Below are 144,179 nucleotides of genomic sequence, written 5' to 3' on the forward strand. Positions count from 1 at the left end.
TGCAGTGCAGTGTCATCTCTGTCCCCCAGGACTTGTCAAGCATTTAAATGTCACAAGCTCTTTGGGTCACTATTGCTATTCTCTACTTTAAGATGGTGAAACTGAGGAGTGGAGATGTTCAGTGCATTACCTTACCCACAGAGTGGGAAAGTATTCCTTTGCAATTCAGAACAGTACTCAGTCCTATGCCAAGTTTTGCTTCTGACCTGAATCACAATAAAGAAAGTGAAGAGAATAAATGTGGAAAGCAGAAAAGGGATTTGCACTCAAATACACATCAGTTTTAGGCACAGGTTTTCCCTTAGTGGGAGCAGGTAAAGAGAGGAGACACCCACACATCCTCCCATTCTCAGGTCTGTTATTTGAGATGCCATATCAGCCTTGGGGATCAGCCCAAGCTCTTGATCCCACCTTCTTGTCTGGCAGCTACTGGTATTACCCTCAGCTGAGTGTGCTGTCATGTTTGTTCAGAAAATATGTTGATCATTTTTGTCAGTCCTAGAATTTATATCATACAGTTGTTTGTCAAAGCCCCACCTATCCTGTACAGCGCTTCCTTTCTGATAATTGCTACTGAGATATGGAGCTAAATAATGGAAAGGGGAGAAAACTCTCTAATTCTTACCATTATCTTGAGAGAAGCCTGTTAAAACATGAACTCTTGATATTTTCTTCCAAGCTCCTCCCCTGCAGTAGGTTTCTGAGCATCCCTGGAATTTCCTTGCATTTGGACAGTGTCCTGAACTGTTGTGGGAAACAGTGAGATTGGGATGGTGCCATTTGGTGTTGAAAGATTCTCAGTTTTGTCAAGAACTAATGGAAACACAGAGTGGTGAGCTGCTCTTAGTCTACAGCACTTGTGCATATGAAATACAAGGAGAACAAACCCCCTGGAAAGGAGCAAAGAGACCACCAGGGAGATGGGATGTGGAAGAGAATCAAAATGTCAAAGTAGAAAACAACTGCTCTGAAATAGGACCAGTGACGGATGACAGCAAGACTCTTATTCCCAATGTGACACTTGAAAAAAGGATGCAAATGAGAAAGTTCTCAATGACTCCTTGTGTTAAGAAGTATCATTAATCAAAAACAATCCCCTAGGAATTAAAGTTACAAGCAGGTTTTGTCACAGCTTGATTTCCACCTTGGTCTCTGCTGTTCACCAGGGAAAGCAGCTCATCCTGTACTCTGTGAGGTCAGCAGGACATCTAGTGGCAGAATAGCATTGAAATACACAGGGGAATATACTGGACCGAAGCTTTGCTTCATTCTTTGGACAGCTCGATTATCACCTTCTTTCTACCACACATAAAAAGGACTGGTTGGGAGCTCAACGTTATATTTTTAACTGACCTGTTGAAAAATATATATTGAAATTATGCTATCCTGTATCTTCCAAACTCCAGCTTTATGGAGGTAAAACACCACTATAACTACTGTGCTTCCTGCCTGTCCTCAGCCTCCCAAGACGCTGTTCACCCTGACTGTCTCCTTCTTTTTGAGGAGTTGGACATATCACGATTGTGTCTGGTTCTGCTTATGTTTTTTGCCCACGTGCAAAGGGTTCTATATGTGATTGCTGCTGGGCTGATTGATGTGATCCTGTTATACAGCTCATAAGAATTTTTTCCCCATCTGTTCTTTCCAAATATATTTAAGAGATTTTTGTATTTTGGCTTTGATGGCAATGGATTTTTTTTAAAGACTCACATTACCTATTATGTTGAACATCTTTGTGCAGCTGTTCCATTCAGTCCAAGTTTGTTCTTCACTGGACACAAACCCATCACTATTCAGCTTTGGCAGCTGCTTAAAAAACAAAACAAAACAAAACAAAACAAAACAAAACAAAACAAAACCCCAACCTTTGCAATGGCAAAATTAAATTTCTTAGTGGAGCAAGAAATACTGCTATTTTACCTGAGGTGAATCATAGAATCATAGAAAGGTTTGGAAGGGACCTTAAAGATCATCTGTTCTACCCTCCAACCTTTCACTAGACCAGGTTGCTCCAAGCCCTGTCCATCCTGGCCAGGCACACTTCCAGGGATGAGGCAGCCACAGCTTCTCTGGGCAGCCTGTGCCAGGGCCTTAACACCCTCACAGCCAAGAATTTCTTCCTAATCTCAATCTACTCTCCTTCAGTTTAAAGTTATTCCCTCTTGTCCTATCCGGTTTGTAATCTGATTTACCTTAGTTAAAATCTGTAGTCCTTACTCTACAGTCACAGACAATGGTAAATCCATAATGGTTGATCCATTGAATACTGCACATTAAAGATGAAAGATGTGAACACTGTCTAGGACTAGGTAGTCTAAGTCTAGGTAGGAATTCTCACTTTTATAATGACTTTGCAGGGTTCATGTACATCTCACAAAAGACCTTTGGCCAATAATGGGTGATTGTTGCTGCAATAGCAGGACAGTTGCTCAAGCAAGAGAGGGCTGTGGCCCAAATTTTAATGGGTATTTAGCAGTGTTCAGTACTGCAATGCCTAAAGTAAGCAATCAAGAGCTAAAGTAAGTGGCATAGCACCCACTTAGCAAATCTCTACTCATCACCTGATCTGTGATGTCCATGGTTCTACCCTGACTCATTTGCAACATTAACTATTTTAGCTTACTGAAAGCCCATAAACTGCAGGCTCAGTTTGGAAAATTAAGCTTTGAAGTCAATTAGGCATTGAAAAGTGAAACACTGAAACATGTAGTCACCTGCTGGTTGGGCTAAAGAGACAGCTAGGGATCTTTAAAACATTTGGAGCCAGATATTTGATGTGATTCCATGTCAGCTATGAAACATTAAAAAGGTTAGAGGAATCAATAGAAAAAAATGGAAATATGAGGGGGTTTTTTAAATTACCCTTTCAACTTTGGTAGTGACTTTTTGGTAGTGATTTTTTTTTTGGTCATGTTTTTTGGGGGAGTAATTTTAAGTTGCAAAGAGAAACACCACTTTTACCAGTAGTGTCCACATCAAATTCGTTAAGCAAACCAATGAAGACTGCTTGTAAATTGTCTGCAACCTTTCAGCTGTGCACATAGATGTTCTGCTGAATACCTTAGTCCTCTCACTATCATTCCTCCTCCTCTCCTTTTGACTTGTCACATCCAGTAGAGAAAGTCTCCTCCACCTCCAACCACAACTGCAGACAAGGAGACACAGAAAGTCTGACAAACACTGGCTGCGCTAGCAAAAGAGAACTACCTCTCACAGGGAAAAGGGGGTATCACCCAGAAGAATCTGGGGAGGATATTCACCTTGGAAGAGGCTGCTGTTGTCCCCTGTCCTGATCTCCTGTGCAGCACAGACTACAAGATCCCTGCAGAGAGCAGCAAACAACACCCACTCTCCCTGGGCTTGCACCTAGAGGCAGGACACTGCTGAAAAGAGCTATGGCCATCCTCCCTCCACTAATGCCTCTGCACCCAGCTTGAGCACCATGCTACAGAAAAATATCTAATTTAACTCTGAAGCCTTCAGGTGATAAAGAATCCATCCTACTTTCTAATGACCTGCTCTAGTGCTAATTACTCACCCTGTTGACAACAACCTTCTTCCATCCTGAACATTCCTGCCTTTCCTGTTAAATCCTTGTCTCCAAGATTGTTAACTCCTACAGTCCTTCTGTCGGAGACTGAAATGTTATCATTTATGGCTTAAACATTTTTATGAAGGACTTTTGCCTATTTTAGAAAAACTGTATAACAAAAGCTGCATGGAGGACTACCACACCCTGAGTGGGCCTCCTGACTGAGGCCCTGGACTGCAAGTTGACGGTGATAAAATAAAATTACTCAGGTCTGGGCTGGGGGAGAAGAATACATTCACAGGAGGATCAAGCCTAGCACTTTGGGGTGGAGAGCACAGCCCCAGGCTTATCTGCTGCCAGGCTCACACAGATCCCTACACCAAAGCAGGGAGGAGGAGAGGTTTTGGGGGCATGGTGAAAAAAGCCGCTGGTCCGAGGCAGTGAACACCCATCCTCTGCTGAGGCAGTGAATACCCATCCTCTGCTGCACAGACCAGCTCAGCTGTGGGGGTCCCCACTCTGGGAAGGCTGCATCTACAGGGCAGCAGATGGGGTGTCATGGCCCATTGAAGCCCCATCCCCCCCAAAGGGGTCACCAAACCCTGCACCAGAGCACTGTGCATAATGCAAAATAGAGCAACAGATCCAGACTCTTGCAAGGGACAGTGTCAAACCTAGCCCCCTCAGGAGAGGCACCTGGGCGTTCTCACCTGCCCAAACATATATTAATCCTTTGGATTCTATACTCTTCAGCGCGAGGGACCCTCACCACCAAGAAGACCAGATGGAGGGCAGTGACAATGCTGGCAATTATACAAAGTTTAAAATTTTTTATGTAACTTTAGTCAGTTTTATTCCCCTTTGCCCTGGGGGAAGGGAATTGAAGTTTCTTTTCAGGGCATTGTTCCACCAGGTGAAGTCTGATGAACTTAACATCTCAACAGACTGGGAGTAGCACAGAAGATACACAAAAGATAACGACCATCAATGACCATTAACGACCATCAACTCCAAACATCACCCCTGGCATGGTTGGAGACACCTGGTCTGAGAAAAGAGAGAGCACCAAGAATGAGAACCTAATTAGCATCGGAGGTGAAGAAATCCGTATCCAACAGCAAACCAAATACTAAGAACTGTGCAACTTGGGACAAATGAACATTGAACCAATGAATTTCTATGGATTTTGACTGTGTAAAATACGTGAGAAATCTAGTAAAATCCATATGTGATGGAACAATTTTCTCTGCACACCCAGGCTATGTGTGGATGAAATGGTTTCTGTTGCACATCCTGGCCAGAACAAGATCCTGGCCAGAATAAAGTAAGGCTTTTATTCTCTAACACTAAAAATGTTGTTGGAGAGTTTTTTGGTTTTCCTGTAGTTTCGGTGACAACGAGACATCATTGGGACCTTCGGAAGGGTGATTTGCTTCTACCTAATCCCTGTCACTCTCCCTGTCCCTCACCCACCCACCTTTCTTTCTTTCTTTCTTTCTTTCTTTCTATCTTTCTTTCTCTCTCTCTCTCTTTCTCTCTTTCTCTTTCTTTCTTTCTCTTTGCCTCTTTTACTATTAAATAAAATACATCAAATTTTTTTGCATCAACATTTAACCTCATTTGGTTTTAATCAAGTTTTGGAGTATATTTTGAACCTTTCTGGGTTTGATCTGTTTTATTTGCAGGCTTAGTTTTTTTTGCTCTTCTGTGTTTAGACCAGTTCATAACACCTTCTCTGTCAGCAGGCAGTAACATGAGGGCAACCAGTGTCTGCAGCTCAGAACCATGTTCATATTGGTGGCTACATCTCTTGTAGTAAATATTTTGGGTCCTGCTTTGTTTCAACACCCTTCAAGCAAAAGATCGGCTGTATAAGGATAAAAACATTATCCAAAGCTGTAATCAGTAATAATAGTCTTAAGGGACACAATAAATCCCTATGGCTTAATGTGTGGCTGAACTTCAAACTACTATGGAGAAGGAAGAGGCCAGGACAAAGCTTGTGCTTCAGGCATCTCACCTTGTAATACATCCTAAAGACATGTTTGTGGTTTTCTCTGTGGTGTTGAGTCTGATCAGTGTCTGTAGAAAGATACTGAGCTGCAGTTCTAGTGAGAAGGACAATTTTAGTGATACTGCAAACCAAAGAGACCCATCATTTCCCAGAGGAAAAAAAAAAAACAATGGAGGAATTGTCCAGCATGTCTTCTCTTTCGGGAATGGGGATGACACAAAATAAGTAACTATTTAGCTCACAAAACTGGAAGGATTTCTTTCTCTATACTATTTTTCCAATGTAGGAACCAGTGAATGTGGATTGTCACTTGATACTTCATTTCAGTGCAAACCTGAAGAGTTCAAATCCTCAACAAATTGAGCTCTAAGTACTTCCTCTGGACACACTTGGCTGCTGTTCCCAGAAACCTCTTCCTTCTCTTCTCTCATTGTTATTGAACTTGCTTTCATAGTGTCAGCCCATGAGATGAAGTAAAACGTGTGGCCAGAGACCAGAAGACTCTTAGGTTTTACAAGGCTCCTTGGCATCAATTCCAGCTCCCAAGTTATTGCTTTTCACTCTTTCAGTAATACGAAAAGTCAGTCCAAAAAGGCCAAGGGAGAGTCAAGACAACCTCTGAACTTTCAAAAACAGGCCATTTGTCTAAGTATTTAGAAATGAGCACTGAAGCAGACAGTCACTTACTGAGAACAGGTAACCAAGAATTTTATTTCATGGAATCATGGCACCATAGAAGAGTTTTGGTTGGAAGGGATCTTAAAGTTCATCTTGTTCTACCCCCTGCCATGGGCAGGGACACCTTCCACTAGACCAGCTTGCTCCAAACTCCATCCAACCTAACCTTGAACACTTCCAGGGATGGGGCAGCCGCAGCTTCTCCGGGAAACCTGTGCCAGGGCCTCAGCACCCTCCCAGCCAAGAATTTCTTCCCAATCTCTAATTTAAATCTACCCTCCTTCAATTTAAAGCCATTCCCTCTCATCCTATCACTGCACACCCTTCTCACAAGTCCCTCTCTAGGCTTCTTGTATTCCAGTAAAACCAATTATTACAATCTTTGAATCCTTTTGATAGTCTTTCAGTGCCACCATTTCCCAGAATAGCTGAAGTACTCAGAAATCAGAAATTATATGAAAGAAGACATTTTAATGGCACCTGATTTTAAAGGCACTGTCCATAAACACACAGGTAGGGGCAGGAGGCTGCAAATTAACCAGCTGAAACCTGAGACATCCATCACCAGCCTCATTATAAAATCTGGATACATTTGCCAGTTACAGATGCTCTCCCTTCTGGTTTTCCTTGCACATCCCTAGTTGTTCTGAATATGTTCAGATTAACACAAAGAAGGTGGCTGTTACTTAAATGCAGGTGGCTCTCTGCAGACAACTCCATAGGGCCAGCTGAAGGCTGCCAAGCAGCAATTTAGCATTGTCTCTGTTTTCACAGAAGGACCTAAGTGGCTTGGAAAGCATAGAAGAAGGAAATGTTTTCTCCATGACATACTATGGGCTGCGTACCATCAGCATCCTTCCTCAGCAGCTGCACTTGATAAATGTCATCAGCAGCCTGGGAGTCCTTTTGGGCTTCCACTGTCAAGAATGACTCTAAAGCAATCATGCAGGGACAAAACCCGTGCTCCAGAATCGCACTGGTCACACTACAATGAGTCCTTGCGCGACTGGGCTGCAAGACTGAATTCTTCAGAATAAATTCAATTTCAGCTGCTTATTGGGCGTCTTGGTTTGAAAGACAGGTGTCTGCCAAGGAAGGCAGAAGCCTCTCTTGGAATGGCAGATGCAACCCCCCTTCCCTCCGAGTTATTATAATTTTGAAATCAAGGGGGCTTTTAGGCAAAGATGTGGGAAATAGGAATAACAGTTCTTTACTATTATAGATATAACCAGTCAAACAAAACAACAACAACTATGGCAGTAACAGCAAACAATCACAAACCCAGTGCCAGCCTTCTCGGCTGTCAGGCCCTTTCCCCTCGGGTGCAGTTCCGCTCGCAGCCGGCAGGGGCGCTGGCGGCTCCCGGTGAGCAGGGCAGGTGCGATGGTTCCCCCGCGGCTGCAGGGGGCGCTCCGGAGCGAGCTCGGGGAGCACGCGGCACCGGTGGCCTGGGGTCCCGGGAAGGGATGGGACAAAGGCTTCACAAACCGCTGGGCAACCGATCCCGGTGTCCAGCTGGACCCTTGGGAACAGCAGGCTGGAACGGCAGGCTGGCAGACGCAATGTATCCAAAGGGGGTACCCCCCGGAGGTCCAGGCAGGCAGGGCGAGCACGGCTACAACGTAGCGAAGGCTCAAAGCAGCGGCGGGGCAGGGCGGCCATGGCCCCGCTCCCAGCGGGGCAGGGAAGGCGGGCTTGGGATCCCGGTGTTGTTTCCAGCAGAAAGAAAAGCAGCCGTAGGAAAAACAGCTTTCTCTCTGGACGAAGAGACCAAACTGTCCCACACCCAGGTGAAACAAAAGAGTAGCCAGGCGTACCCCACCCCCAGTGGGTAGCTCTTTGTTTTCTTAAGTACCCAGCGATCTGTCGTCTTAGTAACAGTATGGGGAAAATTCCTTCAACAGAAAAAAACCCTAGAACTCCAAAAAAAACCCCAACATTGGGAATCAGCAAATTTAGTGATCTAGTCTTTAGTAAACTATCCAGTCCTAGCATATGTACTTGTGTTGGTTTTTCACGGCCTGGTTTTTGGTTGTGGGGGGCCACAGAGGTGGCCTCTGTGCGAAGCTTCCACTGTGTCCAGCAGAGCCAATCCCTGATGGCTCTGAAGATGGACATACCACTGGCCAAGGCTGGGCCAGTTAGAGATGGTGGTAACGCCTCTGTGATGACACACTTAAGAAGAAAATCAAAACAAAGTTCACACAGTTTTTTCTAGCCAGAGAAGAGGAGGAGGTGAGAATATGTGAGGGAAACAACATGGCGACACCAAGGTCAGTGGAGAAGGAGGGGCAGGAGGTGCTCCAGGCGCCAGAGCCGAGATTCCTCTGCAGGCCGTGGTGATGACCATGGTGAAGCAGCTGTGCCCCTGCAGCCCATGGGGATCCACGGGGGATGCAGAGATCCACCCACAGCCCGTGGGGGAGGTGCCCGTGCCGGAGCGGGTGGATGCCTGGAGGAGGCTGTGATCCAGTGGAATACCCGCTGGAGAGAGGGGGCCCCTGCTTCCAGGCTGGAGCAGCCTGTCCATGGAGGACTGCACCCCGTGGAAAGAGAGCCACAACGCAGCAGTTTTGGGAGGGCTGTGTGCCCGTGGGAGGGACTCACGCTGCAGCAGGGGCGGTGTGGCTGCTGCTCATGAGAGTGGGCCCACGCCGGGGAAGTTCATGGAGAACAGTCTCCCCTGGGAGGGACCCCACGGCCTCACACGGGAAGACTCCTCTCCCAGAGCAGTGGAAGGAAATCTCGGTGATGAACTGACCAAGCCCCCATGTCCTGTCTCCCTGTGCTGTCGCTGGGAAGGAGGGAAGGGCTGGGGGAAAAAGGTGTTTTAAGGGCTTATTTTACTTCTCATTATCCTCCTCTGAGTCTGTTAGTAATAAATTCACTTTGCAACTTCAAGTGGAGCCCATTTTGCCCAGTCCTTAACTCATTAGCCCTTTGTTAATTTTTTTTCTCTCCGCAGCCCAGCTGTGGCAGGGGAGGGTGAGCAAGCAACTCTCGTGGGTGCCTGGTGTTGGGCAAGTGTCAAATTTAAAACCTAAAATAATCCTCATTTACCTGACTTTTCAGTAGGAAAAAAAAGTAAATTAATTACACTGCTTGTCTGCTAGAATATACTAAATTTCCAGACAGAAATGGTGCATGCTCTTATATATACTGTTCTTCAACTTGATATTTTTAGCCCAGTTTCTAAAAGGAAAACAATTTTTTAAACCTTGTAAACGTCTTGGGCTATTTGCGTGATCTTACCAAGCTTCCACTAGAATCTTTGAACCAACTGGCCAATTTCATACAAATATGGGGAAGGAAGATGGGTCCTGCAGAGCCACAAGAGACAAACTCTTGAAGTTCACCTTGCTAGAGCACACAGCTGCATGTGAGCTTACCCTTTATCAGCCAGAGAAACAACACGGGTGAAGTCCCCTTGGAAACACAAGTGAAGATGAAATGAAGCTTCTTTGGCTCTGCTAATCCCAAACCAATTTAATTCTTCTGTCACACCAGCAGTCCCCACCTCCATTCCCATTTCCTACCCCAATCCTGTGTGATCACAAAGACAGATTGGCACTTTGCAAAAAAAACTAAGAGAATCACTAGTAATTTTTCATCCATAATGGGATACGGGCGCAGTTTATTCCTAAAAGTAAAAGTAAATAAACTCAGGAAAGAGCTAGAGATGTCAAACACAGATCTGGTTGCTCCAAGCCCTGTCCAACCTGCGCTTGAACACGTCCAGGGATGGGACAGCCACAGCTTCTCTGGGAAACCTTTGCCAGGGCCTCAGCACCCTCACAGCAAGGAATTTCTTCCCAATATCCCACCTAACCCTGCCCTCTGTCAATGGGAAGCCATTCCCTCTTGTCCTGTCCCTCTAGACCCTTGTCCAAAGTCCCTCTCCAGCTCTCTTGGAGCTCCTTTAGGCACTGACAGGGGGTCTAAGGTCTCCCTGGAGCCTTCTCTTCTCCAGGCTGAGCATCCTCAGCTCTCCCAGCCTCTCTCTAGAGCAGAGGGGTTCCAGCCCTCAGAGCATCTCTGTGGCCTCTTCTGGATTTGCTCCAGCAGTTCCATGTCCTTCTGATGTTGGGCCCCAGAGTTGGAGGCAGCACTGCAGGTGGGGTGTCACCAGAACAGAACAGAGGGGCAGAACCCCTTCCCTGACCTTCCTGCCCACACTGTGGGATCAGCCCAGGACACAGCTGGCTTTCTGGGCTGCCAGCACACATGGCCAGGTCAGGTCAAGCTTGGAAGCGGGATCAATACACACTCCTGCAGATGAGGAGAGGGCTCCAGGATTCTTGGTTGGCTAGGGACACTGTTGGACTCACTTTGTTCTTTATGCAAAACACCATGAAGCTATTAATCATAGATATTTATATGATCCCCATTTCTGGAATATTTTCTACTCAGTTGATTTATTTGTTTTCATAAAATCTCTGTGATATAAGGCCCAGTTATCAAATATCTGAAGGAATTATGACCTCCATGTGACCTGGTCACATGAAAAATTTGCAGTGAAACAGGACACTCTGTCAAGGTCTCCCAAACCCCTGCCTAGTGCAGTAAAACAATGTCTCTAGTCCAGTATACTTACAGATATGACATGATGAGAGACAGCAGAAACAAGACAAATAATACTTAAAGAGAAGGGTAACGGGTGAGTTAGTTTGGGGTAAATGAATGTTCAGTTCATAAAAACTAAGAAGACAGCCCCTCCTAACATGAATATCAATTTGGATTCATGCTTTGTCAGCAGTGGACAAGGAAGGATCACTGGCAGAGGAAGAATCTGAGAAATTCATTCCATGTGGCTTTGGTTATTTAAGCAACTTCTTCTCCCTGACAGCACTGTCTCCTCTTGCAGTGACAGCAGTGTTTGAATGGTTCCACTTCACATCTTCCTCTTCACACCAACACACCTAAGATGACTCCTCTGCAGAAAAGAAGGTGGGAACAGGTTGGTGACAGGAGTGTGAGTGTAAGGAAGGTGCATAGAGGTGAGTAACATCCATTCAAATTATTAAATATCCAAAGCTGACTCAGAAACCTAACTTCCATGTTAATCTAATTACAAAAAAAAAAAAAAATTAATCTCTTTAGCTTCAGCAAATCAGTATTTCCTGAAGTATTGTGATACCTCAGCTGGGCTAACCAGAGCTGCACTAGGATTTTCATTTACAGACAATTTAGTAATATCATATTACATGTAAGAGTTGTGCTAGATCAGATAAAAATGTGTCTTGCATTCCTTGCTTGTCACAGAGCTGCTGCACAGTAGATGTTTCAATGTGCTAAAGACATAAAGAGCTATGAGTATGCAGCTTTGGAATTTTTTTAGGGGTATTTGGATATATCATTGACTTCACTACTTCTCCTGGGCTGAGAAAAAATTTGGAAAGAGAACTATAAAATAGTTGGTATTTTTTATTCAACAATAATCCTGAATAATAAAAAAATATAAATTTTTAGAACAGAAAGCCACAGTCTGTTGTGGGAAAAAATATACATTTTTAACCCTCTCAGCATTAAATTGAAGACAGATTAAGACAAAGTTTTGTGGTTACATATCATCAAACTAAAATATTTCATCTTAAAAACAGAGTTCCATTCTACCTGAATGAACCATTCAGGAAAACAATGCAATTCACACATAATTTTCCCAATTTAGAAAAAATTTCAGCTGAGAAACTTGGATTAATGCTGTCTATATGTCTGTACCACTACCACCCTGATTCAACTCACTTTCACAATAAAGACAAATTAGATCTTTCTTTTGTTTTGTTTGGCTTTTTGAACTTACTACATTGCTCATCTGATTTAGAGTGAAGGCAGAGTGGAGCAGTGAGTAAATCTTTTGTTTAGGGCTGGGGTTCTTTGCTTACTTTTAGATAAGTAACAAGTGTTACAGCAGCAGGGTGAGGGGGAAAACATTTTTGGTATGTGAACAACTTGCGATTACTTTCCCATGGCAAATTAAAATGTGTGTTTCATTACAGAGCAGTCACCTTAGACCTGACATTCCTACATTTCCTTCCTGTATTAAAAAAATTGCTAAGAACAAAAACCCCTATCTAGGAAAAATATGGCAGTGACAATTTCTCACTCAGTATGCAAAGTGGGCAAATAAACTTTGGTTTCCACACAGGTGATATTTGAGGTAAATGCAAAATGATTTTGTATGTGCAAAATTCCTGGAGTTACTGAGATAGGTGTGTGTGCTTCAGAACAGACTTCCCATATGCTGCAATTAAATCTTCAAAAGTTGTTCTGGAAAGTTATACCGCACTTGGAGCAGGTTTGCTCTGGAGAGAGGCTGGGAGAGCTGGGGCTGCTCAGCCTGGAGAAGAGAAGGCTCCAGGCAGACCTTAGAGCCCCTGCTAGGGCCTAAAGGGGCTCCAAGAGACCTAGAGAGGGACTTTGGACAAGGGCCTGGAGGGACAGGACAAGAGGGAATGGCTTCCCACTGACAGAGGGCAGGGTTAGATGGAATACTGGGAAGAAATTCCTTGCTGCAAGGGTGGAGAGGCCCTGGCAAAGGTTTCCCAGAGAAGCTGTGGCTGTCCCATCCTTGGAAATGTTTAAGGCCAGGTTGGAGGTGGCTTGGAGCAACCTGGTCTAGTGGAAGGTGTCCCTCCATGGCGGGGGGTGGAAGAGGATTATCTTTACGGTCCCTTCCAACCCAAACCAGTCCGGATTCAATGACTCAACTGCAGGTTCCTGTTTTCCAGTCTCCTTGCACCATGGGCAGAGCACAGGGTGAAGTGCCTACAAAGACCAGAGACCTGTATGACACCAAAGCAGGCTATACTCAGCAAGGCCATTCATGCAGATTAGGGAGTGGCACATAATGATACAAATCAACATTTTAAAAGCTGAGAACCAGAGCAGAGAGGATAAGGAGACACACCAGTGTAAAGCCTAGAACATTGTTTCATCAGTTTGAGACGTATAAGGTCACCTTTTCCCCAAAGCATAGTTCCCTGCACAGGCAAGGTTGCAGGAGGAAAGCACAAATCTTTCCTTAATATTTGAAGAACATTGGTATTTTAAGAAAAGTGAAGAGGAACTTTCCGCTTATCTACATTTGAGTTCCATAAAAGCATCATTTTAGGATGAGAGGGAAAACAGAATGCTAGGTGAGAAAACTTATGGGTTTGTTTATTTAAACAGTAAACCTAACCCAACACATTTTGCAAATATATCCTGGTCAGAATAGAAAAAAGTCTTGTAAAGATTAGAAGCAATGACTGATCAATACATGCCCTGGGGTGACTGTATGATACTGTATTCCCCATCGTTTGCCCTATGCCAGACATGAATCCTGTGCCTTCCTGTGTCTTTAAGCTGTTTCTCACGAGAGGACAGAGAGAAGCCAGGCAAATTCTTCAGAGCGTTTTTGTGTTGAAGGACACATACACTCCCCTGCGTTCCGGTTGCTACGGAGCCAAGGAAAGCACCTTCCTGCTTTTTCCCAGCTCTCCGCTCTCTGCAGCAGGGAAGAGAGTGGCATTCTCTTGCTTTTTTGCTAGCTTCTTGTTCGTTAGCTAAAGCACAGAGTTTCCTGGGACTTTGGCTTCTTCTCTTCTGGACTGTTCAGCAACACCAGAACATCAATGGGAGGCCTTACACCCCGGCCACGGTGAACCCCAGCTCCAGAGAGAGAGAGAGACAGACCTACAGAACTTTGAAAATCTTCCCAGGTCTTCTCCCCAGTGAGAGGTTTTAACATTATTCTTTTTCCGTGCCTGCATGCACTTTGCTTGTTAAATAAATAGGTTTTTTTCACTTTCCTCCAAGGAATTTCTTTCTGAACCTGGTGAGGGAGGGGTAGCTGAAACCTGCCTTTTATCAGAGGATGTATCTTCCAATTTGTTTCAAACCAAGACAACACGAAAACTGAAATTGAGAAGAGAAGGTTACTTTGTAGACAAACGAAATGGAGGACTCTTGGCCTGAATTTGGGAAAGGGAAATGAAAAGGCGTAAAATAGGAAAAAATAACAGCACATGTACTATTTAATAGCAGAAACATAGTATAGTCTGATTTTTCTAATCTCCAATGCACCGTTAAAATGAGTGGATATATCAAAAAGGCAAATTTTGAAATTGTTTAGAAAAATTTAAAATTCAAAGTATTTACAGAAAGCCACCTGGGGAATGAAATGAGATACCAAGGTAGCTAAACAAGGACAGCCCCAGTGCTCTATTCAGAGAAAATGGAGATTTTCAAAATGTGTGCTTTTTCCTGCCTTTGACTGTGCATGCCCAGATTGACACCACTTTCAAGTTCCTTTCCACAGAGATGGGTAGTGCTAAACAATTTCTAAAACCCACAGCCTTTTAATACATCTCCAGACAGAAAATGGAAAACACAGGCAGCTAAGAACACTGACCTTCAAAACACGTGATCTTAGAAGGCAGAAAGTTGGGCACAAAACTATGGGCCAGGCAGGCACAGAAAAATAGCACCTAGACCTGGAAAAAGACCTGTCCTCCTTGTAGCTCTTTGCGTATCAGTCAGTTCTGGAAGAAAAGAAGATGGGTGAGACTTGAAGGACCACACCAGAAAGGTGTTCAGGAGCTTATGCTTATGCATAACTTGGAGAAGCAAATAGGAGAGAAAATGGCTCTGTCTGCATTTTCAGCACTTTTTTTCCTTCAAGTTTCCCAGGAGGAATGTTGCACTCTCAGAGGGGAAACTGCATCCAGGTTCTAGCTGTATTGTCCTGCCTGAAGGGTGCAAAGAATCAGGATTAGACTTGTGAATCTGCTCCATTATCCCTGTTGCTAGAGTAAGAATGTGAAACAGTCTGGAAAATACAGGAACACCTGATGTTAAATTACATGTATCACAAGTACTTTCAAACCCAGCTTTTACGATCACACAGAAGGGTGCCTTTATCTATGCCAAAACCCACACCGAAGCCACAGGTTTCTCAATAAACACATCTTTTGCAACAATGAAATACTTGTGGGATTAAGGTTTGTAAGAGCAGCTAAAGGAAGACAACTCTTCTCACCTGGCAAGCTTTCTGCCATCTCTGCAGCTCCTGCCTTATGCATGACACTGGTTTGGACACTGTAGTTTTGTACTATGAACTTGCAATGTCTCAAAGTTAATGCTCAATTACACACTTCCACCTAATCTTTCCAGAGTGAAGTAGAAACTATCTAATACTTAGCACGTGTTTAGGCTCAGGTCTTTTGCTAATTAAACAGTTGTGTGCTTGGACATTAGGGTACAGGGTTTCAGGAGGAGCTGTGGGGACAAAGTCTTCCAGGAATAAGCTGTGTGCCCTTCACTCTGGGCATGTTTCTTCTTAAAGCATTGCTCAGCAATGTTGACATTCACAAGACAAAGAAGTGACTTCATTTGGCTTTGTATATTTTATATATATACATGCACACAAAAAAAAAAATTAACCAAAAGATGACTTACAAGTGCTTATTCACTGGGCAGAGTTCTCCAAGGTATAAAGACTTCTATCAGTGTGGTTCCTGGCATACATAGCTTTCCATTACTTTTTTTATTAAAAAGGGAATTAAACCCATATTTTTCTCATTTGACTTCGTACATTCATGATGTCCAAACAACGCCAACAATGATATCATCTGTCTCTTTCCTCCAGGGAGGAATTCAGGCCAAACCGTGATACTCCTGCTTATTCCTAGAGTAGACTCACACCAAAGCAAAGCCAGCAAGCCTCACTCCCTGGTGGGGAAATGCATGTCATAGCATAGTCCGCTTCCTACTGTACCTCCTACAAATCCCGCCCTCTTCTTAAGAGCTGTTCAACACTATAAATTAAGAGTTAAGGCTTGAATCCTGTTAAGTTTGATCTCTGCAGGCAGATACCCAAGGCTGTTCTTTGGCAGGATTGTGCTCACCAGTAAGGATGTGCCCATATAGATCCTACTTCTCCCTGAATACTCTTTCCAGGATATGTACAACATGTAGCATAACTGCTGCTGTCTTTGAAATGGCCTCTGACCTAATAAACCAGATGATTTGCCTTTAACTTTTTAAGTACCCCAGCTCAGGAAGGAGGTCAAGTGTGCCTTTAACTAGCTGCCTGTGTGATGGTGGATCTGCTGGGATGGGCACAGGTCCAAACTCTCCAGCACCATCAGCCTCCTTGCAGCCCCCTCTCCTCCATGCTTTGTGTGAGATTTCCCTTCAGTCAGCAGCACAAAGCCCTCTGGCCCAAGCCTGCTCAGCCTGACACCACTGCAGGTGGAGATGGAGAAGACCAGGACTCCATTTGGGCTTAGTTCTGATGTAGAATTCACAACAGCTTCCAGCATCACACTACCAATGAAATGGTGCCCTTGACCTCTCTCACATATCTCCCCATCTCTCTCCCACTTCCCTAATGACTCAAACCCATTTCAGTAGTTCCCAAGTATCTTTCCTTCACCAAGACAGCAAGTGCTTACTGTACAGAAATGTCTGTGTACACCAGGAGCTTCCAGGAAATGCTTCACTAGGAAACAGCTATGAAGACTGAAGCGCTGCTCTGGGGGGTAAGACAGAACAAAAAAACCCAAGGTCCTGATAAGTTCTGCCCCTCAATCTCTGCGTCGTGGTGACAATAGATGCTGAAGACTCTTGGCTGCCAGAATCTACTTGCTAAGAAATCACCCTGAGGTTCAGGGGCTGTGCAAACAGTATTCTCTTGGTGATCTCCTAGAGGTTCTTCCAGGAGCAAGGAAAGACACTCCTTTGCCCAGATCCTCAGACATTTACTAGCTGAAGAGGTGACAGAAGCTGAATTTTCACTTTAACAGTGGCGTGTGTGGTCCCAGCTCCAACTGTAGACTGCCACAGATGATGAGAGACTCAGCAGTACCCTCAGTGCAAGATGCCATGAGACACCTGAAACTATTGGCAAGTGTGCTGAGCTGCCTCCAGCATTGGCTTTCACAGGGATCTCAATTTTTAAATTTAAATCAGTGTTTCTCAGTACCTTTTAATAAAGGTGAAGCTGCCACAGGCCCCTCTCTTGGGTGCTGCAAGGGAAGCCTGGGCCCCAGCTGGGACTCCATGTGCCAGTGGCAAGAAGGCACCCGTGTAGGCGCCTGTATAAAATAACTATTTTTGAAAAACATCTCTTTATTATAGTGTTGCTCTTTGGAGCCTGTGGCCATGAGGAAGGTCTGTAGATTGCTTGGGTGGCCTTGGGGGACGGTAGCAGCCATCATCTATTCTGCACCCCAAATTCTACAACTAGAAAACAAATTTATCCCTAGAGTATTTATGCTGGCTAACATGCATGGGGGGCATTGGAAACCTTATGCAACACAAGAGTATCCTTTACTCTAAGATCACATGAGCAGTCACATGGCCAGTTTACTCACTGATATATTTAACTTTGGGACACTACAAAACAGAGGAACAGGGGATTGCAGGGACATCTGCTCTGTCACTGCTGCTTCTCAATCTCCCTGAACAAACTGCACTAGTACCCTCATTGCCTGCAAGGACACTTCCAGGGGTAACTCTTGCCAGCTAAAACAGAAGACCCACAGGCACAGTTTTAAGAAAAAAGCAAGCTTGCTGCAGGAAAATAAATTATTAGAAACAGTGCACAATATGGCAATAACAAAACGAACAGTTACTGTGTTATAGAACATGCACATTAAATCCTGTTTGATTAACAGAGTTATTTTTCAAAGTAAAGAAAACTTACAAAGAACATGAACATCTTTTGAAACTGCTGTAGATATGTTTAAAACTTCCAACTTAATTTTTTTTGCTGATGTCTCACTAATTACATTTAGGCAAAATGTTGGGGAGATTCCTATTCCTTGTTGGAACTGTTTTCCTTAAGGAAACTAGGGATCATTACAGGTCTGGAAATGACTGAATGTTACGCTTCTTTGGGATAACACCTATTTTTATTCTAGGTTATTGGCTGTTTCTTGAAACAGATAAATAAAGAGATTTATTTTCCTCTGGTTAAGAGTAACTGGGATGTTTCTGGCCACTCTGAGATTTGCACTGTTGCACAAAAAGCGAGTGTGGAAGACAGAATAGCTGCACCTAGAATCCTTAAGTGGTTCTGCTCCTCCACTTCTTTACAGCACAACCTTGGCACCCAAGCAAGTGGATACAGGATTTCTGAAGACAGTGACAGAAATAACACTACAGGAGACAAAATGATACATGCTTGACAGAGGCCAGTATCAATAGTGGTTTCTAGTAGGAATTCTGTGCATGGGAAAAGGAATTAGATTTTGTGTATTAAAACAAGCATTGCTTTCGCAGAGCATGATAGCCTGAGCAGTTATGGAAATGCACTTTTACTAAAATTATATCTGAGCACCAACACTTACATTAATTTTACCAGACCAATTCCTTCATTACATAGAATGTGCCAAAATGCCAGATCAAACCAAGGTAAATACCTCACATACACCTTGGAAATACACACTGCCCTGAAATTGACAGAATATTTTAAAACTGTAATTCCCTGTCTCCAGAATCTGTTCAACAACACAGAATCAAAGTTTATCTTCAGTGATTGTTTCATTTGCAGACACATTTGTATCAGTCTCAGACCTGCTCTAGCAAAATTGTATGACTGCATTACACTTCAGTTGCATTCTTTCTGTGCACCCCTAGAAATCAGATGGGAAACACTATAGTTTCAGTAAATGGTTTTCTTCCACAGAAATCTCTCCCGTTAAAGGGGCACCTATCATTGCAGCCTGCTATGCCTTTGCTCCTCCACATCAGAAACCAGTCAGAATCCCAGAATGATTTGTGTTGGGACCTTACAGACCATCTCATTCCACCCCCTGCCATGGGCAGGGACACCTTCCACTAGATCAGGTTGCTCCAAGCCATGTCCAACCTGGCCTTGAACACTTCCAGGGATGGGGCAGCCACAGCTTCTCTGGGCAGACTGTGTCAGCGTTTTACCACACACAGAGACAAGAATTTTCCCCAACATCTAATCTTAATCTCCCTTCTTTTAGTTTTCAGCATTCTACCAAATCATCAATATTCAGACTAATTCTTACAGGTGACACACTGATGTGTCAAAAAATCAAGGGATTCCTTACCAGAAGGACAAATCAAATTGTAATAAATCAGGAGGTCCTGATTTATCACAGACAAGCTAAATATCTCTATGAAAGGCAGTGCAATACCAAAAGATTGAGCCAGCTTATTAGCAACACTTATCACAAGCATGTGTCTCAGCTGAGCTCCAGTAGACACTTAGTAACTTAAGGACAGTTTTACTGCACTTCCCTCCTTCAATTTGTCTCAGCACATTGGTTGGAAAGGCCTCATTTACAGAGTCAGAAAGCAGTCTTCGGCTCTTTTGGCCAATTCTATGGCACCGGATATCAATTTTCCTTCTCTGATTGCACTTGTAAGCCTGGGGTCATCCAACCTGACTTTAGTGACACAGGGCTCATAATCTCTGAGGTCGTGACCACCACGTTGCTGTGTTTAACAGGGGAACTCACAGAACTCCAAGACGGGAAAGATTTTTAAATTTATTTTATTAAAATTGTAATTGAGATCATCTTTTAAAAGAGCCAATTTTCCATATGACTTCTAATTTTAAAATGTCTTTTTTTTATAGCATTAACCAAGATTTGGGAGCTATTTTCATATATTCAGAGGAACAGAGAAAGCTATTAGCTAAAACACTTTTTACTATTGAGACAACTGCAATAACATGAAAGCATGTCAGAAAGCATATACAAATCCTAGTGGAAAGAAAAGATAATACTTAGAAAAGGTGGAGTTTTTTCCAAATTTGATCTTATTGTTTTGACTATGTTAGAGCACTAAGAACTCATAGTCTTTAGAATCATTCAATTTGCTGTTGCTGGGGGCCTTTCTCACTGCAACTGCAAAGTACACAAAAGTACTGTAATTTCCCACCCACCCCCAACATAAGAAGGACATAAAGTTATTAATGGGACTGAAGCACTTCCCCTATGGAGACAGGATGAGAAAGTTGTGGCCTGGAGAAGATTGTGTGGAGATGTCGCAGGGCCTTCCAGCATCTGAAGGCGCTATAGGAAAGCTGGAGAGGGGCTCTGCATCTGGAACTGTAGTAACAGGACAAGGGAGAATGGCTTTTAGCTAAAAGAGGAGAAATTTACATTAGATACACAGAGGAAAACCTTGGCTGTGAGGGTGGTGAGGCCCTGGCACAGGATGCCCAGAGCTGTGGCTGCCCCACCCCTGGAAGTGATCGACGTCAGGTTGGACGGGGCTTGGAGCAATCTGGTCTAGTGGAAGGTGTCCCTGCCCATGGCAGGGGGTGGAACCGGATGAGCTTTAAGGTCCCTTCCAAAACAAACCATTCGATTTTTGATGTTTGATTCGATAAATAAGTCATAAAACTGTCATGCATCAGGATAGCTGCAAAACTTTACTTTTGAACCATTTCAAATTTGATCTCTTTCTCCCTGATTGACAGAACTTCCATCAGTAAAAGCACTATAGTTAGTGCTATCTCAAAATACTTTAAAAAACCTTGTAGAACATGCAGATCAGCAGTACTATCACACAGCTTCCTCTGTCTTCAGACAATGCTGCTCAATAGAATTGCAAAACAATGGAGAAAAAACTGCTAAAATAAAAGGCACCTTTACAGAACACATTCCCAGAGGCACAGGTTTACTAAGAAATCCAATACTACGTAAAAAGCAATTCACATTTTATTTTAAATTTCAATAAACTGTACAAAAATGTTTCATTCTCACCAAAAATAACAGCAATATTTTCAATCTTACTCCTAGACAAACAACACACTCTTATTTTAATCTTTCCAGAGTGAGTTTACAAATAAACATACTATAAGATGCATGGGTTTGCGTCAGAGTCGGGGCAAACAGATTTAAATGTTTGTGAAATAAATTTTAAGTTTTTTGTGTCTTTTAGGAATTTAAATACTCCTGCCATGCCTGTTAAGCCTAAAGAAAAAAAGTTTTGTGTCTGACACAAAGGAATGTAAACAGTCATCAAGAGATTAAAGAGGTTGACTCTTCCAACAAAACCATAAACATACCCCTATATCACTGACATTCACTTTACACCGAGACCTGTCCACAGCATGGGGATCATGCAATAGCTGAATCCACTCTCCAAAATGCCACTTAAATATACATCAAGGACTTTCTTAAACGTTTGGGGTTTTTTTAAAAATCCTAAGTAACAGAACTGAAATAGATTATACTCTTTTTAATATTTTGAGTTTCTTTCTTATCCTAATTCATCAGTGAATATGTAACAGCCCCATCAGATCTACAATCATAATGTACTTTTTCCACAATGCAATAGAGTAAACGAGCACCTAGTTAAGCCAATCAGATGTAGAAAGCACCTCTGCCAAGAGCACGGGCTTGTGTCAGCCTTGATTTTGTTTGCCAAACACATTTAGTATGGACTTACAACACATAATTTAGGTCATTGACCACAGCTTGTTCAGTCCAAGGCCTAAAATGGAAACACAATTGCAGTGATTTTTTAAGATTTCAACTTTTTTTTTTCCCCAGCTTTGAAACTTAATTAAGAACAAGCTGTTTCAATAGATCAATTAGAGCTTAAAAATTTAGGCATCATCTGTTACTTCAGAATTGTTTGAAGGAATACAGTCTTGAAATTCCACTTTATCCGGGTAGAGTTTAATGTAAGTGTCCACCATCAAATCTAAGTCGTGTTTTATGTCAAAGTTTATGTTCAGCAAAGCAAGGTTGCTTGACCTTTGCTCTGTCAAGGTGTTTTTCAGGTATGCCTTTAAGCGCTTTCGCCCTATTCCGTATTTTTCATTCTCCACCTTCATCACTGGAAGTAAGCACAAGACTTTAAGCAATGCATAAACATTAGGGAAAAACTTTATGTCGGGCAAGTGAAGTGCTTCATAAATAGTAGCTGGAAGTTCAATATCTTTTCCTCTGTGCTTCCACTTGATTCTCCAACAGTGAAGCTCAGCAGAAAGTGTGTCTGGATTGGGCAAGTCATTTTTGAACATGTCAGCATGATGCTCCTCAGACGTATTGAATTTGAGCTGTCCCATGACTGAGGGCACTAACGACAAACATTTAAGAGCTTTTAAATGTTGTTCTGAGAAAATATCTTTTAATTCTTGAATAATATGCTCTACTGTCGGGACACTTAGGATTTCTTTGTAATAATTTTCTGATGTCGTATCAGGGTCGAAGTTCCCCTGTTGTGCCCTGCGAAATTTTCCTGGGAGTTTAATTTGTACATCCAGTTTTGTAGCCAAATTTGTTGCTTCCTCAAACCAAAATTCATGGTAAACTTCAATATTCTCCATCACTTCATTCAGAGAGTGCAATACTGCTGTTAAACTGCCAGCTGCAAAGAACACATCTGATGTTTGTCCCTGGAGATTTTTTCCAAATGCTCTTGTAAAAGACAGAACATTTTTCATAATTACAATAGTGACAATGAAATCAAAATCTGTTAATGCACTTGAAAGTACAAATGCTCGACCGACAACGAAGTTGTTCCACCTGACAGACAAGTCACTGCTCACAGTATCCAAGCACAGTACCAATGCTTGCAGGAGGTCCACTAAAACCTCAAAAGTATCATGCCTGCCTGTCCACTGAGAACGACAGATCTTCTTCAACTCATTACCCTTCTCCTCATTGTCCTGAAAAAGAACAGAAATTGTGTTGTCCAGTTCTACTAGTAATTGTGGAGACTGATTAAAAAGACAGCAAACTTCTTCAATTGTTCCTAATGCAATGGAAACACCAACAACAGGAACAGATTTTGCCAGCCAAACATTTAAGGCACATGAGGAACACAGTGTGTACACAGCTTGTGGATACTTTTCCAAGAGTCTTGTAGCCACAACTTTCATTTTAGAAGCAAACCCACTGGAGACGATGTAGGCTTGACCCCGACAGTACTCCATGTTTAGACCCCACTTTTCAGTAATAGTCGCATGGAACTTAACAGCTAAAATTTCAGGATCAGCCTCATATGGTAAAAACCCAATGAATTCTTCTCTTAGATTGTGAGAATCATCAACGAACCTGACCAACACTGGCAAATGTTCCTCTCCTGCTATGTCTACTACTTCATCAGTAACAATAGAAAAGAAGTGTGAGTCTCTTACTTCCCTCAGTGTCTCCTCTCTAACACAGTTTTCACAGATCTCAAGCATTTGTTTCTGCTGACTTTTTGAACAATACTCAAGGTTGACTGCAGTCATCTCAAATCGTTTCCTCAGAACTTCATCACCACTGTTTATTCTATATTCCAGTAGAGCCTGAAAGTTATCGGAAGTAAAAATACCTTCTGGAAGTTCATCAACATTATGGCCATCCAATGGAATATTTTGTTTACCCATTAGGATCAAAATTTCAAATAATGATTTAAGGTAATCTTTGTTTTCTCTTTCTTCCAGTGTTAAGGGGACAGCTTTTTCCTCTTGTTCTTCCCCTCCTTCCTCCGAGACAGTACTTTGCTCATTGTTTTCATTTGATTCTTGAGTTGCCTGTTTTCCTTCAAAAGCTTCATCAACTACAAAATGAGAAATACTGTGTCAAAAATAAAACATAACATTTACTTACTCATTATCTTTAAGTTACCAGAGTCCAGAGGATAATGTTTCCAGTTTAAAAGTGAATGAGTATTTTGGAAAAAATTTAGACTGGCTGGCTGAATCAAGAAGGAACTCCGTTATCCTCCTGATATATATAAACTAATAGTTATAAGTCCTTCATTACTTTGTCAGCCTTAGCAAATAAAGTTATTATCTCAATTATTTTGACCACTTACTCTTTTGCTGCTTCAATGTTCTTATTTCATCTTCACTCTTAAAAAAACAAACAAAAATAACTTATATTGATGACAATGTCTAACACGTGACCTTAAAATATTAACACATCAAGATCAGATACGAATACTGTAGATAAGACCAGTTAACATTTGCCAAAAAGTGCTAGAAACTCCAAGACCAGGAAGTTTCTTGAGGTAGTTTATTGCTGCCATGACATGTATCTACTAACTACATGAGAACAGTTGTATTAGGAGGTTCTTCAATATGTATAATTATTAGTAAATAGACTCTACTGCAATTTGATAATGTCCTGTCAGTAGATAGAACTATCTTTAACTCCATTTTCAGTCAACAGATGCAACCAAACTCACAAAGTAGTACTTAGAAATTGTCTGCAATTTTTCAAGCATAAACAGAGATTATGAGTGGAATTCCCCCTAGTTGTCAGTATACTTATAACCACAGGGACACTTTCTCCCTAAATGACACACAAGACACAATCCCACAAAAAAATTTCTCAATCTTGGTTTTATCCATGGATCATCTTTTCAGAACAATAAGCTAAAACAAGCATGTCTGAATTGATTCAGATTTCAGAAGTTAAATGTGTGAACCAAAGATCACAATCAATATGCAGCAAGAATTTTGGAGTATCATGCATCAGTTGTGTTCAGTTGGCACTGAAGTAACAAGAAAAAGAAAACTATACATTTGATTTGGATGAAAGAATCAGCTCTAGATCAACATATTTAATTTTCCAGATTATTTCTTAACAACTTCCTTAGTAGATAAAATTTTTGTCATGCATTTAACTTATAATCAACAAAAAGAGATACATGAATAGGCAGCATAGAAAATACAAACACTCAAGCGCTAAATATTATTATTTGATATTTTTGTGTAAAAGTTTCACATTAACTTACTTGCCTTTTTTTCTTTTAATAATAAACCAATAATTTTACATTAAAAATTTACCAGCTCTTTTATCCTTTTCCTATGTCTGCTGTGGGGATTGTTCAGGTGACTTGTAAGATCAAATATAGTTGGCACAGCATTATCCCGTAACACAGTTCTGTATGGGCTCTGTAAGAAGACAGACATCTAGATTAGGGAATTCTTTGAGAAATTTCAGACACTGTGCCTTTTTTTTTCTCTCCTTCTTTTCTCCTTTATTTTATTATTCTAAAGTACTTTGACTTTCTGATGTTACCAAAGAGCAAGCTAAGCAACTCACATTTCAGGGATATCAAGAGAACACTGAAAGTGAGAAGTAGACAGATACTACAGAAAACTCCAACCCGAACTGCAAATGCTTTTTTTCCTCCCCTATCTTCATATCAAAGACCCTGGATGCAATAATTTTAATTTACTACAATATTATGGTTTTTTAAAAATAAACATTCTGGATAAAAAGACATTTATGCATCAGGAAGGAAACATTTTGTTACTATTGTGTTTTGGGTTTTATCACTTATTTCACAATTCCAGAAACATTTAATTGTGAAAACGTTCAATTGCTTCTTTTTGTAGAACTACGAAGTCCACAAAACACCACTGTGAAAGATCATATGGAAGGAAAATTTATCTATGAATAAACAAAAAGAAGAAAAGACTTCTAGATGATTGTAGTGGTTTGGTCCAAAATACTCATTACTGTTTATCTGCTGTGAGATAAGAGTTAGGAGAAATGCAAAACAGGCACCAAACTTGAAAGAATATAAAGAAGTTTATTAACAGACCTAAAAGAAGAAGGAAAAAAGATTATACCACCTTCAGAACTCTCCTCCTCCCCCCACCTTCCTCCCTTCTCCCACTGACAATGTGAAAAGACAACCCTTAAGATGTTCAGTCTGTTTACCACTTCCATAATAACCTTGTTCAGTCCATTTAGAAAGAGAAGTCTCTTCTTGCTCATGCTATGAAAACGTTATCACAACGAGACAGCCGCCCACTTCCAAATATTGTTCAGTCCATTTAGGAAGAGGAGTCTCTCTGCCTGCGTGTGAGTCCTTTCCCCCGACTTGCAGCTTTTCCCGCAACTGCTTTCGAGGGTCCACTCTTGAAGTTTTCTGGGGTACAATTTTAAGGTTGAGCCGTTCAGAAACAAAAACAGAGGCCCTTCTCCTTCCCTGGGAGCAAAGGGTCTTCATCATCTTCATCTTTAGGACTATCTCTGGGAGCATCTCTAGGAACTGAGGTTTTCTCCTTTCCCATTTGGAGCAAAAGTCCTCATCTGGTTCATCTCTACGGACTGAGGTTTTCTCCTTTCCCCTTTGGAGCAAAAGTCCTCATCTGGTTCATCTCTCCCTGTCCAAACTTCTCATGAAATTACAGCTGCGTCAGCATCTGCCTATCTCAGCGCAGGTGCTTTTGCTCACGAGTTGAACACTCCACCCCCCCATATCTTCATGAAATTACAACAGGATACTCTGATATATCATAGCTTCACAACAGAATTTCAGCTTTAAGCATCTCCTCTCTCTCTTCCCTCAGGTTTTCAGCTCTTCATAGCAATAAAAGGGTTACTCTCACCTCGGCCTTGCAGCTTTGCAGCTGGAATGTTGAATTTTTCTTATCGCAGTGGAGAGGGGGGAGAGCCGAGCCGCTCCGGCTGCCCACGGCAAGGCAGTGGGGGGGGTTCCACGGCTGGAACAGGTCCATGGCTCCCGGATGGCCGTGGCCCGGCCCGGCCTGGCCCAAGCAGGGCCTGGCCGGGCCCGCTGGCCCCCACACGGGGCCCGCAGCCACCTGTCCCAGTGCCGGAAACGAGAGAGAGCTTGGAGGGGGAGTTTGCCTATTCTTAAATGTGGATCACAGAGGTGATCACAACTTTAAGTGGCTTAGAGAATTGTCCATATTCAAACTGGCCAGCTGATAGGTTCTATCAGTTCCCAGAGGAAACTGTAAGCACCCCTTAGCAAGGACGTCCCTTCCGGGACTATGCTTGCTAACCTATGACAATGATCATACAAATGCTTCCAGTTAAAAAAAATACTTTAAGTAGAATTTTGTAATTTGGATATACTGTAAACCTTTGTTATAAATACTGGCTAATTTCCATTAAGCACAAAATTGTAACTGACGTCATCTGTCATTAGACTGAACAACATTTCAAACAAACCAAGTTTCATAGAGCTTCTTTCAGAGTCATAATTACTTCAAATTTTCATTTGTTTCTGGGATGCTGGCTAATTAGAGACCCCATCACATGTAATACCACCAGGACTTCAGAGTTTGACCTGCATATTTTAATTATCCTTCAAAACTAAAAGACTGGTTTTGCCTATGTACCAGAGTGAAATTCAGCCTAGAAATTAAAATTTGATACAAAGTCCCAAGTCTACCCTTTCCTACTGTTATGCAAGCTGTTAAAATCATACTATCTTGTTGACAAAGAGAATTGAAAGCTATTATTTCATTAACAAAAACAGTGCTTTGATTTTAGCCAGAAAAAACGTAACAGGAAATTAAAGCTTGACAGATGTAAAGAGTATTTAAATCTTGTGGCCAGAGCAGAGTGTAATTTAACCAAATCACACCACGTACACACTTCAGTAACAGGACATTAATAAGTTTAAATAATTAAAGATATGCAAACTTACATCAAATAAACTTACATAATATTGTAACCTCTAGTGAAACAAAACAAGCATGAGGAAAGCACTGCAGTGAGGGCCAGTGTTCAACAAACACCTTAAACCAGCAGGGGCACTGCTTTTTCTCTCGCCTCCAACTGTTCATTTTCATTTTCAATGTCTGTGAGCCTGTGTGGAGCCCCAGACAATGACAGTGACCCCAATTAAGACTAAGAGATTAATTTTCCAGTTACCCAGGAGCTCAAAGATTAAAAGGCAGCATTCTGGTGAAAAATGTCAGTCCCATTTTGCAAGATGCAGCAAACAAATGCTTGTTTTTACTTACACTTCTGCATATCATAGAAGTCTCAAAATGTTTAGCACACAATCTGTAATGCTTGTTGAGTTGATCTGGAGTTTTATCTTCTAAATCTGCCCTTCGACAGTTCTCTACCCATCTCTGACATCTGCATGTAAGGAGAAGAATTAGATAATCTTAGGATAAAACAAACTCCCTTAAAATTTCAAACCATACTCAAAATTGGAGCAGAAGTGAGCCCAGACCTTGATGCAAGGCGTAGGAAAGTTCTTTACAACTTCCTTTTGAACACCCCATCGAATCTTTGTAAAAACTACTTTTTCTGCTTTTGCTCACCACTCAACATCAACCCAGCAAATTCAGGAATCCTTTCCCTTACTTTATGTATTCTTGCCTTTGTCACAGACACACACAGAGCAGACTGTAGCACAGTTGCTTGTGGTGATGCGATACCTTTATTGTATTTTTATATAAGTTTTCTGTACCCCAATGGTTCATCCCTACCTTCCCCACTCCTACTCCCAGCTCGTTTGCCCCAGACCCAAGCTGCTCCCCCGGTGCTCCCTACATGGTTGTTCTCCTCCCCTTGTTCTAGCTCTTTCCCTATCAATCACCCAAACCCCTCCTGTTGTTCCCGAAGGTCCAGTGTCCATCATCTGAAACCTCCCAATTTACCCTTATATGGTCCTTGTCAATCCCCCGAGACCCTACCCCTCTAGATACCTCCCCCTTTGGAAATCCCCTAAACCTTGATGCCCCATTGGGGCATGTGATCCCTTTCCCTCCTCCCCTTGAGGCTATTGGCCCAAGGAAATGTCTATCCTCGTCCATAGCCCTCCCTTAGAGATTTCTATTGGTCCCCAGTTAAGCCATCCCCATTGTAACACCTCCCTTTATAAGAGGTTCCCTGGAGCTGTTCCAGGCTTGTCTCCTGGGAGTTGCCCCCAATAAAGTTGGATTACCTCCTGTGGCAAGCCTCCTTGCTACTTTCTATCCTCTCCCTCGTCCGGACTGCTGACAGCCACTGTGCCTGGAGCTTCAGCTCCCCTCGGCAGAGCTGAGCCCCTGAGGAACAGCTTTAAAGCCAAGAGCCTCCAGCTGCTCCCCACTCCTGTCGCATACTGCAGGAGCTAGCCTGCGCAGTGGTCGGTGGCGGTCATTGCGACAGTTGCTCATGAAACCTACTTAATTCTAAAGAATTTGCTCTTAAAAAGAAAAAAAAACCAAAGAGATGTCCTTGTAGTCTAAAGTCATAAAGTTTTCAAAGCAGTTTTCAAGATAGTTGTCTTCTCCACCTCCTTTGAAAATACAGTATTCTTCTTATTTATTGTGGTCACTGGGGAGTTGAGAGTAGATTTATGAAAGTGAAATAACAACAATAGAAAAACAACCATTCTACAGACAGTGCTTCCATGCCTGAAGAAAGTTCTCCTTAGATACATATTTTTACAACGTATTTACTTCTGCTTTGGATTAGTTCTCCAAGGTATAACACAAAGATAAAGAAATATTTCCCTTACTAATAGGACTCCATTTAGGTATGCAAGAGACTCTTTCCTCTGGTGAGTAAACCACTTGCAGTAATTGATGTAAATGCAGAAGTCAGCTTAGACTTCTGCTAATGGGGTATATGCCATCCCTCTCTGAGCAATAAGGTTACTTTTTCTGTTGCTAGAAGTTAGGAGAAAGCAATTTTACTATTATTTTTGACTGCAAACATGAAATTATTGTTTATAGCAGTAAGGAGGGAGAAAAACAACTAGAGGTTACTCAACAATAAAGGAACAAAGGCTGTCTTGTCAGATGTTTTGGTGGGCAGCCCAAATGAGTAAATCACAGGTCCGAGTGGATTCACTTCTACTTCAGCTCAGTAAAGGGCAACTGTCCAGATGAAAGAGTAGAATCTTAGATTCTGATCTCTGCTGGCTGAACCATTTGTTAATCTCAATTTTTTGCTCATGCAAAATATCAAAATAACAGTGGCGGCAAATGCCGTAAGTCAGGAATCATTTCTAATATTGCTCTTGGAGATCCATACAGAGTATCCTTAGTAGCAACTTAAAATAAGGAAAGAAAAAAAATGTTTTAAAAAATCAGGGGTTTTGGCACAACAGATCTTGCATGCTTGTCTGAGCAGTGCAATCACCCCAAAAAGAGAGCAGGGGAGCTTTTTTCACTTAAACAAATTATATAAACACTCTTTTTAAGTGGGAGACTGGCATGTAAATTGTATTGACCCTGGCTCTCAGACTTTCTCAGTGGGTGTCGACTACTGAACAACTCATTAAATGTGATCACAAAGGCTGATCAGCCTCCTCAATAGTTAGTGGGGAGGGTTTCAGTCCAAAGAAAGAGCCTAACCCCTGGTGTTACCTGCTTCTCTCAGTGATTCAGGGAAGCTGACAAACACTGACAAAGAGCAAAGCCAGAGCTCCTTACATTACATTAACTCCTCTGAATCATCTCCTGGCAACCACAGGGGGACAAATTGGTGGCAGCAATGGTGCATTTAGAACTGGCACACAGCTGTCAAGGACAGACAAATATCAGCCTGAATTCCTTGTCCTCCAATGTTGATGCCAACCAGAGAAGCTAAGTAGGTACCAGTAATAGTCAAGGATCAGATCAGTGAGTGACAGCAAAAGATACCACTAGCTCTTCAGAGGGGGCTTACTCAAAAATGAGTCTCACACTGATTTCCTTAACCACCCAATATTCCTTTCCCTTATCAAGTTCTTTGACAGTTGCACAAAAACTGGCTGTGGCTGCTTGCTGCCTTTTGTGCTGAAGTAAACATCGCTGACTGTGATGCCGAATTATTTTTGCCTTTTTTATCTATTCTCTGCATTCTTTACATATATATTTGTAGCTTTGTAGCCTATTGTTATATCTGTGGCTAGTTTTCCCAGTATTTTCCCTACCTTTTCCCTAGGCAGAAAACCAAAACACATTCCAAGGCCCCCTATCCTATCTTGCTTCTTTCTGGGAACCAAGGCTGAAAAACAGCTCTTCGAGACACATTTTCATAAACAATGTTTAGTTCCCATCTAAGGGGGAGGGCAGGATTCAGAGAGGGTTGAACCAGGGGAAATAGCATCACCTCTTATGTATCTTGATGCCCGAAAGATAGGCTGGAAATAAATCCCCATAGACTGATGTCTATAGAGCAGGTATTTGTTTATTGCAGCGCAGGTGGTGAGGGGGGATTTTTCCTCCTAACTCACCTGCCTTCATCAAGTGCTGTGGTATATTTATACAGTAAATTTTATTTAATGTTGCTATGTCATTACAGCATCATCACATACGTGCCGGAACTAATTTACATAGCATGATCTCATGGTTATTAGCTAATTCTTTGCATTGTGCATACACTTCCCCAATTCAGGGGTCTGCGGGGGTCTTTGATGAAGGCTTCTAGAGTCTTCTTCACACTTGAACGTTTCAACTTTGTCTTTGGGGCATGCGCAGTTGCGATGCTCTTCAGTCCATCTGGGCTTAACCGGCCTAAATTCTTTGTTTTGTGGCTAATTGGCTTTGGCTTGCCAATTTCTCATTAGTACTACACTTATCTATCTCTAAAACTATACACCTGGTAAGTTTTTGTTTCTTTCTTTCTTTCTCTTTTTCTCTTTTTCTCTTTTTCTCTTTTTCTCTATTCTGCACATAAGCAACTAGTTAACTATATACTAGCCATTACATTGTATAAAAAGTTATTCATATTAGATTATATGGGTATCAAAAGTTATGATTCAGGTTATATAAGCATCAGGTTATAGGTATAGAAGTTATGATTCAGGCTACATAAGTAAAAGCTGTGATTCAGGCTATATAACTATAGAAGGCTATACTTCAGCTTATATTCTTATATTGATATTCTTCAGGTTATATTGATAAAAAGTCATGATTCGGGTTATATTGATATTAAGGTTACATAGATATCTTATAACCCAAGCTTTATAAGCACTTTGTTACTTTGACCTAAGTTCTATAGACTTCAATCTAATTGGTGATTTTTGTCAATTATGCTAATTTGCCAAACTTTTAAAACTGTATTCACCCAATGGGAAGTGGGCATTTTGTGGACATTTTTCCCTATCTGCCCCTAGAGACCTCCAATGCAGACCAGCCATTGTGTTACCTCCTATACTAATATTATCTCAGGGGTGTGTTGTTTTATTTCTAGGTTCATTAAGGCATCACCTGAGCACATGATCCAAAAGCCCTTGGTGTGCTGAGCCCCAGTTTGAGGATCCTAACCACACAATCCTAGTGTGGTTTGGGTTGGAAAGGACCTTACAGCCCATCCAGCCCCTGCCATGGGCAGGGACACCTTCCACTAGACCCGGTTGCTCCAAGCCCCGTCCAGCCTGGCCTTGGACACTTCCAGGGATGGGGCAGCCACAACTTTCCTGGGCAACCTGTGCCAGGGCCTCTCCACCCTCACAGCCCTCACTTCCCAATACCTAATCTAAATTTCTCCTCTTTCATATCATGGATCAGACATGGGCACCAAACTTCTCAACCCACTGGAGCAGCAGATCAGCAACCAGAGTTCTCAAAATTTAGGAAGCTCTACTGCCAAAGGCTGAAATGTTGACATTCTCTCAAGTAGCTACAGGACTAAAAGGAAGTGGCAGGTTATATGACTGAACTCAAACCTGCAAACTCCACTGGAGTCTGAATTCAGCCCTTCAGTCTCACTGTGAGTTTGGTTCCAAACAGAACACTCTCTGAGGAATGGAATAACAAAGCAAAAGGAATCAGACCCCTGAGATCACCTGCTATAGCTCTGCATGGTATTATCCAAGCAGCAACTAGAAAGATCTTAGAATAAAATTATGTATTAACTTTTCTCAAATCTTTCAGTATTCAACTAATGCATATATGTATTGTTACACAAGTTCTTCAGCTGCAATACATTTGGCACAAATAAAAAGCCATCTCAATGCAATATATTACACCACTGCTGTTGAGGAATACACCTAATGCAAGTAGCTTCAGTGTTTTCAGGCTGTGAATTGGCACTGACCTTGCGCCTAACAAAGTCCAAGAAGTCCTGTGGCACTGGCTGGCTGGGGGTGGCTGGTCCTGCCTTGGGTCACCACAACCTCACACAGAGGTACAGGCTTAGGGCAGAGTGGCTGGAAAGCTACCTGGTAGAAAGGCCCTGGGGGTGCTAGTCAACAGTGGTTGAACACTGGCGTGCCCAGGTGGTCAAGAAGGCCGAGGACACCTGGCCTGTACACGCAGTGGTGTTGCCACAGGCCCAGGGCAGTGAATGTCCCTCTGTGCTGGGCACTGGTGAGGCACCTTGTTGGGGTTTTAGGAGCTCTCCTGGTTTTTTTGGTTGGTTTTTTTTTTTCTGTTAAAGGAATTTCCCCCCCCCCCCCACGTTGCTAGGGGAACAAATGGCTGGGTGCTTAAGAAAAACAAAAGACGTGGCTGCTTTTTTTGTTTCACCTGGGTGTGTGGGCAGTTAGGTCTCCGGCTTTCGGACAGAGAGGAGTCTGCTTTCTTCGGCTGCTTTTCCTTGTGCTGGAAAGCACCGGGATCCCAAAGCCGCCCTCCCTGCCCCGCTCGGAGCGGGGCCATGGCCGCCCTGCCCCGCTGTGGCTTCGAGCCTTCGCTACGTTGTAGCCGTGCTCAACCTGCCTGCCCAGACTTCCGGGGGGTTCCCCATTTGGATACATCACGTCTGCCACCCGGGATTTGTGCTCGGCCCTGCCGTTCGAGCCTGCCGTTTCCAGCCTGCTGTTCCCGAGGGTCCAGCTGGACACCGGGATCGGCTGCCCAGGGGTTTGTGAAGCCTTTGTCCCATCCCTCCCGGGACCCCAGGCCACCGGTGCCGCGTGCTCCCCGAGCTCGCTCCGGAGCGCCCCCTGCAGCCGCGGGGGAACCATCGCACCTGCCCTGCTCACCGGGAGCCGCCAGCGCCCCTGCCGGCTGCGAGCGGAACTGCACCCGAGGGGAAAGGGCCTGACAGCCGAGAAGGCTGGCACTGGGTTTGTGATTGTTTGCTGTTACTGCCATAGTTATTGTTGTTTGTTTGACTGGTTATACACATATAGATATATGTGTAAAGAACTGTTATTCCTATTTCCCACATCTTTGCCTAAAAGCCCCCTTGATTTCAAAATTATAGTAACTCGGAGGGAAGGGGGGTTGCATCTGCCATTCCAAGAGAGGCTTCTGCCTTCCTTAGCAGACAGCTGTCTTTCAAACCAAGACACACCTTCAGTCCTGGGGTCAGTTTTGGGCTCCTTGCAACCTCAGTGTAGATGCTGGAGTGTGTATAGAGAAGGGAATGGAGTTGGGGAAGGGTCTGGAGAACCAGAAGCAGCTGAGGGAGCTGCAGGGGCTCAGCCTGGCAAAAAGCAGGCTCAGGGGGAACCTTTTTGTTCTCCACAACTCCCTGACAGGAGGGTGCAGCCAGGAGAGGGTCAGGCTTTGCTCCCAGAGAACAAGGAAGGGACAGGACAAGAGGAAACAGCCTCAAGTTGTACCAGAGGAGGTTTAGGTCGGCTAAATTTCCTCACTGAAAGGTAGTTAGGTACTGGAACAGGCTTCCCAAAGAAGTGGTGGAATCACCATACCTGGTAGTCCTCAAAAGGACTACCACTACTACGGCACTTGAGGACAGCGTTGAGTGGTGAACATGGTGGTGCTGGCTTAATAGTAGGACTTGATGATCTTGGAGGGCTTTTCTAACCTTAAGTCTCTGTGACTTTATTTTGTGAATACTGGGGTAACTTAAAGGCTTAGCTAAACCTGGTTCAGAGAGCAAGACTGATAGCAAAGTTGTTCATATTTAAAAAATCCCCAAAACCCGAAGTGCAGCAACCCAAACTTACAGTAATGATTCATGCCACTACATGCACATTATAGACAGCATTTTAACATATGGTGATTCTTTCAAGATATTTTAACCTAAGAGTTCATTTACTATCTTTTTTGTGGGGTTGTAAAAGTATTTTCTTTGTTTGAAAGTAAATAGGCAATTGGTTCACAGACAAAACATATTTCTGGAGAGCACAGAAAACACCAGCTGAAGTAATTGTTCACTCTGGTGTGCTGCTATTAGGTGCACATGGATTCCCTTCAAAAAACTTGCTTGTGAGAAATGCTCGTCTTCAAAATGTGTGCTATTTGTGTCCTTTTTTACGGAAAAGTTATCCTTTTTGTGAATTCAGATTTGGTTGTAGCTATTTGGATGGATTGTCAGGGTGTCAGTTTGAAGTACCATGCCAAGAACCGGTTCTCCAGCAGCAGTTCTCCAGCACGTTTTGTACAAATGTGAGATTTTCTGTAGACTAGTACTTGCTTATAATGGTGGTAATTTTGTGTATGGTTTTAAAGCATATTTATTAATGCATATTTTAGACATATACATTTATATAGGTAAGAGAATTTTTACATAGGTAAGAGGTAAATTACTTTCTCTAGAATAAAGAGAACAGTTGTTGTCTCAAGAATATTTGGTAAGTGTTATCCATAAATGGCAAGCATCGCCTGTGTGACCCAGGTTAGCAGCACAGTCACAGCAGCAGGAAATCTTTTTACTTTTCAAAACAATGTTATTTATATTAACTTGGAGGACACAGTTTCATTTTCATCCAGGACAAAGATATGCAAAGGGTCCTGTCTGAGCAGGGAACTGGTGTTTTGTTGCCTAAGACTTTATATTGCCTCTTCAGCAAAAAGAAAAGGAAAAAACTTCCATTAATTAAAAAAAAAAAAAGTAGATATAAGAAAACGCTTTAAAGTTCTGTTGCGGTCTTCAGGAGGTAGACAGTTAGATCTATTAAACATGCAGAGAATTTTGACACCTACTACAATGCAATAAGGTATAAAACTACCATGTGAATTGATACTTGTACAATATGTAGATGATTTGTTACTTGCCAGCAAGGCATATGAAGATCGAAAGATACTATTTGTCTATGCACTGCTTTAGAAGGAAAAGGCCACTATGCATCTCTGTAAGCTTCAGCCGTGTTGTCAGGAAGTAAAACATTTAGGATTTATATTAACAAAAGGACAAAGATTAGGAGACCCAGAAAAAGTCCAGGATATGGTAACCAGGCTGTGGTTACTCAACCAGTAACAAAAAAAGAACAGTTGTGAGGATTTCTTAGAGGTAGAAAGATATGGCAGACTCTGGATATACCGGGGTAAAGCAGCTCAGTAAATCATTGGCAGAGAGTACTGCTAAGGAAACTTCCCTGTCAGACCACCCAGGAGCCACTCCAGCTATCACTCGCACCACCTGAGCTGGGACCAAGGCCCCTTGGCAGCTCCATGCTCCACACTCCCATAGTCAGACTGAGTTTCCTCAGCAGCTTGACCCTAGGTTTCCCATAGCACAGTTTCAGTTATATCAATCCTTAAAATAATTTCATCACAGTGCAGTAAAATGGCAGCTCAAGATGGTGCCTCCAAGAAGGGACCCCAAACAAGTCTAAGTCCTCTTGCCAGTCTAAGTGTGGGAAAGTTTGGGTCTCGCCAACTCCTGCAGTGTCTCAGAGCATCCATTTGCTTGGCTGTGCCACAGGTCCCTGTGCCGTTTTGTTGGGCAAAGGGTCGGCAGTTGCCTCCAGAGCTCCATCTGCAGCTGGCACTGCAGCTGCCTCTGAGCTGCCAGCACTGAATGGATTCCTTAACACTACCAAGACAGAGGATGTGGAGCCTGTGCAGTGGGGTCCAGAAACAGAAAAAGCTTTCCAAGCTATTAAAAGGAGTTTTAGCTTTTGCTCTGGCATTGGGATTGCCAGATTACTCCAAGGCCTTTTGAACTATTTTTGCATGAGAAGACAGGCTTATGGAGCTTGTGAAGTCCTTACTCAAAACCTATATCCACATCGCTGCCCTGAGTCATTACTCAACTCAACTGGATGCTGTAGCAGCAGGGAATAATTCCTATGTCAAAAGCAATAGCAGCAACAGCAATTACCATGAAAAGGAGCAGACTTAGGTCTGAGTCACCCAACAACTATGTGTACATTAAGTGGACATGATTCTTAAACATGCTTCACAAGCATCATCCCCACAGAGAGCATATAGTTGTGAATAAATTATTTTAAATATACATATTATTTTGAGATTTTTTTTTTAATCCAGCAACTTTATTTCCTGTTCCCTTCAATAGTGAGCTGCATCATGATGTGCTCAGGTAGTGTTTCACTCCAGCCACCTACAGGGAGATACGCATGATCAATCTCTAGAGAACTTGGATCTAATCCCATTCTCAATGGATCTTCATACATGAACGGAAAATGACACACAGCCTACATAGGGATGAAAAACTTTGAGGCACCTGAAGCAGAACCTTTACAACCCTTAGTGAATGCCCAAGGAGCTGAATTGACCTGCGTTAGGAAGAGCAGCCTGGTGGGGATGTAATTAATGAGTGACTATACTAATTCTAAATATGCTTTTGAAGAGTGTCATACAATCTCTGTGCTATGGAAAGAAACAGAGTTCTTTACCTTGGCAGAAAAGAATGTATCTAATGGAACTGAAATACAAGTGGTGCTGGAAGCTAGCAAGCTTACAAGAGAAATTGCTCTAGTACACTGTCCAGCTCATACCAAAGGCTCCTGTGAAACAAAGAAATAATAAAACTGCTCAAACTTGTAGTCAGGTAGATTTAAAATGGCCTGGAGTTTAGGAGTAGTACTATGGGATAGCGAGATATTGGACATAACTCTCACCAACCTCTAGAGTGGTCATCAACAGGAATAGCATTTGGGCAGAAAATTATACCTCAGACCAGCCTCTTAGAAAATAAATGGTTGGAGACCACTTCACACAAAGTAATAAATGATAAATAAAATAAAATACAGCTACATGACGTACAACCTAGAGAGGAAGGATTAATTAAGGTATTTTCAGGAAAATCCAAATTGGAACTTAAATAGGAGGGACCATACACTGTCATATACTCTTTGCTGTTAAGTTTTAGGTAAGGAAACTGGATACACCATTCTCACATCAAACAAGTAGTGGATGGTCAACCAGTTGATTGTGATTTTATATTGGTAATCATTTAAGTATTTGTTCACAGGAATCTATAATGTTGTACTCTACCCTGGTAATCCTGTTAGCTTTGTTATACTTGTTACTTTGAATAATGCTGTACATAAAGGCAGCAGTTACAGAATGGGTGCACAGACATATATGCCCAGGGATTATATAAAAGCCCAGGGATTTCTTGGTTCAGGGTCAATCCCCAGAAGCATCAGTTCAAGCTGTTATTATGTTATGATTAAAGTGCTGAAAGGAACCAGACATCTGACACTCTGCTACAAAAAACCCAAGCTTGAGGCTGAAAGGAAAACTTGTCTGCCACCATGACTGTAGGCATGTCCAAGGAGTCAAACAGCACTCTTTGCTTCACTGGAGCCACCTGCCCTGGAGAGGCTTCGTTCACAAAAATTTGACTCCCACAGTGGCTCCTGAATGATCAGGCAGGAAAGTTTCCTTAATACCACTTAGGCATTGCTCATTAGCTTTTAAGAAGGTTTTCTTCAGTCACAAACTTTACATTTTCAGAGATCAGCTGGCATCTCATGGAAGTTGAAATGGCATTTTACGGAGGTGCAGCCATTGCCTCAGTACTGGTCAACTGCAATAGAACAGCATCTCTTTGCTTAAGAAGTATTTTGTTCTAAACTCTCATATCTCAACTGTAACTCAAGCCTCCGTGATGAACAGAGCCACAATCACAGATGAAAGTTAAGCAAACATCTCACTGTGGGGATCACTGCCTAGACTGCATAACACTATAAAATACACAACCTTATGGAGGTAGCAGAGGCTACTTATACTAGTTTGATTTGAAAAGACAACATCCCACCCATTAAATGCTGGTGGTTCCTTCCCAAAGGCTGATCTCTGAACCCTTTATCGTCTCAAGCAGCCACAATGAAAGAAGGTAGTCTTAACAGGTTAGCTCTCACTAACTTCCTAATATCTGAAAGATCAGACTTGGAGTGTCTAACTGGAACTGCTTAGCACTGAACTGGGAAAACACTAAAGGCAATTACCCAGCTATTATGGAAACATTGAAAACAGTAAGGTAATAGAAACAATTTACCTGGGACTATCCATTTGCCATCAAAGATTTTTTTAAATTAAAATTTATTTTAAGATGTATTCTAACAACTTTACTTTCAACTTTCCCACCATAAGCTGCCAAGTGCAAATAACATTTTGGCACAAAGTACTTTGCTCACCATCCCAGTCTGACCTATAAAAGTGAGAGCAAGCAGTACAAGGAACACATTGTCATTTCCATCTGCAGAGTGCTGTACATCAACCCACAGAATAAACCAACACCCTCAAGTCTGTAAAACCAAAAGGATGCATGGATTTATCAGTTTCTAAATGCTGTGGGTAAAATAGAATATATTATCAACTTTGGAGAGAAAGTCGTAAGATATTAAGGAGGGGAACCTCTAGAGAACTTAGAACATTATCTTTGTCACTGACTGTTTTTAAGAGCACAAAGATGCTCACAGTTTCTCCTTCCTTTGGACAGAGGATTCTGCTGCTCTACTATGCTCTTTTGAGACCCCATCTGAAATACTGTGTACAGTATGCCCCAATATAAAGAAAGACATGGAAATGTTGGACCAAGTTCAGAGGAGACCACAAAGTTGGTAAGATGTAGGAACCCAGAGTGCCGAGAATATTTCTCTGCCAGTTTTTAAGGGTTCTTACCCCCCTGAACAACACTGTTTTAACCTCCAACCTTGGGAAAAATTACCAACAATTAGACAAGAACTAGAAAATACGGTGGTGTGACTTAGGTGATAGACTACTTGTTGGGGAAGATGAAACAGGAAAGCCTTATAAATATGATTGCCTGACAAAAGATTTTGGGAATATGAAAACTACAGGCGACAGTGAAATGAAAGCCATTTTTGAAATACCAAGTCTTAGTTACTGAACAACTGGAAAACAATGGTATGGCCGACTGAAGGTAATCCCCTCTTGATTGAACAATACCCTCTGCTTGCAGGCAGGTCCAAGGGTCAGAGCAGACCCTACTAGCTCAGCAGAAGGGGTCCAAAGAGTAGTTTTTAGAAGTTAAGATGTAACACTCTATGGTGATATAAGAACTCTTATAGGCTGTATGTAAATGCTATAGGATTTGTATCTTGTATTAGATTGGTTAGTGACAATTAGAATATTCAGTACAGAAGATGATTTATTGTATTGTAACCAGGACTTCATCACTTCTTTTTCACTCTCATTCCTCTCGCTCTCTCTCTCTCTTTACTTACCCGCTTACTCTCTTGCTCTCTTGGGCCTGCTCAGAGCTGCCAGCTGGCAGCTCTAAGCAGTGCCCCTATACCCATGCCCTTTGCAATAAACCGCATGTTCAAAGATCTGACTTCAGAGATCTCCATCCGTCTCCGACCGTCCGACCCACCCCAAGCTCCCGCAACTACTGTGTAAGACTGTCACAGGGTGAAAAATTTAGAGGTTTTGAGCTTCTCTTTGTAGTAAATAGGTAAGAGTAAAAAATATCAAAATGGAGGATTGTTGTTGTTCTCTAAACCTTCTTTTTCTTCTTCTACTACTCCATGTTTTGCAGTAAAAGTAGTTTGGAATGATTGGATAGAGAATTCCGCAGTTCCTGCCGTGTTACTGAATAATTGGTAGGAAAGTGAAAATAATGTAGGTTTTTAGTAACTATTGGTTAAAATATCTTTAAAAGGCCATGTAAATCTTGATAATTAGACTTCTCTCCTGCTTTCTGTGCTCTATGCTGTACCTGGGTCACGCTAGTGGCTCTGTTCCTCTGATAAGACTTAATAAACAACTATGTGGCAACACTGAAACTCCAGGAAAAGTCTTGGTTTATCTTTGAAACGCCTTGCAAGGACTTTTAGAAAATTCTCTCCCATCAGGAGGGATTTGATTTATGGCACGGTTCAGTGTCAGTAAGAGGACTGGAGCACCTCCCTATGGACACAGGACAAGAAAGTTGTGGCTGTTCAGCCTGGAGAAGAGAAGGTTGTGTAGAGACCTCACAGCAACTTCAAGTGTCTGAAGGAGCCTTACAGGGAAGTCAGAGAGAGACTCTGCATCAGGAACTGTAGTGACAGGACAAGGGGGAATGGCTTCAGACTGTAAGAGAGGAAATTTAGGTTAGATATATGGAGGAAATATTTTACAATGAGGGTTTGGAGGCCCTGGCACAGGTTGCCCAGAGAAGATGAAGCTGCCCCATTCGTGGACATGTTCCAAGGCCAGGCTGGATGGGGCTGGGAGCAAGGCGGTCTAATGGAAGGTGTACCTGCCTGTGGCTTGGAACGAGATGAGCTTTAAGGTTCCTTCCAACCTAAACCATCCTACAGTTTATAAAATACAGTTTCAAAAAAGTAAATCTTTAATATGTAATCATTTAATTGCACACATTTAACTATATCTCCGCACTGCTACCATGGAAAACACTCATTCAAAATGTCTTTCCATAGAAAAATTATAAACTCTAGAGGGTATTTTCTTCATACAATAAACTGTCACCTATTAACCAATTCTGCACAGCTTGATGTGACTCACATTTTACAGCATGGACCTCTTTACAAATTGAGACTGAAGCTGAGACAGCACCGAATTTCTTCAATTCCACACAAACAGCAGACATTCCTTTGTGTGAGTTCCTGAGGGTCTCACAGGACAGAAGGTAGAAAGAGACAACAGCAGGAGCAAATCATACAAATGAAAGAATAGGTACCCAACCACTTTGATTTCAGTTCTTATTAAAAGAAAAAGCATATGGAATATGGATTGTACTACAATACCTTGCATGTACTAGGCATCACGAAGAGGTCTGGATAGCCAAGTTTTATGGCAAAGCATTGCATTCATCCAAGAGAACTTCGTAACATATCTGAAATCACAGCTTTAGAGAGCAGCTACTACCTATAGAAGTTTTTCGTATCTTCACTTGAAATCGCTTGGAGGGTCTATTTCCTTAGAAAATACTGCATATGCATAGTTCCCATGGGGTTTTGATTTTTCCAAAGATCAGGCCAAGCAGCTTCAAGGAAGGAAGCAAACAAATATCATGTATAAATCATAAAAAAATTCAGCCTTAACTACCTACTCTTAGAAGAGAGATAACTGATATTGCTCTATGCCTATGCACCTTACAAAATTGTGGGCATCATGTTAAATCAAGTGATTTTAAGAGTGTTATCTCGATTTAAGGGTGACCTTTTACATGGGAGTTTCTGTGTCTAAGCACATGATTTATTTTTCACTGTCTCTCACTCACATACTTTTTGCTCTACCAGTACACCAGCCCCGCTTTCCACCCATTTCACCCCTTTCTCCCATCACTTCTTCTATTGCTCATGATGCTTTGCCACCATCCCAGCAATCCTGTGACAGCTCCTGTGTCGCATTTGCCACGCACACACCTCATCGTCCAGCACCACATCGCCTAATACAGAGCAGGACTGATAGACCTTCACTGCTTGAGCCAGTGCAGAACCTGCGCGGGCTCCCCACAGTGTAGAGCTCCCCCACCTCAGCCCATGGCTCCGGCACCCCTCCAGCTGCCCCACACCTCTCACAGCCATACATCCCATTGCACCGCCTCACACACAACTACCACCCCACCCTGCCCACAGCCAGGCAGCCCCTAGTCCCCTCTCGGCCACGCACCCCCTCCCCGCCACGTCCCGAAGCGACACCGCTCCCATCCCCACCACTCCCCCGAGGGGCGGCAGCCGCAGCCGCGGCCGTCCCGGCGCAGGCGCAGCCGCCCGCCCGCCACAGCCCGGAGGGTCCCGCGGCCCCGCCCCGCCGGCGCCACAGCGAGCGCGGCCTCCGCAGGCACCACCGGAGCTCCGAGCGCCCGCCGGCCCTGCGGGTAAGGAGGCGCGGAGAGAGAGGTGCGGGGGAAGTAGAGCGAGTAGGAGGGAGGGAGCCGCCTCCCCGGCGTGGTGTCTCAGGCAGGCAGCGCTGTGGGCTGGCGGGGCCTGAGGGGGAGAGCCGGGCGCTCCTCCCCCAGCCTGTGCCTCCCGAGGTGGTCTCACCTGGCCGGGTCCCGGGGAAAGCGGAAGAAGGCCAGGTCGGACTGGGTGCTCTTGCGGGTGCAGTTGGGCGCCGCGCAGAAGTTCGGCATGGTTCCCCCGGCCGGCCCCTTTAAATCCGCGGGCCGGGGGTAGAGGGGGGGGGGGGGGAGGGTGCGTGTGTGGGGTGGAGGAGAAGGAGGAGGAGGCGGCGGCGGCGGTGGTGGTGGCGGCGGCCGGAGGGGAGGGAGGGCGAGAAGCGGCTCCACAGTGCTGTGAGCGGCCGGGAGGATTCAGCGCCGCGCTCCGCCGGGCCGGGGCCGCCTCCTTCCCACACTGCACCGCGCGCGCCCGCCGCGGGCACGGCATGTCCCTGCGCGTGCGCGCGGGGAGCGGACAAGACGGGGGAGCGCATGCGCGGGGGAGCGGGGTGTGTTTGTGTGCTACTGTGTGTGTTACCCCGCGTGTGGTCATTACACCGTGCCTGTGTTACCCCGGGTGTGTCTCTGTGTTACGCCGTGTGTTTGTTACGGCATGTGCATTTGCGCGCGTTGCGCCGTACATGTGATGCCGTGTGCTCGTGTGTGACGCCATACGTGTGTTACACCGTGGCCACTCCAAAACACAGTGTAGGAGGGAGATCATAACATTTTTTTGACGTCATAACAGACAAGCACTTTTTTAACCTCCGCAGCTCTTTCTTCTCCGCTCCAACTTATTCATGTCAGTCCGGTCTTCCTGCTCTCTCCTGCCACATTATCCCTTTTTTTTCATTCATGTATTTGGAGCCCTACGTAATTTTCTCATCTAACCTCCAGTTTCCAACCACAGTACCTCCAGTTCCCCCATAAACTCCACGACTGGTTTCCCTCTCTTTGCTTACAGCTTCTGGTCACCACCCACAGGTCTCCAGCCGGCCAGCCTCATTGTTACAGTTCTGATCATTTGTGGCTAAGTTTCCCTTAGTTTCCTCCCTGAGGAGACTCTCAGAGGGGTGGGTGAGTGGAGCAGGGCGGGGCTGGCATCCTTCTGCTGGGGCTGCTCCCCATCTGTACATGTGCTATGCTGTGTCTGCTTTAAAACCAGGCATAGGGTGGACATCAAGGCCATAACATTGTTCTCTTGTCTTATTTTCTTTTGTTTGGCTCTAGGAGGATGTCATTACTCTGCAGCCTGATGGATAATCACACACAGAATCACGAATCAGTTAGGTTGGAAAAGACCTCTGCGATCATCGAGTCCAGCCTATGACCGTTCATAACCTTGTCAAGTAGACCAGAGCACATCCAGGCTTTCCTTAAACATCCCCAGGGACAGTGACTCTACCACCTGCCTGGGCAAGCCTTTCCAATATCTAATCACCCTTTCTGTGAAAAAAATTCCTCCTGATGTCTAACCTCAACCTTCCCTGGCACAGCTTAAGACCATGTCTTCTCATCCTGTCGCTGGTTTGCCTGGCAGAAGAAGCCAATCCCCACTTGGCTAAAACCTCCTTTCAGGTAGTTGAAGAGATAATGGTAAAAGCCACAAGCTTTTAAGTAATGGAATAATTAGGTAGAGGTTGTACCTGGTCTGAAGTCATGATTAGGTAAAAATAAAAAAAAGCTTAGAAAAAAACCAGTATACAGAAAACTGGATGGTAGGAAGTAGGTAAGGGCTCCCTCACCAAATATTTCCTGTTTAAAAGTAGGCAGAGCTGCTGTGAAATTATAAATGCTGATGGCAAGTGATGATTATTTTAGGCGTAATACTGCTGTAGTTGTAAGAATTCAGCTGTGATACATCCTTTACATATCTTCACATAAACGTCCTCCTGTCCTGGAGATGTGTTGGGCTTTAGGAAGGATAATCCGAAGACACAAAACAGTCAAAAGTGTGTTTTCAAAAGAGTGCATAAAGGAAAAATAACAAAAAAACCCCTACTCATTTGATTCCTTCTGAGCTTCAAATATTTTAAGCTTTCTTTGTTTAATATGAGCAGGATTAAAGCTGTCTTTTACATGAGGAAGTCTTGTCATCAAGTGCTCTTGACCAATTATAATAACATCAGTTTATTTGGTGTTAATCGTTTTCCTGAATTCTAACTTAGATATGCAGCTGAAGTAGTTTTGAGTAATCATTTAAGCTAATGCTCAAGATCACTGTGGCTGCACCCCACTGGTTTGACTTTACTGGGCAGTCACAAGCATTCATGGACAGTGAACTGTTTAAATTAGTTGATCAGATAAGTAATCTTTTTAAAAATAAGCTAATTTAGGTTAGATTTAGTCCAGGTAGCTGCCATCTGATCTGCGGTGCAGGTTGCATAAATGTTCATGCTGATACAAGGGAACACAAAAAAGAGAGCAGGATCATTTTCAATTGTAGTAATAGTATAGGAGCACGGTTGCATAATGTTAGAGTGAATTCTAAAACATTTAAAATCTATTTCAGTAGGAAAAAATTACTTCTCACATAACTAATAAGAAAATGGTATCTTCTGCCCAATATTGAAAGACCTTTTCTCCTCCCAATTGCTTCACCAAACAAAAGTACTTGCATTCTAAACTCCTTTTTGGGGCTCTGAGCAAGCCAGACCAGAATGTTATCATGGCAGTATTAAAATGAAATTAGCCATTGCACATATTTCTGAGCTGCCACTTCTGACCAAAGTCTCAGTTGATATTGTGTCATTTGAAGCACTATACAAGTATGTTATGGCTGTTACCTTCCAGATGTGTGTATATTTGCATAGGAGCTTTCCTAATGAAATGAAGGCAAGGATTTGTTTATAAAGTGGTCTTACTGAGGTCTGCTGGATGGTGATTTTTATATGAAGACTAATTCTTAAGTGCTTTCTATGTAATGGGAAGAAAATGGACTCAATAGTTTTCAAAACCCAGTAGTAATACTAGAAGCACTTTATTTAAAAATTAGTTTACCTTACTACTTAGTTGGAAATTTCAAAAATTATTTTCTCTTGTAGAGTGCAGAAATCCCTGAAACCATTTTTCCTGCACAGTAGCCTCTGAAGTGTACATATATAATTTGTATGCTGGTGATTTTGTGTTTTAAACAATCTTCTTGATTATTTAAGTCCTATTCACAGTATGTTTCCAAGTATGTCTATTGAACATTGAACAGGGATTATATACTGTATTAGTGTTGAACATATAATATGTATTCTGATAAATTATTCTTAAAGGAATTTTGTGTGTTCACGTGTATTTTTTTTTTAGTCGCTTTTTTTCTTTGTTGTGTCTTCAGAGGTTAGCTGTGTCTTAAATACAGGATTTTCTTTCACATAATAGTGGGTATAAAATAACCTTTTCTGTGTGCTTCTGGAAATGGACTGTATGTCTCTTTCCCAAAGGTGAAAGTTGGTATGCCTTAATTTTCTGAGAGTACTGTTGAAGTGTGATGGTCTACTCCTGCAGGTTTCCTGCTATTGAAAAATTTATTTGCAAGAGAATATTTAAAGTCTGAAATGCTTCCATGATTCTTTTTACTACTACATTTCTCTTGCAAGCCTTACAGCCCTGTTGTTGGAATAACCTGAGTGTAAGACCTAAGTGGGCATCAGGCTAATCCCACAGAGCTAGTTTTGTAGATTTGTATCCAGAAGTATCTATTCACAGGTAACTGTAATAAATACTGTCCAGCATTTACCTGCTGTTCTGGAGAACTGGGAGGCAAAGGTGGGGAGTAACCAAGTCTTGCATACAGTGTGTGTCAGACCTCTGGGGACAGGTGAATGCAGGCTGAGTAAGCAATACTAGTGGCCAAAACACAACCCCCACCTAAGTTACAGTAATGCAGCATCCCAGCTCCTCCTTTGAGGTTAGCTTTTTGCAAATAAAAATTAACAATGTCTGTGATGATATTAAAAGGTTATCAGACCCAATTCCCATTGCATTTTCCCTGTTTCACTGGGATCTTTTTTCTTTTTATGGTTCTGATTCAAAGAATGTTGATTTTCATAGGTGTTCTATCAGATATTCTTTATGAGGAAACCCAGAGGGCCATTGTCTTTGCAGCACTGGACTTTGATGTGAGGATCTGCCCAAAAACCATGGTTTTGTGCACAGGTTGTCTGTATTCTTATCTGCTCTACTTCTTACTCTTTTTACTCAGCTGTGTATTCTGGGCTACAGCTACTTCCCTGCTGCAGAGGGAAGCAGCCATCTGAATTCCAAGCAGCTGCACTTAGTTCAGGCTTCCACCTGAGCTGCTGCAGTTTCTGAAGCTCCAGCCAGCCCAAGATCACAGCCTCCCCACTCCGTGCTGTGCTGCAGGTACGAAATTACGCCACCATGAAGGAGTCAGGAGTGAGTGTCTGAGTCATCTCTTTTCCCTATTTGCTTGCCCCAGCTCAGGGTTGTCTTTATTTGTCTGCACAAGCCTTGCTAATCCCCAGTGTTAACATCAACCTCTTAAAACACGTGAACTTTGCCCAAAGTTTAACTGAAAATTGCAGTGACAATAATGCTAGTTTCTGGTTTGCAAATGCAGCACCAGCTTGCATTTCTTTTCCATTGCTGTTGTCACCCTACAACAATACTGTAAGTTTAAACTTCCATTTGCAAGGTGTTCCAGGATTGATATAATTTCTAATTCTTACATTAGGATTATATAATCTTTAATATTCACTTCCTTCCTCAGCATTTATAGCATACTCAGACTTGTAAAAATAGTAAGTCAAAATCAGGAGCAATTAATTTGTTGGTGAGTTGATTTGAACTTTAAAGCAAGAGACAGTCTGTTGATTGGTTAAAAGTGCAACTTGAAAGAGAAAATGCAAGCTTCCCTAAAGTACAATGCAAATTGGGTCCCAGTGTGACTTAATTCTGCTAATTGGCGACCTGGGATATGTTCTTTGAATGGCAGAAGCTTGTTAGAGATACCCAGCGTTTGTATAACACATATATGGCCATAGATAAGGATTCAAGTGGCTCAGTGGAGCAATAACTTCAATACTTCGCCTTATTCCTTAGCTTCCTAATCTGAGAAGTGGCCTCCTATTCTGAGAAGTGGCTTTGCTTTCTTCCCAGCAAGTTTATATGTTCTTTGCCAATACAGCAAGCCACAAAGAGGATGGAGATTTGCATCTACCTCCCAAGATTGCAGAAAGTACCAGCTTTAATTCCTTCTTTGATATGCCACAGAATGACACAAGTGATTTTTTTCATTATCTGAGGTTATATAGTCAGGGTTTTGCCTCAAGTGTAGCAAAGTGTTTAAATAGATGCTCATCTCGATACACAGTGGCATTCTGATGAATTTTTAATGCTTGCTGAATTTAGATACTTTCAGCTCAGAAGCTGTTAGGATTTGTAAAACAAAAGCATTTGTTGAATAGAATATGTATTACTTACAATGGGGGAGGGGGGAAATAGCTATTGACTGGCAACACAAAGCTATCTTTAGTGAAAGTAATTGAAATATCTTTGTGAATTTAAATACAAATAGTCCTAGGTGACAATCTGTCTGACAAGGCTGTGTATAAAAAGCTTCTCTGCAAGCTGCCAGCACCTAGACGTTTGTTGAGGCTTCTGTTTTTCTCTTAGCCAGGAGGAAAAATGTGATGGGAAAGTGTTTGAGGAGGAAGAGAGTTTTTAGTAGTGGTCTGAGGGCAGAAGAATGACATTAAAATAGAGATGCTTATGTCAGGAAAATGTATTGAGTCACTGAATAACCTATTAGGAGAAGGGGAAACTCCATTGGAAACAAAAAAAAGGCCAAGAAATAATTTAACTTCTGTTAAAATCTAAGATATTTCTCTCTTAGGCAAGACATGGAAGATACTTTAAACTATCCTTAAATTCCCTAAAATTTGAAATTATCTACAGTGTTGCATTCCTCTTAGTATCAAAAGCACAGTGGATTTCTTACTTCTTTCTCAATTTCTGGCAGACTGAAACAAATACATTTTTTCCCTTGATTTTCCAATTATACTTTTAAAATTACCAGCATAAGTCTCTTGGAAGCTGGAAATTCACCATTTACCTCATAGAAGCAGCAGCTGCAGTAGCTGTGCCTGGTTCCCATATAGTACCAAGCTGAAGCACCTCTCTTTTACTCATGAAAGGCTGTTCTGAAGAAAAAGGATCATTGCAGAACCTGTATCAATCAGGGTCTAGCGATGTGAGGGGAGATGCAGTTAATAACCCATCAAGAACTACAGCGAGGCTGCTCCATTCATTTCCTATGAGCTCCCAAAGAGCTGAGAAGCACAGCTTTGTCCTGGTTACTCAGGCTGCATACAAATCACTGCCCTGGGAAAATCACAGCTCTTCCTCGGGCCATCAGAAAATGTGGTTAATTAGACCACTGTGTGTTATTGATGAGATTCATATTACTTAAGCCAATAGGGTATATGAAGTTGTTGGGTTGTAGAGAACATAACAGAAAGTAGTAGCGATTGATGGTCATTTATTTCCCTTTCTGGAAGGAGAAACAGATTTTGTTTAAATGCATATAATTGAGCAAATTCTGAAAAAGACTACTCAGCAGTATGCTTTTAGAAAATTAATCATGGAATCCCAGGGTGGTTTTGGTTGGAAGGGGCCTAAAAGATCGTCTGGTTCCAGGCCCCTGCCATAGGCAGGGACGCCTTCCACTAGACCAGCTTGCTCCAAGCCCCATCCAACCTGGCCTTGAACACTTCCAGGCATGGGGCAGCCACAGCTTCTCTGGGCAGCCTCTGCCAGGGCCTCACCACCCTACAAATAATGCCTAGCTTTTATGTATCATTGTCTGTTGTTAGTTTGTAAAATGTATTATAAAAGTGGGAAATGAAGGCACAAGAGAGGTCCCAACAACTTGCACAGTGTTGCTCATCAGGTCACCACCAGATTTGATCATTTGAGTTCTTAGCTCCCCTTGACCGACAAAACAAATTAATTTCACTTGTGGGTTTTTTACACTGTTGAGCTTTGCTTCCTTAGGAAAGATGATGAAATGCTGCTGTCAATGAGTTTGCCTTTTGTTTTACTTTATGGACACTCAGAAAGTGCTCTAATTTTGGGCCTCCTTAAATGATGACTCAGAGAGAGAGGATGTAGGTAATGAGAACTGAGAAAATTATTAGTATCTCTGAGGCACCTAAGGCTACAAAAAATGCTGGCATTTTCACACTGCATTTTCTTACTTTACCTACAGTGACTTCATTTATTTTATATGAGTTTAGTGAGAGAATGTGGGACATTTAGCTATGTTTCTGTATTAATGAAGTATGTATTGAGTAAGCCTAATTGTCTTTTTTTCTTCTAATTTTTTTCATCTATAGCTGGAACACTTGATATTTTGGTCTTCAGGCAGAAAAAAATGCTGTCAAGTCTCAGTCTCCTGGATTAGGCTAGGAGATCTGAGCCAGCTGTGTGTAGTCATTCTGAATCCAGATAACCCTTCGTCAGGTTTACAGAAAGACCTGTGCTGTTCTTGGACTGGTTAAGAGAGCAGTGTAGTGATTTTTATTTGATGTGGGATTTGACTCAAGAAGACCCTCCTGACCAGACCCTGCTGGGCTTGGGGGTAATTCTCGTGCATCTGCTAGGACAACCTTGGTTATTGATCGAAGCTGATCAACCGCTGCAAGGCTCTGGCCTTTTTATGCTTTTCAGGACTCATTATTTATGTGCTTTGAGCATTTTTTTACTTTGTCCATACTATCCCAGCCCTCCTGTTTTTCTGGGTAATGGAGAATTGATTGTAGGCTAGTCTGAAGTAAATGGTAACATCATGGCTTTGACTACAAGGAAAATTTGGCTTTTGGACTTTCTGAACCGCTCATACATCTCCAAGTCTGGGTCTTCATCCTTAATAAAAATAAATATTCTTGGAAATCATCTTAGGACATCTGAAGAAATGCAGCAATCACAGCTTCAGACACTTCATACATACATAACTGACTCATTTTTTACATCACTTTTCTGTTCTGTGTGCCAAAGGAAATGAAGCAAATACGATTTTCTTGAATACATGCATATGAACATATGAGTGTCAGTGTATGTCTGTCCACCTTACCCACAGTAACTTTTGATTCTGTTGGCTACTTTCATCTGTGCTGGAAAAAAAATTAGAGAGCTAAAAATAAATATGAAATAGATCTAATTACGTTTAATGAATTTAGCTACTAAGCAGGTCTGAAAAAAGTATTTCTGCTCTCTCTGAGCTGCATCGTCAGCACTGATTTCACTCAGAACAGAGCACTTTCATAAACACACAAACTCAAACATAACATGCAGCTAAAATCCAGATCTTAGTTAGATACGTTTTCTTTTAAGAGGCTGGTTTTGTAGTTTCTGCTCATGGAATAATTTATTCTACAAATACAGGGGCTGGCTGTTAAACATCTTGGGTGCAATAAAACTGATACTCTGTTACAACTGATGAATAAACCTCTAAAAGGTTATATTGTGTTAAGTGGCAAGGCTGTCCTTGCCTGTTCCTATTGACCAGAGTAGTTTGACTAAAGGACACATTTTGAGCTACCTGGTCTAGGGGAATGTGTTACTGTCCATGGTAGGGGTTTGGAACTGGATGAGCTTTAAGGTCCTTTCCAGCCCAAACCAGTCTGGGATTCTGTGATTTTTGGAATTTGTGATTTCCTTTCCAGTGGAGTCTCTAACCTGGCAAGGAAAACTTCAACTTCTGGCGCAAACCTGCATCTTCCCATTTGTGCACATCTTGGGACATTATTAGGCAATAGTATGCAAAGATGATGCTACTTGCCTTCAGCCTATTCTTGTTTAGGAAGGCATTAAAAGGAGAAAAAAAAAATTCTAGCTGTCTTGTGCTGCTCAGCATAGTTGTTTTTAAGTACTTGACATTTATACCACTGTGAAGAATAATAGGAAACTGCAAGTGAGAAAAAATTCACCTGTGATCACAGGGAAGAAACATTTCTATCTATAAGGAGGTGGAAAAAACAGCCCTTGCGGATCTGCTGGAAATAGGTGTTGCGATTCAGTGCACACCATCCATCCTCCTCGGGAAAGGTCCAGCTGTTTCTGGCATTCTGAAAGCAAACTGTAGCACACGATTTTCTGGGAGAGGGCAGAACGAGGAGGAGCCCTTCGTTACTCTTCATGAAACTGCCTGGCCCCAGGCGCCCGTGTCCAGAATGCATCCAAGACGGGAAGCATGCTAAACAAGCGCTGCAGCAAAAATGGAGCCCTGTGAGATAGAGAGCCGGGAGCAAGCCTCATCCCGAAGGGGTTTGGGTGTGATTTTCCAGCAATTTCCTTGCAGATAGTTTTATGCATTGGATTCTTTTATACTTTCTTGCTGCAACATGCAGCCGCAACTGGATGCATTGCTTTTCAGCTGCACCCCAGAGACATTTTATCTTCTATTTCTAATTTGATCTGAGGACTTTCAAACAGATAACATTTACTGCTTTTCATGGAAATCTTCAGGAAAACAAGATATAATCACTATAATATTCAAAACGGCAGCCAGGCCCGGGACTCTAACACTGGCACTCACGGTGTTGGTGTCAGGAAAATTAATTCACAAACACCAGAGGTTTATGTCCAAAAAGGAGACAGAGAAGTCCTGTTACTTAGTTCGAATAAAGGGAGAGGCCATGGGGCATTCCCCTGGGGTCTCTTAAATTGTTAGAGGACACAGCCGCCTTTCTATCCTAATTTCCCGGCCGCATTTCCCTCTCTCTTTCCCCACTGGCTGAGATACTTGAGAGGTACAGACTTCCCGAATCGCTTAATACAAACCCCCTTTCTAATGTGTACCCCTCCCCGCCCCCAATACTTTTCTTTGTGTTTGTTCTTTTTCTCTAAATCCAGGGATTAGCACCATGTTGAGTGAGTAACAGTCTGTGTCAATTTAGTGGAATTCCTGTGGAAATTCTGGTTCCTCCCACTGCTTCTTTCACCTCTCGGTATCCGGCTTTATCTACCAGCAGGCCCATAGTTTGTTTGTAAAGACACCTCCTTCTTATTCCTTTCAATGAGATGCAGGTGGTTGCTGTACTCGGGGAGCAGAGACACCCCGGAGCAGCTACGAGGGGGCTGTAGGTGCAGAATTTATTTAGGGAACCCTTATTGTTCCCTACACGCGGTTCGCTACAGCCCCGCGTGCCACCGGCGTCCGTTTTAAGTTAGAAAGGTGCAAACGGCCAAATGGCGTCGGGGTGATGTTCTCTCCTGCCAGATTTCGTTCCAGGAGCGGTGGCCAGCTGTTAATTCCTAGAGTTCGGGGGTACGCGACTGCGTTCGAACCGCACAGCGCGCCCCAGCCCGGGCAGAGAACGCGCAACGTGTTTTGTCCCCTCCGCCTACCCGTACCCGCCCGCCGAGCCATGGCGGGACGGTGGGCGCCACTTCCCACGCGTCGAGAAACACGGAGAGAACTATCACTCCCAGCATGCTCCGTGTCGTCGCGCATACGCAGTGCTCACTCGAGCGCCATCTTGGCACCCGCTTCTTCCATCTCCTCATGCTCGAGCGGCGGCAGACACTACAATTCCTAGCGTGCCTCGCGGCGCCCGCGCATGCGTAGCGCGCTCACCCGCCATCTTGGCCCGAGTAAACGCCGTCGCCGCCGCCACTAAACAAACCCGAGCGCGGCACCAGTCAACGGGGGGGGGTGGTGCGGCCGCTGTGGAGCCTTCGATGTGCTGGGCACGGTCGGGCAGGTGGGTCCCGCTCCTCGCCCTACCCGCGGCGGTCCGCCTCGGGGAGAGGGGCAGCTCCGCTTCCCCGGACGGTGGGCACCCGCCGCCCCCTCACGGGCCCAGGGCAGAGCCCTGGCCCCCGCCCGCCGCCGCTGCCGCTCCGCCCGATGCGAGAAAGCAGCGTCAGCCGCGGCCCGCTCCCTCCCTCCCTGTCTTTCCCCGATCCCGGCGTGGACTCAGCGCCGCTGGCTCCGGCCGGTCCCCCGCGCCCAGGGCCGGGGAAGGGCGGACGGGGAGTGCCCGGGTGGCGGCTGCTTTCGGGCGTCCTTGTAGGAGACCCCCCCGGCCCCCCCCCCCCCTCCAGCCCCCCGCTGGGAGCTGCGACGGCGCCAGGGCTTTTGTTCCCGGTGCCAACCCTCCCCACCCCCCCGTCGTGCCGTTCCCTGCCCGGCCCAAACCCCGCTTGCCCAGCTCCCCGCCGGCTGCTCTTTTTCCTTTATTATCCTCGTCTCATCGGGGAGATGCGCCCTCTCTCCCCGCCATCCCCGGAATCTCGCTGCGTTGGGATCCGGCAGGGAGGTGTTCCCGTGTTTGGCTTATTTGTTGCGGGGAGGGGGCTGGTGTTGGTACGTGGAGAGCAAATTTTCACACAGGATGTTTTTTGCCATCCTGTCATATAATGTAGGCTGGAGCAAAATACATTCCCCGGGGGAAAGGGGGAGCGTGCGGTTCACTGGAAGAGTTCTTTTAATAGGTACTCTGTGCTTAAAGAGAGGGAGGAGGCTTGAACATTAATTCGGGGAGCGTTTCAGCGTTAGAAAAAATGCTTGAGAAAGAGATAGGAAACTCCGCAAACAGGCTTGGGCGATGCATTTGAGCGAGAGAGTATAGGAAGTCCATGCCCTTGTGAAACTGCCGAATTCCTTTATGCCACTACAAAGGATGGGAGCGAATGTGTCGGTGGAGTTGTGAGCAGGCTGAGAGGAGTTTACATTAATCGGCTTGGGAAATCAGTAAATCATGGGCTTGAGCGTTTATATTTCTTTTCCAGCGAGGCTGAGCTCTGTGGGAGCACAGACACAAGGGAAGGATGCCTGTGGTGTGGCCAACTCTTCTGGACCTCAGTAGGGATGAGTGCAAGAGGATCCTTCGCAAACTGGGTACAGTAAGATACAGTTTGTGGGTCTGTATTTTGCCCTTTTAAGATTTGCCTTCATGCTGCTTACATTAAATATTTTAATAGGTCTACAGGCAGCTTGCAAGTGATTTCCTGCATTTTCCATGTGTCATTGGTTTGACAGCCCTGGCTTAAAATTGTGTTTGGCAGACACTCTCAGCCCTAGCAAAACAAGTAGAGAAGAATTGGTTTAGTTTGGTTGAATCTCTCTTGGATGTCCTAGCTGCAATGCTGCAGGGCTGGTTTTTTTTTTGTCACTATTAACATGCAACAGGATTTTCTGTGAAAGGAGAGCCTTTGGGGTTGCTTTTTGTTTTGTTGTGTTTCTTGGTTGGGTTTTTTCCTCAATTCTGTATTAGAAACCTTTTTGTACCTCAAAAAAATATAGAGGAATCCTGGTTTAACTGGCACTGTAGGGCTGAATTCAAGTATTAAAGTTACTATTGTGAAGACATAAAACAGGATTTAAAAAGATGTTGTTTGTGATTTGCAGTTACGCAGGTTGTCAGGGAAGTGGGAAAACAATGCCCTTGCTCAGCTGCCATAAGCACAGGAGCCTTTTTAATTGTTTCAAATGTAGCTCAGTATTTGAGGCCTCTGCTCAAGAGATAGACACTGGGAGATATTTTTGTGCTCTGTCCTTGTAGATCTAAGTGTATGAGGAGAGATGCTTCTGTGTTTTGGAAAGTAGTAAAAGCATTTGCTCTTTCCTCACACATCTGTTTTTGGCTACTGCAGGAGAGAGAATCCTTTGTTAGATCTTTGATCTGATCCGACATAGTTGGTTTTGAGTTCTTAGGGCTGAATTTATGTAATTAAGGGTTTGGGGTTTTGCCAGTTAAATGATGCATAATACTAGAAGGGAAAAAAAAAAAAGCCTTAGATTTTTCAGACTTTCTTCTTAAGACCATAATCTAGGAGATGATGTCCAGAAGAAAGTTGAGGCTCCCTCTAACTTCCCGTGACTGTCAAGTGACAGCTTTTCTTGTTCTCATTTTGCTTGAATGCTAAGAGACAGTGTGCTGTATTTCTTAATTGTGCCAAAGTTCTCATACATTGTGAAGCCATTGACTTTATTTTTTGAGAGTTGAGAATTTATCTTCCCTCCCTTTGCCCTTTTTCTTTCATTTCTTGGGAATATGGGATTTGCGTTCTGTTGAAACAGTGATGCAGATGTTGCATGCGACATTGCAACAAGCTGTGCTATCTGTTAAGGTGACAGCCCTAAGTCTTAAGCAAGGCTCAAGAAGTACAAAAACTAGGAGACAGTGCAGAATACCAAAAGCTTTTGACCAGATCTGTGCTACTAAATTTCATTTATGTAGCTGTGCTGGCTGGAAGCATGGAAAAAAACTTGCAGCCGAGCTGACGGTGGTGTGCTGGCAGAACCTTGCTGGTGCAGCTGAGCCAAACAGAACTGCAGCTACACCTCCTTCAATGACATAACCTAGGCTGACAGGAAGGAAAAAAAAAAATCATTTTTGTTTTGCTGGCATGAGCTGTCCCCACAAGGGGGCCCTGCCAGCAGGGTAAGGCTGAGGCAGTGCCTCCCTGAGCGGAGAGGAGGCACACCACAGGACTGGGGAGTGAAGGAGCACAGGCAGTGGAGGCAATAGCTGTATGACACTCACATCCAGCAATAGCCATTTGCTTTAGAGGGTCCTGCTTTTCCAGCTCACAGCCCAACATCTCATTTGGCTGATGGTACAGCAGTAGTGGGAATACTCCGTAAGGAGTGAAGCAGGGATGTAGGTGAGGCTGAAATGCATCTCGAGGTATGCAGGACCTGGTGCTGATCGTGGTTTATTACTGAACGAGGTGATGATTGTAGCACCTAACACTAGCAATAATGATATTTACTTCCCAAACCCATTTTAGGTATTTCATGTGTTTTGTGTTGGAAAGAGCACACCACTAATGATCGCTGCACAGACACAAGGGTGAGGAAGTTACAGCTAATCTGTAATCCTTACTAGCTTCCAAAAGACCAGAATGTGCATTTTTAAAGCTCTGGTATAGAGGATCTTTATTTACCATGCAGAAGGAAAAAAAGTTTGCCCTTGATAAGTAATTACATGGTTGCATCTGAGAATTACTTTTAAGTTGTTAACAGAGGCAAATAATTAGTATCGTAAATATTGTAACATGGTTGTCTAAATAAATGCTGATATTAGTAATAACCATTGCATTAATTAGTGAATGTTTTATAACTGAAGCTGAAAATGTTTCTGTAGGTCACTCAGCATCCCTGTGCAGGCTGCATAGTTAACCAAAATGACTCTGCTTTTTGTTTTGTCTGCTTAATCGGGACAGGAGAGCAGGATTTCTTTTCAGCACAATTCCTTAATTTCATTTCTAAATTAGGTCTTTGGAATCCTAAACTGAAAGCTTTTCAGAATAGTGCCAGTCTTTTCTTTTGCGGCAAACTTCAGTAATGTTAGGCTTTGGCCTGCACCTTTTATTCTTGGTCTTGGTTAACTGGGATCTGTTGTGGGGTTGTTTGGGTTGGCAGCTCAAATAGGGGTGTCAAATGAAAGGCACCTATGTAAGGATCAAACAAATTTGTGTTTCTGGTTTCCCTAAACCATGTGAAGCTGACAATAGCAAGTCATTCTTTGGCAAATTAGCAGGCTCCATTATTTGCATTAGGTATGTCTTCAACCTGTTTAGTAGGACAAAATTCAAAAGTATTAGTAGCCTTTTATGGTTCCATTTTTTAAAACACTGATGGCATGACATCACAGTCACTTGGAATTTGACATTTCTGGTAAACCAGAGTTGCATTTTTGTGAGTTAGTCTTTGTGATGGCTCTATGTTTAAGAATAGCTGGATTGTTTCTTTTGTGTTGGGCAGGTTTAATTCTGTGTTTCATTTCTTTCAGATTCAAGCAGTTGTACCGTATCAAGTAAATAGGCATAAAAGATTACGATGATCATATTTAACAAACTAGAGCTGATGCTCTCCATGCTAATTAAGGAAAGGCATTACAAAAAACCCAGTTGTTCTAATGATGGTTTATTTCTTTTCCAAGCTAAGCTTTTCTATAGAACTCTTAATTATGTTATGTGTTAAGAGAATTCTGAACTACTCTCCAAACAGTTTCTTCAAGCTTTTAGCCTGAACTGTCAGGTCAGAGAGAGCTTGACACATTCATTTGGGTTTATAAACTAGATAATCCTCTCTGATGAGACAATTGTTTCATAGAAATGGTTTATGCTGCAAAGTAATTGGCTGGGAGAGTTCTAAATCATCAATCTCTTTCAGAAAAGCACTAAATAATTGAAAGACATGTTCCTCTTTAAGATTTTGAAAATTTACAGAATACTATCAGTAATGTGGAAAACATGGGGTTTTTTCCCCTTTGCTGTGAGCATTAAATAGAAATATTATTTGCTCTAATTCTTCAGAACTGGAGGCCTATGCAGGTGTCATCAGTGCCTTGCGTGCACAGGGAGACCTTACGAAAGAGAAGAAAGATCTTCTTGGAGAACTCTCTAAAGTGCTTAGGTAACCCTGATCTTTTTAGACTAAGACCTGTCCTGTTTTCTTTTATGGTTTTGCATGCTTTTTCTTTCACTGGAATCACAGTGTAAGTCTGAATTTGGAGCAGTAATTCTCCATGTTTCAGAGGTTTCATTCTTGTTCTGCTTAGAGTTTTTAATAAGAAAAACAAGCATGCTTCTGTGGTAGAAGTTTTACTGGTTTGTTGGTGCTTTATGGGATACTGAGTGTTAGAAGGATTACAGCCAGGTCATGCATGTACACTGGCTTGTGGTTTTGTCAAGGTAGAAGTTCAAGGTCTTTAAGCCCAAGGTACCTGAAGAAAGAATGCTGCATGTCCTGTGTGAATTTTTCTGCCATATCCTTTAAATGTATTGCTCTCATTAGGAGGTTGGATTCTAGCTGTTTTTCAAGGGCACCCTATGAGCAGTAATGTTCTTTTCATTCTTGAGTAATGTTTTTGAGCAATAATACAATTGATTCTCTGTCACTGTGATAGCAGGAGTTAAGTGACAATCTCTTAAATGTGAAGTCCTGTTCCCTCTCTTCTCTTAGATTATTCATAAGTTTAATTTTAGCTGGAATTTTTAGATGAATGTTCATGTCTTCCTCTGATTAAAATATATTGCTTTATTGTTTTTTTAATAGTATTTCAACAGAGCGACATCGTGCTGAAGTTCGGAGAGCAGTAAATGATGAACGACTAACAACAATTGCACACAAGTAAGTTCCAGGTCATTTTGTCCATGATTTCCGAAAGTGCCCTTTGGGAAATCCATTATGCCTTAATTGAATGTTAGAATTTTGAAGATTGATGGTGGTTTAAAGAACCAGTAGTTATAACACTGTATGGATGAAGGAATTACTGTATCAGATCTACAGGGATGTAGAAACAGTTACGTAGTACATTTTGGATCCAAGGCCATCCTGTTCACTGTGCAAGTACAATGTAAGAAGCAGTTTTTTAGCATGGAGACCTTTCTGTAAGATAGACCAGAAGAAACAGAGAATGAGAAAATAGAGAAGCTGCTAAGTAGGATGAACATGTTTGCTTTTTTTTTTTTTGCTTGTTTTGCTTTTAGTTTTATTTTAATCAGTTTGGAAAGGCTGTATTAAGTGGAAAGAGGAAACTACATAGGAAAGACAAAGAGAGGGCAAGAGGTGGCAGATTAGTGGAAAACATGTATCAGCACAGAAAGGAAAAAATGGTCAGAGTAGAAGAAGCTGCAGCAAGCTGATGACATCAGTGTCCACCACTCTGCGATGCAGCTGCTGTGCTGGCATTAGCTGGGGTGGTTCCTCCTTGCATTTGCTTTCACAAGCACTACATGATTTTGAGAGGTGGAGGAGCAATAGATCAAGTGGTTATGTATCTTTCATGATTACTTAATAGTCTTACTATTAAGGACTGTCTTTAAACAGAGCTGCAATGTAAATGTCTGTATTTTTTTCTTTTTCTGTGTTGCAACTGTTGATTTTTTTTAAGTTTGACTGTTGTAGCTTAGGTGTTCTGATGAGGAAAAAAAGGAAGTTATACGAATAGCAGGACAGTTGGAGTTAGCAATTGTTTGATACAAGACTAGTCAAAATCAGCATACTGGTTTAGTGCTGTAGAGGGACATTTAAGTTTTAATGTTCGATTTTAAAGATTTAGAAGTATGCTGTTCACCAAACAAAACCCACCAACTTCTTACCCCCCTTTAAAGAAATGAGAGGGAGGATAACGAAAAGCATTTAGTTGTCATATCAGGATTCTTTTCCTGAATCAAGTTTTCCTTTTAAGTAGTACTTCTGGTCTTAGCATTTTGCAGAACACGAATAGTTTGTTCTGAGGCGTTGCACTTCAATGAAATACTATAATCCAGACAAGGTGCAATTTTGAAGTGCTGCTTTTCTTTATTTCTTTTCTTTGTTTTCCTGTGGTGATTCCTTTTTAGTGATGGTTGGTAATATAGTATTTCACTTACATAATTCTCTTAAGTCATTAGTAAAGCCTACTTTGCTAGCCTTTGTGCCCTTTATTTTTTGTTTTTAAAATGTATTTTTACCTCAGCTTATATAGCTCTCTTTATACACTATGCGTATGTATGAGGAATGCTGAAGCATTTCAAGATTTATCAACAGAGCAGATACTCTGCATTTTACAAACTACTTTGTAGTAGCTCTTGCTGCAACTTGCTTGAAATATTTCATGTGAGAAGTTACTTTTTTAGAATATATTAATACATTAAATGGGTTGATTTGCTTAAGAACATTACAGCATTGAAAAATAATTTGCCATTTTGGTTTTGTTGATTTGATAAATGACTCACGTAAAACAGTCAAAAATACTCCCCCATCTAGATAAGAACAGTGTTTTTATGAAACATTCTAGTGTGGATGTAAGTACTATTAAGAGCTAATTAGAGCTTTCTGTTTAGGAAGATGCTCAGAGTGTATTTAAATAATTTCATGTTCTGTGACCTTGTTTGGGAATACTTAAATAAACATCAGAAATGCTTCTGTTCAGGTGAAACAAAATTTGCCTTAGAAGCCAAGAGTTTTTCCCTGTAACATAATCCATTTCAATAGTCTTTTATGAAATCTATTTGGTTTATTGGCATTTTCATATTACAGAAGTAGAGAGTTGGTATACCAACTCTGCCTGAATAGTAGCTTACCTAATGTGGGGTGTTTGAGTATGGTATTCACGCACCTCTGGCCCTTGAACAGCTCTGTAAAACAGAACAACGAAAGAAGAATCAACTCTTTAATTTAAAATGGGAGGTTTTCTATATCAGGTGACAAAAATGCAAGGGCTTTCATGAAATGAAGGAAGTTGTGTATTAGTGCTCTAGTGTGTCTTAAACTGCCTTTTAGACTTGCACTATGGGAAAAAAAATGTATTTGAGTAAGATACTGAATATTTGGAAACTTGTCAAAATACTTACAGAATGTGCATTTCTCTTTAGTATGTCTGGACCAAACAGCTCTTCCGAGTGGTCCATAGAAGGCCGTCGACTGGTGCCACTGATGCCACGACTTGTTCCACAAACAGCTTTTACTGTTACTGCGAATGCTGTTGCCAATGCAGCCGTTCAGCACAATGCATCTCTTCCAATTCCTGCAGAAACTGGGAACAAAGAAGGTGAGAGAAGGATGGGATTCTGCTGCAATCTATGGGAATGTAAAAACAATGTCACAGTGGAAATTGGTGTTTTAGATTTAAAGTGTTAAATATAAAAGATATTTTTTAGAGGCCAGGTTGGATGGGGTTTGGAGCAACCTGGTCTAATGGAAGATGTCCCTGCTGATGGCAGGGGGCTGGAACTGGGTGAGCTTTAAAGTTCCTTCCAACCCAAACCATTCTATGAACCTATGAAAAAAAATCCAAATCTTTCTTACAAACCTTATTCACAGAAATATAAAACACCCCTTATTTTAAAGAACCCTTTGTGGTATCTGCAGCATTAATCTGACTGCTTTGTGTTATTGACACTCTAGCAACTGAAATATCAAAACAATCCAGTTTGTCAGGAAATGACATTCGCTGACTAATTTATTCAGCTCTGTAAACTTTAAAAACTTGGACTAATGGCTTAAGATTTTGTAAAGTTCTGTAAGTGATGAAAGATGTTTCAGAATGTTTTATTTTAAGAATGCAAGTAGGTTTTGGTGAAAGTCAAGAAAATACTGCTTTGGTTTTTTTCCTTCCGATTAAATGTACTATGTAACAAGTAAAAAGGTTGCTTTCTGCTTCCCCTGTGCTTTTAAATAATGGTAGTACACATTCCAACTAGCTTGGCTGAGCAGGCTTGGATTAGGCTTCATACAAGTGGAGCATGTGTAACACTGCTTGAAAAAAGCTGTTTTATCCTGGTTTTGTGATAAATACTGTATCATTGTGCTGTTACTTAAAAGCAATAGTTTAAAAAAGCAGTTTAAAAAAGCTGATTAGCACAATCAGTTCTTCACTACTGGTTTTTTCAACTGGTGTACTGTTGAGTAGAGGCAATAGCACTTTTCTGTCAGTTCCTAGTCATTTACAGAAAAGCAAAAAGATTGATGTATTGAATTAATGCTAAAATTTAAAATAACAAATTATAAAGTAAAACAAAGATCAGTACAAAAAGAAATCTCACATTGGCAGTAGAGATTTTGGGGGATGGGAGGTTAGATTTCTGTGTTGTCTTTGAAGACCATTAATTCCGTGGCCATGCTTAGCTCAAATTGGGGAGTATTCCACAGTAACAGGATTGCAGAGGCAAATACACAGATAATGACCCAATAAGCCTTTGGCTTCCATTTCATTTGAAAAATAGTGATAGAATAATGGGATTCTGCACTTCAGTTATATGGAAGGTGTCTTTTCTCCTCTTCAGTGGTGGTTTGCTATTCCTACACAAGTACCACTTCAACCCCAACATCCACCCCTGTTCCAAGTGGCAGTGTAGCAACAGTGAAGTCCCCCAGACCTGCCAGTCCAGCCTCCAGTGTAGTCGTCTTGCCAAGTGGAAGTACTGTTTACGTCAAAAGTAAGTGATACTAGCAACTGATTAACAAAAGGGAAAGAAAGGGACAGTGTGGCTGAAGCATAAGACTGAATTAAACACTCCAACCCTGGACAAGTCATTTAAGGCCTTTGTGCCTTCGTTTAGTCTAGAGAATGAATTTATTGCTTCCCTTTTTCGAGAAATAGTGTTCAGGATAAATCCACTCACTGCAAAATGCTGTAAGGAGCAGTAAAGCTGCAAGGACAGCAAGTGAAAAATATTTTGAAAATTAAATATAGACATTTCTGTATATCAGTGAATTTCTGATCCATCTTGTTGAGAACTAATGCACAGTAGTCACTTACTTGAGTTAGAAAAGGTTCCTCTTTTCCACTTTCACAGTTGGTGTGGAATTTTTTTTTTTTTTTTTTGAATGCAGTTTGGCAAGGGTTTGTGCTTACATACTGTGTCTGGTAATATTGTGATTTACCTGGAAGTCAGTCTTGGTGAGGCTTGTGTTTCTCAGCAGCTGCGAAAACTTCATATGAATTCCTATCAGATACCCATCTTCACATATTTAAATCTGAAAATTCAGGACATAGAATCTAGAAACAGTCTTTTTTCTTGAGAGTGTGTATGTGTCCCTATCTTTGTTTGGCTAATAAGTCAGCTAGTTCTAAAAGTGCATTATGTTCTCATATATACGCCCTTGTGATGGGTAGTTTTATTTTCCTGTTAAAATGTTTCCTTCCGTTCTTACTTGATTCTATCAAAATAACAAAGATTAATAGTGAAGTAGATAAATGCTTGCTCTGTATACCTTTAATATTTTAAAATCTATTTTAGTCTTTATGGTATAGGTATACGTCTGTATAAGCTTCTAGGTAGTCAGAAATGCCACATAGTACATAAATATAATGTTAATTGCAAACAACCATCATTAATGGCTCTGTCAATCCATTAAACCCATTACATTGAGGTTTTTCATTTTTCTGATCTATGCACTAATCACTTGGCTTTAGTTTCAAGATTCAGGGGGAAATGTTCTTAACATCTTAAAATTTTATTGTAAACTTTAGTGAATTATTACATGGTAATGAGTATCAAATGAGTCTAGACACATGATACAGGGATGATCATTTTATTGTCTGTCCCTAAATTTAATTTTTTCCCTACTTCGTGTGCTTTGTTTTGTTGTTATTGTTTATTTTTTTTTTTAAAGAAATTATGTGTCTTTCAGAGTATGTTACATCAGTCACATTAATTTTAACAAACCTGCTTGGGAGCAAATTCAGGAGATCTGAGTTAGAGTCAGGACTTTGCCACTGGTCTGTGGTGTAACCTCTTCCAAGTCACAGTCTGATTGAGTCATTAACCTTTCTATGACTCTTGCTTCCTTACTTATCAAGTGTGAGTTTCAGTCAAGCTGTATTACCTTTTAACTAAATGTCTGTGGAAAACTGTACAGCAATTGCTAATATGAAATGGTAGGAATAACATTCTTGCAAAACCCCAGCAGTGAAAACAGGAGGTGAAATGAGCTGTAACATAAAATAATAACATAAAATAATGCTCTACTAGTTTAATGTTACTTTCTTATGTCTTGATTGATTGGTTGATGGGGTTTTTTTGTGCATGAGGGCCACAAAGTTTCCTCTATTTCTTGGTGCCTCACCAAAATAACAGCTGTGTCCTAACATCCTAGCTACATGCAGATTTTGGATTTAAATGGGTTCTGAGATTTTTAAATTCCTGCACATGTTCAATATGATTAGTGCACTCACAGTAACACTTAAAAGCCTGTCCATAATAAACCTTAAAGTTACGTAATCAAACCTCTGCTTTATAGAGGGACATCACCTTTATAGAGGCTTATTCAGGACCATAAAGTAAATTATTGATTAGAGATTTGAAATTTAGTCTTGTAGATCCACACTTCACTTGTCCTGCTACAGGCAACTAAAGCTACATTTTTTAAGTTTGCTTCTCTTCCCTAGTTCAGTTTCCTGTCTCTGTGGATACAACTGTTAGCCTTTGGAAGCATACCTGCAAATGAGCTGCTACTTCTGCTGAGGGAGGATACCATTTTTCAGAAATTGCCTATTGTGGTGCTGGGCAGTTTCTTGTCCATATTAGTTCTTGAATCTTCACTTTTTGAATGCCAGAATATTTAGTAATTTTAATTAGAGATTGGCCATAATTAGATCTTGGCCCTAATTAGAGACTGACTACGAACGAAGTTTGCTTTGATTACCAGCAAGACTGCTTTTTGATGTGATAGTGTTCTTTGTAAGTCCCAGGCACATGGAAGAAGATTTTCAATCATCTTCTCCATAGGCAGGATTGTATCTCTTCAGCTTCTCTCTGATTGTTTTTCTTTTTAAATGGTTTGACACAGGTTGACATGGTAAGCATAAATAATAGGATTGCAGATTTGTCAATGTTGGTAGAGACTTTAGAGGTCATCTAGGTTCAACCATCAATCCAGCACCAACGTAATTGCCCCTGAACTACCTCCCCAAATGTCTCATTCAGATACCTCTTGAACACTTCCAGACTTACTCCAATGCCTGACTACTCTTCCAGCGAAATTTTTTTTCTAATACTGAATCTGGACCTCCCCTGGCACAATTTGAGGCTATTTCCTCTTGTCCTGTCACTTGTTACCTGGGAACAAAGCCCAACCCCCACTTGGTTACACCCTCCTGTCAGTGAGTTGTTGAGATCAAGAATGTCCCCCTATAACCTCCTTTTCTCCAGTCTGAGCCGCCCCAGTTCCCTCAGCTGCTCCTGGCACTCCAGACCCTTCCCCAACTCTGTTCCCTTCTCTGGATGCACTCCAGCACCTCAATCTCTCTCTTGTCATGAGGTGCCCAAAAGTGACTCCAGGACTGGAGGTACTTCACCAGTGCCCAGCACAGGGAATGGTCACTGCCCTGGTCCTGCTGCCACACCAGTGCTGGTACAGGCCGGGTGCCACTGTCCTTGCCCAGCTGGGCACACCTGGCTCATATTCAGCTGGCTATTGACCATCATCCCCAAGTGCCTTCCTTCTGGGCAGCCCTTAAGCCCCTCTGCCCCCAGCCTGTAGCTCTGTGTGGGGTCGTTGTGACCCAAGGGCAGGACCTGGCACTTGGCTGTTGGGGTCCCTCCCCCTGCCATGGAGCCCTGGGAGAGGGGCCCTGGGGGGGAGACACGGGGTTTCCCTGCCCCTGCTCAGCTTCAATTTAGAAGACTAAAATGGTGGGACGTCCAATACAAAGGAAAAGATTTCACTCTGTTTTAAGGAAACATTTCGAGTAGACTAAGACAATATTTGTCTTTTTTCGTGTTTTGCAAGGTGCCAGCAATCTGCTCTTAGAGAGTTGTAGAGAGCAATAAAGTCCCCCCTCAGCCTCCTGTTCTCCAGGCTGCATAAAAAGGCACATCTGATTCTGTCTTCAGCTGCTTCAGTGGTGTTGTTTCCAAAATTTCCAGGAAGTTTTGAGTCTTTTTTATTCTGTCAATATCACATCCTGCTAGTATATTTTGCAGTGTTGATTTTCATAACTCCAGTTTTGCAGTGTTGGTCTTTAATACTGGTAACCATAGTGAGGCATAGGGGCTGCCTGCCTGATTGCTCAGTGAGCAGGATACCTCTGCGGTTACTACAACAAAACAAAAAAGTTGAAGTGGAACCTTGCAGCCGTCACCCCACGTGATTTCATTGAACACATCCTAAGGAAGGTGCCTCTCCCTAAAGACAAGTTGTTTTTGATCCAGAAGCATGCACAAACCTTCATCGCCCTTTGTGCCACAGATTTTAACTTTGCCATGTACCCACCATCAGTGATAGCAACTGGAAGTGTGGAAGCAGCCATCTGTGGCCTTCAGCTTGATGATGGGGACAGCCTCACAGACCTCCTGGCCAAGATCACAAACACAGATGTGGACTGCCTTAAAGCTTGTCAGGAACAGATCGAGGCAGTGCTCGTGAACAGCCTGCAGCAAGTCCAGCAGCAGCAGAGCAACCCCTCAAAGACAGTGAATGAAGCTGACCAGCAGCCATGACGAACACGCAGGCATGTGATAGGAGAAGTTGTAGCCACGAAAGTCACAGGAACTGTGGAATGGTACAATGTAAAAAACAACTATGGATTTATAACACGAGATGATACAGGGGAAGATCTATTCATCCATAGAACTGCCATTAAAAGGAATAACCCTAAAAATTACCTGCAAAGTGTAGGAGATGGAGAAGTTGTACAGTTTGATATAGTGCAAGGAAAGAAGGGTTTACAAGCAGCAAATGTTACTGGGCCTGGAGGTATTCCAGTCAAAGGCAGCCGTTATGCACAAAATTATAAGCAATATCCATCCCTACAATTTCCCTATCCACAGCCTACTTCCCCCTTTTACCCTATACCCAATATGAACCCCTTCCTAAGTTTACCCTATCCCCAGTTTATTCCTAATCCGTTTTTCACCCCATGGCTTCCCTATACAATTCCATTTCCCTACAACTCCTCTCCGATGCCAAGGGGGGGATGAAAAGGGGGAGGGAAGAAATTAAACCCTCTCCTGCCTCAGTTTCCCCACAAAGCATGCCCAGAGAGTTCTGTCTCCCTTCTGTCAGCCCTAAGATGTTCCACAGAATCTGTTTGGACATTTAAAGACTCAGGAGGGTGGCTTGTTTTGTCTTGAAACTGTTCCTGTTATGTTTATCCAGTTGTTTTCATTCTCCTTTTATTAAAATAAAACGGGTGAGATGTTGGGGTCCCTCCCCCTGCCATGGAGCCCTGGGAGAGGGGCCCTAGGGGGGAGACACGGGGTTTCCCTGCCCCTGGTCAGTCTCATTCCCCATTGGTTGGTTTGTGTTTCCCGGTGTGGCCAAGGACCCTCGGGTCCCGTGACTGCGGAGTTCCTGAGCTGAGCCCCGGCCATGCGGCTGGAGAAATAAACATCCCTGAAACATCTACCACGAATCTGTCCATATATACTTCGCTTTCCACGAGACTCCTGGTTTGATATATGTGTGTTACAGTAATCCCCGCTGTAGCACTTGGCCTTGTTTAACCTCAGCCCACTGATCCATCTTGTCCAGATCCTTCTGTAGAGCCTTCCTGCCTTCAGTGCTACCCAGGAGCTGTAAGAGGTTTGCAAGGTCATTAAACTGTGTCTGTCTGTAATCTAGACCAATTTATGAACCTGTTGCCTACTTTGGCAAGTTTCATTTGGATTTAAGATCCATTAATCATCCTGTTATCCTTTGCTGAACTGAATATTGCAGCAGATTCTTTATGTGTGCAGTATATGATTGTGAGGAAGAAAGAACTCTTTTGAGCCAGGACTTCTTATGTTTTTCATGATTGTGTGTTAGGTGCCATTTTATATCTGTTGCACAAAATACACCAAAGAAGGCAAAAGCTGATAAAGTGAGGATTGACCTTTACAGTTAAACTATATAATAAAAAAAAAAAATTATATCCCAAGATGTTGTATTGAGGTGAAAGGCAGAAGGGTACTGTAAGGATAAACATGACGTGAAAGTAGGTGCAAAGGCTGAAGTCTGAGAAAACTATAGGGGGTTAAACTTTGATAGTCCAGTTGCTGTGAACAAAACCACCACCAAAAAAACCCAAAGTAGTGTAAAGTTTTAAACTGTGTGTGGCATTATCCCAATCCCTTTGTGTGTGTAGTCTCACTAGTCAAACTTCTGGAGACAGAATGAAAATCCTGAACTGGCTCTTACGTTAATCTCTCAAACAGAATGAAGTAACCCAGTAACTGAATAGCTAGGGCTTTTGGGTGATTTGTCTCTGATTCATGGCACTGTGAGTGTGGCCCGTATCAAGGACTAAGATCATCTGAGGTGTGATACAGGTTGGTTGTGACCGTAAGATGTAATTTATCCTTTATTTCTTTTTATCTTACTTGAAAGAGGGTGCAAGACTCAAAAAGGGTGTAGTGTTTCAGAAAGCGCTGAGATCTGCAGACAGGGGAAACATAGTTTAGAGAAAGTGTTTCTTTTCCAGGTGTCAGCTGCTCAGATGATGATGAAAAACCCCGCAAAAGACGGCGAACGAATTCTTCTAGTTCTTCCCCTGTTCTTCTGAAAGAAGTCCCGAAGGCAGTGACTCCTGTCACTAAAACTATCACAGTGCCTGTAAGTGGCAGCCCCAAAATGAGTAATATAATGCAGAGCATTGCCAACTCCTTACCACCACACATGTCGCCTGTGAAAATAACCTTCACTAAGCCCTCAACACAGACAACAAACACCACAACACAGAAGGTATGTGGGGGAAGCTGCCAAATGTTACTTTATTCTGGTTTTATCAATGAATAAGATGTGATGTTTGACTCTTCCTTTCTATGGTCTCACTAGCTGTTTTTTAAGGATTGATCTTGGGATAAGGTAATCCCTCTTTAAAACGAAGAAAGGGAAAACCAAACTCTTGTATGAATTTAGTTCACCTGTGTGTGAAAGGACCTGGATTGACAGCCGTGGAGACTGAAGCCCTCTTTTTATCCACAGAACAGGTACAGCACAGGCAGCGGGAGTGCAAGCTTCCCCCAGACTGCCCCACCAATGTGCCTCAACCCTGACCTGAAGGGACCACTTCTAGGGATGAGAGGGGATTCAGTCTCCATGCTCATTCAATTCTTGGCCTGTCTGGTGAGACTGCCAACAAGGTTACCAGTTAGTACCATTTGTGGTGTTGGGTTTTGTGATATGGACACTAGTCCACTGAGAACTGGATCACATAGGCCACTGAACAGTCTTCAGATGGTAACAACTATTGGTCAAAGGTAATCTTTCTTATTTCTATTTTCCTTATTTATAATTATTCTTTGCAGTAGTAGAATTCCAGGAGAGATGGCATGGGCTTTCCCTTGCCAAGCCTTTTATCTAGAGACTAGTTTTTTGGGGTCTATAACGTGTATTCTTGGAGCTGGTCAAAGTCCGGGGGGCTTTATTTTCTTTTCAGTACTAGTGTGCCATTTCTCATTCTACATTAACAGTGTTACAGTGGTCAAAATCAGTCATTATTTCAGCTGATTGTGCCTAGCTTTCACCACAATGCAGTGTGCAGAAAAGGCTTTCCTTGTTTAAATTTTGGATTGGATTTAGATTTTTAAGTGCCTAATCTATGGCATGACTATATTCCCATTCATTAGGAGGCAATTCAGTTGTGTCTATTTTTCTGTTCTTAAGATGTAAAAACAAAGATGAATGGTTCAGACCAAGTTCATTCTTGGTACAGTTATTAGTTACAGCAGACTTCAGGGAGAGTTAGTGTCTCTGTGGAATTAATTTCGCCTCGATACCAACAGACTTACAGTAGGCTGGCCACTAACAAGCATTTTTTTCCAACTGTGAGAGTTTGACTATTGAGCTCAAACCTTTGCATCGTATTTTTTCTACTAGTCTTCTTAATTGCTTTATGCCTCTTTTTGGATTAGCAGAGTTCCTCTGTCCTGATTTTTGGAAACTTTAAAACCGAGTAAGATTAACTGAAGTAATGTGCAATAAAGATCTTGCTTTCTGACCTCTTCCCACTCCAGGGAAGATGCTTTCATTTGATTCACTGTTCTTTAACAGTGTCCTTAATCAAATTTCATCTCTGAATACATGAGTGGATAAGAGAAATCCATGAGTGAGCATAAACTCACAAATTAAATGTTCTGCATTCAGTGCAGCAAATCCACAGCTACTACAGGGCTTAACCTATCCATCTTATTGCACATTAGGGTTCTAATTTGTGCAGGAAGAAATTTTTGCTTCAAACGTGTAGGGTTGTATTAAGTATGGTGTTATATATCATGGAAATTAAAGACAGTGTACTAAGTCTCCAAAAGAGTGGACTGTTGATAGGACCTTTCCTGCAGTTGAGCCTCTGCATTTGTTCTGACATCGAAATTTTAGGGTTTACTTTGCATTCTATTATTTGTCTTACTAATCTGCAGTGACAGGAAAATCAGTGCTTGTTTTGTTAGGCAGCCAGAGTAGCATTTGTATCTGAACTTGTCACACTGCCCTCTTTTGTTGGATTTAGATATGCCAAAATATATAACTGGATGATTTTGGTGGGAGAAATCCCCTTTAGTAGTTTTAATTTAAATGTCAGTCTTGTTCATTCATATCCAACAGCACATTTCTGATTTGAGTGTAAGTTGTTATATGTGAATGAAATTCTGTGTTTCTGCATGCCAGCTCTTTGAATCGTTTTGACATTTCAGTGGGTTGGAGGAAGATGTGTTGTAACAACTAATAATGTCACAGCTCCAGTTTCTGGATTCTCTTGTAATAAAGTCACTTGTCTAGGACACAGAAGGAATCTAGCTAGTGAAGTTTCCGGCAGTTACAATACCTTTATTTTTTCAGGGACTAAATTTGGCATCTCTCAAAATAGAGCTGGCAGGACTAATTTCAGTACATGTTGGGAATTAGATTTTACTGTAACAAAAGCAACAACAACAAAATTACCACCTTGATTTGTGTGTGTGTGTATGTTTAAAGTTAGGCAGTTTCTCTGCTGTAGAACATGGGATGCAGTTTTGGTACCCAAGATGAAATTATTTGGATCATTTCAACGTACATGAGAAAACAGTACTTCAGAAATAAAGTGGTTGTGATTTGAACTTTAATTTTTAAATTTTTACCTGAATTTTATGTTTTCTGGATATACTTCATACATGAAGATTACTGAACTTTGCTCTGCTCTTTTAATTTTGAAAGATGAGATAGAATAGATAGACCCAAACCTGCTTAGTCACAGTATAGCAGTCACTGTTGAACTGTAATGCTTTACAGGCTTTATTCCTTCCTTAATTAAATAAAGTGTTTTTAAGTGATAATCTTGGACTTAAGGAAATGCAGTGGTCTGCAGGAGTTGCAGTTATGTTCAAATTCATTCTACGTATCTGTACTTAGTTGTGATGCTGAACTTGCCCTGTTGTAGTAGGGTTTATATTCACACTAACCTGTAATATGCCTATTTTAACTGCAAGTTGTCCTTTGACTGTATTCCTAAATTAGTTACCCTGGGTGGAATGGAGCTGACCCTAACTTCAGACAGTTGGGAAGTATTCCAAGTGTTAGCTGACAGTTTAAGAAACAAAATAAAACTCCAGGGGCGTATCATAGAATCTTTTCACTTCCAATTCTCACACTAGAACAAGCTGTGTCATGTTCAGCTCATCTGCGTGTTTGTAGCCTAAGAGCAATTTGAGAAAGGTGTTTTGATTAAATCAAGGTTAGGCAGAATGTAGAAATAAGACTGATGCAGAGAAAATGTTCTCACTGGAGAATGCAATCAAAAAAGCAGCAGAATGTGGAAACCTTGTCCTTCAGACACTGATTAGTTGTGGTCAACCTGCTACAGCTTGTGGGGGTAGTAAAGTTTTGATTTTCCTCAGATCAAGGTATTAAAGGTTTATCTAAGCAGTAGAGACCATCAAACTAAGAACTGAGGCAAAAGGAGAAGCAGAACCAGCCATGGTGGTGAAATTTGCTTTTTTAATAATGCTTTTATTCCATCCATGTGGCTGTTTCCCTTTTTTTTTTTTTTTTTTTCCATTTTTCTTTAAGCAAATTATAAACTCGTAATCTCTTGCTGCTTGATCTGTCGCTTAAGTCTATTTCTGGTGCCATTACTGTATTATTTCTTTATCAGGCAAGGTTTCAGTAGTGCTTGGCTAGCTGTGTAAGACTTTGTGTGTGAGCTGACACAGGTTTCCTTTGCCCATTTTGTACCTTACTTTTCTATCAGCTTTTGTTACATTGAATCATTAATAAGCTTAAATTTTCAAGGTTTTAATAAACAAAATTTTTGTTGGGACAATAGCATTATTAAAATAATTTCTCAATATTCTTGCTTGATAAACTGAAAATGTTGTACTTTTGTGCTTCTTTTTCTATTTTAACTGTGTAAGTACAAGAAGCGACATAGAAGTTGAATAAAAGGAATTTCTTTATGTAAACAGTCCCCATTTTTGCTACTCAATAAGTGCTTAGTTTTCTAGGTCAGTTGCATAACGACAGACTTCTTCCAATGCTGTCATGAATTCTGTGTTTTTCTATGTCAGATCAGATTCATGGAGTTGTAATTGTAACTCGCACAGGGGTGATGTTTATTCTCTTCAGAGAAAGCATTTTCAGACAAATCAGAAAGAATTTCTTGTTATTAAGAGCACTAAATAAAGCAGAAATTGCTTCAAACCTAAACCATTTTTCTCTCACTGATGAAATATTGCATACAACCTGGTAGATCATTTCCCATTACTGACTCAGCAAGTGCTTGTTAATTGTTGAAAAAAATCATCTATTTTCTCTCATTTGCTGTTTCTTGATACTTTCATGGGGTTTGGGAGAGTGGCACTTAAAACTTGCTGGAAATCCATTCAGTTTCTCTTAAAATAGGTTTCAAGCTTCCTGGCCCAGTTTAATGAAGTCAAGTTCATTCCTGTCTGTTTGCCTTCAAACATGAGATAAAATTCTACTTTAATTGGATAGTAATTGTTTTCCTTAAAAACTCTGCCCAATTTTAAGGAAACATTAATCACCACTTCCTCAAAATAATTGAAATTTTTTCTTGCAAGCAAATGTGATTGACAGTCTTACAAGCTCTTAATAAACATGTATCCCTAAACCTAAATACACAAACAGACATGTTACTGAAATTCTATGCTTCTAAATAGATGCAAAGAACAAATGAATTTCTTCTTGTTTTTTTCTTTTTTCAGGTCATAATAGTAACCACCTCTCCAAGCTCAACTTTTGTACCCAACATCCTTTCCAAGTCCCACAACTACGCAGCAGTTACAAAACTTGTTCCAACATCAGTCATTGCCTCAACTACTCAAAAGCAGCCCGTGGTTATCACTGCTTCCCAGTCGTCTGTGGGCAGCAGCAGCAGCAGCTGCTCCACTCCTTCCTGCACTGCAAATACTATTGCTGTGACTGCTGTAGTGTCATCTACACCATCAGTGGTTATGTCAACAGTAGCACAAGGTATGGCAATTCTCTTATAAAGGCTCTTTCACTGAGGAATTGGACTTTGCATTGAGAATAGCATTGGGGAGATGCACTTTTTGTTTACATATGATGAGTAAAGCACAGGACATGTGAAAGAAATGTGCTTATGAAACTAATCCAAGAGTCTCCACAAAAGTTCTTGTTGAACTCTCTTCCTCTTTACTTCAACAGTTAATGTGCAGATCCTCTTTTTTTAGGAGGAGGTGAGGTGAGGTGGCGTGACTTAGCTCTAAAGCAATATAACCTCAAAATGATTGGCTTTAAGACCTTCTCCTGTTGCATAGAAAAATGTATATTTCCAATATTTGAAGGTTATTGCATCTCTAAAAGCCTGATTTACAAAGACATGCAAAGTTAACATCAAATAAGTACAACTTATTAACATGCCCAGATGACAATTCTGAAAGGTAGAGAAGTGTTTACAACTTTTTATCAGTGTATTTTATCAGCATGTCAGTTTTAAAGTCCTTTATAATTAAGACCTGAGTGGGCCTGATTAAAATTCCTAGGTTTCTGATTTCAAATTCCAGCTGTGTATGCTAGCTTGACTGTTTCAGCTTCACAGCCACCAGCTAGCGTTTGAAAGGGAAGCTGTGAATGAATGAATGAATGAACTTTAGTGAGCAGCACTTGAAAGAAAAACTGCCTGACAGTGACAAGTGTCACAATTTTTCCTGGTCTGTATTTTCCATTCTTGTTCCATTCCACAAAATATTGGGTAGGTGTATCAAGGCTGAGGAGGCATTTTCCTTCCCTATTGCTTGTATTAATATGATCAGATATTAATCTATGGAGAAGAAGGGCTCACAGCAGGCTTTAATATTTTTTGAACCGTTGATTTTTAGTTGGGTTTGATCATGGAAGAGACTTTAATTCTAAAGTACATAGGTGGAGTATCTCTCTAAAAGGTTTTTTTTTCCAAGGCTGTCAGTGTCATTGCAGAAGATGCTGGTGAAAAGTTTTGTGACATGAACTGATAATCTCTTCAAATGTAGAGTTGAACTCATGAATGAAAGGAGCTGCCCAAGGAAATGGTGTAACCATCTTAAATGATGCAGTGAGGTTGCTTATTTAGATTGCCAGAATTGTACCTTTACTGTAATTTCTGTCATTATCACTGCCATCTGTTTCTGGTTTTCACTACAACTGGGATTTAGTTAAAAATTGCCTTCATAAGATACGGACTTTGTCTGTCTTGGTGCTTACAGATGTGTAGTTTAGAATTATATACAAAGCCAAATTTGTTGTAAATATTTTGACAGCTATGTAGGGGAATGACAGAAATAAATAATAATATTTATTTGGGAACTTTGTATTTCCATCTTACTGTAAACTTCTTTTAATCACTTTTACTTTTAAGACCACCTAACCCAACAGCACAAAACAGGTGTCACACAGTTTTATAATTTACATAACATTACTTGATTTTTTTTTAATGCCAACCAACTCTTTTACTAACAGCTACTCCCTTCCAGTGTTGATGGGTTTGATATTTGACATCCTCCTATTGCCAACTTTTCGTCATTGTGATTTTAGAATCATTGAATCACAGAATGGTTTGAGTTGGAAGGGACCTTTAAGATCTAGTTCCTGCCCCCCTGCCAGGGGCAGGAACACCTTCCACTAAACTATGTTGTTATAAATACATATTTAAAATATTTTCACTATAGGTATTTTGCTGTCTTGAAGCTTAAAGACAAGACTTTGAAAATATTATTGAATTATTTGTATTACAAAAGGTGGGGAAGTAGACTGGGTTTGTGGTCTTTCCATTAGCTGCTGTTCTGCTGCCACATTGAAATTCTGTATAAGGCTCCATTGCCTCCTATGCACTTCTGCTACATGGGAACTTTATTTCCTCACATCTGTCAATGCATTTTTCAGTAGTAAAGATGGTTGAAATGCAAAATTATTTTAGAAATTATAGTATTTTTCTCTCATTGCACTGTTCAGTCTTAAACAATTTACTCTTTCACAGGTGTGTCTACATCAGCAATTAAAGTTGCCTCTACCAGACTACCTTCCCCAAAAGGTTTGGTTGGGAATCCAACTCAGATCTTAGCACAGTTTCCCAAACAGCATCAGCAGTCTCCCAAACAGCAGCTGCACCAAGTCCAACAGGCCCAACAGCAGCAGCAGCAGCAACCACAGCAGCAGCAGCTGGTGCCATGTTCTGTAGCCCAGCAGCAGCCACAGCAGTCTCAGCTGCCAGCTGGCATCAAGCCCACCATTCAGATCAAACAGGAATCAGGTAGTTGGAGTTTTTCTTGGGTCACATTGGTGAGGTCTGACTGTAACTCAGGAAAGTAGGGCAGAATTCTGTCCCAAAATGTGCATGGGGGAGTGGTCATGAAGGCATGATTTCTTGAGTACAGGATTTGGCTTTAAACATGAATATAAGTAGATAGTGAAGGATGTTTTAATGTTTTCAAGTAACAGTAATTAAAGAATTTGGTTGTTTCACTTTTCTTGTTTTGTTCTGGTATTACAGACCTTGCTCTAGGTATATATGTTTTATCTTAGAGGTTGAGAGGTATGTAAATAACTGCAAAAGTAATGTGATTGGCAACCTGAAACACACCGGTTTTCTGAAGATCCCAGAATTGTTCAACTGTATCATCTGGAAAAAGAAGTTACTCCATGTTTTAATTATTTTCTTTGGTCCAGAAATCAAAACATACTTTTGAGGTACATGTCAAAACAAATACAGTTAGATCTGGAAGTTGGACTGGATTCTTTTTGTAACATTGATTAATTCAGCTGACTTTGGGCAAGTCATGTAATTGTTCTTTCTTGGCTTTTCTCTGCTGTAGCACACAGTTCTTATCTCAGCAAGAAGTAGTAAGAAATAAAGCTTGCAAAGTTATCCAGTTCTCAAAGATGTGCTATAAAAGTGCAAAGTATAATAGTACTTTTATGTATATTAATATAAAATTAGTATTTTAATCCTGTCAGTAAAATTATTATTTTATATCGTACTATTTAGATCAAGGAATTAAAGTAGACCATGGAATGAAAAAATAAACAGCCCTACTCCTGTCCTTTGATAAAACTACCTTTTGGATTATAGGATCACTGCTTAAGAAAAGTAATAGCTACTAATTAAGATGTAAAAAAGGCTTCCAGCCACTGAACAGTATCAATATGAGCTTCATTTCATTGTCTTCTACAATGGATTTAGGCTCAATGTGCTTTTTAGTTAAAAGTTTCTTTGGAAATACCATCTGATACCAATTCTTTCTGGAAGATGTGAATCAGTTTTCATGGTGACTTTTCATCCAGTGTCTGGATGATGCAGAGACTTCAATTTCTCTTTCAGTTTGGAGCTAACTTGCTCGGTACTGCTTTTATATTCAGTGTAGAGAGAAGAAAACTTCTCTGGAGGATGTTCCACATCTCAAGTGGACAAAATTTTTCACCTAGAAATACTTGTGTACAAATTAGGTGCTTCACTTAGATGGGATTCATCCAGGCTGTGTGTTCCATGGCATTTGGCCACCACAATGCAGTGCATTTACCTCATGGAACAGATAATATCTGTTGCGTATCTCCTGGATGCACATCTCCTGGATCTCCTTTTGAACAGATGTTGGGAATCTGCTGGTTTGCAACTGAGAAGTGAATCTCACAGAGGTCCCATTCCCCAACACAAAATGGAGAGAGAGGGAGCAGAATCCTGGCAGTACTAAGGTGCCCTCATCCTTCATTCTTGCTGATTCTTTTCATAGCTTAAGCCAAATTTCTTTGTGGCTTTAAGATAACCAGTAAATCAAGGGGAAAGAGAGCAGTTTACTTAAAGTAACCTTCCCTAGCCAGTGTCACAGTTGCTTCCTTACAGTCACTAATACTCCTTGTGCAGAAATGTTTTAAATTTATTCAGGGTGATGAAATTTGTCTAGGCTAATTAAGACACATTAGGATTTACAGACTGAATTGATGAAGAATTACTTTGCTTCTGGATGGTTCATGGTGTATGAACCAATTCAGTCTTGATTGTAACCTGTTGCCTCCTGGGAAACATTATGGTTTCTTGTATCATGGACCAGGAAAAGTTAAAAATGACATCAACAAATCAGTGATGGAATGGACAGTGGAAATAGCTAGGAATTTAAACAGGCACATGAAAGGCAAAGATGATGACTTTCTTGGTATTTGCAAAACAAACAAAAAACCCAACCAAAACTAAGAGAAAAAAAAAAAAACAAAGTCAAAAATTAAATCATTTTTTTCATGATCAAGAATACATGGGCTCAGAATTGAAGCCTTGTGGAGCTACTTGCCCACTAGGCCTTGGTCTGAGAAAGCATTTCAGAAGGTAACTTATCGTGCCTGTATTTTAACAGTGACCTTTCTCCTTTCCTAGGTGTTAAAATAATCACTCAACAGGTGCAGCCCAGTAAAATCCTTCCCAAACCAGTTACAGCGACCTTGCCCAGCAGTAGCAATTCACCCATTATGGTGGTTAGCAGTAATGGGACTATCATGACAACTAAACTGGTCACTACTCCCACTGGTAAGTTACGCCTCTGAGAAGGGAAGGGAGGGTAAACCCAGACATACAGGTGATCAAACATGGTTTCTTAGGGTTAATAAAAAAGCACTTATCTCTTTCGAACAGTGGGCACAATGGCACATTCACAATCCTGTTACTTATTATAGATCAGGATTTTTGCACTGCGTGCTCTTCTGTTCCTCCGTTTGAATTGTTTCACAAAAATATCATTGTTCTTTCCCCACTGGGTTTATTTAAAGGAAGTTTGCTTGCAACCTATACAGATACTTTGCACTTCTGTAGCACCTTATATTACATGATTTTTACTGATTTAACTCAAGCAGACAGGTCAGCACCATTCCTATTTTGCATAGATGGACTTCAGAAGACATGTGACTTGCTCATAGTCCTGCAGTGAATTTATAAAAAGACCAGTAAATTGAAATTTAAGCTCCCAGTGTTTTTCTGGGCATCTAATTGTATTTGTGTTTGTAATAGATAATAATGCAGACTGTTCAGATTATAAACTTGGATGAGGAAAACTTAAAAGGTAGCTTTATCATGGTTTTCAGAAAACTCTTTATTTCCTGATTTTTTTTTTTTTAGGATGGGCTGGGAATATTAGAACCATAAAATTGTTACTGTTGGAAAAGCCTTTGTGAGATCATCAAGTCTGACTGTTAACCCAGCACCACCATGTTCACCACTAAAAACCTTGTCCAAGTGCCACATCCATACAGCTTTTGAATGCTTCCAGGGATGGTGATTCCACCACTTTCCCGGGCAGCTTGTTTCAATGCCTGACCACCTTTCCCATGAGCAATTTTTTCATAATATCCTACCTGAACCTCCCCTGGCACAATTTGAGGCCATCTCCTCGTCCTTAGCATAAACTAATGGTAAAATGGTAAATATTCTGTTTATAACTTTTAAAGTACTCCACAGATAAATTCTTGAGTACATGAAAAAAACCCAGAAGTTTTGCAGTTCATTTAGTTGGTAAAATCTGTATTGTGTTCTCTTGGATGTGAACGCACCTTTCTGGACAAAACAAGCTGCTTTGCTCTGTGATCTTTAGCAGTTAAGGGCACTAGCGGCAGCAGTACAAGCAGAATGGAATTCCAGTGTTTGTGTAGCTGTTACTATTTTTGAGCAATTTTCTTTTGTGGACTCAGTTCTCTTTCCATCCAGAAAAGGACTACTTCTGAAAAAACAGCGTTTATACTATGTTTAGAGGTTTCTTTTGTGCCAGTGTATGCTAAGTCCATAAAATTGCATCATCATTGTAAATTATATTTTTCTCTAAGGGTGTTATTTAGACCAGTCATTAGTGGTTCTCTTTATAAACAATCGGTCATATAGGAGAAGTGTCATTTATGAGAGGAAGGGATGAGTTCTGGTTGTGTCATCAGATGGCTGACTCTGGGGCATCTAAGGGAGCAAGAGGCAAACCTACAGGCAGAATCTGCACATCTATTGAAAATTACGATCTTATGCACAAGGACATTAATTAAAATAAGGCAGTCATGGAACATTTGTTAAAATACTCAGAAGACTGTTATATTAATTTAAATTTTGTATATACTTGAATATTGCTCTGTGGATTTAGAAATTACTAGAAAAATTGTAAAGGGTGGTAATAGATTGCAGTGTGGGATATCTTTGAATAAATCTGTCACTTTATTCCTAAACTAACATATTTTCTCACAAATATTAGTAGAGGATTGTGTTGTAACAGTGAACTTTTTTTTTCTCTCTTTAAAACAGGAACTCAAGCAACATATACACGGCCAACAGTGAGTCCTTCTCTGGGGGCTCGGATGGCTGGAACTCCAGGGGCTGCTACTTACGTGAAAACTACAAGTGGTAGCATCATTACCGTAGTACCAAAATCACTGGCTACTCTAGGAGGGAAGATCATCAGCAGTAATATTGTTTCTGGTAGGCATATGAGTACTTTGATGTTAAGACTTCTATTTTAAAAGTAACTTTGGGCTTTCTTTAATTGTTCAGGGCTTTTCTGTGTGTTACATGCTCAAATAGTTATTAGGACCTTTATTGGAAAATTCAGAAGAAAAATAGCTGAGCATGAAGAAGAAGATAGTAGAAGTTTGAAGGTGAAGTGTTCTTAAGGATTGTGGTAGTTCTTGTGTTTAAGAAGGAAACAGCAAATGTGAAGGAAAACTGCGAGGAAGGAGAAATGTGAGGTGGGGAACTAGTACATTGTATGGAGGGCAGAAAGATTAGAAAACACTATTGGCCCCTGTTTTAAAGCATTTTATAATCCCAATGCTGCCCTTCTCTGTTCCACTGCATGTCCAAGGAACCAGAATAAAAATGGCCTGTATATGTTAGATTCAGCTATGCAGTCTCCACCTTACTTTGATATTTTATCATTGGCAGCCTGTCTTTCCTTTAGCCCGTGTTCTGCCTTAAGCTTTCCCTCCCAGCTTTATGCAGACCCTGCTGCTCATCTTTGTTAGTCTGCTGACCAGCCCTCATTCTCCCTGCTGGTTTTGTACTGGTACAGGTTGCCCAGGGCAGCTGTGGCTGCCCCACCCCCAGAGGTGTTCAAGGCCAGGTTGGATGGTGCTTGGAGCAACCAGATCTAGTGGAAGGTGTCCCAGCCCTTGACAGGGAGTGGAACTGGCTGAGCTTCAAGGTCCCTTCCAACCCAAAATATTCAGTGGTTCTATCATCTCTAAAGATAGAGTCTCTTTAGGACCGGGACCAAGCACACTTACCACTAACAATTTCTTAGTATATGTTTGGGACTTAGACTTTGTTTAGCAAAGACCTGATGTGGCACCAGCCAGCTCCAGTCACCTGAAGGTGCTGCACAAGCTATCAAGTAAATGTACTCTTGGGCTGTAATCTAGTAGAGCAGTTTTTGATTTCTACAAAATTATATTTAGTGATGATACAGCATCTTCTTTGGCAATAAGTAACTTTTTTTAGCCTGTTGTGGGTATGATGAATTGTTAAGACAATTTTTAGGTCTTCTAATGAATTATACACAGGTGGAAGTATTCTTCTGAGCAGCAGCTAATGTGGAGAAACCTGTGGGTGATCCTGACGAGGATAATAATGATTGTCCTGAAAGAACACAAGTTTGGAAAGCATGCCTGCTTTTTTCTTTTTGTTTGCTTAATTGTTTTTGCTAAGGGAGCAGTCTTTAGATGCCTCTGAAGTCAGTAGGATTAAATAAATCATAATCCTGTCTCAGCATGTCTTCCCTTTCCTAGAATTAGTAGAAATTTTAATCTGAAATACTTTGCGAAGTATCTACAGGTATGACTGATGGGTAGAAAGTAGTAAAGGAAATCTTTGGGTTTGCAGCTCTGTTGTGACTGAATGGTGCTTTCCTCTGGAGAAAGGAGAAATCGTTGATAAAAAGCTGTCTGAGTAGCTACTGCAGTGGCAGTCTGATAGCATTGATGACTGATTCCAGTGTATGTAACTTCTGTATACTGTGGAAGGCTGACCAGAATTAACTGTCACTGCAGGTAATTAAAAACCTGATACAGGGAATGGAACTAATTAAACACCAACATAGGAACAGAAATAGCCAAGACAGCTCTTCAGAAACAAAAAAAGCACCCCACACTTCTAAACTTAACTTTTGTGGACTGGTTGTGAAACAATAGCATGTTTTTCTTTTTTCCTTCTTTAAATCCACTACTCATCACTTACATTAGAACAGAAAGAGCTGGTGTTTCTCTTGACTGGAGATACATCCTTGGTACGTAGATTCTTCTACAGAGGTCATCCATAGAAGAGATTGTCTGTGCAAATCGGATCTTGAGTTTAGTATTAGTTATGTGCTTACCCCAGCCTAACTCCAGCCTTTGAAAAGTTCTACATGTTTGCCTGAGAAAGCTGTGTTAGTCTGCTTTGTAACTTGTGAGAAGGGGTTGCCTGTCCTAATACAGAATATATTATGTTCCCCTAGGCACACCTGTTTTTACTGTACGTGAAAGATTTGTCGAGTTGGCATCTAGTCATTCCATGTTGATTTAGGTGACATAAATTCCGATTCCAGATGCTGCTGGTTTCTTGATGTGCTGTCAGATTTAAATATAATTATTCCTCTATAGCTCACCAACTTCTATGGTGAAAGGAAATACATAAAATGTGATAAACTGCACATTATTTCTTTTCCAACAAAAATTTAGGAACTACAACCAAAATCACTACAATTCCAATGACATCGAAACCCAATGTGATTGTTGTGCAAAAAACTACTGGAAAAGGAACTACAATTCAAGGGCTTCCAGGCAAAAATGTTGTCACAACACTGTTGAATGCTGGGGTAAGTAATCATTTCAAGTCTCAAATGAAGAGCCAAGTGGCAAGCATTCATTCTGCTAAAGGCTTGATTAAAAGCAAACTGTGCATGAGCTCCTTAACAGATCCAGCATGCCTTAATGTCAGGGATGTTTGAAAAGTGACTGTGGTTTGCAGAATATAATTCCATGCTTAAAGCAAACTGGGGATGTTTTTTCAAAGTTAAAGGAAAATAGAAACTTTTGAATGTGCTTTTTTCCCATGGATAATGATTTTGTATTCCTGAAGCAATTAAGGAGATGAAAATAACTAGAATCTTAACCTGTTTGCTCCAGTGAGAACCAGGGTCCTGTGTTAATAACTTGCGTCTCCAACCATTTGTCTTTTGGGTATAAAGGGCAGAAATAAACTCTGTTTTCACAGTAGGGGAACCACTTTAAATTTATGTGGTGTGTAACATTGTGACATCCTGTGCCCTGACTATTGTATAGTGGTGAATTTTTTTTTTTTTATAACCTGAGGTATACCTAAGAATAAAATCAAGTTTCCAGCATCAGCTGAGCTTACCTGTAAGTACTAGTAAATAAAAATGATCAATGTTCCTAGATAAAACTGTGAGATTTAATGTCACAGTCCTGTAAAATTTAAAAGGCTGCTTGAGTAGCAGAACCACCGAGGGGGGTTTTAAAATCTTTTATGATTTTTGTTTTAGGTCTTGAACTTTCCTAGTTTTAGAATTAAAGGTGTATTTGCAGACAAGTGGAAATCTTATGATGTTACACAATAGTAGCTACCAGAATGGGATGGTATTTTTGAAACAAGTGTGCTTTGGGGGCTTTCCAGCTATTTCATGGATGTTGGTAGGAACTGGCTACTAATGTTGTTACTCACTTGGTTTGTTACTGTGCAGAGCTTAAAAAAACATGCTCAATGCCTTTGCTCTTCTTAAGCTATCGGGAGTCTAGTCATCTGTAAACACTATTCCACAGTCAAATGATTCCTGTGAAACAGCTGCGAATCTGCATTTTTTGTTGAAGTGAACTTTTAGTTTAAAAGAAGTCCATACATAATTAATGTATTGGTCCTGAAGACAATATGAAAATCTATATTTAAATAATTTCTTTTTAGAATCTCAGTTCAAGTTTTGTAGATGTCTTGCCAAAGTTAGTGTTAATAGAAATTGGTGGTCTTAAAAAACATTTGTGAAGGATTTGGACAAAGTTCCAGTTTGAAAAACTTCATGTCTTTTAGTTTCTTCTTTTTATTCACCCCTTCAGAGCTGCTCAAAAGGTAAGGTAATGGAAAGTGGATTTTGGTAGCTTTTTTCATTCACAACCATAGGTTCTTTTGTTCTTGGTCTTCTAATGTATTTTGTATCCAATAAACGTAGTTGTAGCGGGAGATTTATTTCATGGTACACACACATATAACTGTATTTTTTTAGAGAATTGGGTCTCACTGAACAATTTCATTAAGTTAACCTGTAAACTTTGACTTCTCTACAGGGGGAGAAAACTATTCAGGCAGTGCCAGCAGGAGCAAAACCTGCTATCATCACTGCCACAAGACCCATCACAAAAATGATTGTTACACAGCCAAAAGGAATAGGGTCCACGGTCCAGCCAGCCACCAAAATCATCCCAACTAAAATTGTTTATGGTCAGCAAGGGAAAACACAGGTACAGTGAGGACCCCTTTCTGTCTTGGAATGTACCCCTAAATTTTAATGGGAAGTAAATAATTTTTCAATGTATTTCCTCATTTGTTCCAGGTTTAGTATATATCTGTGGGGAATGAGACTTAGTGTAATGAGGTGGCCTCAATTCTGATTTCTCAAGCACAGTATTTGCACTTGTTAGCTTTTTCTGGAGGCCTAGAGCAAGCCAAAAGGATTTATTAAGCCTTTTCTGTAGCTGAAACTGTCTGGCCATGGCTCCAGATACTTGTTTACATCTTACAGCTAATGGTTAGACCATGAGAAATAAAGATGCAGAGTCTGGACATAGGTCATCCATCACATCTGAGGTTTTACTGAAGTTTATTTTCTGCTTAATACCTGTTCAGGCTGTCCCTGCAACCTTGTGTAGTTGGTGGGGCTGGGTACAGAGAACCTGGCTTATTTCTGGATGCTTTCAGTTTCAGCTTTTTCTCTGGCTGCACTTACTATTTTAAAGAACTTTTATCACATGTAACATTTTGTGTGTTTTGATTGTTCAAGACTGTATTTATTGTGGACGTGCTTGTCCTTATCAGTGCAGTACATGTTCCAGCTCACTTGCATAGCTTTGTCTTATCACACTAGTTTTATCTAGTCCTGAAAAATCACTGTTTAGTGGTTTGTTGTGTTAAGTACTTCAAATAAGTAGTGAGAAGTACATTATTGTGCATTGCCACTTACTTGGGCTTTGTGGTTTAATAATCAAAGTTGCTGAATTTAGAGGTAGACTTTTAAAGTAAAATATTAATATGTTATAGGTGGTGTAAATAGATCTGAGTGGCACCCTGTACTCTGATTGCTCAGATGTGTTTTCTTGAGTGCTTTTACTTTAAACAAAATTTACCTTTCTAATTAGGTCCTCATAAAACCAAAGCCAGTGACATTTCAAGCAACAGTTGTGAGTGAACAAACCAGACAGCTGGTGACTGAAACGTTACAGCAGGCATCAAGGGTAGCAGAGACAGGAAACTCTTCTCTCCCAGAAGTGAAAGAAGAACCACAAACCTACACTGACAGTAGCTCTTCTTCTACGGAGTCTTCCCAGAGCTCTCAAGGTCTGTCTTGGTGTCGCATAATGTATGAGTAGACTGTCTTCCAAGAATGCCAGCTGGCTCCAGAGAGCTCTGTGTGTCTCCTTTTAGCACAGGTTTCACCCCATCTGTTTGCAGTGAAGTGCCATTGTTCCCTTACTTTTATATTTTTCTTTCTTTTGAGCTACTTACTATATGCTTTCATTTCTCCTGAAAAGTGATGATAAAGATGTCTTGCTGGGCTCCAACTTGCTGTTAAAATGCAACCTGTTCCCTCTTCCTGGAGAGTCTGCCAGAGGTAGGCAGGGTAGCAAGTTTTGGAGGTTATTTTGGCAGTCCATGCTCTGCCACTGTCTTTACAGAGTGTATTGAAGCATCTCTCTGCTGCATGGCTGAAAGCTGTCAACACAAATCTTGGTCCTTTTGTAGACATGTGTATGTGCATCAGGACATATATCAGACATGCAGTCCTGATGGGAATTCTGCCCTGGCTTCAAGCCAAAGCAGCTCTTTGTGTCTAGGAGGAGCATAAATAGTAGGGCATAAACAACATCCAACCTGTGTTTGGGAGTGATCATGATATGTATCACTACAGCAAATAAAAGCAAATGTCTCAGTGAAACCTTTGTACCTTTTCTGTATAATTTTGTAACTGTTGATCTATATGGCCATTTAAGTTTTAAAAAAGTTCTGAAGATTCAACCAACTTACCAAAATTTATGTGCTGTTAGTTCAGAATGCTGAACACATGCTGATCACCCAAACTGCTGAAACCTGGGGAAAAAAAGTTCAATCCAAAGCAAATTCAACATACAAAGAAACCTGCTGAACTTTGATTTTTCAAACAAAATCTTTTACAAAAAAAATAAGATACAGAACTTTTCGGTTTTTTGCTGGAAACTGTTCATAACATCAACAGCCTTTTACTTCAAGAATCAATTGAGATAGAAACTAAAGTGTTGCTGAATGAGAGTATGCATCCTTGGCAATGTTCAAAACTAGTAAGTAATGCGTAATTTGGTATAATTTTGAACTATCACCCTGCTTTAAAGCAAGAAGTTGGACAAGAGCCCTCCAACCCAAAATGGTTCTATGATGACTTGAACTGGCACTGGTTGCCCAGAGACGCTGTGGCTGCCCCATCCCTGAAAGTGTCCCAGGCCAGGTCAGACAGGGCTTGGAACAATCTGGGCTAGTGGAAGGTGTCCTTGCCTGTGGCAGGGGGGTGGAACGAGATGAGCTTTAAGGTTTCTTCCAACCCAGACCATTCTGTGATTCTATGATGTGCCTTTTTTTTTTCTGCAAACAGATTCTCAGCCTGTAGTCCATGTGATTGCTTCAAGAAGTCAAGATTGGTCAGAACATGAAATTGCTGTGGACACAAGCCCTACAATAATTTACCAGGATGTATCCAATGAATCTCAGTCAGCTACTTCCACGATAAAAGCTTTGCTGGAACTTCAGCAGACAACAGGTCTGAAAACCCATGAGATTGTTTAGGATAACTCTAGAGGTTACTTTTTGCTTAAAAAGCCTGTTGTAGTTAAGTTTTGCAATTGAAAAGCACCTATCTTGAATCAACTTGATTCCTTCCTTTTTATCCTGTATGCTTGTTTGCATCTATTCTATCGTGTTAACTATATTTATTTAAGCTGGTGCATTTATATTGTAGGTTTATTTTATTATGAAGGTTTATGTATTAGAGGTTGATTTTATGCTTTTCTTCTAAAGCAGTCAAGGAAAAGTTGGAATCAAAGCCAAGGCAGCCTACCATTGACTTGAGCCAAATGGCTGTCCCAATCCAGATGACTCAAGAAAAGAGGCATTCTCCAGAAAGTCCTTCAATCGCTGTTGTAGAGTCAGAACTAGTGGCTGAATATATCACAACTGGTAAGTGGCTAAGGTAGTGTGAGGGTGGCTTTGCAGTTGAAGTCTGAGGACTTAATTTTGGAGTTTTCTTACAATAGGTTTCACTTTTATGTTTTTGCTGAAATTTTCTTTAGAGGAAATTAGTCTTGTCTTCCACTCCTGAGACCCTATGCAAGGGACAGAGATTGCATCTGTTTTGCTGGGGCCTAGGGGAAAATGTTTCTAACTGAAACAAAGGGTGGTTGTTCAGGATATCCCACTTGAGCAGATTTTCCTTTCCCTGGATGTAGAAGACAGACTGTCCCACTACCCTTGAAGGAAAATGTCCAGTAAAGAAAAAGTAGAAAATGAAGCTACAGGAACTGTAGCCTAGTTTTTGTACATACTGAAAGGAATCAGACATTGAATTTGTTAAAATCCATTTAGTCCTGAGTTAAAGCCAGGTATGCATTTAGCATGCTAATGTAGCCCCAGTTTCTTAATTTGCTAGAAAGCTTTGAACTAATACATTTGCACTTTTAAAATAAATAGGTTACTAAAATTAATCTCTTTAAATTCTTGACTCCTCCTATTTGGACATGCATTTTGTGTAAGTCCTTTCTCTTGTCTCTCCAATGTTCCCTACTATCTCAGAACACTCGATGTGAGCCACTTCCCATACATACATGAAAAGATCAGATTACCTGTTTTCTATTTTAATTTCTTAAAGCCACATTATTAGTCTCTATATTATTTGGAAAATGAACGAGTGTTGAAAGTCTACATTGGAAAAGAGAAATAAAACTAACTGTATTAAACTGTATTAGTACATATCTGTAGCTCCAGTGGTTTTAGTGCTAAATGTCTGATCTGGTATTTTCATTTTGTTCTATACCTCCTCCCTTTGCTCCCATCCCTTAAATGGCCTAAGTTGTGTGAAATTGGAGCTGGGGGGATGTTACTATTACTCCTTTAAATAGCACTTACTGTATCTAGCTTCAATTTTGAATGTTTGCTCCCTTGGATCTCTTTTAAAACAAACTCCAAAGTATAATAAATGGTGTTAAACTGCTTTCCAATTAGCAGTCCAGTTATCTTCACTGACACAGATACCGTGCATTGACCTTCTCTCCAAGGTTCCAGTTTTTGATGGGTCTTGCTGAGAAGTTGATGTACAGCAGGGCCTTTTGCAGGGAGGATGGAAAATTAGTCAGTGTCTTTGTAGACTTCAGTACTTTTCTGCAGCTTAGAAGCCATACAAAGTACAAAGGCTAAAAATTTCCTGGCAATATGGAGATACTATTTTAAATATTAGGATTCCTGTAAACATTGATTTGAAATGTGGGAATCTACCAGAGAAGTGCAGGCTCCTGTGTGTTGGCAGCAGCAGATTCTGCTACAGCATTAAAGTGGTTATTTTGCACTTAGATTTTTGTCCCTTCCCCCAGTTTCTCTGAACATTGCCAGGTAATGCAAGTAATTGAGTTTCTTTTTGGTTTAATTTGTTCTCCTCTGAATTTATCAGTAGCCCACATAGCTATATTTTCTGCTAAAAATTCAGTCGTAAGATCGTAAAGAATCTATAGTCTGTTGTGAAATGTCCTGCATGGGCCTAGACCAGAGGATTAGGTATTTGGGAACTGGGATTCAGCGTGTGCTTCCTCATGAGATGAAGGGAGCAATTCACACATCTTAGTGTCACCATTTTTTATCTGTCTGCAGACTCTGGAAGACAACACTGTATTGGTTCACATTCGGAAGAATATCTACACAACCATATAGGTTAGAAACTTTATTTTTAAATTACGTTTTCAATTGTGTAGGAGTTGTTGGGAGATAGCCAGGATAAATCTGGCACAGCATGCAGGCCAGTATTGAAATAAACCAACTTTCTTGGAGTGAGAAAGTAAAATTACCATATTAATTCAAAATTTGACTTTTCTTTAAACATTCAGGAAGGTCACTAGAAAATTCTTAATTTTAAGTTATGTTACAACTGAGATTAAACTTTGCTTGTTCTCCTTCAAGAAGATGCAAGTGATTAAATATTTTGTAACTAAGAAATTAGGTTACACAAATATTTGCATATTATTATGGATAGGTATAAAGTAATTTGGATTCATATCTTATCAGTGACTGCAATATAGAATGGTTTTGTGGGGTTTTTTTCTCAGCAGCGCATGACTTTTCAGTCGGTTCATTGTTTAATTACAGGTCTCTCACTATAGCTCTGTAACTCAAGCTAGATCTGTTCTCAGAAGTGACAAAGACCCATGACAAGGTCTCCATTTTTTAATCTATAATTTCTGGTCAGCTTCACTTGATTTAATAGTACCCAAACATTTTTTTTGTGCTAATCTTTCAAATTTAGCCTATGCTCTGGGGAGTATTGTGTGCCGTTTATCAGTGGTAGAAATCTGGTGAGCAAGGCTTGCTGTTCTTAACTGCAGTCAATTGCGGAGGTGGTTTTAACAGTGTAAAAACCACAGAATAACTTGTGTTCTACAGCAATATTCTGGTGCTATATAAAGAACCCAGCTGAACATCAAGTATAAACTCTGCTTGCAGAATTGGTGTATTGGGAAAGGGTGGCCAGAGGAGGTTTGGACCAAATGTGGTTACTTAGGAAACAGACAAAAGCAAAACCCCTGAGTTGCTACTTTTAAGAGGTTTCTCAGAATAGATCTGCTCATTAAGGTTAATGCTAGTGCACAGTGAAAGACATTTTTCATACTGAGATCTTTTTCACTCATGTATGCTTTCAGTTGAAGCTTAACTGCAAAGCAAACAGGTGAAGTTCCTGCAGTTAGTTCTGGAGAAGTGCCACTGACCTCTTTACTTTCAGTCAGTCATCGGTCCCAGCCCCACCAGTCATCTCAGCCCCAGAGGACTCTGCTGCAGCACGTGGCTCAGTCGCAGACAGCAACGCAGACTTCTGTTGTGGTGAAATCTATTCCTGCATCCTCCACCGGTGCCATTACCCATATCATGCAGCAGGTTGGATCCTTTCTTTGCCCAGCAGTCTATAAACAGCAGTAGGTCTTATAAATTACATAGGACCGGGGCTTGTTCTGAATGTATGTATCATGGTGCTGCCACCAAAAATGTTCAGTGTTCAGGCAAATTAATGATTTTAATATCGCTTCAATAGCCATAAGCCAAAGGAGAGGAGGTTTAGATTAAATATTAGAAATAAATTCTTTACTGGAGGGGTAGTGAGGCACTGGCGTGGGTTGCCTAGGGAAGCTGTGGATGCTGCAACCCTGGAAGTGTTCAGGGCCAGGTTGGATGGGACTTGGAGCAACCTGGTCTAGTGGAAGGTGTCCCTGCCCATGACAGGGGTGTTGGACTAGATATTCCTTTAGATCTTATCCAACCCAAACCATTCTATGATTGTGTTTCGATGGAGAGGGTGGTTCTAGTACTGCAGCAGCCTGAGCCCTTTAGGTTATGTTGGTAGTGTAGGGGGAAGAGGGCTGAAATGGAATCTGGTCAGTACACAGAGCACACAGTGTCTTTTCCATTTGAGGGCTTTAGTTTGTGAATAGGAAAACTTCTCTGAATCAAAAACTCAGATCACATTTAGATCAGTACTGTGGGGATCCCAAACACTTCAAACAAACAGTGCAGCTTCTGGTCAAATCTTGCTGAAGCCACTTGAATGACTTTGATCAGGACGTGCTCAATTCTGCAGTGCTTCAACTTGAGGAGCTTCAGCTGCAGTCCAGAACAGCACTGTGTTAGAGTTATAAACGCACATCAGGCGGTATATTTTCACAGGTGTGGGACTAGGCTGCTTCATCTTGCTAACACTGTCACTACATTTATACATTTTGGTTTACGAAGCATAGATTGCTTGTTCCCTCAAAAAGTCAAATGTTTGTGTAATGCCCAAGAAAAATTGCAATACAATTTTTAGAAAGGAAGGAAAAGAGAGGATCTCTGCTGAAATAGGACAGCCTGTAGTTATGTGGGCCCCTGCAGAAGAAACCATAGAGAAGATGACTAGGCTTTCCAGAGGCAGAATAGAAATTCATTGTGCAGAGAGACTCTGGCTTTAATGAGGAGCTACTGGCTGAACCACCTGCTACTTCCTGCTGCTTCATATCCAACTGCCAGGCAACCTTAGGAAGCTTTGAGCCTCAGTCTGACACAAGCAAGATCTACATAATCCCACGGAGGGTTAGTTGTGGAGTTCATGTTCTCACATAGAGATGTACCACAGTTTAACATGATACTAATAGCTCTTAATTGCATATATATTGTGAAATATCCATGTAAGAGTATCTTTTTATACATGAATTGGGAGTCTGTAATGTAAAAAAAGTTAAAGTAGTCCATTTGAAACACGAAAAATTATTTCTAGATTGTGTATTCTTATATTTCTCTTTACTAACTTGCTCTAAATTCTTCTTCTTAAGGCCTTAAGCAGTCATACTGCATTTACCAAACACAGTGAACAACTTGGAACTGAGGAAGGAGAAGTGGAAGAGATGGACACCTTAGATCCTCAGACTGGCCTGTTCTACAGATCTGCCCTGACACAATCGCAGGCACAAAAACAGCAAAAACTGAGTCAGCCGCAGCTGGAACAGACTCAACTGCAAGTGAAAACTCTGCAGTGTTTCCAGACTAAGCAGAAGCAGACAATCCACCTACAGGCTGATCAAATCCAGCACAAACTCCCACAAATGCCCCAACTTTCCATAAGGCATCAAAAGCTAACCCCCCTGCAGCAAGAGCAAGCACAGACCAAACCAGATGCACAGCACCCCCCACACCATATGATGGCCAAAGAAAGGCAACTCCCTACCTTAGTGGCACAGCCACAGCAAACTGTAGTACAGGTGCTTGCAGTAAAAACCACGCAGCAGCTGCCCAAACTGCAACAGGCACCAACGGCACAAAAAATCTACGTGCAACCCCAGCCCCCCCAGAGTCAAATGCAGCTACCTGCCTCTTCAGAGAAACAGCCAGCAAGCCAGGTAACGGAATATTGATAGCATGCAAAATACACGTCGCTGTTCAAGGAAAAAAATTAAACACTGACCCTGTCGCTGTAGCAGTGTTTTGTCCTGGCAAGAGAGAATCCCTCATTCCGCTGGTAGTGATTACCCCATCAGAAGGTTGACACTAGGAGAGAGAAGCACATGTTATAGGGGAAAAATCCATAGAGCTCACAAACTTGTTTTGTTGGACAGTTTTTATTAATTTCAGCCACTACTGGTGCATGGAATTTGTCCCTAGTTATTTTCTTTTAATTTTTAGATATAACACATTGTTAATTTCCATTCCCATAGCACTTTTTATTTCTGTAGAAAAAAACATGAATACACTGCAGTCTCCTAAGGCTCTCCATTGTTCCTCTTCCTTTGTAGTTCATATCTTCCTGAAGTTATATGGCTTTCATGTACAGGAGTAATTTGATTTTCCTTGGGAGGGAAAAAGGTAGAGACTGAGGAACATGGAAAAAAAAATGTATTTTAAGTAACTCCAGAAAAGTAAAATTTTTTTGGCCCTTGTAGGAATAGATGTGAAAACCAGCAAACACCCCATGGGGCTGTAAATCCCAAAGGAAAATTAGGCTGCTGTGGTATTATACTGCTACAATCCTTATATAGCAGCCTAAAAAGCTGCTTTTCCCCAGGCTTCAATTAACTGTTGCCCTATCATTGCTAATTCCTTTGTTAAAACACTGAGTTTCAATTGTCTTCCTAATAGCAAGTATGTTGTTTGTGCCATTCTGTCCTTGGAAATATTGATTAGGATTTCAATTTAAAAAATATTAACTGTAATATGCACAACAAAAATTTGATTTTCAGGTGCAACACAGAGATAACTTTTGAGGGGCATGAGGCTCCTTCTGTTTCAAAGGCAGCAGGTGGCAGTTCTGTGCCCAAACTGGCATTGCTGGTTACCAGCCTATTTCCCATGCAGGCATCCACGGAGACAGCAGTAGCAGATATATTGAGAGTGTCTATGGTGGAAGCTCAGATTGATGCAAACATAGAACATACGATAGTGGATCCCCCAAACAAGGCCACGTCCACTAGTAAACCTGCTAGTGAAGCAGAGTCGTCACCTTGTACCCAGGGCGCGAGGGTGGCTGCAGTAGGGATGACGGCACCTTCCATCCCCCAGCAACAGACACATGCAGAATCCAGCTCAAGTCCTCCTGCTGTTGGTCGTACTTTAACAGAGAGGAAACTCGATGCACAAGGAATACCTGCAACAAACCAGTTTATACACATTCAGAATATATCACAAAAGAAAGCTGAAGAAAGCTCATCAGAAATTGTTGTCCAGGTAAGAGAAGACAGAGCAAATAAGGCAAAGATTGAGCAGAGCAAACACATCTGATGTGATGATAGTCACTGATGTTCGAGTACTTGTAGGTTTATTCCCCAGGTTTTGGTTCTGTTTCTGCTCTAATCTTGCAATTGATTGCTACCTTGAAGTGTAATTCTTCTTAATTGGGCTCAGGTTTCTCTAGTACTGTATCATTCACTCTGCCCTCAGTGTCTTCCTTCTTCTGTTGAGAAAACAACCAGGCTCATCTCATTTTACAAAGTTATTTTCATTTGAAATGCTTAAAACTGCTTCAACACTTAGTATGGAATTATGTTCTAGAATCTTTTATATACTCTATTAAAGTTGCTTCTAAGTGTAAAATTAATGACATATTAGGGTTGTGCTTTCTGGAAAAGTTCAGCAAATAAGGTCTGAAATCAGAAAAAAAGCTTTTTAACTTCACATAGGATCAGACTTACCACTTCTGAGATAAAATTACTATTGATCTTTAGCCTAAATGCTTTGAATCATTGCCTAACTGCTATGCTTGATATTTTCATTGATTCTGCTGCCTTAAATATGAGGGTGTATGTTGTAATAAATTGTCAGAATGTCAATTGAGGAGATAGTTAAGTCTTCCAAGTGGTATTATGTGAGTCTTTGTATGACTTTATGTGAGTTGGCATGGCATATGTTCACACAAATGGTAGTGTGGATTGAAATTGTTTTAATATGTATCATACTTGTGTTACAGTGAAAATGCTTCTGATGCAGGAAACAATTTGTGTACAGAGGTTTCAAATTTTCGTGCTACTTTGTGAAGTCTTTACTGGGGCTAACTTTTCTTTTGGAGAAATTACCAGTTTTGTATTCATATTTAGTCCTCCTTAAATAGACAAAGGTAGATTTCTGTTTTGCTTCAAACTTGTATATTTTGAGAATTTGTAATATTTATCATTGTGGCATGCTATGAGTAGTTTCAAAAGTCAAATACTGCCCAGAATTTCAGTTGTATAGTCACAGATTTAGCTTCTAATCTATGAAAGTACAAGCAAAAATCCACAATAACAATAATCATCATCATCATCATCTTAGAAATAAATAGCTATTGTGTTTCCTCAGCCTCTGAGTTGCAGCTCTGAGCAGGGCCAGGCCTTGTACTCTGTTGTATACAAAAAACATAGTCCTTCCGGAGTGCTTGGACAATGCCCTCAGACACCTGGTGGGATTCTTGGGGTTGTCCTGTGCAGGGCCAGGAGTTGGACTTGATGGTCCTTGTGAGTCATTCTAGCTCGGGTTATTCTTTTATCGGCATGTCTTGTCTGAAAAAGATAAGGCTGAAGAAAATATTATCTCTGCTTTGGGTTTGCAGAATGGTGGATGGGCATCTGTTATGCTGTCACAGACCTTTAGGGAAGATCAAAAGCCAACATCACTGCCTGGAGAGCAAGATTATTCAAATTTTACCTTTCACAACCCAATCCAGTGAAAGGGTGCTTTGAAGCTTTAGTTAGGGAAAATAATCCCTTTTCCATTAATGCCTGTGCTTGCACAGATGCCTTTACCTTCAAAATTGTTCATTAAACTTAATATTTTCTTTCTTTCAGACTATCCCTCACTATTCCATCCCTTGTCACTCCAGCTCCAATGTGGTGGTGGAACCCAGTGGGCTCCTGGAGCTCAACAACTTCACCAGTCAGCGCCTCGATGATGAGGAGACAGCAATGGAGCAAGATGTGGACAGTAGCACTGAGGACGGCACTGAGCCCAGCCCCTCTCAAAGTTCTGCTGAGCAATCTTAAGGATTAGGGACACTGGAGTGCACTTTAAAGTATCTTGGGATTTTGCGTATCCAAGATGCCCTTCTGTTGTGATGTCTTAGAGCACTTTGCCTATTAGAATTGTTCATTGGACTCTTGAAGCATCAGTGTGTTTTAACAAGACAGTATTGCAAAAGCTGCATCTTAAAAATTGTTTTGGGGAAAAAAAAGAAGATGTAGTTACCGAGATTGAGTAAACCTGTGAGAGTGGAATGTACTCCTGTTCAAAAACGAATCTGCAATGAATTCTACAGCTTGTGCTATTGAAGCCCATGCCCAGATACTGAAACAGCTTTCCCTGAAAAGAGATCATTATTTTGTTGTGTCTTTTTAGCTGTTGAGCGAAACACCATTAAAAAAAAAAAATAGAAAACATTTAATAACTATTTTTATTTTCAAATAGCATGTGAGAGAAAAAATGTCTCTGACAGTGCTGGAAAAGCCCCAGGAATTTTGGAATTGGTTAGCTTTCTTGCACTCATGCTCACTTAAAAATTTTTTTCAGAAGCCTAAAAATATATATTTTTAAAATTCTTTCAAGTTGGTGAATGTTTGGAAATAAGCAAAATAAATCACTAACTCATAGCAAAGTAGATTTGCTAGTGGAGTTTTGTTTTCATGCTTTACAAGAAGTCAGGTAATGGTAGATGAGGCATTTCTTTGTGCCATAAGCACACAAAATGCTCATCTACTCTAGTTAACCTTTGTTTAATTATTTAAATATAAAATTTCAAGTGAGACAAGTTGTTGGAAAAGCTCCTGTGAAACAGGCAGTTTTAGTAATTCTAGTACAAACCAGGAAGAAGGAGGTGTCTTTTGCTATTAATGAGTTTTTCAAAATTGGGGATAAATAGTTCAACATCTTTCCAAGTTGAACTTGAGAATTTACAAGTGAGCTAAGACTTTTAAAGATCTCTATTTTACTCTTACATGCTGTTTTTAAAGTTGACCATTTGGGGAGTTTAAAAGCTTAAATGGATATACAGTGGTAGGTTTCCAAAATTAGCCTTATGCCTTGGCTTGTTGAAGCAATACATTGGGGTTTTGTGATAGTTAAAAGTCACAGAGAGCGGTTTGGGTTCAGATGGGACAAGAGAACCAGTTTTAATGCATTCTGGTGATCAAGACAATACTTTTTTTTTCCAAAATGTATATAAAACCATGTTTTTAACTGTTTTGTATAGATTTCATTATAAATAACTAAGCATTTTATGACTTTGACATATCATTTAATTGTATATACATGTATAAGCTTAACTGCCCACGTTTTGGTGCTGAAGTACTACTGTAAGTAGATTTCATCCAAAGTCTAATACAGCTTTTTGCATCAGTCTTTTTTTTTTAAGCTGTCATTTTACTGTTGATATTGTAGTTAAGGTTAAAATCCAGTTGGAGTAACTCAAACTAAAAAATACAAGCCCTAAAAACCATTTATGATACCTGTCCCGAGTATCCACCTATGTTAGAACTTGCAGTAACCCCTAGAGGGGGCTCTTGGTTTTCTCTAACTTCAATTACCTTATAAAAGTCACTAGGACCTTCATATACTTCTCTTTTCCTTCTGTTTTCTTTTTCCATCAGCATTAATTCCAAAATAATGTAGTTTATAATTGTGGAGAAGTGTTCTGATAAATTTGACATGCAAATACTGGAATACTGGGTTATGAAACAAATTATTTTTGTTACCTTTATATTGAAATAAGTATTGGTTTTGGTTCTGCTGTCCATAGTGCTCGGGATTGAAGAGAATAATGTTATAAATGAAACATTTCACATTTCTTTCTTTAGTTAAATTATAACCCTGCCAGTATGTCATTGTAGGTAGTTCAGGTTTTGATAACTGTTCAGGAGTTTTTACTCTTATTTTAATGAAATCACAGGCATCAACAAAAGCGAACAAGTTATTGCCTAAGTTGTGAAAGTTCCACATTACTACAAAATGACAAAAAGTGACTTAATACTGATGTTATTGGCAGTGAACAGTCTGTTGTGCTTTGCGTAAGTCAGCATAAGGAATGGTCTGCATTTTCATACCCAGCTGTGAAAGGCCCAAAGCAGGTGACACACACAGTTCTTCTGGCTTGTATCAAATTTTCATTGTCACCTGGGCTCTTGCAGTGCTTTGAGTGTCCCTGGCATGTCTAGGATGGGAAGGCCAAGAGAATATAAGAGAGAGCAAGATTTTTCTTAAGCAGTTATGACCAAGAACATTGCCCTAAGTTACAGTTTCAGTTTTAGGTGAAGGTATATGCTTTCCCCAGCCAAAAACAGATACCAGGAAATGGCCTAAGGTGAATTCAACACCTGATGCATTTACTATATTGAGTTCTGGTCCAATTTATTCTGTTTTATGTAAGACTTGTTTGCCTCTCTAGTGATGACTGGAGCAAAGGTATGGACAACTACAGTGGACTATTTGACAGTTCTTTGAAGACAGCAAATTGTTAAACACCTGAAAATTTTACATGTTTCTTAGAGAAGTGATTGATTTCAGGTTGGCAAGTTGAAGCACATGGTGGGGATGTCTAGGGGTGATGTAAGAAACTTAGAAGAAGGAACTTTGGTAATTAATGTGTTAATTCTTGACACTCTTCTCTTGCTGCTTTCCCAAATTTCAACTTGTTTTTCTTCAGATTCTTCTGTTGAATTTGTCTGTTTCAGCACTTCACCATATGAATACCTTTATGTGTATATTCTAAATAAGAAATAGACAAGATGACCTAAAATGTAGGGCAGATATGTTAATTTTTTTTTTTTACATCATTTTTGATAATGACAGTAAGACGAGGTGCTTGGAGCATTTGGCCTTCTCTCCTTTGCATGAACTCCAGGCATCACTGCCTGTTCTTTTGTCCTGCCTGGCAGATGTGCAGCTTTTCCTACGTGCCCTTGAGATACTTCATCCATCTGCAGCCATGTATCCACTTCTCACAGCCCCATAAATATCAGCAAACTGCTAAAAATAAAACATCCGTATGTAAGATAATATTTGCATATCCTATCTCCCTCATAAGCTGCATTTTCATTCCTGAAATTAATTTGATGTCCCTCCTTGGAATAGAAGAAAGTGTAGGTATGGTGGTGTTAATTTTTGGTACAGGGAATTAGCAGGCACTAGGCTTGTATCTTATCAGGAGGCTGTGGATAAATTGTAGAGCAAGTGAAATGGCATTAATGAGTCACTTTGAATTCAGCAGTTTAATGAACGTGCTCTGGCACTGCAGTAACACATGAATTTTCAAAAAAGGATGCTAAGAAAGTGAACTGAAGTTAGAGGAATTACTGAATCTAGGGGGAATTTATGTGTGTTTTAAAGATACAGAGAATCACAGAGGACTGCATGTTGTCTGGGAAGGTTAAACCATTGGGGTGAAATTATTTTCAGTCTCAGTCCTTCTCCCACTGACAAAGCAAGCTTTTGAAATTTCAGGGCAAAATATAAAAAGGGCCCTTAGGGCCCTTTGAACAGAACACATGACTAAATCAATGGGATTTAAAAAACCCAACAACAAAAAAAACCTACCTGAAGCCTTTTAAAAAATCAAAAATCTTGAATTAAGACTAAATGCTTTTGTTTCTAAAGTAAAAATAGTTCCCGAAGTCTAAGGATTTCACAGGTGAAGGTGGTTGTGCATCTCCACAGGGGTACACAAAGGCAGATGGTTTCAGCTTGGTAACATTCAATCCAGAGAGGACTGATCATAATTTAGGATAATGAACTAGAAAAATACTGCTTTGGGGTTTGCCTGTGTTGGGAAAAAAGTATGTTTAGCACTTGTGTGTCTATGCTGGACTCCTTTCCCTAAGTTTTGAAGTAAACCATGAAGAATGTTTGCTAACAGCCTGTGCACGGTTTTCTTCCACACTGTGGGACTGAGTTTTTCCCCTACTCAAAGTCTGTCCTGAGAATCTTTGAATCTGTTTTCTTCCAGTAGAAAAGAAACACCTTATGATAAATTTAGAGCTTAACATAGCTTATCAAAGAGAAGGTTAGGGAAGAAGTACTTTTAGTACTTTTAGTGTTTGTGGGTTCCTTTGCAAGAAGAAATTGTCATTGGGGCATTTCAGTCTGGTATAGAGGCAGAGTATCATCATCAAATGATTTGGGTTGGAACGAACCTTAAAACTCATCCAGTTCAACCCTCCAGCCATGGGCAGGGACACCTTCCACTAGACCAGGTTACTCCAAGCCCCATCCAGCCTGGCCTTGAACACTTCCAGGGATGGGACAGCCACAGCTTCTCTGAGCAACCTGTGCCAGTGCCTCAACACTCTGAAGGTAAAAAAAAAAAGAATAGTAAACTTCAAAAAATCAATAGTAAGATGGACGATAATTAACTGGGATTGACAATGGTATAGTCTTTTCTGTCATACGCAGTCTTTCTCTCTAACCAGCACAGATGCTGCAGGTTGAAATCTAGTGGCCTCGTATGTCTGATACTGGCAATGAATTGAGAGTTGCATTGGTATGCTAAGGATTTAAACTGTGAAAATAAAAAAGAGAATTTTGTGGTACCTTGAGGCATATAGAGCTATGACTGGCATGTGGGGATGCTTGGTCATCTTGGATGGGTTGGGGGAGTATTTTCAGTGTGCTTTGGTGAAAAGTTGCGGAAGTGTTAAAATAGGAAAATCCGTACCTGGGAACTTGCTCATTAATTCTAGAGAAAAGAGTCTTTGAATTATTTGGTGCAGAAATGGTATTAAGTTTTTAAGCGCTGTGTACTGAAGAGTAACCAAATGGTCTTGAATCACTTTTGAAGCCCAGGACTGCCCACAGGAGAGGGTTGAAACAGGATGATTTATAAGGTCCTTTCCATCTCAAACCATTCTACGATTCTCTGATGACTGTTAGAAATGTCCAACAAATACTCCAGATCTGGTCCTACTCAAAACTTCCTATGATTTTAGTTTTGCTCAATCCTTGGCCTCTTTTGAAAGCTAAATTTTTTTTAGTGGTTTTTTTTTGCATGGCTCTTTTGGGGGGGGGGGGGGTGTTAAGGATTTTTGGTGTTTTCATCAGCTTTCCAGCTCCTAAGTTTTTTAGCAGTTTTGAAATTTTCTGTGATCCTGGTTTCTGTGACTGCCTTTATTAAATGGATTTAGAAAAGCTACTCTCATCACCCAACTGTGAGTGGATGATTAGGACCATGGGCTTTTTGGGCTATCATTGAACCCTTCAGAGAGTGGTAGGCACAATAGCCAGTCTCTCATGGACTACCTATGGGATTTAGACTCCATAGAATGGTTTGGCTTGGAAGAAAGGGACCAAGATAATCTAATTCTGTCACTTGAATGCCCAAACTACCTAGCATGAATCCTTTTCGATGGCACTTCTACTAAAACTTTGATAATCCTTACTTGTAAGAGCCTAATTTATTACTCATTAGAGCAAACACTGTTCGGAAATTGTCTTATGTGGTAAAAAAAACCAGCTTGTCACAGCTCATAGTCAGAACTGTCCCAGAGGCTCATAGATCTCCAGTACTTCAGGACTTCCTTCATGTCAGGCTCTACTGATACCTTTTCCTGGTCTTAAAATCAAGAGTCAAACACTCTTAGAAGGGAAAAAGGGATTTTATCTTGGTATTTATTTTAAGGATCCTTAGGTGCACCACGTCCAGGTCGAATGCACTGAAATGCACACCTCGATGCACACCCCCAAAAGATCAGGTATAACATTATAGGTCTTACTAATTAGCAGATCTATCAATTCTCCAATGAGAGGCTTGAATGAGCCCCATACCCCAAGGAACCTTCCCCTGGATGGTTCTATCTTAGTTTACAGAATGTGTTCTGCAGAGGACCTTGGTGTCTGGGGCACCAACCCCTGGACACTAACCCCTACCTACGAAGCTTCTAAAATGTTTAGTCTCCTAGCTGAACATACAAGTCCAAGAATGTAGACAAAAAGCACTAAGAATACAGAGGCTGTAAAAAGGTACAACGGGTATAAAAGAAAAGGCAAAAAAATCTTCATGGCATCACTACCAGAGACCAACTAAAGGCTCTGGAAGTCTCTTTGCACAGGCTTTTTTTGCTGTTAAGGATGCTGCCCAAGACCTGCATACGGCAAGGAGCTGGGAATAGTTCTTTGTGCCCACACATCACTGAGGTTGGCAGGAGCCTCTGGAGATTATCTGGTCCAACCCTCTTGCTCAAAGCAGGGTCAGACTGCTCAGGACCATGTCCTGCTGGGTTTTTGGAAACCTACCATAATGGAAACTCAACAACTTTTTCCAGTGGCCACCCACGCATTCTTTTTTCTTCTTTCCTAGTATGTGCTGTGTTTTCTGGTTTTTCTCTTGGTTTGTTTTGGATGTGAAATAGAAATACTATATTGGTCTGAGAAGAGGCTAACAACAGCATGAGAACAAACCACAAGGAAGAAGCACAAATTTAGCATGAACAAAATGTTGTAGCTGCAGTGTTCCCAGAAATAGAGATACTTGTTTTCCTCTCCAGACTTCAACTTGTTCAATTCTCCCTGCCACTTCTGGACTGCAGAGACACAGGATACTAACAAAACACTGTAATCAGATGTCACTTTCTAGTATTTCTTAATATTAAAAAGGTGTCCAGAGAAGGATTTGAATGCTTGGAAGTGTTTTTTCCAACTGCATCAGTCTACAGTTGGATGTAATAGCTGTTACTGAGCATTGTGCAGCCTTCTTTTTTTGCATGAAAATATATAATATAGATCCATAGGTGACCACGACCAGTTTCAGCTCTTGATTTACAGCTTTTGTTCAAATCTACCATGTAAATGTGACACATGCAAGCCCAGAATGACTAATTTGAGAACCGGAGGGTTGTCTTCCCTGTGAAGTAGGGATTTTGGTCAGGGCAGAGCCTTGCTATAGCCATTCCTTGAGAAAGCACAAGCTCATTTGGTGGAGACTGTGCTCGCCTCTGAGTTTGTCCTGAGGGATGCATGAGTTCTCCTGCAATAAATAGAAATGAGACCAAACTAATAATAAAAATCTGCCAAAGCATCTTAAGACAACCCAGGAACATGCTGCAAAGCAGAGCTTGCTAAATACAGAGAACACAGGATAAGGCTTTACTACAAATAATTCTTACTAAATGGCGGCATTACAAATAATTGCTATGAAGTTCAATTGATAGTAGGGCACGGACTCAGTGAGCAGTTGCCTCATCTGATCAGCCACTGTGAAAGTACCACAGGGCTTGGGGTTACTTTTGGTTAGGGTTAGGACAGGTGCTTTATGGAAAGTTATTGTTTGGAAATAAAATAGGAACTTCAAGATGAAATAAACTGGGATTGAGGAACAGGGGTTGCAAACTTTAAACTTGAGGGTAAATGTAACCTGGATCCTTTAAATTCTTTCAGTCAAGGTGCAGATGGCACAAGGACAACTCTGGCCCCAGAGCTATTTAGTCCCATTGCAAAAGCTGGGTAGAAGAACGAAGATCTGGGAAAATGCTTGATTTGGATGTATGTGGTATGTACAGATGAAATGTGGAAAACGATGGTGTACAGATGCCAGCAGGACAACTGGAGGAGAGCTACCAAAATCACCTACAGAGAGCTGCAGCCCCTGTTATGGTGAGACACAACCATGGTTTGCACCTAGATGGTTGACTTGGTACTGGTACCATTGTCTGCAAAACTTAAAAGAACTCAAAAAGTTACCAAGTTACTGAGTGAGGTGGACTATAGCCCCCCCCCCCCCCTTACCTCTTTTCTCCTTACCTTCCACTCCTAGAAAATAAAGCTTAAATTATCCAACTTCATTCTTAAAGCTACTGGAAATCACTTTTCCTGTTCAACAACTTTTTTATGAGAGTGAGGTTTGTTTTCATTACAAATCACATTCTTGATCTTGGTTCAGGCAGAAAGGGTGTCCTTTGTGTGATTTCCAAAGGACTTCATGATTTCCCTTTCCCTTCTTCTCTGTCCTTTTCATCCCTGACTTTGTGGTCATATTGCAGTAACGTACAGCCTAGAGATTAGCAGGACAGCAGTAATGTACGGAATGGAGGTTTTTAGGTCTAATCTAAATGAAGTTCCCCTTGGAAATTGCCAAGAAATTCCTTAGTTGGTTAGGGTGACTGTAGAAAAAAGCATGAGACAGCTTCCTCACCACAGGCCTAGAAGATGTGGATTTCCATGCCTTGGAGACTGCCTCACAGAACTGACATTTGCTGTGGGATGGGACACTGGAACAGGCTGCCCACGGAAGTGGTGGAATCACCATCCCTGAAAGTGTCCGAAAGTTGTGAACGTGGCTTGGTGGTGAATACGGCAGTGCTGGGGTAACAGTGGGACTCAATCTTTTCCAACCTAAACAATTGGGTCGTTTATGATTTGGAGGAGGGTGTGTGGCACTCTGACTGCATGGCACAGACCAAGGTGTTGATGTGTTACACATGCATGTTCTCTTTGGAGAGACATACACTGCACAGGTCAGTGGAGCTCATGGGGCCATTGAGAAGCAGGAAGGAAGAGAATGCCTTCTGCAGCCTGGTGAGCTTAGCAGGTGAAGTGACACATCAGCTTGCAAACTTCAGGTTGTCAATCACACCACTGAGATATGTGGTGACATCGACCACACAATTATTACGACTCTCCTGTGGGATGTGTAAAGAGTCCTGGATGTGATGAAATTAAGCAGTACAAAAGCAAAGACAGACATTATAATGACCCCCAAGGACCTGTGGAGTCTCCTGTGAGGAAGCTAGCGTGTCTTCATCCTTCACCTTGTTTTTTGGCAGGGTGCTATGCAGTCCTCCACAAATAAATGAGTCCACACTGCAAAAACATTTCCCATTGCTGGCCATCCCATTTGCTGCCGCATCCTATGACAATGTCCCTTAACGCAATGACAGCTTCTGCATTATTTTTTGAGCCTGGAATTTAACAGGCAATGGAAACACTAGGATGCACTTGGACAGACTGGATTATATTCCTATGGAAAATGGTGATTGTTTCTCTTACAGACTTAAGAATCTGTTTCTAACTAATGTTTTAACTTTCTGGCTTGATGTTTTATGAAAATTCAAAGTCTTGTGATTTGAGCCCTCTTTTTGTTATATTCCGCCCATCCTGCTGATCATAATATTTCTCGTAGAGTCCCAAGTCTCCACCAAACCAGTACAAGAAGCCCAATGAAACAGAATAGTCTCACTCCTGAAATTCTGGTATGTGTCTTTCTGGTATGAATTGTCCATCAGACTTGTCTTCTGCTTCCCCTGGCCAGATGTGTATTGTAATAGCAACTTAAAATAACTAACACTTGCTATTGCTGCTGTTGGAGTATCACCAAAATGTCGTTTGGTATTTAATTTCTGCATTTAATTTCTCGATACCAAAACAAATTCTCCTACTTGGGAGAGCTTGGTGTAGATACCTTCTGGTTGGCTTGGCAGGGACCCAGCCTACAGAGGTCCACAACATGTTCCATGCTGTGCACAGTGTCCTGGCTACAGTCTTGTTTGTCTTAGTTTGTGGCTGCAATGTCCCCACTTTGCTATTGTGGGGTGTTCATATTTTTCCTGTTCTTTCACAAACATTTGAAAAATTTCTTCTTAATGTTACTGCCTTGTGCTGGTCCATCTTCTCCTCACCAGAGAGGAGTTAGCAGGGGAACTGCTTGTGAAAGAAATTCTCAGCCTTGCTCCTGCTGCTTCCTTTTCCTTACAGTCTTATATTAGCACACAGATTTAGTTTTCCGTTACTATTAATTACTATTTTATTACTGTTCAGGTAACACCAGTCCCTTCTGAACTATGTAGGATAGTGCTTGCTTGTGTAATAAAAGCAAGAAGTCTCTGCAATTCCTAATACACTAAGGACAAAGAGTAGCTCAGGGCCATGAGTAGTGTGGATGGGTTAAACCACAAAACTAAAGGCCAATTATACTTCGGATTTCATAGAACCATAGAAAGGCTTGGGTTGGAAGGGACCTTTGATATAATCTCATTCCAATCCCCCTGCCATGAGAAGGAACACATTCCACTACATCACGTTGCTCCAAGCCCCGACCAGCCCGGCCTTGAACACTTCCAGGGATGGGACAGCCACAGCTTCTCTGGGCAACCTGTGCCAGGGCCTCACCACTCTCTGGGAAATGAGTTTCTAATCTAAAATCCTCCTCTTTTAGTTTAAAACCATTGTACCTGATCCCCCCTGGATTTCCATGGGTTTCTCTGCCACAGCTTCAACTTCTGTTTGCTTTCAGGTACAGCTACTCAGAATTAATTGTTTCATATGAAAAAAGTAAATAGTTTTGCCAAAATAATAGGACTTGGTTATTATGGAAGTGCAAAAAGAATGCTGTTTGGGAAAGAATGACTCGTTTAATTGGATGCTTCATTTTTGAAACATGAGCCCATGATGTTGTATGTACCTGGTTTTCTTTTATGAATGCTGAAGGACTTTGCTGGCAGAATATGTATGTGAGTTCTGAATTCAACATATGATTTCACTCTGTCCCCCTCAAAAACATATAATTATTGATGTAAAAGACAAAGCAAAGGGTCAAGTGTCTTTTTTGGATGCCACCTGCATGAAGCTCTCTAGGAATGTAGCCAGGCTTCTCCAGCCATGCTGCAAGCTGTCTCTTGTTTTCCAGGAGTGTAAACAATCCCATTCATGTGTGTCACAGCAAACCTAAGCCAGAACAGCCCAAACTGCATCATGTTGTAAATGGTTTCCTGTGAAAAACAATACCTAATCAGTTTTTATGTTGCAGTTTGAGTGTGGTGGCAGGCTGGTCTTCTTCATGATCTCATGACAAAAGAAGTATCTCCAAAAAATCAAGTTAATACCAGAAAATCCCCAAATTATTTAATCTGGCCGTGCCATGTACCATGACATTATAAATATGCATGTTTCACTATGAAAATGAATTCTTCACTATCGGGTTAGAACTAGATGATCTTTAAGGTCCCTTCCAAACCAAATCATTCTGTGATTCTATGTGTCAACTGGAATAGAAAAATTATGCTTTTTACCAATCTGCATTTAATTTTTTATTCTGCTGTTCACACATCTCCCATACTCTGCTTTTACAGGTGAACATTTGTAATAGAACTTCTAAGCACAAAAGGCTTGTGCTGAAGCAAGGAAGACTGTGCTGGATCTGAGTGGCAGGAACATCACCTAGCAATGATCGGTTTTGTATCAGTACTGAACTGCCAGGCTAAAAGCCACAAGGGAGTGTTGTTGTTTTGGGGAAAATGTGTTAAGCTCGCCAAACTGTTCAGATGCTGGGAAACACAGCTGGACCAGCTGTGGCTTCCAAGTCAAGAAGTATGCAGGAGTCCTCTTCATGTAGCCTGTGGGAAAAAACCCACATGAATGGCTGTAGTGGACCAATATCTTGCCTCTCATCAGGACCTATCTCACTACTGTCTCTCATGCACTGACCCAGTAGTATGATGCAGTGTGAGCTCTGCCTCAGCTTGGCACATTTATAATAATGTGTTTCTTTTTCCAGTGGAAAACTGTTATAATAACAAGGTGGTTGTGATTTTGTGTGTGTGTGACACTTCTCTATGATATGGCAGTCGGGGACATGGTTTAGTGGTGAGCACAGTGGTGCTGGTTTAAGGAGTACTCAATGATCTTAGAGGACTTTTTCCAACCTTAATGACTCTATGATTAGTGTTTTCCTTATCCTCAGGCCCTTCTTCAAATAAGCACCAGCAGGTTGCTGATCAGTTCCCTCCTTTGGGGAAAGCATGCTTTTGTGGTGAAGAGGCTTAACAAGGGCCCACATCACCAGAATCTTTGTGACCCCAGGCTAATAAATCACTTGCTCTGCTCTTCGCCTTGGCTCCCAAAGCCTTTGGCCATCTACCTTCTCCACAGGGTAGTGTAAAGATAAAATCCATTTGTGATTCTGAGTTGCCTGGATACTGTTGGCACTTATGGGAAAATTAGAAGTACATAAATAGAAAAATGCATCTTCTAGAGTCTTTTGTCTCCAACCCTCCTCATGTAATTAACCAACTGCTGTGTCTTTCATTGGGCCAGTTTGACATCCCAAGCTGCTGCTCATCTGGTGTCCTCACTCAGCAGCTCTCCACAGGGCTCTGTAACTTCTCTCCCTAATTAGCGGCTTTTAATTGGCAAATCATCACTCTCTTCCAGCACAATTCCTCCCTTCCCTGATGTTCCTGGTGATGTCTGAAGAATAAGACCCAACTGACATCCTCTTCCAGGACTTTCCCGACACTATTTGCTCCTCAGAGGAATTTGTGCTCAATTTTAGCCTTAATTTGCTATTAGATTATACATTATTTATATAAAGAGAGATTCGCTGTCTATAACCCTTATTACTTAATTCAAGTCCAAGTTTATGAGTTAGACAAAAAAATTCTTAGAAGTCATAGCTATGACTGTACGAATGCAACCATGCAGTGATGTCCAAGGCGTTAGTAGTTCTGATATGAGATAAAGTGTTTTACAGGGTTAGGTTAAGATGATTTAGCTGGGTTCAAAGGGAGTGTACATCAACCAGTCCATGCTAATGGTAGTAGAGCTACTAACTGGTTGAAACCTGCTTATGAACTTCAATTCCATTAATTTTTTAATATTTTAAACTGCCTTTCGCTCTATTCCCAAATGATCTTCCCACTGCATAGAAGGTCAGGAGGTACCACTTTGGTGACTATAAAAGAACTGGAGGTCATCCTGGTTTCTTCTGAATTTTGAAAAGCCACTTTTATATTTTGTTATTCCCTTTCTCCTGGCTTACGGCAATACACATGGTCCCAGTAGCCTAACTTCATGGGCTACAACTCTCCCAGTAAGCCAGACAAGGTCAGAACATGGCAATGTAGTTGTTAAGACCTTAACTGTTAACACAACAACTGCTATTCATGCAAAGCAACCTGGAATGGTTATTCACAGATCTCGGCACATGCCCCAGAGCAAATTCCTCCTGAGTGGAAGCCCTGAAGCAAAACTCAGAATTTTGCTCAAATGCAAAAAATAATCTCTTTATACAGCAAAGTGAAATCTCACTCGAAAATTATAGAATCACAGAATGGTTTGAGTTTGAAGTGACCGTAGAGCTCATCTGGGTTTGAAGTGACCTTAGAGCTCATCCAATTCCACCCCCTACCTTCCAGTATATCAGGTTGTTCCAAGCCCTGTCCAACCCAGCCTTGGACACATCCAGGGATGGGGCAGCCACAGCTTCTCTGGGCAACCTGTGCTAGGACCTCACCACCCTCACAGGGAAGAATTTCTTCCTAATATCCAATCTAAATCTACCTGTCTTCATCTTAAAGCCTAATCCATGTTTTCATGTCACTGGGTTCTTTGTTTTAGGTTTTAAATGGTTAACTTCACATCTTAGCTGGTCTTCCTCATCCTTTTGTAGCTGATCATAAGTGCAGTGCAATGAATTCCATTTATTAGATAACATTTGTAGGGTACTTTCGATGTGAACAGTATTTTATAGATTACAGGTAAGACATACTCCCTGTCTAGGACACTCTGAAATCTAAAGTAGTCAAGTTAAACACATGGCAGATCATGAGAAAACATTTCATCACAAGGATTATGTGAGATTGCCAGGGATTAGAAAAGAGGAGTGCTGCTTGGAGAGCTGAATTTTAAGCAGTGCTTTGAAGAAAAGAGGGTGTTTGACAGATAAATGCAGAGAAACGGCAAAGGCACAAGGCAAAGAATGTGAAGAGATAAAAAAGAAATTAGATGAGAAGATAGAGATAAGCCAGTGCACTGTGAAATAACAGTCTGGATCTTGGTCCTGGGTGGAAGAATTCCTGTTATGAAGGCTGGGGAGTAGTGCAGGTAGAAAAGGAGAGGTCTTAGGACAGCTCTGTTTATAACTTCAACTGTATGATTAAATACCGTGTGATTTGTTGGTCTCCAAGAGGGAACTGCGGACTTGGGAATGAAAGAAAAGCATGAGTGATGTGCTGCACCAAAGACAGAAAAGGAGGAAAAAGAGTCAGAGGTCTGTGAGTCAACCCAAGGTGGAAAGGTGGGATCTGGAAGGAAAGTGTGTTCACTTCTGAGAACAAGAAGTGTGTTTGAAATGCAGGTCTTGGTAGTGAGAGGTCCCTGTGTTGAGACAGAGGGGGAAGAGAGTCAAAACCCAGTGCCAAGGTCCATCATGGTTGGATGGCAAGAGAAGCATGGATGAAATACTTCAGGAGAGAAGGTGGATAGAAGTAAACATGGAGGATCAAAATCATGATCCAGCCCAACACCAATACACAGAATAAGATTAGAGGAGCCTTGCAGAAAGGTCTGTGGGAAAATGTTTAGGGACACCTTCTTCAACTTTGTTCTGTCAAAGACATTGTTCCTTCTGTCTTCTCCAATGTAGAGAGGACAGCTGCTTCTGCCTGGATGTGGTCATTGTTGCTTACCATAGAATCATGGAATGGGTTGGATTGGAAGGGGCATTAAAGATCATCTAGTCCAATTCCCTGCCATGGACAGGGACACCTTCCACTAGATCAGGTGGACTTCCAAAACCACAAGTCTGTGCTTTTCCATTCTGTGCCATATCCTTGATAAAATTCCCCGTCAGCTAAACCTACACCTTGCAGAAACCTTGATGGCCTTTGCTGAGCATGACTGTTGCTTCCCTGTGCTCCCCTGTCTGTGTTCACATGTCTGCCCCTTGCTTTATTCTTTGACTGTGAGTCAAGCAGACCCTCCAGCTGACCTTCAGGGTGCTGCAGTGATGCAGGAAAGCCGTGTCGTGGTCTAGGTTTTCCACCCTGGTAGCTGACGCAGAATGGGTTATCACCCTTCTCTTGGCAGGACTGGTGGAGCTCTCTCCCTTGGGTGTAGTAATATGTATCAAAAAGAACACTCCACCTTTATGTTGCTCTAATTTGTACAAGAACCTGAGTTAAAAATTATTATCATGATGTGGATTCAGGAACTGGTTTGGGGCTCCTAGCTGGACACAGGATCTGAGAAATCTCCTGGTTTAACAACATAAATGCAGAATGAGCAGCACCAATGTAACAGAAGAGAGCTACCAGCAACTGATGAGTGGGGAGGTGGGTGGATTACACAGAAAAATAAAGAAACCCATTAGAATAATTCAGGAAGACAGCTTTTTTTTTTTTTTTTCTCCTTTGTTTTTTTTATGTCTGTGCTTGGTATAACACTTCCCGGGAAAAAATTGAAGATAGAAAAATAACAGCCTTTTACAAGCCAAAATTTGATTATGCGTAGAAAAACAAACTCCTCTAACAGCAGCTGCTGTTTTATATGTTGGCCTTAAAGCACTTAGTATTATGAAACTTGGAATAATATTTAGCAACTGCAGTAATCCAGTTAATTTTTTTAATAGACGTTCACTTACATCCTGTTTATAAGTTGTCCCTGAGCATCTGCAATATTACAAAGATGTATTGTCATGACAAGGTGATTAGAGGAGATTGTTTGCTTGGGGTGGTGGTGACTAATTACAGTTTAATTTACAGTCTAGAAAGTAAGTGAAGCATGTTAACACTTTGGTTGATAGATCTTCAGCTAGTTCAAGCTGACCTGGGCCATTTGAAGACCAAACTCCGGACTGCCTTTTTATTCTTGGTTTTACTCAAAATCAAGTCATTTTACAAGACCTTGTAATTTGTTTACATATCTGCACTATGGTGTTTGGCATTATTTATACTTTGTTTTGTTTGATGATATTACCCAAACCATGTAAATTGTCTGGAATTGAACTTGAGTGTTTATAAAAAATCTGGTATTCACCTTCAGAGCTTTTAACCCAGGAAGTCAGAACAAAATAGGGAATCAGGAGAGGGCTGTGTAAAGATTCCAAGTTCAATGAAAATTTACCAGGTTATAAAGTTTTCTTCAGCAAATGCTCCCATGCAAAGATGTCCTAGAAGATATCTGTGCATGACTGAGGAATCTTATGCTGCTCGTGGGACTTGGAACTGGGGCCAAGTGCTTGCATAACTACTTGAGTGGCTACAGACTTACAACATAGCCAGTAGGTGAAAAACTCTGTTTCTTACTAACCTGAGCCCTGAGTGTCTTCACTGACATGCTGGAGGCAGCGAGATGTAAGTCATCACGTAGTTTAGCAAGGTGGGCAAAGCTCTCAGCCAGTTTCCGTGCTGGTAGAGCTGATTTCATCACTTCTTGCAGCAAAAGAAGCAAAAGCAGAGCAACAGAAGAGCCTGTGTCTCATTTGACCATCTTGATGGCTGCCTTTTGCCAGTGTAGTGTAGGAACAACCTGCACGGCCATAGTTTCTTCTCCACTCATCCTGCAGACAAACAAGAGGATTATCTCCGAAGCCCTATTTGGCAGCTGAAAACCTCCACCCTGAGCAGTTTGTACAGTAGTAGCAGGGAGTGTTTGTGATAGCAGCCAAACAACCTATGCTCCTGCAGTGCAGGAGTGTGCAGGAGCATGTCCAAGATCAGTAATACCCAGAAACATAACAACAATTAGCACACATACACAATTAAACCTCCCTGCCTAAAATATCAGCTCAGAGCATGTATTTACCTATTTATACTTCCTACCAAAAATAAACAGATTAAAGTCACAAACCTACTGTGTGAGTAGGTAGAGGGAAAAACATCACATGTGAAGCATAGCATGTGATATAAATTCCTCTGATGCAACATGTTTAGGCTCCCTTCCCATCTCACCCTCCTTGCAGCAGTTTGGATCGAGTTGCTGGACAATTCTTTCCAACAAATACCAGGACAGTGTGTCTGCTTTGTGTCTATGTTGTTATCAATTATCCACAGATACTGCAGCCACAATTCTAGGCAAAAGTTACCAGAAATTCTTACCTTATTTGGGGTTTTTTTTGCTTATTTGGTTTTCTAGTGTTTGTTTGCTGGAGACACCAGGTTAGGACTTGGATCCTAAGTTTGTTTTCTGGCTTTGCCACTGATTCACTGGCTTGTGGGAAGCAGGTTGCACTCATGGCACGTGTTGGAGATTAGGATTGCTCCTTTTGTTTTCTTTCAGGGACTTTTCTCCCATTTATTGCTAAGAGACAATAACGACTGGTACCTAAGAGAGACAAAAGAAGTGGCCACGGAGAAGGGGCAGGAGTGCAGCTGGTGCATTCTCTTAGGAAGGGCAAAGATACCTCGAGATTTTGGCTGGGTCATGAGGGGTTGGGCTTGGGTCCTCTCTCTCGCTCTCAGCATCGAAGGAGGATCATCGAGCTGTTCCTTAATGGGGGAAGAATTCGCTGCCGCTGCCTAAGCCCAGCCCTGTACTGCTTCTCCTGCTGTGGGTGAGCCTTTGCTCGTGAGAGCAGCCATTGAACTGAGACCTTATTGGCACCCTGCCTTACTGAAAAAGAACCCTTGCCATCTGTTTGGGTGCCTCAGAGGAAAAGACCAGGACCTCGACCCCCGAACCCCCTCCTGGAGGGCGCATCTCCCCGGCTGCGTGGGGCAGCTGCTGCAGAGGAGCCCAGCTGCCGCTGCCCAGCCCCGCTGCTTTCTGCCGCTGCCTCGGGCTGTTTTTCGCTACACCCCACACTCCCTGCTCTGCTGGGACACGCAGCGACCCCTGCTACAGCTGTGGAGTTTCTGATACATTTTGTTTATTACTCAGGGATTTTGCGGGCCTCTGCTGTTCCAGCTTGCTGCTTCCGAGGTTCCTGCTGCAGCTCATTTGGCCATCCAGAGGGGCACCAGGACTGGCCGCCCCCCCACGGGTTTGTAAAGGCAGCCCCTTTTCCATCCCTTCCGCCGGCTGCGCCGCCATTACCCACGTGCAGAGAAACGGCCGAGCTCGCGCCACAGCGCCCCCTGCAGGCGCGGGGAACCAGCGCACCAGCGCCCCCTGCCGGCTGTGAGCGGAACTGCACCGAGGGGGAAAGGGCCCGACAGCCGAGAGAGGCTGGCACTGGGCTCCTGGTTCTGTTTGTGGTTGCTGCCGGTGGTGCTGTTTGTTTGCCTTGTTATACATATATATTCTAGTAAAGAACTGTTATTCCTTTTCCCATATCTTTGCCTGAAAGCCCCTTAATTTCATGGTTATAGTAATTTGGAAGGAAGTGGATTATATTCTCCATTCCAAGGGAGATTCCTGCCTTCCTTGGCAGACACCAAGGTAGTATGTGAAGCAATATCAATCTGCGCTCATGTAAGCTGCTCCTTCAGCTTTGTCGCTGTTGGCTTTGTGCAGCTGGGTCAGATTTCTGAAGTGGCAAAAAAGAGTGTTTGCATGGCACAAGCAAAGAATTAGGATGCTGATAGGCCTTGTCGTGTGCACTGTGTTTGATCTAAGATGCAACAAGGAAAAACTATTATGACATCCATATTCCTCCCAGATAGTAAAGCATGTTGGAATTTCTGTGACCCCTTTCCCCAAAGGCACAAGTATTGTTCCCGTTAGGCTCAGGAAACTAATTTTGAGCCTCCCTTTCTTTTGGGTTGTAGTTGTACGTGAGCTGTCCCATCAAAGACCCCTAGTTATTTCTGTTGCCTGAGTGTGTCTGGAGTAATTAATTCTCTCTAAGATTCTGTCTACATCAGCAAATTGGACTTGCCCATGGCTGCTTTTCAGCACTGAGACCAACTGGCACGATACCCCTTTTCCACACTACTGAAGTCTATTTGTGACCAAAACATGGTGTCTGAGCACCTTCTGCTATTTCCCAGGCTGTGCTTAGTGGCACTTGAGGAAGGAGTTGGTTCATCCAGGACAGAGGCATCCCGGGGGGGGGGAGCTTAGCAACACTGACACTGAGACAGCGTGAGTCCTCATCATGTTTAGTTTAGTGGAGTAGATGATGCTCAAAAGACTATACTGGATATTAATTTTCACAAGGTATTTGCTTATCGTCTAGGGTTTTTTGATACTCTATGATTTCTTCAGAAATTGGACAGTCCTTGCCTATTTCCGATTGTCTAGAAAAAAAGGCTCCATATTAGTTTGGACCACAAACCTTCAAAATCCTTGAAACCTCATTAAGACCAAGCTGCATCTTTCCATCTTACTTTAAACCGAACATTTTATGAAGGATCTATCATTCTTAATCTTTTATGTGTCAGCACATGTGTCTTTGATCTTTTATGCCTCAGTAGATGTGGTTTTGCTCACTATATCTTGAGAAACTATGATACAGGGCACATTCTCATGTAGGAGCATAAGAATATGCTTTCCACCTTTGATTTTTCCTAATAAATCCTATTTTTGCTAAGGATAAGGTAAAAAAATGTGTCTATCGTTGCTTTTCTTGTGCAGGTATCTGTACAAAACCCACAACAGCAATAAAAGGCTGACAAGCAAACTTGTGTGGTGCTCCACAAGCTGCCAGCTTTCACTGGTAGCATCTTTACTGAGAGAAATTAGACCCATAATTAGTTATTTCTTAGGCTCCCAGCCTCTTTTGCAAGAAAGGGTCTTTTTTGTCTCTCATCTGAGGACTAGTGAAACATTTTTGGTGGAAAAGATCTTTATCTTCATCATGAGAAATGCTGGTGTGGAAAGCATTTAAATTTCCTCATCCTATCAGGAGAAGCATAAGTAAACCAGGTTGGATGGGGCTTTAAACAACCTGGTGTTGTGCTCCAGACCCTTCCCTAGCTCTGTTGCCATTCTCTGGACAAGCTCTGGCACCTCAATGTCATTCATGCATGTGCCACATAGTGTTCTGCATTGGCCCAATCACAGGGAATGAAGAGACCTTACTGCCTCTTTCTTCTCTCAGAGAATCCAAGTCAGAGACTCAGCTCTGTGCTTCTTGCAAAAAAAGTGTGTGAAAACAACTTTGTAAGCATAATCTGGAGCATTCACCTGTTATCCTGAGTCACTGTTGTCCTTTCTTTGAGGTATTTCTTCCACCAACAACCAAATTTCCAGCAGTAGCTTTGCAGATTGCTTGCCTACCGTAATGATGCCAAAATGACTTTTGCTTTTATATATTCTTTGTATATATTCATAGCTCTGTAGGCTATTATTGTACAGTTATATAGTTTCCTAACTCCAATACTTTTCCTATTAGATGAACAAATTCCTGAAGGCCTGTTCTAATCTTTCTTCTTCTGGGAATCAAGACCAAGACACCTTCCCAAGACACTTGCCCACATATTAGATAATAAACAGCTAGCAAGGAGGGGGGCTTCAGAAGGGGTTGAACCAAGAGGGGGAATTATTTCATTACCTGTGTTTCTAATTGGGGATTCTTGCCAATTATGCTAATTTGCTAAACTTATAAAACTGTACTTGTCCTGTATCCCGTGTGCATTTTTGACACATTTTCGGCATGTATGTCAGCATGTTGTGCACCTGGAGGTACCCTTCATTAAATGGTAACTGCATTTTTATCACCTTAACCTTGTTTGGCTCTTGATTTTAGGGGCTTAAGGCAACAATTGCAGAATGGCCAAACCCCCTTGACTTGTAAAAGTCTCAGTAATGCACCATTCCTTTCTGTGAATACCCACATATTTCCAAAGTGTTTTTTCTTTTGGGAGAGCAGTTTTGCCTCATTTAGCTGACAGTCAATTCCAGTGATTTTTTCTGCAAGCTCCCAGAATCCTGTGAGACAGACAAAAAAATTGGTTTTACAGTTTTGCAATGTGAGAATTATTGTTCAAAATAATAGAAAAGAAAATAAAGCAAAAAATTACAATGAGATACAGTGAAACCAACAGTAATTCGGTTGAAGAGATTCACATCTCAAAATTTGTTATTTTTTTCCTATGTAGACAACATAAATCCACATATATTAATTTCAAACATATTTTTATGAGTAAATAGTACAAGATTATATTTGAGATACTTAAATTCATAAAATCATAGTATGGTTTGTGTTGGAAAAGGCTTTAAAGACCATCCAGTTCCAAACTCCCTGCCATGGGCAGGGACATCTTCCGCTAAACCAGGTTGCTCCAAGCCCCATCCAACCTGGCCGTGAACACTTCCAGAAATGGGGCAGCCACAGCTTCTCTGGGCAGCCTGTGCCAGGTCCTCACCACCGTCATCTAGCCTAAGTGCTGAAGACATCATATGACGCCTAAAGGTCTTTGCTATGACAGTCATGTAAGGAGGTTGAGGAATGGGAATGTCTATGTTGTGTAGTGGACAGCTGAAGGGAATCCAGAGGAAACACCATTTCAGTGAGAAAATAGCAGAACCTATGTGAAGAGACCAGAAAGCTGGAAATCTTCCCTTCCTCCCAACTGAATCTGCTACCCCAGAACTGGAGTCAGACTCTTCCTCAGCTCTCCTTTTGACCTTGTTAATTCTAGGATGTGTAAATGTTCTCTGCTGGGTCTGGCTAGTGTGAGGAGAGGTTGGGAGAGGAGTATGTGCTACTGTGCTTGGGCAAACAGGCAGGCTATGGTCAGGAAGCCCTGAGACCTACCTTCTCAGCACTGTAAGCACACCCATCTCTTGGGAAGCTCCTGCTTCTGCCTCGTGTGTCATGGCATGTATGGGAGCAGTGTGTGCCCTCTCAGACACTGCTGGTTCAATGCATGGATAGCTTGAGCACTCGGCTGGGTATTCCAAGATCCTCCCAGACTGTCCTCCCAAGGACCAGCTAATACCAACATCTTTTGTCTCACCCAAGCAACCTTCTGGTAGAACAGTGGTCATTGGTCTTAGTAGAAACGGGACGCAAAACCTGGGTAAGACACAGGTGTGTTTGGTACATGCCAGTTGGAAGATGAGTACCCAAGTTCAAGAGAGAAACCAAAAACCTCTTGCAAATTCATCTGATGTGCTTAAAAAACTGAGGACATACATTTATTTCAGAAACTTAATAGAAAACTAAAGCTACATTAAATGCAGAGGATCCCTTACTTCATCTGAATTGATTGTGTACTGAAGTATCTTAACTTGGGGCCAACTACCTCAACCAGAGCCCTGCTGGAAGGTGCTTTAGCTCCTTCCTCACACATGCCTGCAGGTTTTCTTGCTGGGGAAACCAGCACAGGAAGAGTAGAGGAAAGGGTGCAGCTGGGTCTCCTTCCTACATAGAGTTAGGAGTGAGAAATGCTTCTTGTTCCTACTGTTCTGCTGTTCCCTGATGCCCATCTCACGCTCCAGCTGTTTCAGGATACACATAATAAGTGACCTTCTGCCAAAAATCCCTTTTCCTTTCACCCTCTTTTACAAGTATGGATTTGGGGAGCAAGCCTGGGCATCCAGGTAATCTTCAGGCATCAGTGTAATCTTCTGTTGGATCCCTGCTTCATTCAGGATGTAAATTTTTCTGCTCTTTGTCCCCAAGGAGATTATTAGAAATACTGCCTTGGTGCACACATACAACCTGCATAGAGCAGCATCTGGGTGAAAGGCCAAGTTGTGTAGCACAAATTGTTAGCCAGTGTCTCCTGGATGAAGGTTATGGTGCTTTTCACTTGCTTTGAATCCTTTGAATATTTTGTGATTGTTACATGCTCTTTTCTTAAAAGTCCCATACAGGACCACTGTTTATATATATATATATATATATATATATGGGTTTTTTGGTTTTTGATTTGTTTTTTTGTGTGTGTGTGTGAGGAGAAAAATTATTTGTGGTTTCTTTCACTAGCAGCAAGATAACATGTAACAGATCTTTTGATTAAAAACTAAAATGAAAGATCCATCATGCAGCAAAAAGAGCTTTGAATAATATCTTTCAGACTAACTCAAAGAAAGGCAAACAGGTCCCCTATTTTTTAAGTGATCCACAGCCCTGAATATCTGTCCCAAAATATTCAGGCTCCAGGCTGCCAGCAGAAGAAGGACTGGAGGTTAAGGGCTTGACCTTCCTGAAGAAACTGTACTTGGCCAAAAAAGACTTTGGCTCAAAGGCTCACTGGGGGATGGATAAAGTTTCAGCCTAGAGCAGAAACTGCTGCCAGTAGTTTGCTCAGATGCAACATTTTAGCTGGAGATTTATTGAGGGGTTTTTGTTTGTTTTGTTTTTCTATTGCTTCTCTTTTCAAAGTTGAAACTTGTTCTGTAACACTCTCTCAGTCTTTTATATGGATTATCAGACACTTAAGAAAATCAAACAAACAAGCGAACAACCTAAGTTCATAGTCAGCAAGTTTGTAATGAAAGGTGGACTGGTGACCTCTTGACAAACCTTCAGCTGAGATTTTGGCAGAAGTAAAAGTAGAAAGCTGTTTCCCTTATTTGCTGCCAGCATTTTTATGTTTCCACTGGCTTCACTGGGCACCAAATGGACACTAAATGTGGACAGTATAATTTCCAGCACAATGCATATGTATGACTCTCCTCACAAGGCTGTGTTTGTGGAAAGTATTGTACCTCGTGGTCTTTAACGAAACACAGGTGAAGCTGAGTTTATTCGTAAAGTCTGGGATTACTTCGGCTGTCACCATGAAACAGAAAGATAAACAGAACTAATAAAGTAATGAACCTTAAAAAATACTCTCGAGACTTCAGTTCATCTATAATTTGCACAGTGATTTTACAGAAACTGCATGTGTAGGAGACAAGGAAATGGGGCTCTGAAGCCAGTTATTCGGCTTTGTAACAGGGTAGGCAGAGGTCTTTCCACGTGTCTAAGTTAATGTCTATCTAAAGGCACCTCTAAGTCTTTCTGATAGCAAAAGAGGGTGTCATTGAGCTCAGGATCAGGACCTCAGAGCTCCAGTGTCTGACTCTCTCCATAGTTTTAAATTGTTTATTTAAACGCAAACTTTGTTTCCTGGTGCAGCCCAGATGTAACCAAGTGCAACCCACCCCTCTGACCTTGAGAAATTTCCATTATTTATATATTATAGGATTAACTTCAATATAGGACACAAAACTAGGCTAAATCTTATGAACTCCATACTTTCATTTATGCCTTATCCACACCTATCTCTCACACCACCCTTGAATCCCACGCAAATGAAGGGAATGGGTTCTTTATCCAAAACCCATAAAGCCCCCAAGAGGACTCAATATCTGTGATAATATGTCTATGTGATTATACCAAGTTTATGCTCTTTCTGGTTTTACAGTAGTGGAGGGAATTTGCTCAGGGACTTCAGTCTACAAAACACCCCAGCTGGCACTTCTAGTCCACATTAACATTCAGAGTGAAGGCAAAGGTGCTAAGAATAATAGCAAGATGATTGTTCCCTTAGTATAATGCTTTTATCCTCTTAAAGCAATGCAGGGCAGGACAAAAGCTGCTTTGCCAGGGAACTTGCCAAGAGATTCACAGCTGGAGGGGACTGACGCACAGATAGAAATTGAAGGGCTGAATAGAGTCTGAAACAAAATAACAATAAAAGTCATTGGCTTTTTTTAAGGGGGAAATTAATTTCTGCTCAGGCTGACTGGAATAAGTGGGTTGGAATAATCATAAGATATGTCTGTTGATTGTAATAGTCAGTGTATTGGGTCAGTTGGGAAATACCGGCTCTGCTGCAATGACATAAATGGGGAAAAAATTGCTTCAGGGTTCTTGTTAAGCAGCAGAGGGAGACAGTCAGTGATGTATCATACCTCTATCCCTGCACGCCAGCATAATTTGCTCAATGGGTAAGTAATCATGCAAAATAAGTCCAGAGGAGGCCACAGAGATGCTCCAGGGACTGGAGCCCCTCTGATCTGGAGACAGGCTGGGAGAGCTGGGGGTGTTCAGCCTGGGGGAGAAGGCTTTAGGAAGACCTCAGAGCCCCTTCCAGTGCCTGAAGGTGCTTCAAGAGAGCTGGAGAGGGACTCTGGATAAGGGCCTGGCGTGACAGGACAAGGGGAATGGCTTCCCACTGACAGAGGGTAGGGCTAGATGGGAAAAGGGCAGAAATTCTCTCTGTGAGGATGTTGAGGCCCTGGCACAGGTTGTTCAGAGAAGTTGTGCCTACCCCATCCCTGGAAGTGTTCAAGGACAGGCTGGACAGATCTTGCTTCCATTTTAGGAAATCTGGTCTAATGAAAGGTGTCCCTGCTCATGGCAGGAAGTTTAGAACCAGAGATCTTTTAGGTCCCTTCCAACCCAAACCACTGTTATTCTGTGATGAATATTTCTAATTCATGTCCAGTCTCAGTGATTTAGGCTTTTGTTTCTATACTAGTGGTTGCTCTTTCCCTTTTTCCCCAGATTCACACCAGTACACTCCATGGGAATTAAAGTTCGTCCTGAAGTAAACATGGCAAAGCATCAAGGGCAGCTGGTGCACTTCTTAGTCCTCCTGACCCAGTCTGTAAGAAATGCAATCAATATGGCACCATCCTGCACATTATCCAATGTGGATAGGTAGATAGAAATAACTACTAATGACTAAGCAGATTGATTGTGTTCCCTACTGTACCAGGAAACCAGCACAACACAAGGTTCATTGACACTTACTGAAATCTTGGTTATCCTGGAGTTTTCCTTCCCAGCATATCCAGGAACTGATCACAGCATTGTTGTGGGTATTAAAAGTTGGGCCTTGGGTACTAACTGAATTCCATGGCTAACTGCCTCCCACTCCACAATACAGACCAAAGCTGCAGATTGCCTTTGCATAAAAGAGTACTCTTGAACCTGTCTTTTCTCTTAGCACCATTTCATTCTCTTTCTGCCATATAAATGCTGCATGCATCTCACAGCAAATAATATAGATATCTGTGTGCCCAATTACATATGGGCACTGGCTTCTTCTCTCCAGCCCTTTAGTCCTATCTCACCATTGTAAAAAGTCTTATGAGTTTCTTTTTCTCCTTCGTGCAGCATTTGTTGTTGGCCTGGAATATCTGGGGAATTTCCACTTTAAAATTATTTATCAGGAAGCCTACATGGTGATTTGTAAATGTCAAAGTCTTTTAATCTGAAAGACAAATCTTATCTGGTGTGTGGGAATAATGTGTAGGGTTGCTAGTAAACACACTTGTCTTTGTCCTTTCTGAAAGTCGCTTCTGGCTCCAGGGCTTTATGTAAAATGTTGAGTTTCATAGAATCATAGAATGGTTAGTGTTGGAAAAGACCTTAAAGACCATGTAGTCCAACACCCCTGCCATGGGCAGGGACACCTTCCACTCGACCAGGTTGCTCCAAACCCCATTCAGCCTGGCCTTGAACATTTCCAGGAAAGGGATGTCGCTGTTGTCCCCAGGGACGGTGAGAATCATGACATGGAATTCAAGCCCAGGATAAAATGGGATTATTTAATTAATTATCACCTCGTTTATATAACTTGGTTCGCAATAGAGAAATGGCATTATTGGCTGCTTGACCATACACCTCCCAGAGTGATTGGCTGAATGCTAACACACCTATTTCAAAATATTTTCTTCAGTAAACCAAAACAAGACTGTGCAGGTGCAAGATAGAGAGTTAGTTTACAAAAACCTCTTTCACTGTTTCTCAGCTAAAGCATGAGAAAGGAAAACTTCACAAAATGCTTCAGCAGCTGGAAAATTCCTCTTCTCCTTCTTTTTAGCACCCACAATGGGGCAGCCACAGCTTCTCTGGGCAACCTGTGCCACCACCCTCACAGGGAAGAATTTCATCATATAAGCTCCCCTTCAATGCCCGGTAAGAACAAGAAGGAGGATCAGTGGGGGCCCAGAGGGATTTGACTGCCTCAAAATGCATCAAAACAATATTTCTGGGGGGCAGGTGGGTGACATAAATTTGTAGCTTTACCTACACAGCTGCTGGTGCCCTTGTGCTGTGCTGCAGCTGAGTGCCTTGGCTGGCTGCTGAGCTCCATGGTGGTAATGTTGCCAGAATTATTTTTGCTTTTATATATTCTCTATATTCTTTACATATATATTTGTAGCTCTGTAGTCTATTATTGTAATTGTAGCTAGTCCCAGTACTTTTCCCTACCTTTTCCCTAGGCAGAAAGACAAAACACATTCCAGAGCTCCAAGCCCCGGGAGGTACAAGGTCCCTATCCTATCTTGGTTCTTCCTGGGAACCAAGGTTGAAACCAGCTCTTCAAGACACATTTTCATAAACAACGTTTAGTCCCATCTGAGGGGAAGGATTTAGAAAGGGGTTGAACCAGGGAGGAATTGCCTTACCACATGTGCTCCTAATTGGTAATTTTTGTCAATTATGCTAATTTGCTAAACTTATAAAATTGTATTCACTCCAGGTGGGGGTGGGCATTTCAGCATTTAGGCATTTTCCATATCTGGCCCTTGGAGGCCTCCAGTAAAGACCAGCCTTTATATTACCTCCCAGACTAATATTCTCTCAGAAGTGTGTTTTTTCATTTCTAGGTTATTTAAGGCATCAGTATCACCTCTTGTGGTGGTTTCCAGGCTATTAATGAGCAGGCACCCAAAACCAGCCTCTAAGGCACGCCCTGGGGATGTCCCCACCTTGCACATGTTGAGGTAATGAAGTGTCTGTCCAGAGGTTGTGGGGTCCACAATTGTCCTTGCAGCAACATCTGGAGTGCAATGCCATTCCATCCTCTTCTTGTGCAGGTCAATGGAGCTGGACAGTGATGGAAGAGTGTGATCATAACTGAGCCAAGCAGTGTCGCCAGGAAGTGTTGTTAGGTGTCACTTCACCCATGACGCTCATGACACCCATGGCACCCATGGCACCACTCACTGCGCTGCACAGAGTGGACTATTTTGATATTGGGTGGTGTGTGAGCAATACTGCCCTGAAGTCTGGGAGGAGTGGCAGAGATGAAGTGGATGAAGTGGCAGAGCAAGGATTTGACAAAGACTGGGCTTGAAATGAGAAAAAGGGATCAATTCTGTGGATTTCTCTTTACTTGCAAAGCAATGAAATCCTAATCCAACTGATGTGATTTTCTAGTGGATTTTTTGGAGACAGCTGCTAAGCTCAATTTTGCATAACACTGGTAAAAAAAGGTAGAGGTTCTTTGCTGCTCAAATTACCCCTGAACTCAGTTATCTGAGTCCAGTGTTTGACTAAATGATCTGAGGCAAAATCCACATGTATTGTGTGACAGATATGGGGTTTGGTAGCCCAGATGTTTTCAGAGGTGTCTCAGCTGTAATTAGCTATTGAGGACTTGTGGCCTAAGAAGGTTTAGAACTATTTCAAATTATCTTCCGCTAGTTTGTGATAGTAATTTCTGAGAAGGGCAAGACATACTTGAGAACCCACTTCTGCCTTTGTGCGTGGGTAGAGGTTTTTGTGATTCTAAGCTGGTCTCAGTCAGCACAATCCCCCTGCCAGCAGATCTGGAGGGTAAAAAGTCCCCCAAACCCACTCCTGCCACCACAAGTGACACCACTCAGAGATATGATGCCATGTTTCCTCCAACAGCAAGGTCTCCATTGCACAGACTGCTTCCATTTCTTCATTTCCTCTGCCCTAGCCTGATGCAGTCTCCTGCTCTCACTCCTACCTAGTGACCTTTGCATCCTCAAAACACTTTCGTTTTAATTACTTTTATTGTGCCTGCTTGCAAACCCATTGTGAGAAGATCTCATGCCTGTGTCTGGTGGAAACTGGGTCTTGTTCACAAAAAAGGGGTTAAAGAGTAATATTGCAGCATCACACAAACTGAACTGCTTATGAAGCTCACAGATTTACAGGTCTGAAGGCAACTTAACTTAACTTAAACTTTTCATTCCCAAAACCTGTAAGGGATTTTTGGAGCCTTGAGCATGGGATGGATTCACATAAAGCTTTGCAGAGAGGTTGGGTTTCTTAGGATGCTGTTCCAAGTTTGGCTGAAACTGAACATAAAGAAACACCATGTCTGTCTAGGAGTTGTCTGATAGTAATAAGCAGAACCTAACAGGAAGGAGCCTACAGAGTATTCAAAGGTTAAACAAAGGACACTGTGATGTCCTAAGCTGAATTCTTCTGCCTAGGAGAGGTCTACTGCTATTCAAACTCTGAGGGAACTGGCAATCTGGGATGTGTCTGCTGTGAGATGTGTCAGTGAGTGCTAGTTTCTTCCTAAGAAATTGTTGCTGCCAAGATAAATCATCTTGTGCATGTCTTTGGAATAATGAAAATAAAATTGTTCCTTCTTACCACATTTTCCCAGGGAGTGCTCCCACTACAAGGCCAGAAGGGAGCAAGTCACCTAAGAAAACCATTGACACTTTCACCTCAATTGGCAAGGATTGCTCAAAGCAAGGCCAGACATTCGTTGCAACAACTTGCCACAAGATTTTTGCCTGCTTTTTCTCTTTTAAGGAATTTTTTCATACTTCACATTCAGCCAGTTACATCTCACTTTGTTGCTTGCCGTTTTGATGCAACTATAATTCCTTGGGTGTACCTGTGATTTGTACGGCTGTTGGAGTAAAGACACTTTAATCTGCAGGGCTTGGTGCAATGCTTGGTTTGATCCCAACTCTGTTTTCTTACTGGAGCCACACCATATATTCTTATTTCATGGTGATGGATAAGGGATCTCAACAGTGTTTTGGGATAATACCTGGGTGCAGGTCATTCTAGAGGGAAAGGGATGGGAGGGAACCTCAGGACACATCATCTGACCAAATGATGTGTTCAAACATAGCAGATCATGCTGCACATGTCTGCAGTTGATACACAACTTCAGAGCTCTGTTTGGGTTTGCTCTGAGGAGCTGGGAGCTTCTGGACACCAGGAAAGAACATCATGCCTTGGAGATGATGACCAGCAATTTTGACTCAACTTGATGTGGGTGAGAAGAGCAGAGATGGGATCCCTGGGAGCTCTCTTCTGAAGCCCTTGTGAGTGATGATGTGCTCTGCCAAGTGCTGCGAGATGACTAGGAAGCAAGCACAGTCTTTCCATCACCACCAGCCCATTCTGGATCAGGCTCAGGATGCATCATCATGGCTGTGGTGTGTGGCGTGGTTCCACTGTATACATGACTCTGTTACCAAGTAAGGTTTCTTTTAAGGATGTAGCTGATCGTGCAGCAAGACTGTGGAAATACAGGGGGAGACAGTGTAAGCTGGTTAACTGCTTTAAACCACACATTCCTCCCCTCCCCCCTTTCTTTTGAGTTTAATTTTTAAAATGGTCTGTAGGTTTTTTTGCCAAATAGCAGTTCATCACTTTTTTTGGTGAAACTTTCACAGCTGGGGACTTTCCATGGTCATTTGGAAAAAGTGATGCAGATTGTAAATCATGTCTTAATTTGACTTAAAATATCTAAGCCTCAGACAAGATGTCATCATACTGAAGATAATACACATGCTCAGAAACCCAGCAGGTATCCTTTGAAAACTCACACCAGCAATACAAGTCCCACTTATTTTTATAAAAAATAGTTAAATTCTATAGCTATATAATTCTATATAAAATGAGATAATTGCATTTATGCATCAGACATACCTTTTTTTTCCTTCCTGACTGATAGTGGGACCATACAAGAGAATAACTGGGGAGAAATAAGAGGCTATTTAAAATTTTTAATGGGATTTCAATAAGCAACTGGTAAGTTTGCTACGTTTCTTTTGATTTGTTGCTCCAATACAGAAAAAGCATGGCCTGGAGTTCAAAGCCTACATCTTCAGCTAAATATAAAATCATGGAGTCATAGAATGATTTGGGTTGCAAGAAACCTTAAAGATCATCCAGTTCCAATGCCCTGCCATGGGCAGGGACACCTTCCACTAGACCAGCTTGCTCCAAGCCCCAGCCAGCCTGCCCTTGAACACATCCAGGGATGGGGCAGTCACAGCTTCTCTGAGCAACCTGTGCCAGGGCCTCACCATCCTCACAGCCAAGAACTTCTGCCCAATATCCGATCTAACCCAGCCCTCTGGCACTGTGAAGCCATTCCCCCTTGTCCTGTCATTCCAGGCCGTGTCCAAAGTCCCTCTCCAGCTCTCTTGAAGCCCCTTTAGGCTCTGACAGGGGCTCTAACATCTCCCTGGAGCCTTCCCTTCTCCAGGCTGAACACCCCCAGTTCTCCCAGCTTGTCTCCAGAGCAGAGGGGCTTCAGCCCTCAAAGCATCTCTGTGGCCTCCTCTCTGCTGGAGCATTTGCCAGTGAAGACTAAGACAAAACATCATTTTGTATCTCAGCCTTCTCCACATCCTGGGTAACCATGTCTCCCATTGCCTTATGAAGAGGCATACATTTTTCCTAGTCTTCCTTTTATCACCAAATTACATTTAGAAGCTTTTCTTGTTGCCCTTGGCATCCCTGGCCAGATTTAATTCTACCACGGCTTTAGCTTTCCTAACCTGATCCCTGGCTGCCCGGACATCTTCTCTGCATTCCTCCAATGGTACCTCTCCTTGCTTCCATCCTCTGTAGGCTTTTTTTTTTGTGTTTGTCCAGGTGCTCCTTGTTCATCCATGTAGGCCTTCTGGTGTTTGCGTCTGAATACCTCTTTGCTGGGATGCAATGCTCCTGAGCTTGGAAGAGATCATGCTTGAATATTTAACAGCTTTCTTAAGACGCTCTTCCCTCTGGGGCTTTATCCCATGATACTCTTCCAAGCAGATCCCTGAAGACACCAAAGGCTGCTCTCCTGAAATCCAGGACAGTGAGTTTGCTGTGTGGCCTCCTCTCTGTAAGGATCTTGAGTTCCATCCAATACTTCATGGTCACTGCAGCCCAGGCTGCCCTTGAGCTTCCAATTCCCCACCAGCCTCTCCTTGTGGGTGAGAACCAGGTCCATCATAACACCTCTCATCCTTGGCGTCTCTATCACTTGGAGAAGGAAGTAATCATCAACATTTTCTAGGAACCTCCTGGCTTATGTCCTGCTGTGTTGTCCCTCCAACAGGTATTGGGGTGGTTGAAGTCCTCCATGGGGACCAGGGCTCAAATGTGAGGCTACTCCTACCTATAGATGATCTCATCCACTTGTTCCTTCTGGTACAGGTAGCCTGTAGCAGAGCCCCAATGCAATGTCACCTGTTGTAGGTGCTGGGTGTGGGTTCGGCAATCACGATGGGCGCCAGACTGTAGGTTCTTGGGTTCAGTCTGGACCGGGCGTAGACGGACGGTCGGGACGGACGGAGATCTCTATAGTCTGATCTTGGGACATGCGGTTTATTGCAAAGGGCGTGGGTGCAGGGGCACTGCTCAGAGCTGCCAGACTCAGCTCGGTGCAGGCCCAAGAGAGCAAGAGAGTAAGCAGGTAAGAGAAAGAGAGAGCGAGAGCAAAGAGAGTGAAGAAGAAGTGATGAGAATAGAATGGAATGGAAATGGAATGGAATGGAATGGACTTGAATCTTGGTTACAATACAATAAATCATCTTCTGTACTGAATATTCTAATTGTCACTAACCAATCTAATACAAGATACAAATCCTATAGCATTTACATACAGCCTATAAGAGTTCTTATATTACCATAGAGTGTTACATCTTAACTTCTAAAAACTACTCTTTGGACCCCTTCTGCTGAGCTAGTAGGGTCTGCTCTGACCCTTGGACCTGTTTGCAAGCAGAGGGTATTGTTCCATCAAGAGGGGATTACCTTCAGTCGGCCATACCATTGTTTTCCAGTTGTTCAGTAACTAAGACTTGGTATTTCAAAAGTGGCTTTCATTTCGATGTTGCCTGTAGTTTTCATATTCCCAAAATCTTTTGTCAGGCAATCATATTTATAAGGCTTTCCTGTTTCATCTTCCCCAACAACCTGTCCCTTTCTCTCCTTTGATCCTGACCCATGAGCTTATCCTCATCCATCCCCAGGCAGAGCTCCATGCACCCCAGCTGGTCATTGACAACACCCACTGCTGTCTGTCCTTCCTAAAGAGCCTGTATCCTACCATTCCAACACTCCAGGTGTAGCAGCCATCCCACCACATCTCCATGGTGCTGATAAGTTTGCAGTACTGCAGCTGTGGGCATGTCTCCTCTTGTATTCCCCATGCTGTGTGCATTTGCACAGAGGCATTTAAGCTGACTTAGTGGCTGGAGCAGCTTTGTACTGCTCCTCAGGTGCTCTTCTGCTGATCTGTGATCCCTCTCCAAGTTCTGGGCATCTGTTGCTAGCCTTGGCATCAAAGTGGTAGGAGTGGGATGGACTGAGGTTCTCTTTCCCTAGCAACTTTTAGTTTACAGCCCTCCTTTCCAGGCTGGCCAACTTATAACCAAAACTGCTTTTTCCCTTTTCTGACAGAAGGACCCCATCAGTCCCCATCAGAGCAGATTTCTCCAAGCAAGTCTTACAGTCTAAATATCTGAATCCCTGGCTGTGGCACTAGTCCTGTAAGGATTTATGGACTCCCCACATTCAACTGGACTGTTCAAACCCCTTCCCTTTGACCAAGAGCATCCAGGAAAAAACTATCTGCACTCCTGAGTCTCTTACCAGCACACACAGGGCTCTGCAATCCTTCTTGATCCTCCTCATACTTCTCCTGGCTCCATCCCTGCCACACACGCAAAATGATGGCCATGGATCACAGTCAGTGGGCTGTACAAGTGTCTAGGTGACATCCCTGGTACAACATTCTCCTGTCATACGCTGCTATTGAGGATAGGGGTAAAGTTTGAGAGATTCTTGTGAGTGTTTTTTCTAATTTCAGATCATTGCACTGCTCTTCTGAGTATTTCCCAACAAAAATACAGGACAGAATATTTGACTAAATTAAGAGTGCAAATGCATGTCATTCAGTGGAAGTTTATCAGATGTCTCAGTTAAATGACATCTTACCAAAACTATGTTCTCTACTTTTAAAACCTGATATAGGGCATGTGCATGCATTTGTACAACTTTTTTATTCTTGCTTTATTATACAAAAAAAAAAGTATAGGTCCTCATGATGCCTTGAGAGGCCACCTAAAAACAGAGACTAGACAGGAGTAAGGAAATAAACGTAGGTATTTATTTGAAAGACCTTCAAAGGTACCCCCTGGGGAGCCAGAGGCTACTGCCAAAAATGGACCCCAAGATGGACGACAGGTCATGAGTTCTTCACACTTTTATAGGTTTGGTTCATTCGCGTATCAGGGTTAATTCTCCAATTAAAGTTTCAGTTAATGATGCAGTTTCCCTAAGCTCGTCTCGGGGGGGGGCGGGGCCCAGAGGCTTTTGATCTATACTTTTTGGGCCTAGAACAGTCTGGGTGTCCTTGAAGAGCAGGCCCGGAGAGGCTTCGTTATGTCTACCTAGCACGAGAGAGCAGAAGTTAATAGGCTACAAGAAACTTCAAAGTTACACACTAAGCAGTACAGGATTTGAAAAATGTAAAAGTTAAAACCTAAAGCATCACTCATACTTTCCATCTTGAAGGGATTCATAGGACTTTATTCATAAAAGATACTTAAAATAGTGATTTAAAAAATTTAAAATGAAATTTCCCCAAAATTCAATGGGACAACAGAGATATTACATCAAGCTTATTTTGAACAAATATCTTAAGTCTACTGAAAAGCAGCTGCTTGGTAAGCAAAATAATCAAAATTACAAGTATTTGATAGTATGTTGCACTAGAACTTCTATATTTTGTAGATATTCAAGGAAAGAAAAACCACAGAATTTCATTATTTTTAGACCATGTTCTCAAATTAGACCTTAAAGCCTATATTTAGACACTTCAAGGCTGATAATATTTCAAAGGTGCTGAGTACCTCTGCTTTCCATTGACACAGAAAACTTCTTAACACTTCTCTGAATGAGATCACATTTCTCAGAAAGCCTAAACATGGTTGTAGGAACCCAGTTTTGACTCATACGCCTGCAAATTTCACTCAGTAGAACTGTGTCTCTAAACTAAAGACAAACTAAGCTGAAACTCTAGAGTTAAGCAAACCCCAAAGCTTCAGGGGCTTGTGAAAGATGTACATGGTAGCTGTGATCCTTTACAGGGTAATGTAGGTTTACCAAGGAATTTGATTGCAGAAGTTGCAGCAAAGGCACCTGCAGGAAAGGCACCAATAGTAACAAAGTTTATTAACTCTCTTGTGTGCCCAGAACCTAGAGGCTGGTACTGAGTCGTTAGAAATTGTATCATAAGGAAATAAGCAACACTTGAACATTGCTCCCCATCCTGCTCTGAATCCAGCCAGGGCCACCCCAGCAAAGAGCAGAGCTCATACCAGGATGAGGAAAAGTCTCCTTGTTGGGTCTTTTCTACCTTATTTCAGTTGAAGGCACCCTTCTGCCATTTCAAGGTTTCTGGTGGTTTCAATCTAGAGATATTGCAAAATTCCTCATCTCTTACAGCTCTCCATGCTGTGTCTGTTGGGACCATCCCCATGACAAGAAAAAACCACTGTCTGAGCTAAAGAAACCCGTACAGCTCCAAGCAGTCTTTTGCAGGTGCAAGGTGCCCTGGAGGAGTATCAACTGAGTCACGATTTTTCTTGTAGGCACCTGACCATTGCTGAAATGCCATGAGACCACTGAATACATGCCAATGGACCATCTCCAGATGAAAATACTCTCTTCTTACCACTGACTTTCTACTAAAACTCACAGGTCATAGCAATAGTAGGGCTGGGTGGTGTTTGGGTTCCATCTCTGAAGCAGATTTCATTTGTGTCAAGTCTCAAATCCCTGGGGGAATTGTCAGATTCCTATTCCTCTTCCATGAGGAAGATGTAAGAGAAGTCCATCCTCTCCATTGCTCTTTTGAACTAAGAAGTGCAGCAGTAACTCAGGGAACAAAAAGTAGTACAAAACATACATTGCAGGATATTTGGGGTCAAGTTTTCCACTCATGGTGAATCAAGCTTTCACACTTTATGCTTTGTATGACATATTGTGGGATGTGAAGGCATTGCGTCATCTGCATGCATCATACACAAAGCATGAGCCTGATTCCCCACAGATCCTCCAGGGTCTTGAAAGTTGTTACATTTCCTGTAGTCCACAATGTGTTGGCCTCCTATTGCTACAGAGATGTAAATATGACAAATAGCAGGATCTGAGTCAGATAAAGTCATGGGACCTCAGACCAGATTACCAGTTATATTTTTCGAAAATTTAATTTTGTTTTGTTTTATTTTATCTTGTTTTATTTTATTTTATTTTATTTTATTTTATCTTAAAGATGAGCTTCTGACTTTGCTGCAGTTGCTAAATGGCAGTCAGGTCCTGGGCAACCCATGAAAGATGTGACTCTAAGTCACACATGACTTTAGATATTTGTGTTGATGTCTATACCTGATTGAGTAATCCATGACTGCCCTTACAGTCAGTAGAGAGAAGGGGGCACTTTTAGGCTGTGTTTCACCTCATTTCTTTTAGGCACTGCCTTCCCAAGAAGGTGAATTGCACTCCGGGACCATCTTCCCTTGGGTTATAAGGAGAGCCCAGAGTGACTCAAACCCAAGGATGCTTTTGGTCAGACTGATCCCAACCCTGTTTATGTCTCTGTTTCCCCTTCTTTAAAATGGACCCACCTTCCCTCTGGGACAACATTGGTTGATGTCGGTGCTCTTTGAATGTAGGGAATAACTTACACTTTTCAACTGGTGGTTTCACTATCAAGGCCCTGGGGTGGTCAGATGTGGTATGGAATGTGTTAGACAAAGTTATTATAGTTAATTTGTGGTAGTGCTTCAGAAGCTAGAAGGGTGAAATATGATGCCGTAGAGTATTACATCTAAGTGGTTCCAGTGCTATTTGAACTCTGATTTCACAGAAGCATGTAATGGTTTGGGGTGGAAGGGACCTTAAAGCTCATCCATTTCCGACCCGCTGCCATGGGCAGGGACATCTACCACTAGACCAGGTTGCTCCAAGCCCCACCCATCCTTGAACACTTCCAGGGATGGGGCAGCCACAGCTTCTCTGGGCAACATTTGCCAGGGCCTCACCACCCTCACAGCCAAGAATGTCTTCCAAATATCCAATCTAATCCTTCTCTTTGTCAGTTTGAAGCTGTTTCCACCTTAATAATTTCAAATGGAAATGGAGAGACATTTAACAAGCCACATTTTTCATGTTACCTTCTATTAACATGTTCTCAGGTTTCCCCAGATGACCTATGCTGCTGTCCTTACATTTTTTGATCAACAGATGTAGAAATTATGACCAAAGGTCAGGCATTGGACTATCTGCAGTTCAGTATTGATAACTTGTTTCCTGTAGTGTTTCCCAGGACAATTTGCTGGCTTCTTTTTGAACCATTCAAAGCCTTTCTTCCATGGAATAAGACATACCAAGGCTTGATAAAACTATTTATATTGGCCAAATTTCTCTGTCAAGCTGACAGATAAAAACATAGATTAACCATGGAAAAATCCTAAAGAGAGTCTACAAGAGAGGTGGAGAGGGACTTTTGAGATGGGCACGTACTGACAGGGCAAGGGGGAATGGCTTGAAACTGAAAGAGAGTACATTTAAATTGGAAGAAATTCTTGGCCATGAGGGTGCTGAGGTCCTGGCACAGGTTTCCCAGAGAAGCTGTGGCTGCCCCATCCCCGGAAGAGTTCAAGGCCAGGTTGGACAGATCTTGGAGCAACCTGGTCTAGTGGGAGGTGTCCCTTCCCATGGCAGGGGGCTGGAACTGGGTGATCTCTAAGGTCCCTTCCAACCCAAACCATTCTATGATTATGAAATCAAACACACACTTGAGTCAGGAAGCTGCCTGGCTGCAAGGTGATCACTCCATCATGAATTTTTGAACCACATCCTACCAGTACCCACCAAGATAGTGGGTGGTGGTGAAAAATCTTGTCCTTTTTCCTGTTCCCAGCAAAAAGTCACTTCATCATGATACCAGAAAGGTAAAATCAGCACAAGCTAAGGCCATGCAGAGGAGAATTGCTCCATGTGAAGTGCTGATCAGAATAAAATGATGACAAATCATTAAAAAAGGTTTAGTTGACGCTGACTTATAGAGTGCTCATAAAAAAAAGGAAGAAAAAAATGTTGAGATATTTGCTAATTCACTCCCCAGGAATTTCCCTTCATGCAGCACCAGATTCATGAGTAAGACTTCTTTCCCAACTTGTCTGTGCTGTACTGGAGTAAATGAAAACAATCTTGACTATTAGGGCAATAATTGTTTGCACCAGGGCTTTCTCGGGTTTTTTTTTCCTGGAACATGAAGGTGATCAGATTATAAGTGGGAAAAAGATTATGTAAGTAAATAAAATATAAATACACATACTTTCAAAATATCCCCAGGTTCAGAATTGCTAACTGTTCCTCTTGAAGAATTGGAGAGGGTATTAAAAGAACTCACATATCTGCAGTGTGTCCAGTCTGCTGTTGGCAATACCTCCTTCTTGTTGCTCAGGGGATCTTGATTTCTTTTAGTGAACTTCATAACAAAGACCCTCAGGTGTCTGCTCCAGCCCCATATGACAGCAAGAATGGGCATCCAATATTTATTATAGTTTATCTACCCTAACCTACATACTTCTAGTATTTCTGAAGACATTTCTGAACCCAAATAACTCATTTCATTGGGAATTCCTCATTGATAATAGAATTTATTTTCCTAAAAATGTCATTTTTGCTTAGGTTCCGGTAGTGTCTGATGACTTCATCTCTGATCAGGGCTGTGTGAGATGTTCTACAAATATGGACTAAATGGCATAACTAGAGCAAGTAGTTAAAAATAGTGGGCAAAGAAGATTTATTCTCCTGTATACTGTGTGGGAACGGAAGTACAGAGAAAAATCTCACAAGAGGGACACAGCCAGGAACTGAAACATGCCGTCCAGGTCCATGTATGATTTTCTGAGAGGTCTAGGACGTAGCAAAAAAGGACACATCAACTGTAGGTGGCATCCAAATGTTTAGATCCAAACCAAAAGAAGGTGGGACAAGCATAAAGAGGCCTGAGGTACAAAAACCATCTGGTTTAATTATGAGCTAAAGAAAAAAAGAAGAAGCCTATGTTGGTATACTAAGTTAGGAGAGGTAGTTCAATTTATGTAAAACTATTTTTCAAGAAATCCTTGTTTTGCACTTATCAAAACTAGAGTAGAGGAAGTTGCAATTAACTGAAGCACCAAGATGTTGAAAATATTGTATCTGGGCATAGTTGGGAGGAGCCATAGCACAAATATGTATAACTGAAAGAATGTGCAAAATTTCATATAGCCTAGATGGAAAAACTCAGAAAAACTTGGATGCTGAAGAAGACACTGTGGGAAGATGTTGATATCTTCCAGGCTTCCAGGTCATCCTGACCTCATCTTTTTTACATCCTTAAAATCTCATTTGCATTTAACGATATATAAGCATTTTATGCCTTTTGACCACAGTCCTGGTCTGGTGGGCAGATGGATGATCTTGCTTATGTGCGTGCAGAACCTCAGACCAAAGTAGCCAGGTGGGTTGTGCTTACCACTGTGTGTTGGGTACTATGTTCTGTGCTGCCAGGTGCCCTTGGGACCTCTTTTTGTGTGTTTGTTCATGGCCTGCTCACCTGAAGATGATAGATGAAAAGGATTTTTTTTCCCCCAGGTGTTTTTAGACTTGCTGGTGCAAAATGCAGGTCCTATATTTATGCTACATCCTGGAGAGCAGGTTGTAGGCACATGCCTTCTTCCTTGCAAGCAGAATCAGACTACACAAGAGCAGCCTCTTACATAGGCATCAGCTCCTTAACTAACTAAATTGCATCTTAATATGTGAGGCCCTGGGCCAGGTTGCCCAGAGAAGCTGTGGCTGCCCCATGCCTGGAAGTGTTCAAGGCCAGGTTGGATGGGGTTTGGAGCAACCTGGTCTAGTGGAAGGTGTCCCTGCCTATGGCAGGGCATTGGAACTGGAAAATCTTTAGGTTTCTTCCTACCCAAACTATTCTATGATTCTATTACTTTATGATTCTATAAATACAGATCCTGCACTACCTGGAGTGCCATTTCCCCCAAACACGGACGCTGTCACTGGGGCAAGACCTAGAAAACTAAGCAGTGGTGAAGTGTCCTCACAGGTCGCCTTGTTTTTTCTGAATTGCTTTGTATCAGCAAGCAAGTTTGTTGCCTGATTCTAAATATCTTCATGTGTCATTGAAGTAAAATCTGTGGTAGTGCTATCTTCAGACAAGAATCTTCAAATTCTTAGTATTTTGAGCACTTTATAGACCTCATTGGGTACATTAGTAAAGAAATTGAGATAGAGCCAGCAACAAGAAATCTGACAGTCACATCTGAGCTGAGGAAAAAGCTCTGTATTGGTATGACTGTAATTCATTAGTCACCACTTGAACAGACCCCCAGAGGTTTTTTCTCACTGAAATCATCAGAACACTGAGTATGTGTTCAGTGTTTCAGACTTGTCAAAGTAGAGAGGCCCATGCTAAATCCCCTGCACTTCAAATGGAATTAAGGCTCTGTGCTTACTAAAAATGGACACTTTGAACAGGGTGTAATCTATAAGCCCTGGAGCAAATGATCAAAAAGTACATAAAGTATTCCCTCCTGGCTTGAGCTTCTCATTGAAAATCCCAGTGCCCTTTTCCTAACGAGGTCAGCACCCCCAGCACAGATTGCAAGGTCACATTTCTAACTGTGCTAGAGAAAAGCCTTTTCCTCTGGGCATACCATCCAGCACATGCACAATGGCAAGGCTCTTCCAATAAGTTATCTCTCCAGTTATAAGACCCTTTGAAGAAAAGCAATGCCCCCTCACCCTAACCAAGTATTCCAGAAGCCGCATTCCAGCAGCTGTCCAGAGCATAAGCCAAATATTTATCTAGAGGCCTGAAGTTTGAAATACAGAGAAGCAAAAAGGCATGCTGTTGTACTGACCTTTCCAAATTCCCAGTAAGCAGGCTATGTAAACCACAGAGATGATGTGCATTCACTCCACAACGTTCGGTTACCACTCTGAACACAAGAAAAATTTGGTGTGCGAGTGAATAAGCAAACATAGTCATCTTCTAGGAAGGAGATGTGAAACTCTCAGAAGGGTCCTGTGTTCACCATGACACCAGATGCTGAAGGATATAACTTCTCAGTCCAAATGATCAGACAAATTTGGGGTATTCTCAGTTCTTTTTCCAGGATGGGCAAAACAACCAGGCTGTGGATGGCTCTTGGAAATTTTAGCCATCTTGGACTTTGGATATCCAGCCTGGGTTTGAAAATGAGCAGTAATAAGGGACTTGGATGGGCTTTTGGCATGGAAGGCTTCTGGGAGATAAAACTAGGTGTGAAAACACTTGGAAAACTCTAGCTACCTTGTCCCACACATTTCTCTCTGACTGCAGGAAATGGGTATTGTCAATGTAATCCTATAATTTATCTCCGTGAATAATTCCCAATTCTGCCTCCCTGATCATCCAGAGTAAAGAAAAGCTAATTTATCTTTAGGAGTGAGCCAACTCTGTAACTTTTCACTCTCCATTTCACACAGTCTTCCAGCACTTCCCAGGAAATCTTGCATGCACAGTCCCTTCCAGGACACTCCCATGTGCACCCAAAGACAGACACATGTTCTGGCCACCACAGTGTAAAACATCATCAGGGCTGCAGTATGGAGTTGATGAATTCAAATGCTTTTTCTGAGAAGACACAAGCACAAAGTATGAATATATAGCGCCAACAGCTATGCACTGGAAACAGAAATAAAATTCCCCATGGCCCCCGCCCTAAGGCTAGCCCTCTCTCCTTAGGACAAACACCTTTAGTAAAGTACTTGTGACTTTTGATGCCTGCAAAAGGCCTTAGAGATCAGGCAAATGCCCCTCTTAATCCTGAGACACTCTTTCAAAGACATTGGCATGATGAAGTTTGTGTGAGTTTGTTCCAATTGCTTCCCAAATTTCTATAGAGGAAAGCTAAAACTGTGGCTTGTCCTTATCCTTGGAGTGGGACATGGCTTTTATGCAATGTGATCATGTCTGCTTTGTCAGAAACTATGGGTTCATCAGAGTCAGCAACGGAAAAGGCAGCTAGGTCATGGTCCACCAAATGGTAACTGAAGCACGCTTCATAGAATACTGACATTTGAGCAGTTGGGTGAAACCACGTATTTCTAACTGAATAATGGCAGCAGGAGGAAGATCTGGGTAGAAATGTCTGTCTAGGAACATAAAGCATTTTTGTGCTACTCGCAAATTGCACAAACTTTCAGTATCTGTTTATTATTCAATGCTGCCATGGAATCTTTCTGCACACAAGATGCTTGAGATAAGGTCATCCCAAGATGTGTGAGTCAAGGCAGCTGCAAAACAGTAATTTTCTCTCTCAGGAGGGCACGGTGAAAAAGACCTCTGCAATGAATTATGCTCTTACTACAAAGAGAAAGGAATGCATGGAATGATTTAGCCAAGCTGTGTATAGCCCAAGGCTCTGAGCCAAGGAACGAGGGAAGATAGTCAGATCCCTTTTATAGCTTAGCCCCATCCAGCTGGAAAGACACAAAGCAAAGTGGCTGAAATAGCACAGATGGAAAATGCCAAGAGTCGTAAAGAACAAGAACAGGGAGCAGGGAGAGAATCTGAAACAGCACTTGTGAGGAGTTTTTCTTCCAAGAGAAGGCAAAAGGTGCTTGGAGTTGCCACAGCAAACAAGTTTGGGCAAGTAGGCGTATAGATTAGGAGTACCCAAGACAGAAGCCTGCAAGGACGTGAAGCAGCAGCATGCACACATGCTTCAAAGTCTCTATTTCTGCAGAGACATGAAGGGAGATATGAAGCTGTCCTCACTGGTAGCTGATCTTTTTTGCAGTTAGTTTAGCCCTTGGGAGAAGGAGGGACTTGTAAAGGACCTGGTGGGAAGTCATAGAAAAGGCTGTCATGATGCTTGTTCCTCATGGAGAGGCAGAAAATGCAACACTGAACATGTTAATGTCCACCAGGGCAGTGACAAGAAGTTGTGTTAATACCTGTAGGACTGACAGGAGGTGTTTAGATTAAATACCAAATACTGTGGCTCTTTATAAGGATGCATTACCTAAAGGCTCGAGGTAGTGAAGAGCACATTAAGTCCAGGCTGCAGTTTTGGATGTTCATTTCACTGTCCAAAAACTTCGGGTTCTGCAGATCTCTGTGTTTCTCCCTGTTTTCCTTGAGCCTCTTTCTACCTACTGACCTCCCATAACCACCCCTTGCTCAATTTAAGGGATCTGTTGGTCCCTAACCATCAACAAGTTCCCAGACATGCTGCAGCCCCTTGGTGCCCGGGCTGCAGTATTTCTGTCCCACTTACCTGTTCTGCAGACAATGTGTGAGGGATCAGCACATTTGCGGCTTGTAGCTGAAGCCCCAGAAGTATTGACTTGCTCCACGTGTTTCAGAAAACTTTTCCTGTAATCTAATGGCATAAACCCCTGCTCGGATGAAATTCCCAGCATCATTGTTTAACTGAATGCATTTATTAGTGTACTTAAAATTCCTGTCTCACAACCTTTGTAATTAATAAACACCCAAAGAACATATTTTACAAAGACTGAAAAAAAAGGGTTTGAGGACCATGAATATGTTTTTTGTTCATTGCAATATGCATTTGAAAGGGGGTAGTTTTTTCCTTATGAGCAGGAACAAATTAGGCATGAAAAATACAGAAAAGTTGATGAAAAGGGAGAGAAAATAGCACAACAAATGTGTTCATGTGGTTGAAGCACTTGACTGGAGGTCAAAGGATCAGATTTTGATCCCAGCTCTGTCATGAAGTAGTCTTGGCTGAGATGCTGTAGCGGGTTCAGTTCGTAAACCAGGCAGAAACACCAATTAGAGTGTAGTGCTTTTAGTCCAAAATACTCATTACTTACTTATTTACCTTCTGTGAGATAAGGTTTAGGAGAAAGCAAAGCAGGCACAAAATTTAAAAGAATATAAAGAAGTTTATTAACAGACCTAAAAGAAAGGAAAAAAAAAACAGACCAAACCTTCAGAACACTTCTCCTTCCCCCACCTTTTTCCCTTCTCCCACTGACAATGTAAAAAGACAACCCTTGAGATGTTCAGTCAGTTTACCACTTCTATAATAACCTTATTCAGTTCACGAAGGGAGAAGAGTCTCTCTTGCACATGCTATGGAGACATCTCCACAAGAAGTTCTCTCATGGATTCAGTAACACAACGAGACAGCCGCACGGGTTGGTTCTCTGCTCGCATGTGAGAGTCCCCTCCCCCGACTTACAGCTTTTCCCACAACTGCTTTCTGGGGTCCAATCTTGAGCTACTGGGGCACCATTTTAAGGTTGAGCTGTTCAGAAACAAAAGCTCTCTTCACCCATCTCTGGGAGCATCTTCATCTCTAGGAATAGAGGCCCTCCCCCTTCCCTGGGAGCAAAAGGGTCCTCATCATCTTCATCTCTAGGACTATCTCTGGGAGCATCTCTAGGAACAGAGGTCTTGTCCTTCCGATTTGGAGCAAGAGTCCTCATCACTTCCATCTCTCCCTGTTCAAACTTCTCATCAAATTACAGCTGCTTCAGCATTTGCTTGTTTCTGCATAGGTACTTTTGCTTACAAGTACAGTTTGAATGCTCCAACCCCCCCATGCTTTCTTGAAATTATAGTGAAATTATATCATAGTCCATCACCACCACAGCTTTACAACAGAATTTCAACCTCTAAGCATCTCCTCTTTCTCCTCCCTCAGGGTTTCAGCTCTTCCTTCTTTACTGACTTCGGTGCCTCTATGGTGTTTTCTTCACCATCCCTTTTCCTCAGACTCGGAAGAGGATTAATGTCTGCAGGCTTCATCTGTTCTGGAGAAACTTACAGCACTAAAAAAGTGTTAATCTCACCTGGCTCCGCAGCTGGAGTTCACTTATCACTGTTGGTCACATGATCTTTGCTGGGCATCGGGGCAGGGGTCTCAGGTGTGCCCCAGCCGCACCAGGGGCTGCCTGCACAGAGCAGGGCTGGGGGGAAGCCACAGATGGAACAGGGACGCACAGCTCCAGGATGGCTGTGTCCCGGCCCGGCCTGGGCCGAGCAGGGCCCAGCCCGGGCCCTCTGGGCTGCACAGACCCTGCTCAGTTACCTGTCCCAAGGCCGGAAGCAAGAGAGAGCTTTCCTGAGGTTTGCCCATTCTTAAATGTGGACCACAGAGGCATGTCAAGCCTTTTAAGTGGCTTAAAAAGCTGTCAATATTCAAACTAGCCAGTTGATAGGTTCTGTTAGGTCATAGAGGAAGCTGTAAGCACCTCTTTGCAAAGGAATCACTTCCGCAGCTATGCTAACCCATGACAGATGCTTTGCCGGGTCTGGACTAAATACATTAGTAATTGTCTGTCATTGTTGTGATGGATGTGACAGACAGAACTGCTGCTCAACTACTGTCTAGACCTGAAGATACTACGTTCCTGCTAGTTGGCACCAAAATGTTCATATCTTCCAGCCAAGGCTTTGATTCGATTTTACATCAAAGCCCTAAAGATAAGGCTTAGGTTGGTACCTTCTGCTACCCGATTCTACAGAGAAGCTGATACGCGTTGCACAAGGGACAGCCAGGTGACAATGTTCATGTATGGACGGGTACTTCTTCACACAAGGGACCCAGGATCTCATTCTTGCTCCACTGGATATAAGGAAGAGACTTGATTTGATATCCTGACATATTCAAGGCTTCTCTCACTCTTTCCTGGGACACAAGCTGTCAAGATCCTTATTGTCATGGGAAGGGAAATATTCTCTGACCAGAAATTTTGGGCAATGGAATTTAGCAGCAAGGATACAAAGCCTGGTGCTGAAGCAGGAGGGTCATGTCTTGGCTAGAGGTGCTTCAAGCATGTTTCCGTTTTCTGACCTAGCTAGTGAAAGGTCTTTGTTTCCCCAACTGTCTTGGTTTGAAAGACAGGTGTCTGCTAAGGAAGGCAGGAGCCTCCCTTGGAATGGCAGATGCGACCCCCCTTCCCTCCGAGTTACTATAATTTTGAAAATCTAGGGGCTTTTAGGCATAGATGTGGGAAATAGGAATAACAGTTCTTTACTATTATATATCTATATGTGTATAACAGGGCAAACAAACAACAATAACTATGGCAGTAACAGCAAACAATCACAAACCCAGTCCCAGCCTTCTCAGCTGTCAGGCCCTTTCCCCTCGGGTGCAGTTCCGCTCGCAGCCGGCAGGGGCGCTGGCGGCTCCCGGTGAGCAGGGCAGGTGCGATGGTTCCCCCGCGGCTGCAGGGGGCGCTCCGGAGCGAGCTCGGGGAGCACGCGGCACTGGTGGCCTGGGGTCCCGGGAGGGATGGGACAAAGGCTTCACAAACCGCTGGGCAGCCGATCCCGGTGTCCAGCCGGACCTTCGGGAACAGCAGGCTGGAACGGCAGGCTGGAGCAGCAGGCTGAGCACAAATCCCGGGTGGCAGACGTGATGTATCCAAACGGGGAACCCCCCGGAGGTCTGGGCAGGAAGGGTGAGCACGGCTACAACGTAGCAAAGGCTCGAATCAGCGGCGGGGCAGGGCGGCCACGGCCCAGCTCCCAGCGGGGCAGGAAAGGTGGGCCCGGGATCCTGGGATCTTTCTCTGCAGAAAGAAAATCGGACGGAAAGAACCAGCAGCTTCTCTCTCTGAACGCCGAGAGCAAACTGACCCCACACCCAGGTGAAACAAAAGAGTAGCCAGGCACACCCCACCCTCAGTGGGTAGCTCTTTGTTTTCTTAAGTATCCAGCCTTCAGCGATTTGTTCCCTTAGCAACATGGGGGGGGAATTCCTTTAACAGAAAAAAAAAAACTAGGACTAAACTAAAACCCCAACAAACCTACTCAGCATGTCAGCTGTAAAGTGGAGATGTATCAAATGCCTTCTTTTTCTGGTGTACATGGGATGGTCTTTGGGAAAAGTAAATCTCTTACCAAATGTTTACTCAGTAGCAGCTGCTGGAGTACAACCTGCATCTGTTGGTAATGCAGCTGATGACTGAGAGAAACGCTGTTGAGAAAGACTAGAGGGTAGTGGTGGATGAAAGGCTGGAGATTACACAGCAATGTGTGATTGAAGACCAAACAGTCGACCAAACAGTCAACCATACCCTGGGCTGGAACACCAGAAGTGTGACCAGCAACTCGAGGGATGGGATTCTGCCCCTCTGCACCGCTCAGATGAGATGCCACCTGCAGAGCTGCCTCCAGCCCTGTGGTTCCCAACATCAGAAGGGCATGGAGCTGCTGGAGTGAGTTCAGAGAAGGCCACGGAGATGCTTTGAGGGCTGGAGCTCCTCTGCTCTGGAGCCAGGCTATGAAAAACTCTGTGTGTTCAGCCTAGAGAAGAGGAGGTTCCAGGGAGACTTCAGAGCCCCTGCCAGTGCCTAAAGGGGTCTTATAAGAAAGATGGAGGCAAACTTTGGTCTGTTGAAATAAAGCAAGGGGTATTGATTTTAAACCAAAAGAAGGTAGATTTAGACTAGACATAAGGAAAATGTTTTTTACTGTGAGGGTGATTAAATACTGGCACAGATTGCCCAGTGAGGTGGCAAATGCCCCATCCCTGGAAATATTAAAGGCCAGGTAGGACAAGGCTCTGAACAAACTGGTCTAGTGGAAGGTGTCCCTGACCATGGCAGGGCATTGGATTAAATGACCTTTAAAGGTCGCTTCCCACCAAACAATTCTATAATTCTATGATGTTGTCAGGAGTCTGTATGCAAATGCCACAAGCCCTTAGAGAGCTGTCAGAACAATCAGAGGTGTTTTGTGAAGGACTTAGCTGTGTAAGTCCCCTGTCTGTCATGTCCCCCCTTCAGATTTTGAGAAGTATTCTTGCCCTGAGAGCTTTCTGGATGTAGGTTTTGGGTCCTCACTTGCCTTGAAGCTTTCACTCTGTTTGAGGTTCTGCAGTCAGTTGCAGGAGGAGTTTTCTTCCTAAAAGCAACTTTCACACACACCGTGATAAGCCTTTTGGGTGAGCCGTCACTAACATTCTCAGACCACAGAAAAATATCATCATTTGGTGGCTCCAGAGATGACTGGAAGATATAAAAGGAGAAATGGTGAAGCTGGGGGAGATCCCAGAGGACAGAGAGTAGCCTGTTCCCACACAAGGACTAGAGGGTGTGATGCCAATCCCCGTCATTTGCTCACGGTAAACCAGGGGCATGTTAACAGAAGTCAACAACATGAATTAAACTGGATGGTTGGGAGAAGAGCAATGGCATCCAGAGATGGCATCAGTAACAGATGAGGTCCTAATGGGACCAATATGTAGAGAACTTTGTAGACTAAAAATCCCGTATCAGTGTTCCAAGCACTGGGGTAGAGAACAAAAATCCACCACAATCATAACTGAAGCACTGGTCATCATCTATAGAAATGAAAGCTGATGAGGCAGCAGTTGCCTTGGTCAGAGCTGTTTCTTATTTGAAATGGTCCCATATAGAGAAATTTTGAACCAGGAATGCAGGGAAGCCAAGAGGGAATGAGACATTAAGCCACCACAAGGGATAAAAGGGAGAATATTTCAATATGTAAACAGCCAGAAATCTCCCGGGTAGCAGAGATGAATATTCACTCAGAGCAAGAGGACAATGGCCAGTGATGACACAGAGTAAGAGAGATTGAAGCTGAATTAGTTTTGCTGTCTGTTCTAGGTTTTATCTGCAAGTGGAGTGAAAGGTCAAGGAATAGGCATTTCCTGGCTGAATCCTCATTGTTCAGCCACTGCTGGTTTTATTTTAGTGCAGAATTGATATTAATTATTTGCAGAGCATCACAGATGTATCATAGACCTGCAGGAAGCAAGACATGGGATCAAAACTTGGGAAACTGGCATCCAACTCTTTCTGCACTGTCCCTACCCGCAAAGCTTTTGCCCAGATTGCTTAACTGGCTCTGAGACTTTGCTCCCCTCTGAGGCTTTGCTCCCCTGCAACAAAGAAAAAAACCTGCCCTGGTCTCTCTTGCTTGCTGAGATATAAGTTCCTCATGCCAACATTACTGAAGGGGTGCCTTGAGATCCCCCAGGTCTCCCACCTTCCTGGGAAGTAGCTGATTTTGCAAGGGCTCAACATGCTGAAAGAAAGCAAAGGTTTGGGTCATTGAGCAAGTGATTCTGCTGACTAGAAAGTGACTGTAGACCTTTCCAAGCTCTTTTACAAGCAGGTTAAGAGCATAAGGATGACTGTGTTGAATCAGGCCAGGTCTGTTCCCTTTCCCCATCCCTTCTGGGGTGGAAGGGTGGGAAAGAAGCATACGAACAACACCAGTGGGTAGTGATACTGCCCCAATAACTCCTCTGTGCCTACAGAGTTGTGGCTTAGAGGCTTGTGAAGCTCTAGATTGTACTTCTGTGTATGAATATGAATATCAGAATACTCTTATGAATATTTCTTCCCTTAAACAGTGGTCTTTAGGATC

The 144,179-nt window shown here is 42.0% G+C and overlaps 2 protein-coding genes and 1 long non-coding RNA gene across 16 annotated transcripts; 2 read left to right on the forward strand and 1 right to left on the reverse strand.

The window, feature by feature from the left end:
• Positions 1–20,893: 20,893 nt before the first annotated feature.
• On the reverse strand, positions 20,894–43,252 carry THAP12 (THAP domain containing 12). Its single transcript, XM_042031429.1, has 5 exons — positions 42,960–43,252; positions 27,931–28,051; positions 24,985–25,092; positions 24,009–24,045; positions 20,894–23,750 (listed from the first exon to the last, which is right to left on the reverse strand). The coding sequence occupies exons 1-5, from the start codon at positions 43,046–43,048 to the stop codon at positions 21,805–21,807; spliced, it is 2,301 nt and encodes a 766-aa protein (XP_041887363.1). The 5' UTR covers positions 43,049–43,252; the 3' UTR covers positions 20,894–21,804.
• LOC121666199 lies at positions 42,688–50,909 on the forward strand. The gene is made up of 4 exons (XR_006016605.1): positions 42,688–42,793; positions 44,087–47,209; positions 47,909–48,044; positions 50,203–50,909. It is a non-coding gene; the product is annotated as an uncharacterized LOC121666199 (long non-coding RNA).
• Positions 50,910–53,441: 2,532 nt separating this feature from the next.
• On the forward strand, positions 53,442–99,046 carry EMSY (EMSY transcriptional repressor, BRCA2 interacting). Of its 14 annotated transcripts, none has more exons than XM_042031413.1 (21): positions 53,442–53,571; positions 54,602–54,710; positions 58,136–58,235; positions 58,878–58,952; positions 61,181–61,356; positions 62,591–62,743; positions 68,716–68,975; positions 73,430–73,697; positions 75,700–75,972; positions 78,085–78,234; positions 79,981–80,154; positions 82,389–82,525; positions 84,006–84,179; positions 85,074–85,272; positions 86,558–86,722; positions 86,980–87,138; positions 88,819–88,878; positions 89,942–90,093; positions 91,518–92,081; positions 93,034–93,402; positions 94,995–99,046. In XM_042031413.1, the coding sequence occupies exons 2-21, from the start codon at positions 54,641–54,643 to the stop codon at positions 95,187–95,189; spliced, it is 3,873 nt and encodes a 1,290-aa protein (XP_041887347.1). In that variant the 5' UTR covers positions 53,442–53,571; positions 54,602–54,640; the 3' UTR covers positions 95,190–99,046. The 14 variants fall into 14 exon arrangements, with proteins under 14 accessions (XP_041887347.1, XP_041887348.1, XP_041887352.1 ...); XM_042031414.1 differs by having other exon boundaries at positions 86,983–87,138; XM_042031418.1 differs by having other exon boundaries at positions 68,716–68,846.
• The last annotated feature ends 45,133 nt before the right edge of the window (positions 99,047–144,179 follow it).

Source organism: Corvus kubaryi, unplaced genomic scaffold, assembly GCF_017639235.1.
Source record: "Corvus kubaryi isolate FWS band 111438036 unplaced genomic scaffold, C.kubaryi_AGA036_p1.0 37341, whole genome shotgun sequence".
Lineage (NCBI taxonomy): Eukaryota > Metazoa > Chordata > Aves > Passeriformes > Corvidae > Corvus > Corvus kubaryi.

Bases quoted from the DNA above. Each gene is read 5' to 3' on its own strand.
- THAP12 (XM_042031429.1), bottom strand. From the start codon at position 43,048: ATGCCGAACTTCTGCGCGGCGCCCAACTGCACCCGCAAGAGCACCCAG. The intron at 28,052-42,959 runs GTGAGACCACCT...CCTTACATGCAG, and splicing joins TTTCCCCGGGACCCGGCCAG to ATGTCAGAGATGGGTAGAGA. The intron at 25,093-27,930 runs GTAAGTAAAAAC...GTCTTCTTACAG, and splicing joins CTTCTATGATATGCAGAAGT to AGCCCATACAGAACTGTGTT.
- EMSY (XM_042031413.1), top strand. From the start codon at position 54,641: ATGCCTGTGGTGTGGCCAACTCTTCTGGACCTCAGTAGGGATGAGTGC. The intron at 82,526-84,005 runs GTAAGTAATCAT...ACTTCTCTACAG, and splicing joins CAACACTGTTGAATGCTGGG to GGGGAGAAAACTATTCAGGC. The intron at 86,723-86,979 runs GTCTGAAAACCC...TTTCTTCTAAAG, and splicing joins GGAACTTCAGCAGACAACAG to CAGTCAAGGAAAAGTTGGAA.